Source organism: Budorcas taxicolor, chromosome 6 (genome assembly GCF_023091745.1).
Source record: "Budorcas taxicolor isolate Tak-1 chromosome 6, Takin1.1, whole genome shotgun sequence".
NCBI classification, from domain to species: domain Eukaryota; kingdom Metazoa; phylum Chordata; class Mammalia; order Artiodactyla; family Bovidae; genus Budorcas; species Budorcas taxicolor.
This window is the reverse complement of record NC_068915.1, coordinates 17882301-18026479: the sequence shown is the minus strand read 5'-3', so window position 1 is coordinate 18026479 and position 144179 is coordinate 17882301. Positions and strand designations below refer to the sequence as shown.

Here is a 144179-nt window from a genome sequence, read left to right as displayed (position 1 = left end):
TTATGAAAAATCCTATCTTCTATTATCTCTGTTCTTGGAGAGGAAAGATTACAGCTATTAGTCAAAGTTTGTAACAATGCAAAGTAAACCTCTACTTGTTCTATCAACACATTATTATGTAAATATAAAAACATTCACCACACTTTAAAAGGAGGCTGACAATTGAAACATATACATTACCATATATAAAATATATCACCAGAGAGAGTTTGCTGTATGAAGCAGGGAACCCAAAGCCAGCGCTCTGTGGCAACCTAGAGGGTGGTGGGAAGGAGGTTCCAGAGGCAGGGGACATATGTATACCTACGGCCGATTCATGTTGCTATATGGTAGAAACCATCACAATGTTGTAATTATCCTCTAATAAAAAATAAAAGTAAATATATATATATTAATTTTTTTAAAGAGAAAAGGGGGGAGCTAACAATCTATTCTCTGAGAGAAGTTTCTTTTTTTATCCATGGGAACAAAGAAGTTTTCATATGTAAGCAAACACGCACACACACTTGCATTTTCAAGCTAAGGAGCAATGATTTAGAACGCAAATAATCTTCCATATGTTATATATCAGTTATTTCTCTTATTGAACATTCCACATATAAATACTGAAACACACACAAACATGTTTGCTTTCTTCTTCCAAAAACATTCAGATTTGTGATGTCTAAACTAAGGTAGATGTTCCAATGTTTGTCTCTTTCCTTTCTTTATAAAGAAATATAAGAATATAAAATCCTTTCAGATGCTGTGATGTGATGAGGGCAGATCGCAGCTCATAATTATTACCATAATTGGGAGACATTGTGGCAAAGAAAATGAACAATTTATCAGTTGTTTGTAACAATAAGACTGACACTCACAAACATAAAACCAAACATTAAAATCCAGACAAAGAATGCAAACTGTATGACAGCATATATATCAAGTTTTAAAAGCAGGCAAAACCAAGCTTTGATATTTAGAGATGTATGCTTCAATGATAAAACTATAAATAAAAGCAAAGAAACAACTTCCCCAAAAGACTGTGTTTTCCTTGGTGGAGAAAGTAAGAAATAATGACTGAGAAGGGTGCAAAGGGTATTTCTGGACAACATAAGTAAACCAGTATTTGCTCTGCAATAGGTAGATGATAAATAAACTGTTTATGGAAATATGCACTTTTCCATAAATACATTTTATTGCATAACATAAAGTCAGAAAAATATGTAATTTGTGAGTCAATTATATTTCAAGAGCCTTTTAAGAAAAGACAAGTATTTTCTGGCCCTCAAATTCCACCTTTGGAAATCTACTTTATAGACCTAATGTCTTTGAAATGTCTTTTTCATGATATTAACTGAAAAAAAATTATTACTATTTTGGAAAGTAATATAACTTAAAATCCAACAAAAAGGAAAATGGCTTAAATTGTGTTTATAAATGTCTGATCTAATTATAAATGTAGTATACTATATTTTTTTAAGAAATTCTATCCATGGAAAAAGACTTGAAAGACATGGTGAAATGATAAAACCAAGTTTGAATAGTAGGTTATAGCTGATTTCTTCTTTGTGTTTGGAGAGACCTTTTACACAACCATGACTTAATAGGACATATTTATATTTAAATATGGATGTGAGAGTTGGACTGTGAAGAAAGCTGAGCGCCGAAGAATTGATGCTTTTGAAACGTGGTGTTGGAGAAGACTCTTGAGAGTCCCTTGGACTGTAAAGAGATCCAACCAGTCTATCCTAAAGGAGATCAGTCCTGGCTGTTCATTGGAAGGAATGATACTGAAGATGAAACTCCAATACTTTGGCCACCTCATGCGAAGAGTTGACTCATTGGAAAAGACCCTGATGCTGGGAGAGATTGGGGGCAGGAGGAGAAGGGGATGACAGAGGATGAAATGGCTGGATGGCATCACCGACTCGATGGACATGAGTTTGAGTGAACTCTAGGAGTTGGTGATGGACAGAGAAGCCTGGCGTGCTGCAGTTCATGGGGTTGCAAAGAGTCAGACACGACTAAGCGACTGAACTTAACTGAACTGATACAACATGTTGGAGGTTCAAATGTCATACTTCTTCAAAGCCTCTTAGGAATCTTCTAAAGAAGGATTAGCATTCATTGGTCAGCTAAAGAAATAGAGACACACAGAGCTTAATTTACTTGGCCTAAGTCACACAATCAGGAAGCAGGAATGCCAGAATTTGAACCCATTCTTCTTAATTCAAAATTCTGAAATTTATTAAATTATACTATACATATGTAGGGTTACACAAACATGATTAGTTACAAATAAGAATAACATCAACTTCTTCTCTAAAAAATACAGCATCAATGTCCAATAGTGAGATTCAGATTTACCAGGCAGATATTCTAACCAGTGATTCTCAGCATTTTGGGGGAAGATGTTAATGCCTTTGAGAATCTGCTGAAAGCCAGAAAAAAGCATATACACACATATGTGAGGGGTTTTTTTTTCTATTTAAATAATAAAATCCATGAAGTCTGTCTTTATAACCTTGGTTTTGTATTGCCTACATGAACTGCCTGCATGAACATGAACTCTAGAGAGCAGCAGGCTAGTATTATAAAGTATCTAAACAGCTGGAAAAGGGACATTCCTGGAAGCCCAGTATCTAAGATTCCATGCTCCCAATGCAGGGTCAGTCCCTGGAAACTAGATCCCATGTGCCACAACTAAGACCCAGCACATCCAAATAAATATATTTTTAAAAAATAAATGTAATAATTTTTCAGTGAATATTATTTGTAAAAATAAATAAATATATTTTAAGAATAAATAAATTTTTAAAAAATTATTTAAAAAATAAATAAACACAGCTTAACTATGCAGAAAGGAGTGTTTAGGACAAACATTTTTCTTCCTCAAGCATCACTAAAATCCCACAGCAAAGGACAACGACAGTAGAATCAGCACCAGTGGTTGTCCACTGTGAAGTTTTCAAAACAGATCTAATCCTTCCCTTCCCACACCCAGAAAGGTGAAATGATTGGCCAGTGATAAATCCCTACCACCCCTGTATGCTGCATACAAGAGAAACTGAAGGTTTTCTTTGCAGTTACTTCTTCCCAGTACGTAGTCCTGGACCCAGATGGATGAAAATGGAAACAGGGTAACACAAAGCTGATAAGACATCTCCAGGCTTGAGACCAAACTCTCTTGCTCAGATCTTCCCTGGCAAGTGGATCTGAGATACTTAGAGAACAAAAAAAGATCCTCAGGGCCCTGACATGCTTCATACCACACTTGCCAGGAAGCTCCCAGCACATCACACTGGGCCAGGTCATCATTCATTCATACGTGTTTGGCCATATTCTCTCATCCTACCTCCATATTGCCAAACATACTCACTAGATTATGACTATAAGTCTATTTATGTTGCCCCTCACACCATCATTCTTTCCTCTTTCAACTCCACAAGACTAAAAAACTGAATTCAAACTTGGTGATGTTTCAGGTTATAAATCTCACATGTTACTGAACAAGCTGATGACCATCTGCTACAGCACAGTCAGAGGGCCAAGTTGTAGCGCTTAACCTGATGTTTGTTCGTTCCCTCTGCACCATGGTCTATGTCCCTCTTGCCTACTCAAGTGCCACACCAGGTGGAGATGCAGCTCTGACTAAAAAACACAGGACAACGACAATAAAATTCAGAATGAAATTTATGAAACCCTTACTATGTGCCAGGAAATTTGAGTTAGTTGCTTTCAAATATTTTAACCTTGCTGCTGCTGCTGCTGCTGCTTCAGTCATGTCCGACTCTTCGTGACCCCATGGACTGCAGCCTACCAGGCTCCTCTGTCCATGGGATATTCCAGGCAAGAGTACTGGAGTGGAGTGCCATCGCCTTCTCCAATTTTAACCTTACCAAACCCCAAATCTCTGTGAGATCCTTGTTTTATAGGCAAGAAAACACTGAGAGTCAGAGACACAAAATAACTTTTCCCATATCACACTTGCCCTTGACCCTTAGAGAAATAGAACATTTGGCTCAGTGTGTGTTAGTCACTCAGTCGTGTCAGACTCTTTGTGACCCCACGGATTGTAGCCTGCCAGGCTCCTCTGTCCATGGAATTTTCCAGGCAAGAATACTGCCATCAGTTGTTATAGCCTCTTCCAGGGGATCTTCCCAACCCAGGGATTGAATGCAAGTCTCCTGCCTTACACGCAGATTCTTTACTATCTGAGCCACCAGGGAAGCCATGTCTCTTATAAAGTCATATTGCAATAGGGCTTCCCAAGTGGCTCAGGAGCTTCCCAGGTCCCATTAGAACCTGCCTGCCAATGCAGGAGATATAAGAGAGACTGGTTCGATCCCTGGGTTCGATCCCCTGGAGAAGGGCATAGCAACCCACACCAGTCTTCTTGCCTACAGAATCCACGAACAGAGGAGCCTGGCAGGCTATGGTCCATGGGGTCAAAAAGAGTCAGACATGACTGAAGCAACTTAGCGCACGCACACACACACAAACAGGTGGCTCAGTGGTGGCGAATCTGCCTGCCAAGCAGGAGATGCAGGTTTTATCCCTGCATCAGAAGATCACCCGGACAAGGAAATGGAAACCCACCTCAGTACTCTTGCCTGGAAAATCCCATGGACAGAGGAGCCTGGCGGGCAACAGTCCACAGGGTCACAAAAGAGTCGGACACGACTTAGCGACTAAATAACAACAACAATAATACCATATTGAAATAATATGCTTTCTAACCATAACCAAGCATGACACACAATCAAGGACATAGTTTATGAGCTCAAATTCAGGATCCATGAACACAGCTTTGCTAAGGGAGCCCTCCCAGACCCATTCTCCATCTGTCTTGGGAATGTAAGCATTATGACAATTGCTCGCATGACAATCTTAGCTAAGTTTTCTATGCTTCTGTTTCTTATATAGAGTGGGGAGGGTGATATCAGACTGTTTCCTACTTCTTATGCTTATATCAAGAGCAAAAATAAGTCATGTGGATGAGGCTAATTAAGCAAACAATTTCCATTTGGATTTCTTGCTTGACTCAGGCACAGCTGAAATTGTTTTAGTGTATGAATTCTGAGCTGTCACAATGAGGAAAGGAACAGCAATCTTGGTTGCATGATATGTAAGGAAAGGGTGTCGAGCTCATAAAACATAAATGCTTAATACAAAATATCTCACTTTCATTTTCTAATTGTACTCATTTAAGTGTTATATTATCATGTTTTCTCATCTGAATCCTCATGGTATAGCTCAAATCTTTCTGGGAAAAAAAATTCAAGAAAATATTTTAATTGTGACAAAGGCTAGCCAAATGCTATAATTCCTTTAATGCTTCCTGAGAACTCAGAACTCATTTCTCAGAGTTCCACAAAGTTGGTTTGCAGTCACATGACCAATCCTGATCAACAGAATCAAGAGAGCAGGAAATAAAGGCCACTTTCAAGGCTTGGTCCTAAAGCCCTTGCATGATGGTATCTGCTCTCTGTGTTCTTCCACAGTGATCAAGGAAGCCGTAGATTGAAAGTAACCATGTCAGAAAGTGGAATGATCTACATCTACCTGAAGACTGTTATAAGCACTAGAAAAAAAAAAAAAAAAACCAGTATTTGAATTATGCCATTGAGATCTAGATATTACTCTTATAGCAGTTAGCATTGCTTATCCTGATTATACACTAAGAAAATTTATATTATTCTATCTTTTAAGATTGGGAAACAAAAGTTTAAAAAAAATTTTGAAATCCTAGCAAAGTATACAAATTTATAAGTCATTAAGTCCAAGAGTATGTTTCCCTTTCTGAGCAGAATTCCCAACACTGGTGCCCATATATCTGAGTCTCTGTTTTTAATTCTTTTGGGTGTAAAAGCTGAGTGCTGGATCTTATGGCAGTATACATTTAACTTTTTTGAGAAACCAGCATACTACTTTTCATAGCTGTTGCACCACTTTGCACTCCCAAAAGCAGTGCACTAAGCTTGCGATTTTTCTGCATCTTCACCAACACTTACTATTTTTTATTTTTATAATAATACCCAATTTAATGTATGTGATTTTATTTTTATACACATGTCCACTGTAATTAGTCCTAGTTATGAAAGATAAAAACAGAAGATTAAAATAGAAAAGATAATATAATCTATATTTTTAAATAAATTTAAATTTTTATTAATGCTCCTTAGAACATAGTTTTAGTTGGGGCATACATAGACTTGGATTACCGTGATACTGAATGGTTTGCCTTGGAGACGAACAGAGATCATTCTGTTGTTTTTGAGATTGCATCCAAGTCCTGCATCTTGGACTCTTTTGTTGACCATGATGGCTACTCCATTTCTTCTGAGGGATTCCTGCCCACAGTAGTAGATATAATGGTCATCTGAGTTAAATTCACCCATTCCAGTCCATTTTAGTTCGCTGATTCCTAGAATGTTGACGTTCACTCTTGCCATCTCTTGTTTGACCACTTCCAATTTGCCTTGATTCATGGACCTAACATTCCAGGTTCCTATGCAATATCGCTCTTTATAGCATCGGACCTTGCTTCTATCACCAGTCACATCCACAGCTGGGTATTGTTTTTGCTTTGGCTCCATCCCTTCATTCTTTCTGGAGTTATTTCTCCACTGATCTCCAGTAGCTTATTGGGCACCTAATGACCTGGGGAGTTCCACTTTCAGTATCCTATCATTTTGCCTTTTCATGCTGTTCAGGGGGTTCTCAAGGCAAGAATACTGAAGTGGTTTGCCCCTTCTCCAAGGACCACATTCTGTCAGATATCTCCACCATGACCTGCCCGTCTTGGGTAACCCCACTGGCATGGCTTAGTTTCATTGAGTTAGACAAGGCTGTGGTCCTAGTGTGATTAGACTGACTAGTTTTCTGTGAGTATGGTTTCAGTGTGTCTGCCCTCTGATGCCGTCTTACAACACCTACCATCTTACTTGGGTTTCTCTTACTTTGGGCATCGGGTATCTCTTCACGGCTGCTCCAGCAAACCGCAGGTGCTGCTCCTTACCTTGGACGAGGGGTGTCTCCTCACCGCCGCCCTTCCTGACCTTCAACATGGGATGGCTCCTCTAGGCCCTCCTGCGCCCAGGCAGCCACTGCTCCTTGGACCTGGGGTTGATCCTCCCGGCCGCTGCCCCTGGCCTTGGACGCAGGGTAGCTCCTCTCGGCCGTTCCTGTGCCGTCGCAGCCTGGCACTCTCGGCTTCTGCCCCTGACCTCGGACATGGGGTAGCTCCTCTCAGCCACGCTTAGTGCACCCGCCAGTCGCAGCCGCCTGCGCTTAGTGTGCCGGCCGGTCGCAGCCACCTGCACTGAAGAAGCTGAAGTTGAACGGTTCTATGAAGACCTACAAGACCTTTTAGAACTAACACCCCAAAAAGATATCCTTTTTATAATAGGGGACTGGAATGCAAAAGTAGGAAGTCAAGAAACACCTGGAGTAACAGGCAAATTTGGCCTTGGAATGCAGAATGAAGCAGGGCAAAAACTAATAGAGTTTTGCCAAGAAAATGCACTGGTCATATCAAACACCCTCTTCCAACAACACAAGAGAAGACTCTACACATGGACATCACCAGATGGTCAACACCAAAATCAGATTGATTATATTCTTTGCAGCCAAAGATGGAGAAGCTCTATACAGTCAGCAAAAACAAGACCAGGAGCTGACTGTGGCTCAGATCATGAACTCCTTATTACCAAATTCAAACTCAAATTGAAGAAAGTAGGGAAAACCACTAGACCACTCAGGTATGACCTCAGTCAAATCCCTTATGATTATACAGAGGAAGTGAGAAATAGATTTAAGGGCCTAGATCTGATAGATAGAGTGCCTGATGAACTATGGAATGAGGTTCGTGACATTGTACAGGAGACAGGGATCAAGACCATCCCCATGGAAAAGAAATGCAAAAAAGCAAAATGGCTGTCTGGGGAGGACTTACAAATAAATGTGAAAAGAAGAGAAGTGAAAAGCAAAGGAGAAAAGGAAAGATATAAACATCTGAATGCAGAGTTCCAAAGAATAGCAAGAAGAGATAAGAAAGCCTTCTTCAGTGATCAGTGCAAAGAAATAGAGAAAAACAACAGAATGGGAAAGACTAGAGATCTCTTCAAGAAAGTTAGAGATACCAAGGGAACATTTCATGCAAAGATGGGCTCGATAAAGGACAGAAATGGTATGGACCTAACAGAAGCAGAAGATATTAAGAAGAGGTGGCAAGAATACATGGAAGAACTGTACAAAAAATATCTGCATGACCAGGATAATCATGATGGTGTGATCACTCATCTAGAGCCAGACATCCTGGAATGTGAAGTCAAGTGGGCCTTAAAAAGCATCGCTATGAACAAAGCTAGTGGAGGTGATGGAATTCCAGTTGAGCTGTTTCAAATCCTGAAAGATGATGCTGTGAAAGTGCTGCACTCAATATGCCAACAAATTTGGAAAACTCAGCAGTGGCCACAGGACTGGAAAAGGCCAGTTTTCATTCCAATCTCAAAGAAAGGCAATACCAAAGAATGCTCAAACTACCGCACAATTGCACTCATCTCACACGCTAGTAAAGTAATGTTCAAATTCTCCAAGCCAGGCTTCAGCAATACGTGAACCATGAACTTCCAGATGTTCAAGCTGGTTTCAGAAAAGGCAGAGGAACCAGAGATCAAATTGCCAACATTGGTTGGATCATGGAAAAAAGCAAGAGAGTTCCAGAAAAACATCTACTTCTGCTTTATTGACTATGCCAAAGCTTTTGACTGTATGGATCACAAGAAACTGTGGAAAATTCTGAAAGAGATGGGAATACCAGACTACCTGACCTGCCTCTTGAGTAATCATATGCAGGTCAGGAAGCAATGGTTAGAACTGGACATGGAACAACAGACTGGTTCCAAATAGGAAAAGGGGTGCGTCAAGGCTTTATATTGTCACCCTGCTTATTTAACTTCTATGCAGAGTACATCATGAGAAACGCTGGACTGGAAGAAACACAAGCTGGAATCAAGATTGCCGGGAGAAATATCAATAACCTCAGATATGCAGATGCCACCACCCTTATGGCAGAAAGTGAAGAGGAACTAAAGAGCCTCTTCATGAAAGTGAAAGAGGAGAGTGAAAAATTTGGCTTAAAGCTTAACATTCAGAAAACAAAGATCACGGCATCTGGTCCTATCACTTCATGGGAAATAGATGGGGAAACAGTGGAAACAGTGTCAGACTTTATTTTTGGGGGCTCCAAAATCACTGCAGACGGTGACTGCTGCCATGAAATTAAAAGACGCTTACTACTTGGAAAGAAAGTTATGACCAACCTTGATAGCATAGTCAAAAGCAGAGACATTACTTTGCCGACTAAGGTCCGTCTAGTCAAGGCTATGGTTTTTCCTGTGGTCATGTATGGATGTGAGAGTTGGACTGTGAAGAAGGCTGAGCGCCGAAGAATTGATGCCTTTGAACTGTGGTGTTGGAGAAGACTCTTGAGAGTCCCTTGGACTGCAAGGAGATCCAACCAGTCCATTGTGAAGAAGATCAGCCCTGGGTGTTCTTTGGAAGGAATGATGCTAAAGCTGAAATTCCAGTACTTTGGCCACCTCATGCAAAGAGTTGATTCACTGGAAAAGACTCTGATGCTGGGAGGGATTGGGGGCAGGGGGAGAAGGGGACGACCGAGGATGAGATGGCTGGATGGCATCACTGACTCGATGGACGTGAATCTGAGTGAACTCCAGGAGTTGGTGATGGACAGGGAGGCCTGGCGTGCTGCGATTCATGGGGTCGCAAAGAGTCGGACTCGACTGAGCGACTAAACTGAACTGAACTGAGAACATAGTTTTATATGAAAAATTTAACACCAGCTTTAATTATTTTCATGAACAGAAAGTGATTAAATATACCTGTCACAGGCAAAGCCCATTAACAACTCCCAGAAGGAAAAAAAAATTCTGGATAATAAAATAAAGTCTAAACCTTTTTTCTCCTTCGGCTTGGTCTAGTTTCACTTGCTCACGGAGTGCCGCTCTCTGGGAACTCCAGACCAGAGTCCCTCTGATAAACAGGGGAGCCCCACAGTTCAGCTCTGGGGTCGTCCTATAGAAATGCCACGATCCACACTGACTTAAGATGGCAGCACCAGGCGTGCGCAGAGCTGCTGCAGCTGGTAGTTAGGAGCCTGAGCACAGCCTGGTAAGCATGAACCTGCAGGAACTCGGCCCCTGCCCCTTGCCGAGATGCCTGTGAAGCAGCCCCTCCCATGGCCTGTAGAGTTGTGAAGATTAGAGGAGTTAATGTACGTAAAACCCTTCACCCAACGCCTAGCACATTGGAGCCCACAGTAAATCTTACCTATTAGCATTATTTCCTCAGGACTCTTTCTCCTACATCCTGAAATTCTTATTAGGAAAAGACATCTGCAGGTTTCCAAGAAACAATCTAGAAATTCAATGGTAAATTGGTATCATCACAGGTGTTCTTAGTATACAGAGGGCGTGTCCTGTAACTTACGGTACTGCTAGAGTGGTTAGAGAGAGGCCACCAGGGAAGAGGGAGAAGAAAGACCACCAGGAGCTTTCCTGAGACACAGACCCTAAAAGTAGACACATCTGGTATTTGGAGCTATCACAACAGAAATAAATTTGAACTCCTATCGTCACAAGCTCACCCACTAGTGAACCAACGACATTAAAGCCTATGTGGTCACCAGGGAACAGGTCAGACAGAGTTCTGAGCGCCAGGATTTATTTGGGAAGATGGCAAAGGTGCCCTCCCTTCCCCATCGCTTCTCTTAACACCTATGCTGGGCCCTTCTTCACCATCCTCGCTCAAAAAATATGACCTCTTTCAGTGAATCCTCTGTAGTTCCTCTCTCCACTCAGCACACCATGGCCAATTATTCACCTGAAACCCTGCTTGCTTCAAGTCACACTCCTGGCTGATCCTGCTGGGCCAGTGTAAATGCTTCATTCTTACTGCAGTCAACTTCACCCCTCCTCACGCATGAACTTCTCATTAGGAACATCAGTGGGCTTCCCTGGTGGTTCAGTGGTTAAAAAAAAAAATTCTGCCTGCCAGTGCAGGAGACACAGGTTCCATCCCCACTCTGGGAGGATCCTGCATGCTGCTCCCGTGGGCCATTACACCTGAGCCTCTGCGCTAGAGCCCAGGAGCCGCAACTACTGAAGCTCATGCCTTAGGGCCCGAGCTCCACAACAAGAGAAGCCCCTGCAATGAGAAGCCCGCTCACGCAGCTAGACAGCAGCCCCCACTTTCCGCAGCTAGAGGAAAGCCCACACAGCAACGAAGACCCGGCACAGACAAAATTAAATAAATAGAAGGATATCAGTAATCCTCTAACTGCTGGCGGTAGGGCAGAACAGTGCTCTCCTGAACACTCAAGGGCCCAGTTACAGGTCTTGGAGGCATCAAAACTCCCCCAGGCTCTTACGCCTCACAACTCAATTCAGTGCATCCTAGCCAGAATAAAACAAGACATTTTAATTTGCATTAATAAGAAATCTAATAATGGGTATGAAATGTACAGGGTGGAATATAGTCAGTAATTATCTTTGTATGGTGGCAGATGGAAACTAGAGTTGTGTTTATCATCTTGAAATGTATAGAAATATCAAATCACTATGTTGTGTAACAGAAACTAATACAGTGTTGTAGGGCATTTACACTTAAAACAAAAATTCATAGAAAAAGAGATTTGACTTGTGCTTACCAGAGGCAGGGAGTAGGGAAGAGTGGGAATGGATAAATGTGGTCAAAATGTGCAAACCTCCAGTTATAAAATAAGTACTAAGTATATAATGTACAACCTGATAAATATAATTAACACCACTGAAAGTTATAGATGAAAGCTGTTAAGAGTAAATTCTGAGTTCTCAGCACAAGACAAAACCACCTTTATCTACTTCTTTAATTTATATCTATATGAGATGATGCTGTTCACTAAACATAATATGGTAATCATTTCATGATGAAAGTCAAATCATTATGCTGTATCCCTTAAATTTATACAGTTCTGATTGCCAATTATATTTCAATAAAACTCAAAAGAAAAAAATTGTAAAGAAAAAGAGAATACCTAAACCCTTAGGAAGCAATTTTTTAAAAATCTAGTGTAGCTGGAAATTTTCCCATTTTTGTATTTTTCCACTGGCTATATTTTATTCTTATTTTTTTGTGAAGAAGATTTTCTCTAACACTTTTTTCAATTGATTTCATTTTTAAGTAAGTTCCAGGAACTGGACCCTGGTTATCATAAAAAGTCATTTGCTTGGACAGATTCTGAGACTCTCCTATAATCGCATCCCATAATCAAGTCCTTTCATAACCCTGCCCTATGGTGACCTCAGGACTGGAGGAGGATGGGAACCTTTCACAAGGGATTGTTGGCAGCCAAAGCAGCAGTGAGAGGTCTCTCAAGGGAAGGGGGTGCTCAGACCGTAGCAGGTGTGGGAGAACTGCCTTGTGTTCCTCAGAGCATTAAGAAAACTTAAAAGAAAAAATGTAAACGTTAAAGAGCTTGCCTAGAGGACTCTGATGCTAAGCATCTTTCTGAGACTGAAGTGTTCTTTTTGCTCATATTAAAAACCTCTCTAGTGTAGCAGGATTGCCATGAAGAAAGAAAGGTGGAAATACAGAGAGAATGTGAGAATGGCTTGACCCTAAACAGAAAAATGTCTGTATTGAGTTTTCAGAAGTGTTAGTCATTCAGTCATGTCTGACTCTCTGTGACTTCATGGACTATAGCCCACCAGGCTTCTCTGTCCATGGAATTTCCCAGGCAAGAATACTGGAGCGGGCTTTCTCTTCTCCAGGGGATCTTTCTGACCCAGGGATTGAACCCAGGTCTCCTGCATTGCAGGCAGATTCTTGAAAATATTTCTCAAAATGTTCAAAGGATCAGGGCTTTACTAAGTGGTTCTTGACAATAACTTCTTCATAAACCCCACTTTCCAGAGCTGATAAAGTCCAAAGCTTAACAAAGTCTTTAATTGGAATGCAGGTACAAATCAAAGCATAACTTTTAAACAAACATACAAACTTTGTTCAAATACAACAGAAATGGCTAAATATCTTGTTACAGAGCTTGCTGAGGAAGCATTCTGAGGTCTGCCTACCAGACAGAAAAAAAAGAAATAAATATCATGTGTGCCATCTCTTTTCTAAGAAAAGCAAAAGAAAGTGAAAGTCACTCAATCGTGTCTGACTCTTTGCGACCCCCATGGACTCTACAGTCCATGGAATTCTCCAGGCCAGAATACTGGAGTGGGTGGCCTTTCCCTTCTCTAGGGGCTCTTCCCAACCCAGGGATCAACCTGAACAAAACCCCTCTTATGTCTCCTTGGCCCAAATTGGTCCATGGCCAATGATTGCTACAAGAGAGTATGGGAAACACATAGTGTCTCCTTCGAAAGGGGAGGAAGCAAACATACATTTAGTACCTATTACATGGAAAGGTCTGGAACAAGTACTTTCATATTTTTAAAAATCTCACTTACCATAGTACCCCAAAGTCCCTTGCTTTTACCCTATCACCTGTGCTCTCTTTCGGAGTTATCATGGTAGACGATGTTATCACCCCAGTTCCTTTTCTAAAAAGATGACCTTTTAAATTCACATATTTTAATCACTTAAAACTGAGTTTCCAAGTTTGTCTCTAAGCTGTGTCATATTTTCATTTCTTGATTGAGATCCTATATTCTCTTTCATTTATTTCTGGCAGTAAAAGAAAAAATTTTATGCAAACTTTGAGCACAATACTTTTAATCCATTAGAGATATGAATAAAAGGAACCAAATACCTTCCCTATGTTCCAAAGATTATAAAAAACTTAAGTCCCTCAAAACAGCTATTATGTGGTATATGGTGACTGTCCTTAGGGATTGGGATATTAAATTTTTTCTTTTGTTCTCATTTTTTAAAAGGAAACGAAATGCAAAGAAAAGTGTTAACACGATGCACAGGATACAAGTTTAAACATGGAAGTCAGGAAATGCAGAGGTGAACGTTCTCAGAGGAATCTTAGCTTATTTGCCCTGAACACATACATGATGATCTGTCAGCATTACGTATCTGGTGTTTCTGCTGATAAACCTGATAGTCCTGTCACCAATCATTTTGAATCTGTAATTGCTTAGACAATCACTGAATGCATAAATGAGAAAGAACTACTATTGAAACCACTGCTTAATAAAATTCATATTTGTTTTTATTTTTTTCCCTTGTATCTACTTTTAAAACATAGTTATTTGATTCATACATTATTTTTTGTTTTTTTTTTTATTTAAATAGTGCTGATTTTTAAAAAATCTTTTTTATTTTATGTGTCATTGGTAAAGAGCCCACCTGTCAAAAATGCAAGAGACATAAGAGATGTGGGTTTGATCCCTGGGTTTGAAAGATCCCCTGGAGGAGGGCATGGCAACCCACTTCAGTCTTCTTGCCTGAAGAATCCCATGGACAGCGGAGCCTACAGTCCATAGGGTTGCAAAGAGTCAGACATGACAGGCGAATTAGCATGCACATAGCCAAGTAAAAATGTGACAGTTTCAGGTGGATAGCAAATGGACTCAGCCATACATACACATGTATCCATTCTCCCCAAAACTCCCCTCCCACCCAGACTGCCAGGTAACATTGAGCCGAGTTCCCTGTGCTATACAGCAGGACGCTGTTGGTTAAGGATTCACACATTTTTAGTTCCCATCTCTAGAAGAAATGCTGCTTCTGCATCAACATAATGCTAAAAACTGTCCTATTCAGTAAACAATTCAATCGCTATAGCTCCAAATCTAGTCAGACAGCATGCCTGACACTTAATCGAGTTATTTGGACATGTCACTGTCATTAAGCTTCCAATCTCACTTCCATGATAAGAGGCAATTGAGCATGTACCGCTCTGACCTCTCTGACTTGACAAGGTTAAATCTGCTGAGGGTCTGAGTCTCTTCCTCGTTGCCATCTCACTCCCATCCAACTTGAGGAGGGGAATAGAAGGGTGAGATACACAGACTAAATATCGAGTATATTGCCCCATTCCCTAAGTCTGTCCTCTCCTGTTAGTAGGAACTCTGCCATGGGAACGCCATGCTGTAGGAGTAATTATCAGCCAGGAGCAGGGGTTGGCAATTGCTTCCTGTAAAGGGCCAGATGATAAGCATTTTCAGCTTTTCAGATTGTAGGGTCTCTGTCTCAACTACACAGCTCTGCTACTAGAGCACAAAAGCAACCACAGAGAATACTTAAATGTGTGTAGCTATGCTCCAATATAACTTTATTTACACAAAAGGCAGCAAGCCAGATCATAGTTTGCCAACTCCTGCGCTTATCTATTTATTTTATCAAGGATATATTCTATTTTATAGCTCTGTAACTGAACAGTCTTTTTTATATATACATTGTTGTCTAATTCTGTTTTCTATCTTGTCACTGCTATTTTAATTGATTCTATCATTTACTCTTCTAATTATAAAGCTTCTAGGTTCTACTCCAGTTTGCTTTTTTTTTTTTTTTTTTTACCTTTACCATAACTCAAATTTCCCCAGTCCTGTCCTCAGGAGAGTAGAGCTGAGTTAGGATTCATGAGCTGTAAGGCCTGTCTTAAGCAGTTATTGTTGTCTAACAAAGCACCCCAAAACTCAGTGGCTTAAAACAACTCCTAATACTTTTTCTGAGTCTGAGTCAGTAGGTAAGTTGTCTCCTTTCACCTCTTACAATTTTCTTGCCTTTTTGGTATTTGTTAATTCCAAATGAACTGATAAAATTTTATCTAATTCCCCTCCCTAAAAAAATTCATTGAGGTTTTAATTGGCTTAAAATCATGAATTCTGGAAGACTGACATTTTAGTATTTTTTTCACCTGGGACCGTGGTAAACTGTTCCGCTTTTTTAGATCTTGCTTTTATGACTTTTCTTAAAATTACACAGTTTTACTGAAGTAGTCCCTGTTTCTTTTCTTCTTAATTTTGTTCCTAAGTATTTTACAAGTTATTTGACTGTCATTATTGGGACATCATCGGTTCACACTCCAGTGATCTTGCCTGGAGAATCCCCGGGACGGGGGAGCCTGGTGGGCAGCTGTCTATGGGGTCGCACAGAGTTGGACACGACTGAAGCGACTTAGCAGCAGCAGCAGCAGCAGCAGCAGCATTGGTTCACAAACTCAGGCATTTCCCAGGTGAAATCTGAAAACAGCTCCTGAACACAGAGGGTGGGGGAAGAGGAATGAGGCAGCCACTGCGATTACCAGGCACCAGTCCTGCCAAGCAACAGGACTTAACTGGGGAGGCTTGTCTCCAAAGGCTGTGCACTGAGTACAGCTCCACACCCACCCATCAGAATCTTTAGTTTGTCAGCATCCGTAACAGGGTTCAGTCCCGCATACTGTCCAGATGGTCGCAACAACACGTTCCCTCTCAAGGCTGCATCCTTGAAATGGCTCTGGCTGTGGGAATGGTGAGGAGAATGCACATTCCAAGGATGAACAGAGACAAGGCATCCCTGATTTTCCGCATCCAGCTCGCAGCTCACCTGGCAGTCACGTCCTCTTGATGACCTCTCCATCAGAAATTTTCATTTGTAGTCAATTATTGTTAATACAGAGATTTTTATTTTCGCACATTTATGTGGTTTTGGTTTTTGCACATCGTATACTCGACCTCTTTACCAAAGTTGACTTTTAATGTTAATTACTCTAATGAAACTTTACTAAATTGTTAATTTTTATTTTAATTCTTTGAAAAAAATTTTCTTCTCCTTTCTTAACATGTACTTAGCACAGTGTCTGGCAAATGAAAGAGTAAGCACTTAGCAAATGTTAGCGACTATTATGATTTTTATTGTTTACTCAGATATACTTAAATTTTATGCTATTCATTATTTATTCATCATCCTACTCTTAGCTATGAGATCTTTTGACTATACAAATAGAAAAAAAAATTCCTGGGAATTCCTCTGGGAAATGGTACACAATCTTGTACTTCATATTCCTAATACCTTTAATCCTGTTATATCTACAGATGATATAAAAAATTTTCTAGTACATGAAACACCACTTATAGTTCAATTCTAAAAGTTAAATATATTTAAGATTTTATGCTTTATAGACATATCAGTAAGCTGAACTTTTAAGTGAAAAGTGTTAACACTTGTAAAATGCAGCTTTAACATTAAGTAATGACCAAGTTTAGCAACCAGTTTTCCATAAAATAAGACCTACTAGAGAATATAAGGGGAGAAGGCAATGGCACCCCACTCCAGTACTCTTGCCTGGGAAATCCCATGGGTGGAGTAGCCTGGTAGGCTGCAGTCCATGGGGTTGCGAAGAGTCAGACGACTGAGCGACTTCCCCTTCTCTTTTCCCTTTCATGCACTGGAGAAGGCAATGGCAACCCACTCCAGTGTTCTTGCCTGGAGAATCCCAGGGACGGGGGAGCCTGGTGGGCTGCTGTCTATGGGGTCGCACGGAGTCGGGCACGACTGAAGTGACTTAGCAGCAATGACCAAGTAAATTATAGCCGATCTTCTTTATTAATGTTGAGAATAAACTGACCTTAATTAACTGACCTTTCTAATCTTGATCTTTCTCTCGATGATGCTTTTCCAAGGTACTATCAGTTTTTCATAGGATTGGTCTATGCTTATTTTAAGCAAATGTATGTATTTTTCTGATTTTTCTCTTTGCAAAAATGTACTTGTTTTCTCAATTTAGGAAACATAGGAGAAGCTGGACACAGGGGAAAAGTGAGGGGAAAGTGTGTCTAAAACAGGGATACTGTATTTTGACTGTCTTTAGATTTGTATCTAACAGTATATTTAGTCACTTTATTATGAAGCAAAGATTACAAGGTCTAGTGTCATAAATATTGGTATCACTGTGTTGCTTGGCCAACAAACTACATCTTTAAATAATAATAAACAGCAGTGCTTGTACAGTCTTTTTAAATATTTCCTCCCCACTTAGGTCACCACAGAGCACCCTGTGTGATACAGTAGGTTCTCATTTGCTATCCTTTTTATATATAGTAGCATATATATGTCAGCACCAGTCTCCTAATTCATCCCACCCTTCTCTACCCTCCTTGGTAACTGTTAAGTTTGTTCTCTACATCTGTGACTGCATTTCTGCTTTGAAAATAAGTTCACCTCTACCATTTTTCTGGATTTCACATATAAGCAGTGTTACATGATATTTTTCTCTGACTTACTTCACTCTGACATTCTCTATCCATCCACATCTCTGCAAATGTCACTATTTCACTCCTTATGGCTGAGCAATATTCCATTTTATATGTGTATCACATCTTCTTTATCCATTCCTCTATCAATGGACATTTAGGTGTCCTCCAAATCTTGGCTATTGTAAATTACTGCAGTGGATATCAGGGTGTTCTTTCAAATTATGGATTTTTCCAGATATATGCCCAGGAGTGGGATTGCTGGGTCATATGTCCTGTGTGCCTAGTCACTCAGTCGTGTCCAACTCTTTGTACCCCATGGACTGTAGCCTACCAGGCTCCTCTGTCCATGGGATTCTCCAGGCAAGAATACTGGAGTGGGTTGCCATGCCCTCCCCTCCAGGGAATCTTCCCAACCCAAGGATCAAACCCAGGTCTTCCACATTGCAGGGGGATTCTTTACCATCTGAGCTACCAGCCCACTGGCAGCTCTATTTTTAGCTTTTTTTAAGGAACTTCCCCACTGTTCTCCATAGAGCTTGAATTCTTAACCACAAAACTACACTTTTTTTTTTTTTTGCTATTTGTAAGACTTTTTTTAATTTAATTGGAGGCTAATTACTTTACAATATTGTATTGGTTTTGCCATACATCAACATGAATCCACCACGGGTGTACACATGTTCCCAATCCTGAACCCCACTCCCTCCTCCCTCCCCGTACCATCCCTCTGGGTCATCCCAGTGCACCAGCCCCAAGCATCCTGTATCCTGCATCAAACCTAGACTGGTGATTTGTTTCACATACATTATACATGTTTCAATGCCATTCTCCCAAATCATCCCACCCTCGCCCTCTCCCACAGAGTCCAAAAGACTGTTATATACATCTGTGTCTCTTTTGCTGTCTCACATACAGGGTTGTTACCATCTTTCTAAATTCCATATATATGCATTAGTATACTGTATTGGTGTTTTTCTTTCTGGCTTACTTCACTCTGTATAACTGGCTCCAGTTTCATCCACCTCATTAGAACTGATTCAAATGTATTCTTTTTAATGGCTGAGTAATACTCCATTGTGTATATGTACCACAGCTTTCTTATCCATTCACCTGCTGATGGACATCTAGGTTGTTTCCATGTCCTGGCTATTATAAACAGTGCTGCGATGAACATTGGGGTACACGTGTCTCTTTCAATTCTGGTTTTCTCAGTGTGTATGCTCAGCAGTGGGATTGCTGGGTCATAAGGCAGTTCTATTTCGTTTTTTAAGGAATCTCCACACTGTTCTCCATAGTGGCTGTACTAGTTTGCATTCCCACCAACGGTGTCAGAGGGTTCCCTTTTCTCCACACCCTCTCCAGCATTTATTGCTGGTAGACTTTTGGATCGCAGCCATTCTGACGGGCGTGAAATGGTACCTCATTGTGGTTTTGATTTGCACTTCTCTGATAATGAGTGATGTTGAGCATCTTTGCAGGTGTTTGTTAGCCATCTGTATGTTCTTTTAAACTTATGTCTCTGCTTAAGCCTACATATCTCCTAAACAACTTAACTTTTAACTTGCTTTTCACTGAAAACTCTCTTAATGGTTGCATAGCCCAAGTGCATAGCCCACTGGAATTGCCCACAACTTATCAAGTCAAATTTGCTATAACTGCAAACCTAAGTAGAATATACAGATGTGCCTCTACATCACACACAAGAGCACTAGCCATACACTGAGGTTCAAAGTCATTCGGGGCAGACTCTGGGCAGCCAAGCGGTGAACCAGTCACAGGTCAGACAGAACTGTCTCTCCTTCATTTGGCCTTTTTCTTGAGGATCCAACTGTGCAGCATGGCTCCAGTTTACTTTTTAACAGATACTTTCTCTTGGGCAATAGAAGTGGTTATACTCTCAGACAGAATACTTCTCAAAGAGGACAAGTTAGAGCTGTTAGAAACAAAGCAGAGAGCAAGTCGGTGTTCTGATTCATTTCAGTGGACATGTTCTCTTTTATAAATTGAAGTAGAGTAGATTTATAATGTTTCAGTTCAGTCACTCAGTCGTGTCCGACTCTTTGGGACCCCATGGACTGCAGTATGCCAGGCCTCCCTGTCCATCACCAACTTCCAGAATTGGCTCAAACTTATGTCCATTGAGTCGGTGATGCCATCCAACCATCCATCTCATCCTCTGTTGTCCCCTTCTCCTCCTGCCCCCAATCCCTCCCAGCATCAGGGTCTTTTCCAAGGAGTCAACTCTTCGCATGAGGTGGCCAAAGTATTGGAGTTTCAGCTTTAGCAGCAGTCCTTCCAATGAACACCCAGGACTGATCTCCTTTAGCATGGACTGGTTAGATCTCCTTGCAGTCCAAGGGACTCTAGAGTCTTCTCCAACACCACAGTTTAAAAGCATCAATTCTTTGCCACTCAGCTTTCTTTATAGTCCAACTCTCACAATGTTTCAGGTGTACAGCAAAGTGATTCAGTTATATAGACATGTATATGCATCTATGGGCTTTTTTCAGATTCTTATCTGTCATAGGTTATAAGACATTGAATACAGTTCCCTGTAGTAATTGTACCTGTTAATCCCCAGTTCCCAATTTATTCGCTCCCTGCCACCCCCCCACCACCACCACCTTTCTTTTTCTGGTAACCATAATTTTTTAACAAAGCTGGGTCATTATGGATGCTCAGTGCCGGTGTAGATCTGGGAGATAAAGATCCGTGATGAGATTTTCCGTTTCTAATTTCAGCTCCTTGAATCCAGGCCTTAAACTGATGCCATTTTTCCTATGAATCTGGTAAAATGGGAAATTAGGAAAAAAATGTTCCAGTCTCAACACACCCCTATTCAGTTATGGTCCTCAAGTACTTACCTTTAGGAAGCCCAGCTTTTACCTCAGTCCAGAAAGACTGACTGAGTTAGGTGGGCAGATTGTGTTTGGCACTACTTACATATAATTATATCCAGCACAAGACTGTGTGGAGGAGGAAATGGAATCCACAGAAATACAAAGAGGCTTACAGACCCTCTAAGTAATATACCCCACGTATAAAAGCCCAGTGGGCAAATACTTCCTTACTTCATGAGCCAACTCAGCCCTGGATACATATGTGCTAATAAAAATATACCATATGTGGGAAGCATGACTTCTGAATTTTTCCTGATAAAGTATTCAAATGCTAACTTCCAAGAGATGCACATAATTGTTTTCCTCTTGGATGGAAATGAAATGCAAATCCATGGTCTTGATTATCAGAGTGGAATAGAGAATTGACAGATTTAAAACATTATACTTCTGCCAAGATGACTGCACTTTCTTTTACTTCCTTCAAGAAAAAAAATTATTATTTTTCCATTCACTTTTCCAGCTGATGGATGGATAAAAATGGCATTGAGATTTCCAAGACCACTTGGCAGGAGAGGCTTGGGATAAGGGTTGAAGGTTTTAAAGATTGGTTTGGGCTCACTTTTATGAACTGGAAAGGAAAAAATAAAACTTCTACATATATCATAACTGTAGCTTAAAGACACACATACCAACCTGTGGACTTGTAGAAATCACTGGGTACTTTTATTTTCTTTTCCATCTTTCCAGAACACACAGGTGGCTGGCCAATTCCAAGAACACAGGGTCCTAGAATCACGTTTTCATCATGTGCCTCTCTGGTGGGATGAGGTCAAATACCACAATGGGACTAATTCAGGAACATCAATTATATGATAGAACACAACTCACTCAGGAACAACAATTATATGATAGAACACAAAGCTACTTTTTCAACCACATTTTACCTTAATGCCACTTTCTGTTCTTCATGTTCTCACCTTGATTGTATGTTTTTGTAATTTTTAAAGGGTACGTTTTCTGAATGCCAAGAACTAAAATTCTTTCCTCTATATTTATACGTTTAAAACATGTTAACAGTAGGGCTTCCCTGGCAGTCCAATGGTTAGGTATCCTCCTGCCAATGCAAGGGACAGGGGTTTGATCCCACATGCTGCAGAGCAACAAAGCCCAAGTGCCTAGAGAAGTGCGAGCCTCAACCACTGAGCCCACGCACCATAACTATTGAAGCTCATACACTCCAGAGCCCGTGCTCCACAAGAGGGGCCACCACAGTGAGAGGCTTGAGCACTGCAACTGAAAGGAGCCCCCGCTCACCGCAACTAGAGAAAGCTCATGCACAGCAATGAAGACCCAGCACAGTCAGAAGCAAAATAAAATAATAAACCTTTTTTTTAAAATGTAACAGTAAAAATCAACTTCAATTTAGCAGTATCAAGATTTTAATGTGAGATACACATTTTTTTTTTTTTCCACATGCCACCTGTTATGACCAGGGATCTTAGTAAACAGAAACTCCAGATAATTTAAGCAGCAAAGGAATATATAGGAAAACTGTTGGGTATCTTACAGAACCGATGGAAAAGGCAAGAGAATAAGGCTTAGAAAATGGTCAGGAACGAGAAGTTAGAGGCAGAGGACTCAGCCAAGGCCATTCCACTGGAATATTTGAGAGCTGAATACCATGAGTGCCATCACCACTGGATACTCACTGCCCCCATTGACTCCATCGCTGCCACCATAAAACCATGACTCAGTATTCAGGATATTCTACAAAAGCAAACTGGATATGTTGTCCCCCACTCCAGATGAACTGACTGGCAAACTCTAACATCTCTCCATCATGTCTCTACTACTAGGACCAGCATCTGAGGTATTTAAGAATATTAGAGAGATACTTGGGAAAAACAAGTTGAGGTTTTGGATGGATTGAGAATGCATCATTATTTTCCCACTTAAAAACTCACTATGAAACAGTACTTGGAACCAATTATTAGATGATTCCTTTCTCCATCAGAAACTTTTTCACATGAAGGATAAGTATGTGTAAACATAACAATATTTTTTAAAAATCACATAAATAAGAAGCCAAAAAGTTTAATTTTATTGAATCAAGAAAGTTCATTCAGAGTTTACATAGATATTAATATACTTTAGATTATAACAGTTAAGAGATCACTAGCTGAGGGGAAGGAAGAAAGCAGTTTATATTTTCACTGTAGGGAAAAAAAAACTCTAATTGCTACAGATGTCTTATAAAATTCCCAAAACAAGATCTAGCCAAGTTTATTGTTTAGTGAATCTTTTTTTCTTTTTTCAAGAGATGAAAAGTGAGATTCAATGTGTATACTATTGGTTACAACTGGTATAAGAGCTTGAAAAAATGATAAGACAGAAGCATAAATACAAAAAGACAAGGTTTTAAAACTGTACTGTAGGAATATAACTAGAATAAGTTGGAAAAGATACATTAAAACCAGGAGTGTGTTACACTAGTTCAGAACAGAACTCATAAGGCAGACCAAACTGATGCTGTTAATACTTAAGGAAAAGGGTCTGTTTTGGGGATGCATGTCTGGACAGATATCACCACAAAGAAATGCCAACAATAACTACGTGGTCCCCTCTTGTTACTCAGTATGGTGTCAAAGGTGTGGGTGAACGGCTTAAGCCTTCTCCAAGGATTTGTAGTACTCCATCAGCACATCCCAGGCCTTGGGAGCCATGAAACCTTCAGGAGGCTTCTGGCCTTCGCGGGCAAGTTTTCGCATTCGTGTTCCTGAAATAAATTCAAAGTCTTCATGGCTGAAAGGAAGAGAAAAAAGAAAATTATTTCACATTTTAAAAAACTTTGTAAATAGTGAAATTTTGAAAAAGTCTGTTCCTTCTGTTCATGGTAGAGAAGCTTAATGAAAAAGATCTAGATGAAACGTAATACTTATAAACATCAACCTGATTTCAGGTTTGTCACAGAACAAAAAACATCACAGTATCAAAAATCACAAAATAAAACGATGATCGCTTGGATTGCCCTTTTATTGTTGGTTTAGTCGCTAAGTCATGTCCGACGCTTGTGACCCCATAGACTGTACTCTGCCAGGTTCCACTGTCCATGGCATTTCCCAAGCAAGAATACTGGAGTGGCTTGCCATTTCCAGGAGATCTTCCCAACCCAGGAATTGAACCTGGTTTTCTTGCATTGCAGGCAGATTCTTTACCGACTAAGCTACAAAGGAAGCCCTTTTATAACATACATATTTCCTTCCCTCTCCCCCAATCCTTGGCAACTAAAAACTAAGAAATAGGATTTTTTTTTTTTTTAGAAAAACATCTAATTCTAGACAGTCTGAATCTGAAAGGCGAAATGCATTTTGGAACAGTAAGATAAAAATTGGAACTTGAAAAATAATAAACAAGTAAGTAGCAATGATTAATATTATTTCATTGATAAGGTATTACACAAAGGCAGTGTTAGCTCTTTTCACCTTCATACCTTCAAAACACACAACAGCCCTTAGACCATTAAGTACAGCGCACTATGGCTAAGACACACAGTGTCTACTGGTAATTTCAACCTTCTCCCTCAAACAAGGGACCGCCTAGGCAGCAGACAAGAAACCAGAGAGAGTTCTAGGTCATTCAACTCACCAGGTCACAAGCCCTGTTTACTCCTCATCAGTGTCTGTATGCTTCTTCCTTCCCCACTTTGCTATCTGTGGAGTTAACTTGGGAATCAAGTGAAATCATAAACTCCCAAGTGGTTCTTGCTTCTACAGGTATGCCAGGTATGTTTTAACTAATCATTCGGTTTCTAGGGATCTGTGTAAAGGAAATAACCGGAGAGGCCTGCAAACATTATGCATAAAGATAGTTATTTAAAGTTGTTTTAAACGTTGTAAATGATGACATCCATGGGATTCTCCAGGCAAGAATACTGGAGTGGGTTGCCATTTCCTTCTCCAGGAGATCGTCCCGACCCAGGGATTGAACCCAGGTCTCCCACATTGTAGGCAGACGCTTTACCGTCTGAGCCACCAGGGAAGTCCGTAAATGATGACAGTTGAAGGTTTAAGTACACTATGTACATCCCTGAGTACAGTTACACAGTCATTAGAGTATACTTAAGAACAGAAAAAAATGTAAGTGATGATTCATGAAAAAAGTAAAATTTTTGTTAAGGCCACAGAGGGGCTAAGGAAGATGACCACAACAGAGGTAAATCCATTGGATAAATAAATAAAATTTTAAATTGTCTTTAATCAATGGTTTCAGTGGCATCACCGACTCAATGGACATGAGTTTGAGCGAACTCCAGAAGATGGTGAAGGACAGGGAGCCTGGCGTGCTGCAACCCATGGGACCACAAACAGTCGGACACAACTAAGCAACTGAACAACAAAAGTGGATGAGGAGGAAAGAGATGAAGTGGTAAAGCGGCAGAGATACAGAGTGGAGAAAAGATTGTTCTTTTTTAAAGGAAAAGGGAGGTCTTACCATGTATATAGGCAGAAGAAAATAAGTGGCAAGAATGAGGAAAGGGAGGAGAATGAAAGCCAGGAGAGAGAAACAGCAAAGAAATGAAAGCTGGAGAAGAAAGTCTGGGATGAAGAACACAGAGAAAGAAGCTCTGACAAGGAGAGTGAAGAATGAAGAAAACAGTGATGATCTGTAGTTAGCAAGAGATGAGGTGGTTAATGCAAGATGGTCTCAACCTTCTCAATAAAGATGTACGGTCACCTCCTGAGAGGAACCCAGAACCTGTGTGGCAGGAACTGATAATAAGATCCATCAGTGCAGTTAAGTGACTTTATCTCCAAGCCAGAGAGGTTACCCCTCCAGGCAGAGCTTAGCAAAGCAGCACCTGGAGAGGAAGTCAAGGGCCGGCAGGGGTCCAACTGTGTCCAGAAACACTCATTCCAACCCAATGTACAACTGATTAGTTTGGCTCACAATCATTTGACAAAAGTTGCTTGAACGTTTCTGTTCCTTAGAAGGTTCACTTAACAATTCCTTCCATAAGCCTCATTAAGGAAAATTATGACTCTAGATCTTTCTGGCCATGTCAGTTTAAAATTTTGATTTCAAAAGAGGAAACCCCATGTCTGTGTAGAAAGTGCCTGTTCCTGATGGCAATGAGAAAGAAAATGAGGGAGCAGCTTGCAGAATAACTCTGTCCTGACTTTGTGATTAAAGGAAAAAAGCCAGACCAATTAAAGTCCTTTCTTTCCTCATAATGCCAAAGAGTGAAATGCAGAAGTCGGCTTGCATTCCTTCTGAAATTGCACTTTGAAACCACAGTCCCTGGGTACCTCTTTTCCGACCCTATTTCACACTCCATCTGCCCCGCATGCCACAAGCATTTCTTCATCACGTGAAATGGGAGTTTCTGCTTCCACAAGCTGATGGTTCCACTCCACCCTGGCTACGGAAAACACATTTATTTCCTTCTGCTTCATACTTGTACCAGAGAAGGCAACGGCAACCCACTCTAGTACTCTTGCCTGGAAAATCCCATGGACGGAGGAGCCTGGTGGGCTGCAGTCCATGGGGTCGCTAAGAGTCAGACACGACTGAGCGACTTCAGTTTCACTTTTCACTTTCATGCATTGGAGAAGGAAATGGCAACCCACTCCAGTGTTCTTGCCTGGAGAATCCCAGGGACGGGGGAGCCTGGTGGGCTGCCATCTGTGGGGTCGCACAGAGTTGGACACGACTGAAGCGACTTAGCGGCGGCAGCAGCATACTTGTACTTCGATCCATCACACGAGGATTTTATTTTTTTATCAGAAATCAGGTGCAAGGACTTGACACAAGAGTCACTATCTGTAATCTAATCCCAGTTTTCACAATCACAGCTTTGAATGGATAGCTTTCTACAGAAAAATATAAAGTAAAAACTGAGCTCTTCCAGGAATGACCTGAAAACTAGCTCTGAACCTTACCTGTGAGTAATCAGGAATCCGCCAGAAGCAGGTCAGGCTACTAAACAAAGGACCTAAGGCTTTCACTGGGCTCCCCTAATAGCTCAACTGGTAAAGAATCTGCCCACAATGCAGGAGGCCAGGGTTCGATCCCTGGGTTGGGAAGATCCCCTGGAGGAGGGCGAAGCAATCCACTCCAGTATTCCTATCTGAAGAATCCTCTATGGACAGAGGAGCCTGGCGGGCTGCAGTCCCTGGGGTAGCAAAGAGTCAGACACGACGGAGCAAGTAAGTACAGCACAGGCTTTCACTGCAAAGCAATCCCAGATGGCCCATCTGATGACACTCGGTAACGGATACCCGTGGCACCTGAGAAAGAGACGCAGGTCTGCTTTTTTTTTTTCCTTTTCAAAACCACTCGGTCACAGAGTCTTACGATCCACAGCTGACAGAACGCCTCCTCTAACACACACACACACACTCTCTCCACCCCCCCCCCCAAAACAATAAAACACAAAACAAAAAACAACCGAAGGGGCAGGGGTTTTAGGACTCAAGGATGGAAAAGGCACACCAGCCATCAGACTATGTGGGACCCTGGGGCGCAGCATCTTGTCCCATGTACGACACACTAACTACACATGGCCAGCATCTTGACCGACTCCAAAGTGCAACAACTCGTGGCCACGTGCTGAAGATTTTAAATCTTTACAACCATCTGCTGTCTCTCACACATGCGACCATCAGAGCCACCAGCACAAGTTGTTCAGATAGACAAGAAGCTGGGGTCAGAGGGGGGCCCTCTGCATTTATCTTTCAAAAGTTCATATTCAATTCAACTGGCTTTTTAAAAAAATGCTAATTAGATGATAAGCAATCAGGGATGCAAAGAGAAGCTTCTCTGACAGAATTGAAGATGATGGTAGTAACTTATAAGTGAATCTCGTTAACTATTTGGGGGTAATTACCTTTCATCTAACTTGAAAGAAACTCATATATAAACAGTGTACATCAAAATACTAAGAATTCTCTTCAAATACAAATCATTTATTCAAAACCAGATAATTAGCTGTTTATGGATTTCTTTCCAGGAACCAAAAAGCACTGACATCATCTGTGACAAATTTAATAATCTTTTATTTCCAAATCAAAGATCAACCGAAATACGTGAAAAATTTAATTATCTCAAACTAATTTACCCAAATCCTTAATTCATCATGTTTTCCTCACCTCAAAACTCTTTAAACAAAAGCTAGAGCACAACTCCTATCAGATATTCAGTCAAATAAGAAGTTTCCAGGGAATGCCTACTTGTCTTTCTTCCAGTCTCCATGTTGCAAGCTGCCTAAACCATCACCTCATCAACTGTTGCCTGCACCAGGGCACACCTCCACACTGACTTCCCTCCCACCGTTCTCTCTTCTATACTGCTAGGTCATTTCTATACTTTCAAGTGCCAAGGAGTAGTTTCAAACGTGTCTGTGGTTTAATAAACACTGCAAGTATAGTTACTCTGTAATCCACGTCTGATAATTCTGGTATGTGAAGTCTTTGAAAACCTACTTGTGCTGAAGGTACTTTCCTTTTTTTTTTTTCTCTTTTGTTGGCGCTGTTTCCTTGTGTATTTTATCAGTTTTTATTGAAACTGTCTATTAAGCCTGTATAATTATTTGTGGGAATAAGTGGAGGACAAGGCAGTAATAATCCAGTGAGAGTATATATTTGCTTCTGCTGAATGTTTAAGAGGCATGCCCAGTTAAGGACCACCAAAAACTGATTTCACAGCTGGAGGGTTTTTGGGTTGTTGATTTTTTCTGGTATAAGCCAAGTAATATGAGGGCTTCCCTGGAGGCTCAGTGGTAAAGAACCCACCTGCCAATGTAGGAGACAGGGCTTTGGTACCTGACCCCCTGGAGGAGGAAATGGCAACCCACTCCAGTATTCTTGCCTGGGAAATCCCAGGGACAGAGCAGCCTGGCGGGCCACAGTCCATGTTACAAGAGAGTCAGACATGACTTAGTGCCTAAACAATAGCAACAACAAGGTAATCTGCATTTGGCCCATGTGAGCAGGCCTGAGCTTTGAAGCCTAAAGCTCAGTGCTCTGCTCAGACTCTCAGGGTACAGGAATGGGTGGGCTTCACTTCACGTTCTCTCTAAACACCCAAGGTGGGAGGGAGCACCAGCCTAAAGGGAGTGCCTCCTGCTTGACTCCCCGCCCTGGTCAGGACCACGGAAATCAACACTAAAGTTCCCTAGGTTCACCAGGGCAAAAGCAACTTCAACACTCAAGTTAACAGAAGTCCTAAGTTTCACTTAATAGTTTACCCTTACAGTCCTTATCATCTTATCAGTGCCATAATACTTTTCTGAAAACATTTTCCTTTAACCAGAATTTTTAGTTAATTTCTTAGGAGAATCAGTCAGTATAATCCAATTTACCTAATTACCCAAAACTTGAACTTGCCAGTATCTAATGTTCACCCTAACAATACTATCTTTTAAAAATCTATTCCAGTTTGTACCTTTCAAAGAACTACTTTATCTTGTCCCTATCTCATCCTGCTCCATTCACTCCCTTTTCCTATCCACCCTGGACTTCTTCCCAAGCCCTCTGAGTCTTCTCACCCCAGCACCTTTCAAGTGCTTATCTCTTTGTCCAGAATGCTATTCAGTTCAGTTCAGTTCAGTCACTCAGTCCTGTCCAACTCTTTGCGACCCCATGGACTGCAGCATGCCAGGCCTCCCTGTCCATCACCAACTCCTGCAGTTTACCCAAACTCATGTCCACTGAATCTGTGATGCCATCCAACCATCTCATCCTCTGTTGTCCCCTTCTTCTCCTTCCCTCAATCTTTCCCAGGATCAGGGTATTTTCAAATGAGTCAGCTCTTTGCATCAGGTGGCCAAAGTATTGGAGTTTCAGTTTTAGCATCAGTCCTTCCAATGAACACCCAGGACTGGTCTCCTTTAGGATGGACTCGCTGGATCTCCTTGCAGTCCAAGGGACTCTCGAGAGTCTTCTCCAACACCACACTTCAAAAGCATCAATTCTTCGGCGCTCAGCTTTCTTCACAGTCCAACTCTCACATCCATACATGACCACTGGAAAAACCATAGCCTTGACTAGATGGACCTTTGTTGACAAAGTAATGTCTCTGCTTTTCAATATGCTGTCTAGGTTGGTTATAACTTTCCTTTCAAGGAGTAAGCATCTTTTAATTTCATGGCTGCAGTCACCATGCAGTGATTTTTGGACCCCCCAAAAATAAAGTCTGACACTGTTTCCACTGTTTCCCCATCTATTTCCCATGAAGTGATGGGACCAGATGCCATGATCTTAGTTTTCTGAATGTTGAGCTTTAAGCCAACTTTTTCACTATCCTCTTTCACTTTCATCAAGAGGCTCTTTAGTTCTTCTTCACTTTCTGCCATAAGGGTGGTGTCATCTGCATATCTGAGGTTATTGATATTTCTCCCGGCAATCTTGATTCCAGCTTGTGCTTCTTCCAACCCAGCATTTCTCATGATGTACCCTGCATATAAGTTAAACAAGCAGGGTGACAATATACAGCCTTGACGTACTCCTTTTCCTATTTGGAACCAGTCTGTTGTTCCATGTCCAGTTCTAACTGTTGCTTCCTGACCTGCATACAGGTTTCTCAAGAGGCAGGTCAGGTGCTCTGGTATTCCCATCTCTTTCAGAATTTTCCACAGTTTATTGTGATCCACACAGTCAAAGGCTTTGGCACAGTCTATTATGTCCTTCTTTATCAAGATGCCTATTCATCTTTTGGAACTCAGCCCATATGTCACCTACTCCAGGAACCCATCCTTGATAACCCAGACTTGGTCGGATAAGCGTTAGCTGAGCTTGCCACAAGTCTTCTGCAAAGCACATGGGACCCTTAGTTAACTGTGTTGTTAGTGGTTTATGGTCTGTCTTCTCCAGAATGTAAGTCCCTATATCTCTTAAGCCAACAAATCAAGCTTGTTTCCAACCACAGTGCTCACACTTAGCAAGGGCATGTATGCAGTAAAGATCAATATGTAGTTAATAAATGAATAAAAGAACAGCAAAGTTGTTAAGTTTTATCCTAATTTCAATGTAAATATTGACTTTAAAACAAGATACAGCATATATAAAATATACAATTTGACTTTCAAAAGTATACATAGTACTGTCATTAATTATAATTCAAAGGTATACTAAGATTTTAAATGAGACCTTAGTGTTTTTGCCTAGAGAATCCCAGGGACGGGGGAGCCTGGTGGACTGCCATCTATTGGGTCGCACAGAGTCGGACACGACTGAAGTGACTTAGCAGTAGCAGTATCTGTTAATGGTTATGCAATAACTCCCTATGCAATAAATATAATCTTTATTATTATTGTCTAATAATTATTATCTATGCAATAAAAAAATAAAACTTTTGCCATAAAGTATGTGAAAAATCTACAAGCACAGGACAAGACTCATTGGAAAATTCATGCAATTGCTATCAGACTTCCACAAGTTTTCAAAAGAAACATCAAAATCAGTAAAAACATTTTATGAAATAATGGCAGACAGTTCCCCAGTACTTTAACAGAAATATTTATGTGTGGCGAAGACTTCAGTTCAGTTCAGTCACTCAGTCGTGTCCGACTCTTTGCGACCCCATGAATCGCAACACGCCAGGCCTCCCTGTCCATCACCAACTCCCGCAGTTCACTCAAACTCACGTCCATCGAGTCGGTGATGCCATCCAACCATCTCATCCTCTGTCGTCCCCTTCTCCTCCTGCCCCCAATCCCTCCCAGCATCAGAGTCTTTTCCAATGAGTCAACTCTTCGCATGAGGTGGCCAAAGTACTGGAGTTTCAGCTTTAGCATCATTCCTTCCAAAGAATACCCAGGGGTGATCTCCTTTAGAATGGACTGATCTCCTTGCAGTCCAAGGGACTCTCAAGAGTCTTCTACAACACCACACAGCAAGAAAGAAAAAAGAATTCACACAAGAAATATTTCAGAGGTCAACATGACAGGACTTGGGTATAAAGAGTGAGGTGAAAGAATAAAGGACTCCAAACATTCTATATAAGAAGAAGAACAAGTAACTAAGGAAATTTAGGATTTAGAGATACATGAAGGGAAAGGTAAAGCTGCTTCCAGACATTTTAAATAATATCATGAAATCTAAGCAGAAACACCCATTAGTATGTAGACAGGATTCTAAGATGGCCTTTATGACCTTCACCCCATGAAGGTGTCACTAGCATGATATGTCCTTATATGGCAAAAGGAATTTTGCAGAAGCAATGAAAGTTACTAATCAATTGACCTAAAACAGTGAAATTATGTGAGTGGGCCTAACTAATGAATTAGAGGCCTAATCATTCAAGCCCTCTAAAAGCAAAGAATGTTCTCAGATGACAGCAGTAGTCAGAGATTCGAACCCTCAGGGATTTGACCTGAGGGAGGGTCTAACACGGAGATAAAGGGGCCCACAAGGAAAAACCACAATGTGGCTTTGAGCTGCAGAGAATGATCCCCCTATTACCCAGTAAGAAGATGGGGACCCTCAGTCCTATAACCATAAGGAACTGAATTTTTCCAACAAGGGCATCTGGCTTGTCTAAAGGACATCTAAGGTCTATTCCATCTCAAAATTCTAGGAAATATTTAATGTTTATTATTTTTCTTAAAGTCCTGTACTTTGCAATTGGTTCTTCCTTTCTGGATTACCTATTTCTTAAAATCGGAGAAGGAAATGGCAACCCACTCCAGTATTCTTGCCTGGAGAATCCCATGGACGTAGGAACTTGGGGGGCCACAGTCCATGGGGTAGCAAAGAGTCAGACACGACTGAGCGACTAACATGCACACATTTTCATTATTATTATATTTGGTGACCTGTGAGCTTTTACTACTGTAACTGTCACCCCAGGCTTCTGAGCTAAGGGACTGTGAGGTTATGAATGGGTAATGTTTTAAGCCACTAAATCTGTGTTAATTTGTTACAGAGCAATAGAAAGTTAACGTAATTAGCAACCTGGAAACACTGAGGAATAGCTTTAAGTGTCACCACACAGAAACCACTAGAGCAGGTCAGCTGTTCTGTGGAAAGTATATGAAAGAGTGAAGAAAGTATGAGAAAAGCATTGAAGGATGTCTATAAGTAGAGTGCTTTAGAAAAAGAAGACAGTAGTAGTAGTACATGATTTAAGGAATACTTCACAATTTAAAATATGAAGGAAATACTCTACTGATAACATGGAAATAACCAAAAGCAAACATTTGTGTCTACCTGTTCCCTCACTGACCCATTTCCACCAGGCACTCTGACTCACAGGCACTCTTTCTTTGGTGAGCTGCTATTTTAAAAATATGAACCAAAATTTTGCATTAACCGGGGCAGGAGGAGAAGGGGATGACAGAGGATGAGATGGCTGGATGGCATCAATGACTCAATGGACGTGAGTCTGAGTGAACTCCAGGAATTGGTGATGGACAGGGAGGCCTGGCGTGCTGCAATTCATGGGGTTGCAAAGAGCTGGACACAACTGAGCGACTGAACTGAACTGAACTGAACTGATCCAAATACAAAGAAGAATTATTGCTAAAGGAGAAAAAAATTACAAATAGCTGAATTATCTCTAAAAGTGTGTAATAGCTGAAAGAATGGGTTTTAATCTTGTAGTCCTAAAACTAAATTTCCTTGAGTCATTATTACAGCTAACATGAACCTACTTAACTTCCTAAGTATAAACAGATGATTTTTATCATAATTCTTATCAATAATATCTCGCCTGTAATCTTCATGAAGTTTGTTTTTTTTATCCCTAAGCCTTGTTTTACACTGGTATTTAGTCAAATCAAAGCTATAAAATCATTAATTACATAAAAGCTGGCATTGAATAACATCCATTAATCAAACATAAGACAACCTCATATGTGCATAATTAATAACTGTGTTTTCTCACTACATCAAAGACTATCGCCTTTCCACAAAATTTTAATCACTTTCCAACATATTCCCATCAACTTAATTACACTTGAACAGGAATATAAAAAATGAGAAAAGTAAGGCAGTTTTAAAGCTTCCCAAGTTACAATTTATTAGATTTAGTAACTCAAAAAAAATTCCAAGAAAATGAGCCAGTCATGCAACTAATATAGAATTCATCACTGGAAATTCTTATGAGAACTGATGTAATTACTTAGCTTTTGAATGATTAAAAGAGAGACTTAAAGCAATATTACACAGACTTCACAAAACATGAAAGTTATCAAGGGCTTCCCAGCACATCATTCAACTACATACAGATGGACTCTATGGTCCTGTGTGTGACTAAATCAACTGATCACGCAAGGAAACCACAGTAACAAAACACATCCGCACAAGAAGTGTAAAAGCCCTACTCTAGCTTTGCTTCCTTAACTCATCAAAAGGCAAACTCATCTAAGTTTTAAGTAGTCGGCCACCTGCAGAAGAATTCTACTTCTCACCTCTTACTCTGTGACTAATTGTTACTTTCAGAACGAGGTTTCACTCATAACATTTGTACATAAACCACACAAATAAATTGCATGCGGGGTGAGAAGTGAAGGGTTGCCCTGCCCAGCATTCCACCCCTGGCACTATCCATTCTATCGATTTGTAGGAAACCAAGCCTACCCTCAGTGGGGGTTCTCAACGGCAGGAGGAGCTTTCAAAAGAATTGCCAATAGGTAATCTTCTCCAGACTAAGAAAATTAAAATCTGATGGTGACCCTACATGTTTTGAACCACAAAAGAACATATTTGAAGCTTTTCGGTTTTTCTTAATATTTTATGTTTTCACTTCTATCACCTATTCAGCAACATAGTTCAAAGTTTACTCTAATTGCTTTTTTTTATTAGAAATAATTTTTTTTCTTTTTTTTAAATTTAAATTTATTTATTTTAATTGGAGGCTAATTACTTTACAATATTGTATTGGTTTTGCCGTACATCAACATCAATCTGCCATGGGTGTACACGTGTTCCCCATCCTGAACCCCACTCCCACCTCCCTCCCTGTACCATCCCTCTGGGTCATCCCAGTGCACCAGCCCCAAGCATCCTGTATCCTGCATCGAACCTGGACTGGCGATTTGTTCCTTATATGATATTATACATGATTCAACGCCATTCTCCCAAATCATCCCACCCTCTCTCTCTCCCCAAATTTTCTTTAACCTTCTAAAGCATCTCTTTGGTAGAAAAAGACCCTTTAAAACTCATCACATTGCTTTTCTAGCTGCACTTTTTTCCAGACAGTGAAACTATAGTATGTGTGTATGCATATGTATATAAGTATATATACATATGCATACATATACATATATAAATACACACAGAGACACATACATCTATTTCTAATATAAATTTATTTAATTGTGTTTAAGCCAAAAAAAAACATGCCATGATTTAGAATGATTTCCAGATATTGGCAAACCCTAATTTTGTACAAGGGTAAAAATGGTACATTTCTGGTTTATTGCAAATTCTTCTCATGGTGAGGTTCTGCAGTATACTATAACCTACAAAACAGGCCACATTAAATGAGGACACATGGTTAGGATCAGCATTATTCCTGAATGCAGAGTCAACTGTACAGTATCATGGAAAAAAGGATGAGTTCTCTCAGATGAGAAGTTATAAGACTTAAGTTTCAATCAGCACCCATTAGTAGAGATGAACTGAGAAAACAAAAATTTAAACAGAGAGCTGGCCCTCCAAATCCATGGTTTCTACATCCAAGGATTCAAACAGCCTCTGACTAAAAACATTCAAGGGGCAAGAAGAGAATTCTAGAAAGTCCCAAAATGTAAACCTGTAAAACCAAGAGTGGGTTTTCTGAAAGGGTAAACAAAATCAATAAACCTCTGGCCAAGCTCATCAAGAGGACAGGAGAAAGGATCCAAATAAACAAAATAAAAAATGAAAGAAGATGAATAACAACTGACACTGAAAATACACAAAAAGTCAAAATATAAAACTCGAATTTATCATGGGCAGGCAACAATATATATAATTTAAATAGCATTTATATTGTATTTACATAGCATTTATATTGTATTAGGTATTAAAAATACTCTGCTGCTAAGTCACTTCAGTCATGTCCGACTCTGTGTAACCCTATAGACAGCAGCCACCAGGCTCCCCCGTCTCTGGGATTCTCCAGGAAAGAACACTGGAGTGGGTTGCCATTTCCTTCTCCAATGCATGAAAGTGAAGAGTGAAAGTGAAGTCACTCAGTCACGTCCAACTCCTAGTGACCCAATGGACTGCAGCCTACCAGGCTCCTCCATCCATGGGATTTTCCAGGCAAGAGCACTGGAGTGGGGTGCCATCGCTCTAGAGGTAATTTAAAGTCCACAGGAGGATGTGCGTAAGCCATATACAAATACTACACCATTTTATATAAGAGACTCAAGGATCTGAAGGCTTTGCTATCTGTGCAAGGGTCCTGGAACCAATTCTCACAGAAACTAACAGGCAACTACTTGCTCAGCCTGAAGTGTAATTTATACTAAAAAAGCAAGAGTACTAAATAAACAGGTGCAATTTGCATTAAAAAAGTATTAATCAACAAAACATGAAGCTCCTACTAACGAAAAATAGCTAGGAGCTATAGATTCTGGAAAGAACTACGGATTTTGAGCTAGAAGGAAATCAGTTCATCCACTGCCACCCTTCTGGAGATAAAGAAACAAGGCCAGAGATGACACAGGAATCTCAAGTCCCTCGGCAAGCATGGGGCTAGCATGCGTAACTTCTGCTTCTAGAGCCTCACACGGCCACTCTAAACTCACAGGGTGTACCTACCTCCCTCATTTACTGCACTTGACTTTACTATATCTTTCACAAACTGAAGGTCTGTGGCAACCCTGCCTTGAGAAAGTCTATTGGCACCATTTTTCCAACAGTGTTTGCTCATTTCATGTCCGTGTGGCACATTTTGATAATCCTCACAACTGTTCATACTTCTGCATTATATATATTATATATATGGCAACAATAGGCACATTTCTAGTACTTACTAGGTTCCAGTTAACACTGTTTGCAAATGACATATATGAGCTGATCTGGTCCTCTACCACTCTATGAAGATACACACAGCATGATCACTACACCCCATTCTGAAGCTGAGGGAAGCAGGGCAGGAAGAGGACGGTGATCCACCCGTGGTCACACAGCTGCAGAGGTGGTGGGGCAAGAATGTGACTCCATCCCCTTGGGCTTCAAAGTCTGTGCTCTTGCTATTCTGACTCTAGCATAACAAAACAGAAACATTTCTAGGGGAAACTGTTCTAGATCTAATTCTGAACAGAAAGAAACTGGTCAGTAAAGTGAAAGTAGCAAAAATCTTGGAAGGAAAAAAACATCATTTTGGCAGAACCAAGAGAGGGAGGACAGAAAAAAGCCTTGATCTGCGTGTGTAGGATCCACATTAGGAAGAGAATTAAAATCAAGGAAGAGATCGTAAGAGACTAATCCCTAGACACGTTCAGCAATTTTGTTTTCCGAGCTTAAAGAATCCAATCCTACAATAACAATAATTAAAAAAATATTTAATCTATCACTGTTATCACTCCCCCAAATCACAGACTCAACCTAGCACACTACATCATCTTTGTAGACATGATAAAAATGGGAGCTGGAAACTAATATAATTTTGAGGATTTGTATTTAATTGAATAATACTATGTCTAACAGAAGCTGAATTGTACATCACAAGGTTTCTAGTGAGTTCTGTCCTCTACGAAGTCTAGTTTAATAATTCTATTATAATGACTTGAATAATGACCTTGAAAGTCATGTTATCTAAAAATTTAATTAGCATACAGCAAGGATAACAGAATCAGCCATTAAAAGACCTGAAAAGTTTTTACATCAAATTAAACAAGATGTTAAAATAAAAATAAATTTAAAATTTTCTAATTGGGATCCAAATGAAAAATAGAGGGCTAGAGAAACGGTGTTTAGTTGAGAAGAAGACTTAATTAATGCAATCTTTGCTAAAGTCATTCAGTTTATCTACTGATAAAACTAATGGCTTGTCTAAAGGATATCTGAGGTCTATTCCATCTCAAAATTCTAGGAAATATTTAATGTTTATTATTTTTCTTAAAGTCCTGTATTTTGCAACTGGTTCTTCCTTTTTGGATTACCTATTTCTTAAAATCAGAGAAGGAAATGGCAACCCACTCCAGTATTCTTGCCTGGAGAATCCCATGGACAGAGGAGCCTGGACAGCTACAGTCCATGGGGCTGCAAAGAGTTGGACACGACTTAGCGACTAACACACACACACTTTCATTATTATTATATCTGGTGACCTGTGATCTTGGAGGTTACTGTAATTGTTTTAGAGCCCCACGAACCATGCCCATATAATGACGGTGAACTTACTAAATGTATGTGTTCTGACTGCTCCACTAACTAGCAGCTCCCCCACCTCTCTCCCTCTCCTCAGGCCTCCCTATTCCCTGAGACACAACAATAATGAAACCAGGTCAATTAATCTACAATGGCCTCTAAGTTTTTGAGTCAAAAGTGCACATGTCTCACTTTAAATTAAAAGCTAGAAATTATTAAGCTTATTAGTGAGGAAGGCATGTTGAAAACTGAGATGGGCTAGGCCTCTCGTGCCAAGCAGCCAAGTTGTGAATGCAAAGAAAAAGTTATTGAAGTAAATTAAAAGTGTTACTCCATCAAACACATGAAGGACAAGCAAGCCAAACAAGCCTTATTGCTCATATGGAGAAACTATTAGTGGTCTGGATAGATGATCAAACCAGCTACAATAATCCTTTCAGCCAAAGCCTAATTCAGAGCAAGACCCCAACTCTCTTCAATTCTATGAAGACTAAGAGAGGTGAGGAAGTTTAAAAAGAAAAGCCTGAAGCCTACAGAGGTTGGTTCATAAGATTTAAGGAAAGAAGCCATCTCCATAACATAAAAGTACAAGGTGAAGCAGCAAGTGCTGATATAGAAGCTGCAGCAAGTTATCCAGAAGATCTAGCTAAGATCATTACTGAAGGTGGCTACACTAAACAATGGACTTCCCTGGTGGCTTAGATGGCAAAGAATCTGTCTGCAGTGCAGGAGACCTGGATTCAATCCCTGGAGAGCCCCTGAAGAAGGGAATGGCAAACACACTGCAGTATTCTTGCCTGTAGAATTCCACGGACAGAGGAGCCCAGTGTGCTACAGTCCACGGAGTCACAAAGAGTCAGATGCAACTGAGCAACTAACACTTTCACGCTAAAGAACAGAGTTTCCATGTAGATGAAATAGCCTTCTATTGGAAGAGGATGCCATCTAGATGATGTCATTCATAGCTGGAGAGGAGAAGTCAATGCCTAGCTTCAAAGCTTCAAAGGACAGGCTGACTCTTGATAGAGGTTACTGCAGCTGATGACTTTTAAGTTGAAGCCAATGTTCATTGACCATTCCAAAATTCCTAGGGTCTTTAAGAACAATGCTAAATCTACTCTGCCTCTGCTGTATAAATGGAACAACAAAGTCTGAACGACTGCACATCTGTTTACAACATGGTTTTACAGAGTATCTTAAGCCCAATGTTAAGAACTTCTGCTCAGAAAAAAAGATTCTTTTTAAAATACTGACACTGCTCATTGACAATGCACCTGGTCACCCAAGAGCTCTGATGGAGGTGTGCAACGAGATTAATGTTACTTTCACTCCTGCTAATGTTGTGGATAAAGGACTAATTTCCACCTTCAAGTCTTCTTATTTAAGAAATACATTTTATAAAGCTATAGTTGCCACAGATACTGATTCCTCTGATGGATCTGGGCAAAGTCAATTGAAAACCTTCTGAAAAAGGATTCACCATTCTAGATGCCGTTAAGAATATCTGGGATTCCTGGGGAGAGGTCAAAATACCAGCATTCACAGGAGTTTGGAAGAAGCTAATTCCAAACCTCATGGGTGACCTGAGGGGTTTGAAGCTTCAGTGGAGGAAAGAACTGCAGATGTGGTAGAAACAGCAAGAGAACGAGAATTAGAAGTGGAGTCTGAAGATGTGACTGAATTGCTGCAATCGCACAATAAAACTTAAATGGTTAATGACTTGCTTCTAATAAGCAAAGAAAGTGGTTACTTGAGATGGAATCCACTCCTGGTAAGATGCTATACAGATTTTTAAATGGCAACAAAGAATTTAGAATATTACATAAACTTTAGCTGATAAAACAGCAGCAGGGTTTGAGACTGAGTCCAATTTTGACAGAAGCTCTATTAAACAGCATTATGTGTTACAGACAGCTCATTAGTGAAAGAGTTGATGAATGTGGCAAACTTCACTGTTGTCTTAAAATATATACTTAGTATCTTAAAATATACTACTACAGCCCAACCTTCAGCAACCACCACCCTAATCGGTCAGCAGCCATCAACAGGTAGGCAAGACCCTCCACCAGCGAAAACATCACAACTCACTGAAGGCTCAGAAGATGGTTAACATTTTTAAGCAATAGTACTGTGTGCTTAATATACTATAGTATATGTAGACATAACTTTTACCTGTACTAGGAAACAAAAAAATTTTATGTGATTTGCTTTATTGGGATTACTCACTTTAATTTCAGTGGTTTGGAACTGAACCCACAATATCTCGAGGTATGTCTATATGGATATTATCTATAGATAGCAACTAATAAAATTTTGCCAGCCAAAAGAAGATAGATACATGCTCAATATTATCAATAATTTGCACGAAAAGGTTGTTCATTTTTTGCTCCTCCTAAGATCTTTGAAGAATGAAGTTGCACTCTTAGTGGTCAGCATACCCCATGAGCTGCTATTCACTGGATCTGTGACATTACAAGAGTATTTGAACTTTGTATGCCTCAGCTTACTACCAATCTACAAAATGGGGATAACTGCACCTATTTCACAGGATTCGTATAGGGCGTTAATTACAAGTATTAACTTAATACCTATAATGCAATTAGGAGAGTGCCTGTCACACAATGACTGCACAAATATTAGTCAAACTCTCTTATTACATAGATCCTTTGTGCTTACTGGCCAAATCATTGCTGAGTCCTTGGACTACTTCTATAAGGCAGACAGAAATGTCATCACTGCCTTAACACTTCCTAATAAAATTCCTAAGATCATGAACCATGAAACCAGATTCAATTTTTATTTCTACTTCTAACTTCTAAAGTATTGAGAAATTAGTTTCTTTGGTTTGCCCGTCTCTGAAATTGGTACAACAAAGCCTGCCATTGGTCAGCTGTTGTGAAGATGAGGCAATATATTAAAAGCCTAGGAGCAGCTTAGAACACAAGGCGTTTCACAGATTTATGCAGAGAATGTAACACTTACTGCTCAGAGTCATAGTAGTCCATTCGCTTCTTTTTCTTGTTATAAGCGGCAACTCGAAAGGGAACGATCTCCAAGGTGATCAGGCCCGGGGCCATGGTTAGCACTTTGGCGCCATGAGTCGGCTCATAAAGATCCTTCCCTGTTTCTGGATGGGGCATGCCAGCAGGGTCTCGTCCAACAATGTAGAAGTTGGCTCCCGCAACCATCCGTGCTCTGCAATGCCACTGGACCTAGAATAGAAATGGTCACATTAGATAACCACGATTTCATGACCAGCACTTAGAAGTAGGAAGTGGATAATAAATGTATATACTTCTTATATAATCAATATCTATCAGTAGGAAATCTCAAATTAAAATCATCATCTTGGGAAGCCAGAAAAAAAAAAAAAAAACCTGGCAACCCCTCCCCTTCCAAAAAAATCTACAAGTATATATGTATATGGATCTGGGAAGCATAAGACAAGGTGTAGGATGTGACTTAACAGCCAGAAGCTTTCAAACATAGCTTTGTAGCCTATACTGTCACACTGACTTACAGTTTAAAAACAAAAATTACTTGGTCTAACACCTAGAACTATAGGAATCTAGAAGTTAAAGTACCTAGAAGAGAGTATCATTCTCATTAAAACAAGAAGGAAGTGAATCCTCAAAGGTTAAGTGACTCGGCCAACAGAGTGTAGGACAAACCCAGGTCCACACACTTGGTCCTAGTTCCCTGTTAGTGTACGGCTCCATTATCTGGTGATTTACAAAACCATCTCAGTTCTGTGTGAACAGAGGTATAAATGATGGCCACTTCATATCATTTCATTTCGTCTCTCTCGATAGCATCTCTTCTAGCAAGTACTTTATTTTTATATCAACATAGTTCAGAAAGTCCAAGAGTATGAAGGCAACCCCATACCCTATATTTGAATAGGTCACCCTGAGGATTTTCAACTTTTCTAGTTGTTTCTACTGATATTTGCCTCTATATTTCTAAACAGTATGTGTATACAGTTGTAACTTGACTGTTAATTTTAGATGTTTTATACTGTCATCCCTCAGTATCTGGATGCTCAAGTCCCACAGTCAGCCCACTGTATTCAACGTTCTGCATCCATGCATTCAATCAAGCACAAATCATGTAGTACTGTACATATTTACTGGATAAAAACCTGCATGTAAGTGGACCTGCACAGTTCAAATTGGTCATGTTCAAAATTATAATATAGGCATAATTTCCACATTATTATTTCCTACATACAGTATTTGGCTCTCTTACTTCACTATCTTCATTCCCTATCCCATTTATTCAATAAACACTGTGGTCTCAATACTTTGGTGAAATAACCATGTATCTGTAAAATGGGAATTACAATCTTATTTACTGGATATAATTTTTAATAAAATTAACATACAAAAAAACTGAGGACTTAGAATAGTACCTGGCACAGAGTAAGTACACAATAAATGTTGGCTGTTATCATCTTTATTTTACTCCTCTCCTTGTACAACTGGTTTTCCTAGAGTTAATAACTGCCTTAATCTGTTTTCTGCTTGCTTAGTGTTCCATAGACCTGTGTTTCTATATTCCCTGTACCATCTTTCTTCCTAAACACACAGCTTAATACAGTTCTCAGTCTCCCTACAACCGAGTTCTGACCGAAGAAATGAAAGCCGAAGCGATCTGCACCACTTCCAGACGCAGATCGTTAAAAAGCCTCCTGAGCACTAGCCTAGTTTGCTTTCCTCAGGAGCCAGCTAAAGAGAAGGGACCCCAAGGCCTTGTAACCACCTCTTTTTCCACTACAGCATCACTTCTGCTTGCAGCGAGCTGCAGCAGTTCTGTATGCACCAGATGGCAAAGCATGACGCTAGACGACCTTTGTTCTCCACACAGACCACCTCTTCCCCCATCCACCCCAGATTCAGCTCTTCATGAAACAACTGCTCATTTCCCTCTGCCCCTTCGCAGCAGACACACAGAAGAATTCCACTTGTTCAGACTCAATTTATATCAAGGGGTCAGTCAGAATCAAATCATCAATTAAGTACTCTGAAACTCTACTTAAATGTACAATCTTTTCTGCCTCATGAAAAATAGCTACTGCTTACAGAGTTAAATTAAAAGGGCAGTCTAAGTTTTCTGAACTTAGGTGAACTTACTTTGCTCATTATATATTTATGTTTGGATGCTTAAATCATTCAAGTGCCAACTGGTCAATAAACCAGGAATATATTTCAAAAGCATTTTGGTGACATGGGCCAGTTATATAACTCTGCCTTGTAAAACTGTCAGAAAATTTAATTGCTTCTCTGACTTCTTTTAGAAGTTATATGAGTAAATTAAATGTAAACACAACAAACATGGAGGCAGCTTTCTCCCGCAGGTGACCTAAATGGTTTCAATGTATATTTTAATGAATGGTTCCCTTATGAGAAAACTTTATGATTTTTAACAGCCATGAGTAAGCAAATCAAATGTTATTCTTCCAAGAAAGCCTAGTGTGAGTCAACTTATAACCTACTGAACAGGTAATATGTTTTAATGAAGCGAGTGCAAGTCAGCCATGGACACTGGTATCTGTTTAAGAACACAGGCTTTCAAGTCAGGCTGTCCTAGATTTGACTCCTAGCTTTGCCCCTCACTGACAGAAGGATCTTAAGCAATTTCCTTATACAAGCCTGTTTCCTAATTTGCAAAAAGGAGAATGATAACACTTAATGCATAAGATTGTTGGAAGTTTTGAAAGTACTCAGGATACTACCTGGCCTTCAATAAAGGAAAGTTGTTATTACTGCCGCTATTACTATTGCTCTGTGAAGTATTTCCTGACCATCACAGTTGAATTAATTGCTTCCTGACCAGAATTTCTAAAGAAAACTCCTTTCTTCTCTGAAGAAGATGACACGCTGCCCAGAAGATGGTTGTTAAAACCCAGAAAGAACTGTCTGTCTATCCGGCAGACTGAGGTCAAGATGTACTCCTTATCTTTTTATGCCACTGGCTAGCATGATTATCAGGAAACTGAATGCATACTGAAGAAGGACTATAAGATGATGCCTAAAAGTTTTCTATGAACCCCTATAAGAATCTGTAAATGGCCAACCTAACAACAAATGACTTATTTTCTGCTTTACTCTCATCTGTGTAGCAAAGAACAAATAGCTTTGTCATTTTTTTCTGATTATAAGAGTAATTCAATTCACATGTGGCAAACACTGCTCCTTGCCTCCACAACAACTGATTTCTCTTTGCCCTGATCTCCCTATTCCTTGGTGATAGAAACCTCCCCCTAAGGGATGAAAATGCTACATCTTTGCTTTCTCAGCAATACAGCACGGCCGCCTGGGCAAATAACAATCTCTTGGGAAGTTGTCTAGAGGATTCCTGAAAAACTTTTCTTCCTCATTAATAAAACTCTCAACTTTCAGTTACCTGAAATGCCTTCACTTCACCTTTATGTTTGCTTGACTATAGAATTCTAGATTAATAGACATGTTTCTACTTTTTTTCTCTCTTGAAAATGCTATCCCATGGCTTCTAGCTCATAATGCCCTTGAGAAGCCAGCCATCCCTCCTATTACTCCCCTATTGTTCCCTCTTCCTCTCCCCATCTCTCTGCTTTTAAGGTTCCTCTCTATCATAAATTTTCAGCAGGTTGGCTACTATGTGCCTAACTGTGGTTTTCTTTGGGTTTATCCTTTCTTATATTTACTGGGCTTCTTGAATTTGTAGGCTGATGTTTTCTACCAATTGAAGAAAACGTGCAACCACTTTTTTTTTTCCAAAAAGTTTTTGTGCCACATTTTCTCTTTCTCTTTAAAAACTTCATTTATACATATGTTAGACGGCTTGAGATTGTCCACAAGTTACTGAGGCTCTGCTTGTTTTCTCCCACTTATTTTCCTTTTTCAAAAAATTCCTACTGAGTTTTAAAAAACTCACTGACCTTTTTCTTCTGCCAACTCCAGTCAGCTTTTAAGTTTATCCAATAAACATTTCTGTTTCAGATACTATACTTTTTTAGCCCTTGGTTTTCCACTTGATTTTTTTTCAGCTTTCACTTTTCTGAGACGCCCCATCCATAAGACAATATTTTTGTTTAAGAAGCTTCAATGTTCTTATTTGCTAATTCCAACATCAGCATCATCTAAAGGTATGCTTCTAGTGAAAGTTTTTATTCTGGACTATAAATCACAGTTCCTTGCTTATTTCCAATGATTTGTTGCTGTATGCTGGACTTGTGAATGATTTAAGGAGCCTGAATAATGCTGTTTTCCTTTAGAATGTTAAGAGCCTGATTCCAGCAGGCAGGTAATTTACTGGCACATCTTCTTATCTTTTTGAGGCTCAATTTTAAGCTCTACTGGGCAGGTTCAGTCCAGTTTTTTGGACCAATTACCAACCTACTGCCTTTCAACTCCAAATTCACCCTTAGTATTTGCTGAGAAAATGGATTGAAAACTAAGCACTTCTCCTTCACAGTGAGCACAATGCTAAAGCAGCAGAGGATTAGAGGACACTGCAGGAGGAAGGATGTGTAGTGGTACCTGAATATGGGGCTGTTTGGTGGCACAGGAGTCCAGCAGCAGACCCAAAGTGCACACTCCTTCAGCAACCTCAAAGCCCGAGCCTGAGTCCAGCGATCACCTCACTACAGTCCTCCTAATGCAAACACCAGTGCACTCCAAGCCTCCCACCAGCAGCTCCCTGACTCCCTCCGCTTACTCATGCATCCCGCCGTGCTCAACTGTGCCTCAGAGAGTTGCTTCCTGCATTCACTGCAACATGGGTATCTCACAGTGTGCACCAATCTGGCAGCAAGCCAGCTCCCAATGAATGCCCTGACCCCCACTGAGCTCGCCAGTCTTTAGCCTCAGCTAGCCTGTCAACCAGAAAGAGGGTTGTTTCCTGTTATCTGGCATCTGTGAACCAGTGTGGTCCAGAGAGTCCACTCAACTTCACCATCCAGTGGGAAGAAACCATACCTTCTCCAATGAGATCTGAAGCCCAGCCTTGGGGAGAGGATCCCTTTTCCAATTCTACCCTTCCTTTGGTAATCTCCCTCAGCCCTAGGGCACCCTTTAGAGTTCACTCTGCATTTTTTAGTTACTTCTCTATTAAAGTTCAGAGAAGGCAATGGCACCCCACTCCAGTGTTCTTGCCTGGAGAATCCCAGGGACAGCGGAACCTGGTGGGTTGCTGTCTATGGGGTCACACAGAGTCAGACACGACTGAAGTGACTTAGCAGCAGCAGCTATTAAAGTTTAACAATTCTTTCAACTTCCCCTGTCCAATTCTGTGTGATTTCCCACTTCCTGACTGTAAACAAATTGATAACACACTTTCTGTACAGTGTGCCCTATTTTCCAAAAGCATGTGTTTCTGGTGTCTTAGTTGCATACCTAAGATGTTAACAAGATTTCTCCACTTTAGCTAGGCTGCAATGTCATCTTTCAACAATGAATAACCTCTAGTACCTTCAATCCACTCTCAAACTTATTGTAGCTACCCTCTACCAGGCCTCAGAGTCTTGCCCTGCACAAATGCAGTCCGAAGAACCCTGGGGAACACGCTCACATCTTCTCTTGCCCTGAAAGTGAAAGCGTTAGTCACTCAGTTACGTCCGACCCTTTGTGACCCCATGGACTGTATGTAGCCCCCCAGGCTCTGTCCACGGAATTCTCCAGGCAAAAATACTGGAGGGGGTATCCATTTCCTTCCCCGGAGACCTTCCTGACCCAGAGACTGAGCCCAGGTCTCCAGCATGCAGGCAGATTCTTTGCTAACTGAGCCCCCAGGGGCTCACTTCTGTGCTGCAAGTCTCGTTGCTTCAGCGGCCCCGAAACCCAATCTCTGCCTTCTCAGCTCAACAGGGATATGCATGCCATGCACTACTACTCAGCCACAAGAAAGACTGAAACCCCGACGTTTACAACAACATGAATGTATCCAGAGATTATCATACTAACCGAAGTGAATCAGAGAAAGACATTTAAAAGATATCACTTATATGTGGAATCTCAAAATATTGGTACAAATGAACTCACTTACAGAACAGAAACAGACTCACAGATATAGAAAACAAAGTTATGGTTACCAAAGGGGAAAAAATTAGGACTATGGGATTGACAGACAGACATGACTATATATAAAATAAATAAGAATTTACCATATAGCAGTACAGTATATTCTGTATTGTTACTATATTCACTATCTGGTAATAAACCTATAATGGAAGAGAATCTGAAACTAACACAATATTGTAAATCAAATCAAATCAAAAGGATGGGAGAATAATGACTCACAATCAGCAACTGTCATTGAAAAAAATCGGTATTTGTTTCAGAATTTCCTCCCCAAGTACACTTTGCAGCTAATGTTTTTTTGACTCTATATAACTTATTTCAACAAAGTAAGCGATACAAGTAAGCATTAAGTTTTGCTACCCAACAGGGCTAAAAGGGGAGTATTCACAATTCAAATAATAATCAGTTTTCAAATAATATTGATCCATACAAATCCTGTTATGGTTCTCCCTGCCATCCATCACAGATTAAGATATTGTGCAACTACCAAATCAAAAATCAGTGACATATAGGAACCTAAATTACTTATCTCCATACACAGAATATTTACAGTGTAAACACTTTAGAATTAGAACAGTTCTTGCATCATCGCAATATGATGTTTAATCCATGCCCCGTTTTATAAACATAAAAGTCTCATTTGCTCCCTGACTCCATTAGAAAATAGTTATCTTATCATCCACCAAAATCAGATTGATTATATTCTTTGCAGCCAAAGATGGAGAAGCTCTACACAGTCAGCAAAAATAAGACTGGGACCTGACTGTGGCTCAGATCATGAACTCCTTAATGCCAAATTCAGACTGAAATTGAAGAAAGTAGGGAAAACCACTCGACCATTCAGGTATGACCTAAATCAAATCCTTTACAATTATACAGTGGAAGAGAGAAATAGATTCAAGGGATTAGATCTGATAGAGTGCCTGAAGAACTATGGACGGAGGTTCATGACACTGTACAGGAAACAGGGATCAAGACCATCCCCAAGAAAAAGAAATGCAAAAAAAGCAAAATGGCTGTCTGGGGAGGCCTTACAAATAGCTGTGAAAAGAGGAGAGGTGAAAAACAAAGGAGAAAAGGAAAGATATACTCATTTGAAAGCAGAGTTCCAAAGAATAACAAGGAGAGATAAGAAAGCCTTCCTCAGTGATCAGTGCAAAGAAATAGAGGAGAAAATAAAATGGGAAAGACTAGAGATCTCTTCAAAAAAAATCAGAGATACCAAGGGAACATTTCATGCAAAGATGGGCTCAATAAAGGACAGAAATGGTATGGACCTAACAGAAGCAGAAGATATTAAGAAGAGGTGGCACAAATACAAAGAAGAACTGTACAAAAAAGAGCTTCACAACCCAGATAATCATGATGATGTGATTACTCACCTAGAGCCAGACATCCTGGAATGTGAAGTCAAGTGGGCCTTAGGAAGCATCACTACAAATAGAGCTAGTGAAGGTGATGGAATTCCAATAGAGCTATTTCAAATCCTCAAAGATGACGCTGTGAAAGTGCTGTACTCAATATGCCAGCAAATTTGGAAAACTCAGCAGTGGCCACTGGACTGGAAAAGGTCAGTTTTCATTCCAGTCCCAAAGAAAGGCAATGCCAAAGAATGCTCAAACTACTATAAATGCACTCATCTCACACGCTAGTAAAGTAATGTTCAAATTCTCCAAGCCAGGCTTCAACAGTATGTGAACCATGAACCTCCAGATGTTCAAGCTGGTTTTAGAAAAGGCAGAGGAACCAGAAATCGAATTGCCAACATCCGTTGGATCACCATAAAAGCAAGAGAGTTCCAGAAAAACATCTATTTCTGCTTTATTGACTATGCCAAAGCCTTTGTGTGGATTACAACAACCCGTGGAAAATTCTTCAAGAGACAGGAATACCAGGCCACCTGACCTGTCTCTTGAGAAATCTGTAGGCAGGTCAGGAAGCAACAGTTAGAACTGGACATGGAACAACAGACTGGTCCCAAATAGTGAAACAAGTACGTCAAGGCTGTAACTTGTCACCCTACTTATTTAAGTTATATGCAGAATACATCATGAGAAACCCTGAGCTGGAAGAAGCAAAGCCAGAATCAAGATTGTCGGGGAAAATATCAATAACCTCAGATATGTAGGTGACACCACCCTTATGGCAGAAAACGAAGAAGAACTAAAGAGCCTCTTGATGAAAGTGAAAGAGGAGAGTGAAAAAGTTGACTTAAAGCTCATCATTCAGAAAACTAAGATCATGGCATCTGGTCCCATCACTTCATGGAAATTAGATGGGGAAACAGTGGAAACAGTGACAGACTTTATTTTAGGGGGCTTCAAAATCACTGCAGATGGTGACTGCAGCCATGAAATTAAAAGACACTTGCTCCTTGGAAGAAAAGTTATGACCAACCAAGTCAGCACATTAAAAAGCACAGACAGTACTTTGCCAACAAAGGTCTGTCTAGTCAAGGCTATGGTTCTTCCAGTGGTCATGTACGGATGTGAGAGTTGGAATATAAAGAAAGCTGAGAACTGAAGAATTGATGTTTTCAAACTGCGGTGTTGGAGAAGACTCTTGAGAGTCCTTTGGACTGCAAGGAGATCCAACCAGTTCATCCTAAAGGAGATCAACCCTGAATATTCACTGGAGGGACTGATGATGAAGCTGAAACTGCAATACTTTGGCCACCTGATGTGAAGAACCGACTCATTGGAAAGGACCCTGATGCTGGGAAAGATTGAAGGAGGGAGGAGAAGGGGACAACAGAGGATGAGATGGCTGGATGGCATCACCAACTCAATGGACATGAGTTTGAGTAAACTCTGGGAGTTGGTGATGGACAGGGAGCCCTGGCGTGCTGTGGTCCATGGGGCTGCAAAGAATTGGACCCGACCGAGTGACTGAACTGAACTATACTGTATCCTCTGCTCTTAAACTTACCAAAGATTTTGGTAAATTTAATTTTCAGTGGCTAATGAGAGAAAAAAAAAATTTATTTTTCAAATTTAAAATTACATTACATCATAAAATTATAAATCTGGACTATACCACATAACATATAACACCAGTAGTACTATACCATCTTCTTCCAACCCCACAGTGGAGAAATTCCACTGTCTTAGAAACCTGGCAGATTAAGCATACAATATTTTCAAGTTTGTTTAATTAAAAATACTGAAGATAACAAACACAACATTTATTTAAGTCCCTACCTAAATCACATATTTCTTTATACATTTCACATCAAGATTTTCTTTACCTGTGATGAAGTCTATTAAAATAACTACATCATAAAGCCAAATTCATATATTCAACTGGTTTGTGAAAGAACTTCAGACACAGAAGCTGTTATTGTAATGCAAATTTTCTTTTTCCAAATTGTCAAAAATGTACTCGTCTTAATGCTACAAAAATTCTTTAAAGTCAAACCAATTAACTATTTCTGTGGGGTAAAAACATCTGTATTTTCATTCATCTCTTGAATTTCATGTTCAAATACCTCCACATCTTGGTTATACAGTATCACAACACTTTAGTATTAACCTATTTTCTTGAAATTCCCAAATGTTAATGGTCTGCCTCTTGATCTCTCAATGGCAAGAATGATTTTAATCTCTTCAAGCTGACTGGGTAAATCTAGAGAGGGAAATGAAAGATAAGGTTTATCCTTGCCATCATGTAGATCCTAGGTACTTATCATTTCCAATCTCTGCACAACTAAGCATTCTAAGCACTTCTACCAATTCCCACAGCTCTGCACAGACATGGAACAACATTCAGTCATCATGAGAGTCGTATTTCTGATTTGCAAGGCGAAAATTATGAGATCTACTTACACATTTCATTTTCCAGCTTGTACAAGAGAATTAGACACACCTTATAATTACTCCCATGACACAATTTTAAGAGTTGAAAAGGAGTGTTTAGATTATGGAATCCAAACCCTTCATTCTGAACATCAAGAATCGAGGCCTGATACACAAAATACAGACTTTCCCAAAGATTTCCTTTATCTTCAAGGATAAACCTCAGCTGTCTCAGGGTTCAAAATAACATAACTCAAATGTAAGAGAAGGATTTGTTCAGAACCATCAGCAACCAAACTATTTTATTCTTGTAAATTACTTTGCCCTGGTTGAGCCCAGGCCACTGGCAGGTGTGAAGAGGGTCATGGGGGAGAGAGCAAATCCACAGTCCTCCTCCCTCTTCGGCCTCCCAAGCCGAGGGACCCCAAAATTTGTTCTTCGTAAATGCCAAAAGTCTTTGACTCTTTTCTGTTTCTCCACCCCCTCACTGATTATTATTTTAAGGAACCACAGGAAGGCAACCATGATGGTACGTCACTGGAAAACACTTCATGAGATCCTTCACAAGGGCGAGTGAAGAAAAAAACAGGCGCTAGTTATTAAGTTCTTCCTAACATGAAAACAAAGTGTTTTATGAATATTTCATTTAATGTTTAGAGTAAATCAATAAGATAGCCAATATTTCTGATTTACAAATAAGAACACTTTCAATAACACATTCAAAGTTGCAAAATGAATAACTAAGAGAAGGAGTATTTGAAATTGGGTCTCTCCAATGCCAAAGTCCGTGCATACCTATTCACATGGAGCTATTTAAACTGTGTCATGCCCTACAAGATAGGACCCAGAGCAGGAGAGAAAATACAAGCTACATTTAGGGAAGAAACAGCATAGATTACAACTGCAGGGAAAAGTGAAAGGCCAAACTAAAAGACAATATTTAATCTTGATGCTGCCTGAGTAAGAAACAGAAAAAAACAGATTCTGAGCTGGAAGTCTATGGAAAAGTCAGGAGGAAAACAGGGTATATTCTTCCTTCCCTGTGAAAAGCATCTGAAACACCTATAATATCTAATGTCTCTGAATTAAATGAGTGATTTCACTTTTCAAGATACATATAAGCTAGAAGTGTATAAAACAGACGATGCCGCTGCTCAGTCGCTCAGTTGTGCCTGACTCTTAGCCATCTCAGGGACTGTAGCCCGCCAGGCTGCCCTGTCCATGGGACTTCCCAGGCAATAATACTGGAGTGGGTTGCCATTTCCTTCTCCAGGGATGGAACCCATGACTCCTGTATAGACAGGTGGATTCTTTACCACTGTGCCACCAGGGAAGCCCAGTTATTTTTAAAATAAATTAGCAGACTCTACATGTTTGATACCAAGGGAACATTTCATGCAAAGATGGGCTCAATAAAGGTCAGAAATGGTGTGGACCTAACAGAAGCAGAAGATATTAAGAAGAGATGGCAAGAATACACAGAAGAAGTGTACAAAAAAGATCTTCACAACCCGGATAATCACAATGGTGTGATCACTCATCTAGAGCCAGACATCCTGGAATGTGAAGTCAAGTGGGCCTTAGAAAACATCACTATGAACAAAGCTAGTAGCGGTGATGGAATTCCAGTTGAGCTATTTCAAATCCTCAAAGATGATGCTGTGAAAGTGCTGCAGTCAATATGCCAGCAAATTTGGAAAACTCAGCAGTGGCCACAGGACTGGAAAAGGCCAATTTTCATTCCAATCCCAAAGAAGGGCAATGCCAAAGAATGCTCAAACTACCGCACAATTGCACTCATCTCACATGCTAGTAAAGTAATGCTCAAAATTCTCCAAGGCAGGCTTCAGCAATACGTGAACCGTGAATTTCCAGATGTTCAAGCTGGTTTCAGAAAAGGCAGAGGAACCAGAGATCAAATTGCCAACATCTACTGGATCATGGAAAAAGCAAGAGAGTTCCAGAAAAACATCTATTTCTGCTTTATTGACTATGCCAAAGCCTTTGACTGTGTGGATCACAATAAACTGTGGAAGATTCTGAGAGAGATGGGAATACCAGACCACCTGACCTGCCTCTTGAGAAATCTGTATGCAGGTCAGGAAGCAACAGTTAGAACTGGACATGGAACAACAGACTGGTTCCAAATAGGAAAAGGAGTACGTCAAGGCTGTATATTGTACCCTGCTTATTTAACTTCTATGCAGAGTACATCATGAGGAACGCTGGACTGGAAGAAACACAAGCTGGAATCAAGACTGCCGGGAGAAATATCAATAACCTCAGATATGCAGATGACACCACCCTTATGGCAGAAACTGAAGAGGAACTCAAAATCCTCTTGATGAAAGTAAAAGAAGAGAATGAAAAAGTTGGCTTAAAGCTCAACATTCAGAAAACTAAGATCATGGCATCCAGTCCCATCACTTAATGGGAAATAGATGGGGAAACAGTGGAAACAGTGTCAGACTTTATTTTGGGGGGCTCCAAAATCACTGCAGATGGTGATTGCAGCCATGAAATTAAAAGACGCTTACTCCTTGGAAGAAGAGTTATGAGCAACCTAGATAGCATATTCAAAAGCAGAGACGTTATTTTGCCAACTAAGGTCCGTCTAGTCAAGGCTATGGTTTTTCCAGTAGTCATGTATGGATGTGAAAGGTGGACTGTGAAGAAGGCTGAGCGCTGAAGAATTGATGCTTTTGAACTGTGGTGTTGGAGAAGACTCTTGAGAGTCCCTTGGACTGCAAGGAGATCCAACCAGTGCATTCTGAAGGAGATCAACCCTGGGATTTCTTTTGAAGGAATGATGCTAAAGCTGAAACTCCAGTACTTTGGCCACCTCATGCGAAGAGTTGACTCATTGGAAAAGACTCTGATGCTGGGAGGGATTGGGGGCAGAAGAAGGAGACGACCGAGGATGAGACGGCTGGATGGCATCACGGACTCGATGGACGTGAGTTTGAGTGAACTGCAGGAGTTGGTGATGGACAGTGAGGCCTGGCGTGCTGTGATTCATGGGGTCGCAAAGAGTTGGACACAACTGAGCGACTGAACTGAACTGAAATGTTCAAGATTCACAATTGTCTATCCAAAAATCTGAAGTTCATTTTTTCCCAGCTTTAACAAGATGTAACTGACATACAACATTATGTAAATTTAAAGTTTTCAACATGATGTGATATGCATACATACTACCAAATGGATGTGTTCAGTAATCTTATGGTAACCATCTGAAATCCAAAACCGATTTTAAAACTAACATTAGCAAAGCCTGATCAAAACTGACAAAGTTTATCTGTGGCCTTTGCTGATCCCAATTAATGTGAAAAAGCATTCACTTTGTTAAGAAATACTACTATGTTTTATGTCCCAGGCCCATAAGCAGGTTTAAGTAATACATGACCCCAAGTACTTCAGATAAGAGATTGTGAATTTGTGTTGCACAATTCCAGAAACATTAATAAAACAAATGACCAGAAGACAAAATGATCAAAGAGCTCAAAGAGAGTCAAAGGTTATAATTAAAACTTGGGGTTTATGGCTCCTACAATTAGGCTCAGATCCTAAGAGCTGTCCCTTTAGTTGTTAAAGGCTTGGAAGTGTTTACAGGGAGGAATAGGGTTTAAACCCTAATAGATATCCTATTTACTGCTCCAGACAGGGGTGTAAAGCATGGACTAATTAAACAAACATACTGCATCATGTGGCAGTATGTTCCTACTGTCCCTGATTAAGAGCATTTGCTCGATTAAATACAATCAGTCGCTACTAAGGAGTCATTTACTAACTGCACCGATAACTTTCATGGCAGCTTATGATACATTTTCTCCAGAATTCAACTGGTAATTTTCATTCAAATGCCTTAAAGACCAAGAGAAAACTTACTACACATATCTACATTCCAAGATATATCTTACTTTCAGCACATTCATGTAACACGTCTTAAAAAGCATTATTTGTCCTTTATATAAATGGATTACAGCATTTAGTGAGATGGGACAATTTTTTAACATTAGAGAAGTAGCTCTCCCACCACATGCTGCCCTGCCCCCACCTACCCAACTCCTAAAATGGAATTTAGGAATCAAGCCATCAAATCTTTTACAGACTGGAAAATCAGGGACACATCCTGTTGATAACCAAATAGGCTAACAGCTGCTCATCATTCTGAGAAGCATTTGTGCTGGAGAAACAAATCTGGTACCAATGCCTTCTAAATGACCTACAGAAAATGATTAAAGGAAGAGTCATTGTTTTTATTTTATTATTATTAGTTGGCAAATAAGCATTACTGGCAGACTTTGTCCTGATGTCACTGGAAAAGCTACAAAAATGAGTGCTGTGTGTGTTTTTAACTATAAAAAAATTCTTCATTTGAGGCTGTGAATAAGCCAAATAAGTCAAGCACACAAGTGAGGCACTTGAGAAAAAGAAATGGATAGTTTCCAAAAGCCACTCAATATAACAGTTTAAATCCTGCCAGGTCATAAACATTAAAATATTTAATAGTTTAAAATCTGAAGGTGTTTGTCAGAATTTCTTAAGTTTGTTCTGTAAAAGTTCAGAAGTTAAAAATTGCCTTTGCTTGGGTACCAGATGCGGTGCTTTCGGACAAGAGCCACAGCTCTTAGCATGTAACTGACACTCCAGAGATTTACAGGCAGAAACTGCTCTAATATGCCTTTATTCCCTTCTAGGAAACCTGGGAGCTCTGTGTAGGCACAGGGCATCTTTAACCTCTTTGCCCTCCTACCGACTGCTATGGCCCCCAACAGGCTTCCAGGCAGCAAGGAGACTGATGAAAAGAAGACACAAGCTTTGGAGTCAGGAAAGCTCGAGTTTCAGGTCCAGTTGTGCATCTTGCTCATTGTAAGATATGACCAAGATTCCCTCCTTGACCTAACTTTGATCAGGTTCCTCCAAGCTCTCTATGCCCCGACCTTCAGAATCCGCCCTGTAGGGCTTATATTACCAACTGTGGCAAACATCTTGCTAAGTCAGTCTACAGCCCCTCCATCCTCAATATATGATCAAATTCTTCATCCATACCACCTCAAGTGATATGTGAACAGGCTGTCCTGCCTTCAGCAAGGATCCTGCTAGGTCCATTTAACCAGAATCATCCCATGCCCGTTGTTTCTGATATTTCCTCCTAGTAATTTTCCAGCCGCTGACCACCATTCTGCTCCTTGGCTATAAATCCCCACTTGACCGTGACGTATTCAACTGAGCCCAGGCCTCCATTTAGGTCTCTTTTCTCCATGTTGCAACAGTTCCTGAATAAAAATCTGTTCTTTCTGCTTTAATTACTGTCCAGGTTCAGTTTTCCTGTACAGACCATAGTTACATTACTCCGTCTCTCTGAGCTTCAGTAACCTCAGCTATAAAATGGAAATAACAGCTCTCTCACTGAGCTGTTGTGGGGATGAGGTTATATAACATGCACAAAGAATCTGCTCAGTATATGATAGCCACATATACAGGCATTCAAGAAATGGTTATTTTCATTTGTCTTCATATTCTTTATTTGAGCTTTATATGATACTGTCAAACACCAAAGGATATTCCAAATCAGAGGATCTGTGCTCTGATGTGGAGTCTGTTAGGAAGCTGGTCATCCAGGCTCTCTGCCATAATTAAAACTCTACAACTTCACACAGATGGATGAGCAGCCTTGAGATGTACATAGCTCCCCTGAGACAGGGACAGAATCCCAGGGATGTTAAGAACTTGCAGCAACAGTTTGTTACTGTTTTTTAAGGCAGTTGATATTAATTACCATGTATTGTCACAAGCTAGGCAATGTGTTACTGATTTATATTTATTCCATTTACTTCTCACAACAACAGTTAAAAAAAATATGCAGATGTGACTACTACCATGAGGTGGGACGAGATGGTTGGATGGCATTACAGACTCAATGGACATGAGTTTGATCAAACTCCAGGAGATAGTGAAGGACAGGGAAGCCTGGACTGCTGCAATGCATGGAATTGCGAAGAGTTGGACATGACTTAGCAACTGAACAACAACGAGGCAGGTATCAGAAGAATACAGAGTAAGGGAATTTCTTGGCAGCCCAGTAGTTAGAAGGGACTCCACACTTCCAATGCAAGGGGCACAGGTTTGATCGCCGGTTGGGAACTAAGATCCAGCATGTTATGCAGTGTGTCCAAAAAAAAAAAAAAAGTTAAGAATACAGATTAAAGAAGGGCTTCGCAAGTAGCACTAGTGGTAAAGAGCCCATGTCAATGCAGGAGACGAGAGAGGTGGATTTGAGCCCTGAGTCAGGAAGATCCCCTGGAGGAGGGCATGGTAACCCACTCCAGTATTCGTGCCTGGAGAATCCCATGGACAGAGGAGCCGGGTAGGTTACAGTCCATGAGTCAAAGAGTCGGACACAAGTGAAGCGACTGAGCATACACGCACAGATTAAACAAAGATAATCACAACACACAACTCTGGTTTGTGACAAATGAAAAATAAGTTTGAAAGGCCCTGTACTAAAGAGTCTACCTCTAATAAATGTCAGCCAAGACCATCCTAATTCACTGTTTTCAAACTCCTACAGGATATTTTAAGAATTTATTTCCAGTCTGTTTTCCAAAAATCTGTGGCCACATATTTTAATTTTTTATGATAAGATAAGAGAAAAACATTCTGTGGCAGTTAGAGCCCATGGCGCTGGAACCAGACTATCTCGACACTACTGTGATCTTTAACAGGTATGTAACCCCTCTACTTCAGTTTCCTCATCTCTGAACTGAGAATAATCATCATCTACCTGCTCTCTCAGTGTCGTTCTAAGGATGAAGTTAGCTGATACACGTAAAGCACGTGCAACTTGTGTCTGCCGGAAGCACTCAATAAAAACAGGCTACTCATATTCTCAATCATGGTCTATACATACAACTCATTTACTTCTCCATTTCCTCTTCAGTGAAACTGGTTTGATGAAAACATTTTAGAGGTTGGTTAACACAGACTGATTCCAAATAGGAAAAGGAGTACGTCAAGGCTGTATATTGTCACCCTGCTTATTTAACTTATATGCAGAGTACATCATGAGAAATGCTGGGCTGGAAGAAGCACAAGTTGGAATCAAAAATGCCGGGAGAAAGATCAATAACCTCAGATATGCAGATGACACCACCCTTATGGCAGAAAGTGAAGAGGAACCAAAAAGCCTCTTGATGAAAGTGAAAGACAGTGAAAAAGTTGGCATAAAGCTCAACATTCAGAAAACTAAGATCATGGCATCTGGTCCCATCACTTCATGGGAAAAAGATAGGGAAACAGTGGAAACAGTGTCAGACTTTATTTTCTGGGCTCCAAAATCACTGCAGATGGTGACTGTAGCCATGAAATTAAAAGACGCTTACTCCTTGGAAGGAAAGTTATGAGCAACCTAGACAGCATATTGAAAAGCAGAGACATTACTTTGCCAACAAAGGTCTGTCTAGTCAAGGCTATGGTTTTTCCAGTGGTCATGTATGGATGTGAGAGTTGGACTGTGAAGGAAGCTGAGTGCCGAAGAATTGATGCTTTTGAACTGTGGTGTTGAAGACTCTTAAGAGTCCCTTGGACTGCAAGGAGATCCAACCAGTCCATCCTAAAGGAGATCAGCCCTGGGTGTTCATTGGAAGGACTGATGCTAAAGCTGAAACTCCAATACTTTGGCCACCTCATGCGAAGGCTTGACTCACTGGAGAAGACTATGATGCTAGGAGGGATTGGGGGCAGGAGGAAAAGGGGACGACAGAGGATGAGATGGCTGGATGGCATCACCAACTCGATGGACATGAGTTTGAGTGAACTCTGGGAGTTGGTGATGGACAGGGAGGCCTGGCATGCTGCAATTCATGGGGTCGCAAAGAGTCGTACACAACTGAGCAACTGAACGGAAGAAATAGAAAAGCATATACAGGACACTTGGTTACATCAAGCCAGAGGACCAAAATGGCTCAAATGAAAAAAGTAACCAAGTTTAGCTGAAGAAATACATTGCTGATGAGAATGTATCAGTAAAATGGTACAATCACATTAGAAAATTGGTTGGCAACATCTAGAAAAGCTGAACAAAGGCTCACCCCTAGAATATCTAGAATTCTAGGTATTAAACCAACAGAAATGCCCATGAAAAGTCATGCACTGAAATCTTCACGCCAATACTATTCTTAATAGCACACAACTGGAAACTGAGACGCCCATCCACAGTGCTGGGTGCAGTCACACTATAGGATACTCCACGGTACAGAGAGAGACCAACCACAACTAGCTACACAGAACAGTAAGGTGAGTCTCTCCAACATATGCAAAGGGAAAGAAGCCAAATGCCCGAGTATGCACGGTATGATTTCAGTTATAAAAGCATGAGGAAAGGCTGGACTAGGTGCCGTGATGCAATGCCCAGGTCCCCCAAGGGAAGAAGGATTGCTTCCCCACTTTGAGGAGGGCTGCCAGCACACACCCAGAAGGCTGTCAGCCCTCTTTAGAAATTGCCTCTGCAGAAAGAAGCAGCAGCAGTCAAAGGCAGGGGACCCCTCCCTGGACAGCCAACCACTGGTCAACACAGGTTTAAGTGACTACTTTTTTGTGCAACTGAAAGCATCTTTGAAGGGCCTTTCCAGAAGCCCACCCAGGATCAACTCAGGCTTCCACTAATACCAAACAGCAGCTCAGCTTCTCCTCTAGCCCAACTCTGCTCCCTGCCTTTCTCTTTCTTCTGTGCTGCTTCCAAGAGTGATCCTCCTGAAGGCTCATCTCTCTCTTAGAGTCTGCTTCCCAGAATTTCCAATGAGCTCATGGGATCTACGCTGTGAGAAGTGAGGACGGTGATGACTACTGTGGGGAGGATGGCGCGAGGGGTGTGGGGGGCCGAAGAGGAAAGGGCAGGATGCAGATCGTCAAGGGTGCTGGTAACAGTCTTTTCACCTGTTTGGGTGCTGGTCACACGACTGTTCAAACGGGAAAAATTCATTTAATTGTATACCTGGGAAATGTGCACTTTCTCCTAGGTATATTATAGTTCAATATGAAGTTAAAAGCAAATAAGACAAGTAAGAAGATAAGGAGAATGAGACAGAACCTTAAAGAATATTTAGTCCCACCTCCTTGTGCATGCCTTAAATTACCCTTTTCTGTGCACTTAAAACGTAGCTCAGAGAAGTCAAACCTAAGATTAGGTGGCAGATCAGGCCAAGAACGGTCCAAGAGCCTATGATGTTTTAACCAGGCCACGCTCTCGGGCGGAGCAACAGGAGTCCAATCTGAGGCTGTGGGAGGGCTTGCTGCAGCCAGCTCACCTCGTCAGCTTTGCCTTGCAAGAAGGAAGACTCTGAAGAAAGCCAAAATGCAGGCACCCCAAGGGTACCTTGATCTCTGAATTTTCCTCAAGAGACACACCTGGCTCTGAAATGACAGGACGTAAAAGCCTTTTGAATGCAGACAAACAGCATGTTTGACCCTGTGTGGTGCTCTCTCTTCTGTTTTGTTTTGTTTTTTTTTTCTCTTGACATTCTTAATGATTTTTATTTTTATTTTTTTTAATTTTAAAATCTTTCATTCCTACATGCGTTCCCAAACATCAACCCCCCTCCCACCTCCCTCCCCATAACATCTCTCTGGGTCATCCCCATGCACCAGCCCCAAGCATGCTATATCCTGCGTCAGACATAGACTGGCGATTCGATTCTTACATGATAGTATACATGTTACAATGCCATTCTCCCAAATCAGCCCACCCTCTCCCTCTCCCTCTGAGTCCAAAAGTCCGTTATACACAGCTGTGTCTTTTTTGCTGTCTTGCATACAGGGTCGTCATTGCCATCTTTCTAAATTCCATATATATGTGTTAGTATACTGTATTGGTGTTTTTCTTTCTGGCTTACTTCACTCTCTATAATCGGCTCCAGTTTCATCCATCTCATCAGAACTGATTCAAATGAATTCTTTTTAACGGCTGAGTAATACTCCATTGTGTATATGTACCACAGCTTTCTTATCCATTCATCTGCTGATGGACATCTAGGTTGTTTCCATGTCCTGGCTATTATAAACAGTGCTGCGATGAACACTGGGGTACATGTGTCTCTTTCAATTCTGGTTTCCTCGGTGTGTATGCCCAGCAGTGGGATTGCTGGGTCATAAGGCAGTTCTATTTGCAATTTTTTAAGGAATCTCCACACTGTTCTCCACAGTGGCTGTACTAGTTTGCATTCCCACCAACAGTGTAGGAGGGTTCCCTTTTCTCCACACCCTCTCCAGCATTTATTGCTTGCAGATTTTTGGATCGCAGCCATTCTGACTGGTGTGAAGTGGTACCTCATTGTGGTTTTGATTTGCATTTCTCTAATACTGAGTGATGTTGAGCATCTTTTCATGTGTTTGTTAGCCATCCGTATGTCTTCTTTGGAGAAATGTCTGTTTAGGCCTTTGGCCCATTTTTTGATTGGGTTGTTTATTTTTCTGGAATTGAGCTGCATAAGTTGCTTGTATATTTTTGAGATTAGTTGTTTGTCAGTTGCTTCATTTGCTATTATTTTCTCCCATTCAGAAGGCTGTCTTTTCACCTTGCTTATATTTTCCTTTGTTGTGCAGAAGCTTTTAATTTTAATTAGACTTCATTTGTTTATTTTTGCTTTTATTTCCAGTATTCTGGGAGGTGGATCATAGAGGATCCTGCTGTGATTTATGTCGGAGAGTGTTTTGCCTATGTTGTCCTCTAGGAGTTTTATAGCTTCTGGTCTTACATTTAGATCTTCAATCCATTTTGAGTTTATTTTTGTGTGCGGTGTTAGACAGTGATCTAATTTCATTCTTTTACAAGTGGTTAACCAGTTTTCCCAGCACCACTTGTTAAAGAGATTGTCTTTACTCCATTGTATATTCTTGCCTCCTTTGTCAAAGATAAGGTGTCCATAGGTGTGTGGATTTATCTCTGGGCTTTCTATTTTGTTCCATTGATCTATATGTCTGTCTTTGTGCCAGTACCATACTGTTTTGATGACTGTGGCTTTGTAGTAGAGCCTGAAGTCAGGCAAGTTGATTCCTCCAGTTCCATTCTTCTTTCTCAAGATTGCTTTGGCAATTCGAGGTTTTTTGTATTTCCATACAAATCTTGAAATTATTTGTTCTAGTTCTGTGAAAAATATGGCTGGTAGCTTGATAGGGATTGCATTGAATTTGTAAATTGCTTTGGGTAGTATACTCATTTTCACTATATTGATTCTTCCAATCCATGAACATGGTATATTTCTCCATCTATTAGTGTCCTCTTTGATTTCTTTCATCAGTGTTTTATAGTTTTCTATATATAGGTCTTTAGTTTCTTTAGGTAGATATATTCCTAAGTATTTTATTCTTTTCATTGCAATGGTGAATGAAATTGTTTCCTTAATTTCTTTTTCTACTTTCTCATTATTAGTGTATAGGAATGCAAGGGATTTCTGTGTGTTGATTTTACATCCTGCAACTTTACTATATTCACTGATTAGATCTAGTAATTTTCTGGTGGAGTCTTAAGGGTTTTCTATGTAGAGGATCATGTCATCTGCAAACAGTGAAAGTTTTACTTCTTCCTTTCCAATTTGGATTCCTTTTATTTCTTTTTCTGCTCTGATTGCTGTGGCCAAAACTTCCAGAATTATGTTGAATAGTAGCAGTGAAAGTGGGCACCCTTGTCTTGTTCCTGACTTTAGGGGAAATGCTTTCAATTTTTCACCATTGAGGATAATGTCTGCTGTGGGTTTGTCATATATAGCTTTTATTATGTTGAGGTATGTTCCTTCTATTCCTGCTTTCTGGAGAGTTTTTATTATAAATGGATGTTGAATTTTGTCAAAGGCCTTCTCTGCATCTATTGAGATAATCATATGGTTTTTATTTTTCAATTTGTTAATGTGGTGTACTACATTGATTGATTTGTGGATATTGAAGAAGTCTTGCATCCCTGGGATAAAGCCCACTTGGTCATGGTGTATGATCTCTTTAATGTGTTGTTGGATTCTGATTGCTAGAATTTTGTTGAGGATTTTTGCATCTATGTTCATCAGTGATATTGGCCTGTAGTTTTCTTTTCTTGTAGCATCTTTGTCAGGTTTTGGTATTAGGGTGATGGTGGCCTCATAGAATGAGTTTGGAAGTTTACCTTCCTCTGCAATTTTCTGGAAGAGTTTGAGGAGGATAGGTGTTAGCTCTTCTTGAAATTTTTGGTAGAATTCAGCTGTGAAGCCGTCTGGACCTGGGCTTTTGTTTGCTGGAAGATTTCTGATTACAGTTTCAATTTCCGTGCTTGTGATGGGTCTGTTAAGATTTTCTATTTCTTCCTGGTTCAGTTTTGGAAAATTGTACTTTTCTAAGAATTTGTCCATTTCTTCCACGCTGTCCATTTTATTGGCATACAACTGCTGATAGTAGTCTCTTATGATCCTTTGTATTTCTGTGTTGTCTGTTGTGATCTCTCCATTTTCATTTCTAATTTTATTGATTTGATTTTTCTCTCTTTGCTTCTTGATGAGTCTGGCTAATGGTTTGTCAATTTTATTTATCCTTTCAAAGAACCAGCTTTTGGCTTTGTTGATTTTTGCTATGGTCTCTTTTGTTTCTTTTGCATTTATTTCTGCCCTGATTTTTAAGATTTCTTTCCTTCTACTAACTCTGGGGTTCTCCAATTCTTCCTTTTCTAGTTGCTTTAGTTGTAGAGTTAGGATATTTATTTGACTTTTTTCTTGTTTCTTGAGGTATGCCTGTATTGCTATGAACTTTCCTCTTAGCACTGCTTTTATAGTGTCCCACAGGTTTTGGGTTGTTGTGTTTTCATTTTCACTAGTTTCTATGCATATTTTGATTTCTTTTTTGATTTCTTCTGTGATTTGTTGGTTATTCAGAAGTGTGTTGTTCAACCTCCATATGTTGGAATTTTTAATAGTTTTTCTCCTGTAATTGAGATCTAATAATGCATTATGGTCAGAAAAGATGCTTGGAATGATTTCGATTTTTTTGAATTTATCAAGTTTAGATTTATGGCCCAGGATGTGATCTATCCTGGAGAAGGTTCCATGAGCACTTGAAAAAAAGGTGAAATTCATTGTTTTGGGGTGAAATGTCCTATAGATATCAATTAGGTCTAACTGATCTAATGTATCATTTGAAGTTTGCATTTCTTTGTTAATTTTCTGTTTAGTTGATCTGTCCATAGGTGTGAGTGGGCTATTAAAGTCTCCCACTATTATTGTGTTATTGTTGATTTCCCCTTTCATACTTGTTAGCATTTGTCTTACATATTGCGGTGCTCCTATATTGGGTGCATATATATTTATAATTGTTATATCTTCTTCTTGCATTGATCCTTTGATCATTATGTAGTGGCCTTCTTTGTCTCTTTTCACAGCCTTTGTTTTAAAGTCTATTTTATCGGATATAAGTATTGCCACTCCTGCTTTCTTTTGGTCTCTATTTGCATGGTATATCTTTTTCCAGCCCTTCACTTTCAGTCTGTATGTGTCCCGTGTTTTGAGGTGGGTCTCTTGTAAGCAGATATAGAGGGGTCTTGTTTTTGTATCCATTCGGCCAGTCTTTGCCTTTTGGTTGGGGCGTTCAACCCATTGACGTTTAAGGTAATTATTGATAAGTATGATCCCATTACCATTTACTTTATTGTTTGGGGTTCGGGTTTATACACCCTTTTTGTGTTTCCTGTCTAGAGAATATCCTTTAGAATTTGTTGGAGAGCTGGTTTGGTGGTGCTGAATTCTCTCAGCTTTTGCTTGTCTGTAAAGCTTTTGATTTCTCCTTCGTATTTGAATGAGATCCTTGCTGGGTACAGTAATCTGGGCTGTAGGTTATTGTCTTTCATCACTTTAAGTATGTCTTGCCATTCCCTCCTGGCCTGAAGAGTTTCTATTGAAAGATCAGCTGTTATCCTTATGGGAATCCCCTTGTGTGTTATTTGTTGTTTTTCCCTTGCTGCTTTTAATATTTGTTCTTTGTGTTTCATCTTTGTTAATTTGATTAATATGTGTCTTGGGGTGTTTCGCCTTGGGTTTATCCTATTTGGAACTCTCTGTGTTTCTTGGACTTGGGTGATTATTTCCTTCCCCATTTTAGGGAAGTTTTCAACTATTATCTCCTCAAGGATTTTCTCATGGTCTTTCTTTCTGTCTTCTTCTTCTGGGACTCCTATAATTCGAATGTTGGAGCGTTTCATATTGTCCTGGAGGTCTCTGAGATTGTCCTCATTTCTTTTAATTCGTTTTTCTTGTTTCCTCTCTGATTCATTTATTTCTACCATTCTATCTTCTATTTCACTAATCCTATCTTCTGCCTCCATTATTCTACCATTTGTTGCCTCCAGAGTGTTTCTGATCTCATTTATTGCATTATTCATTATATTTTGACTCTTTTTTATTTCTTCTAGGTCCTTGTTAAACCTTTCTTGCATCTTCTCAATCCTTGTCTCTAGGCTATTTATCTGTGATTCCATTTTAATTTCAAGATTTTGGATGATTTTCACTATCAATATTTGGAATTCCTTCTCAGGTAGATTCCCTACTTCTTCCTCTTTTGTTTGGTTTGGTGGGCAACTCTCCTGTTCCTTTACCTGCTGAGTATTCCTCTGTCTCTTCATCTTGGTTATATTGCTGCGTTTGGGGTGGCCTTTTTATATTCTGGTAGTTTGTGGAGTTCTCTTTATTCTGGAGCTTCCTCACTGTGGGTGGGGTTGTATCAGTGGCTTGTCTCGGTTTCCTGGTTAGGGAGGCTTGTGTTGGAGTTCTGGTGGGTGGAGCTGGGTTTCTTCTCTCTGGAGTGCAGTGGAGTGACCAGTAATGGGTTATGAGACATCAAAGGTTTTGGAATAATTTTGAGCTGCCTGTATATTGAAGCTCAGGGGAGTGTTCCTGTGTTGCTGGAGAATTTGAGTGGTATGTCTTGTTTTGGAACTTGTTGGCCCTTGGGTGGAGCTTGGTTTCAGTGTAGGTATGAAGGCATTTGATGAGCTCCTATTGCTTAATGTTCCCTGAATTCAAGAGTTCTCTAATGTTTTCAGGCTTTGGATTTAAGCCTCCTGCTTCTGGTTTTCAGCTTTATTTTTACGGTAGCCTCTAGACTTCTCCATCTATACAGCAGTGATGATAAAACATCTAGGTTAAAGATGAAAAGTTTCTCCACATTGAGGGACACCCAGAGAGGTTCACTGAGTTACAAGGAGAAGAGAAGAGGGAGGGGGTAGTTAGAGGTGACTGGAATGAGATGTGGTGAGATCAAAAGAGGAGAGAGCAAGCTAGCCAGTAGTCACTTCCTTATGTGCGCTCTATAGTCTGGACCACTCAGAGGTATTTACGGAATTATACAGGGAAGAGGAGAGGGAGGAAGTAGACAGAGGTGGCCAGGAGGATAAGAGAGAGGAATGAGGAGAGAGACAAATCCTGCCAGTAACCAGTTCCTTCGGTGTTCTCCACCGTCTGGAACACACAGAGATTCACAGAGTTGGATAGAGAAGAGATGGGGGAGAAAAGAGACAGAGGCCACCTGGTGGAGAAAAAGGAGAGTCCAAAGGAGGAGAGAGTGGTCAAGCCAGTAATCTTGCTCTCAGGTAAACGTGGGTAGTGAAGTTTGGGTTTTTAAATGTACAAAATTGACAACAAAAACCAAAGAGCAAAGATTAAAAATCTAGAGTAGAGGTTGGATTTTCAAAAATACAATATTAAAGAAAAGAAGCAGAAGGAAAAAGGAAGAAAGAAAAAAAAAAAAAAAGAATTATTAAAAAAAAAAAAACCCACCAACAACCATCCAAAGACTATATATGGTGTTTGCATTAAAAAAAAAAAAGTCTTTTTTTTTTAAATAGTAATAGTAGGTTATAGAAATAAAAATTAGAGGAGAAATAGAAGACTTAACAATTTAAAAAAAAGGAATTATTTTAAAAATAGTAAAAATATATATGGCCCTTCTCTGATGTTGTGGGCCATGTGGGATCACTTCCAAGGTGGTTCCCTCTGTTTAACTTCTTCTGTTTGCTGGTTTTGTAGGCTCACTAGTTCAGTCGCGCTGTGGGGAGGGGGGATGCTGCAAACAAATAGCGCTGTCGTGTTCACACAGTGTCTCAGCCCCGCTGGACCTGTCCCTTCTCGCAGCGCACAAACCGCTCCGGCTCTACGATGCTCAGCCGGGAACCGTCTGGGGCCGGCCCTAGGCTGCGTGCACTTCCCCGGTGCAAGCCGCTCAGGTTCGGCGCTCAGGCAGCCCTCAGAGGCACAGATTCGGCTGGGACTGCGCTTTGTGCCCTTCCCAGGTCCGAGTAGCTCAGGAGTTTGGCGAGCGCGATCGCCGCGACTTGTCACCTTTCCTGCCGCTGCTGCTCAGCTTTCTGGGTGGACCGCTGGCGCCCCCCGTGAGGCAGATGGTGACTGTCCAGCACCCCCAGAAGTCTTAGCAAAGAGGCCTGCTTGCAGTTAGGTAAGTAAAGTCTCTCCGGGTCTGCAATTGCCCCTTTCCAGTCCTTACGGCTCTGGCTGCCTGTCCCCGGCGGGGGATGGTCTGCAGCCGGCTTATTCCGTTCCGTCCTTTGTTCTGTGCTCGGTCCTGGCGCTGTCTTATGTTCGAGCTTTTCACGTGGTAGCTATCCCACAGTCTGGTTTGCTAGCCCAAGTTTGATCATTCTGGTTGCGCGTGGGGCGTTCCTGCCCGATTCTTACAAAGCACTGCAGCCCGCGCCTCCCGCGCGTCCCTGCCCTGCCCCCACTTCCCAGTGGCGGATGCAGGCGTCTGTGCTGCTTTTCCGCTGGGGGAGTTACTGTTGGGCTTGTAATCTGTTGGTTTTAATTATTTATTTATTTTTCCCTTCCTGTTATGTTGCCCTCTGTGTTTCCAAGGCTCGCCACAGACTTGGCAGGGAGAGTGTTTCCTGGTGTTTGGAAACCTCTCCTCTTAAAATTCCCTTCCCGGGACGGGCTTCCCTTCCTGGGATGGAGCTCCCTCCCCACCTCCTTTGTCTCCTTTTTCGTCTATTATATTTTTTCCTACCTGTTTTTGAAGACAATGGTCTGCTTTTCTGGTTGCCTGATGTCCTCTGCCAGCCTACAGAAGTTGTTTTGTGGAGTTTGCTCAGCGTTGAAATGTTCTTTTGAGGAATTTGTGAGGGAGAAAGTGGTCTTCCCGTCCTATTCCTCCGCCATCTTTACAGTTCCCCTCTTCTGTTTTTATTATTTGTCTATCCCCTCGTTGCCACCTTCTCATAAGCAGTTTTTAGTTTATTTAGGTAATACAATGTCATACCTTCTCTTTTAGACAAGAATCAGAATCACAAATGGGACAAAATATGTCCTCAATAGGCCAAGATAAATTCTTTCATTTTCCTCACTGGCTCTTAATGAAGCTATTGATAAACTCAGCCCTGACCCCGAAATTCATCTGTATCAGTCGTACATTGAAAACCGCTCACCTGGTAATTCTGGAGAACTTCATTCCAAATGATTCCCTTAAAATGATGGTGATGAAGACAGCACCAAAAAAGAAGTGGAAACTACTGGAACAAAATTGTTACTTTATTTCCAAAGTAACTCAGGAGAGAGGGGAGGTACATGTACCTGTGACTGATACATGTTGATGGATGGCAGAAACCAACACAGTATTGTAAGGCAATTATCCTCCAATTAAAAATAAACTCTAAAAGTAAATAATATCTTAAAAAATACGGATGCAAAAATCATAAATAAAATATTAACAAATAGAGAAAAAAAAAGACGTAAGAACTAAAGACACGGTGATCTCTGGGAAACTAAAACGGCTTTCAGCACCCAATTCTTATGAATATTTTATACCAACAAAGAGGGAAGATTATGAGGAATTCTACCCCATGTCTTCTAATATATTATTCAGGCTGATCCAAGAGAAGAATTAAATACCCTGTAAACTTTTAGCTTGCTGTTACTGTAATTTTCTGTCAGTATTTCTTAGATCAAGAGCATACAACCCCATAACTGAGCTCCAATAAAAATTTTTAGGCTTGATCCCAAGGAACAGCCAAACATGTTATCACAGAGTATCTACAACTAAATTGTTTTTATCCTTCTAAAACGGTTTGCCTCCCAAATATATCTAATAAGTAAATTCATCTCCCTTCAAGGTGGGAATGAAAAAGAATGCAGTAATAATGTGCATTCCATTCTTTATCTTAAACTTTCAATAGGAAGCTGGCTAGGAATTTTTTACACACTGTTTTTCAGGACATTTCTTAATTTATCCATTTATTCAAACAAATATTTTTTGAAAGCCAACTCCACCTTGAAGCAAAAACCTAAGTCTTCTTCATTATATACGGTTATAAAAAGATCTCAAAACTTTTCTTTTGACTGCTAAGTAGAACTCTAGAACTTTACTCCACCCAAAATCAAGAAGCAATTTTATTTCCTGACTCTATTAGTCCTTCAACAGAGAACAGATGAAGAATGTTTTCTTTAAAGATACCATCCTTTTCTTCCCACTCAAATACCAGAAGCAAAAATCAGGCCGATTCTGTCCCCTGGGAAGAGTGACTTAGAACTTTGTTAAAGGGATAAGATGCATGCTGTCAGATCTGTGGAACAAGGGCCAGACAAGAGCCTGTGTCATACATGCTCAAGGTTGCCCAGCCCTGTGTCTGCAAGGAACTTTCCCTCCTTCACAGCTGGGACCACAAACCATAATAAGAGCAAGAGCACCCCTCCCTGCCTTCCCAAATCCTAACAAGACTGCCTCCTGAGGGCCACCTCTAGAGTGCATCCCCAACAGACCAGGTGAGTACTCCAGCCTCATGTTCAGAACAGATCTATGATCGGAGGAAGTATCCAAAGATAAGTTTGTTGTGGCTACCTGCTGTGTGAGTCACAGTGGTTTCAACACTGCTGCAGAGCAAATCTTAAAAGCCATCTACCTCAGTTGGTCCAGCATACATCATGGGAGACGGGAAGATGGCCACCACCGTGGTCTCAGGATTCAGGACTCCTTCCTCCAGCACTGCAGTGTGCTGTTTCATCCGCCACATCAGAGGGACGTCATCATCCTTTGTCCAGCCCCCAAGCGGGTGAAGGAGAAGGACAGGGCGCCGGTAGCCCCTCTCCAGAAGCTGCCTGTGGGTATCCTGCATTAACAGAGCGTGGCCATTGTGTACTGGGTTGCGCAGTTGAAAGGCAAAGACAGCATCTGAAAGAGAATTTCAGAGTTAAGAACAGCACATTTCTAATGCTACCTTCCAAAAGATAAGCAATTCTTCTTGAAGCTTGATGCTCAGGATTAAGCAAACGTATGCTCAGAATCAGAAATTGGGGGAAAAGCATGTACTGTGCTGACCACTTACTTTAAGGCAGCCTGATACAGTAACTATTACTTTACACATCTTACAAGCCTGAGGATGTGTCACATAATAGTAATGGACTTATAACAATTATTTTCTGCATTCATGGGCAACCTGAGGATGAAAATCAGACTGGCCCGAACACACCTCAGGTCAATGGCCTGCAAAGCATATAAATTCTCAGTCTATGCCTTAATAACCTATCAGGTCAACCTTGTCATCAGATCTAAGACAGTCCTTTATTAAAGAAAGACAGAGAAATGGAGGAGTTAGAAAATTTACTTACTATCTAAATAAGTTCATTTATACTGATTACTCTAATTGACTGCACTGCTATATCCAGTTGTTTTGTGATGACAGGTCTAGATTTTAGATTATAATTTGTGTGCTAAGTTGCTCAGTCATGTCTGACTCTTTGTGACCCTGTGAACTGTAGCCCGCCAGGCTCCTCTGTCCAGGATTCTCCAGGCCTGAATACTGGAGTGGGTTGCTATGCCCTCCTCCAGGGGAATCTTCCCAACCCAGGGGCCGAACCCAGGTCTCCCGCAATGCAGCTGGATTCTTTATCATCTGAGCCATGCAACAACAATATCCCTTACAAGGACCATTGCTATTACTCAAATGTTGAAAAGTGCTGAATAAATTAAAGTGGTTGACTATGTATCTTCTGCTTACAGCCCTGGCTTCACTCCTACATGGGGCTCTTGCTGTCGGGAGACCTTTCTCAGAAGGCATGGCTCTTTGGGGTCACAGAGTAATTTTACAGAACAGAGTAACAACCCAGTAAGAGGAGCTCTGTGTTTGGTGCCCTCATAATATCTGATAAGTCATCATGCAATGTCAATCTAACCTAGACTCAGAGAAGAACATCTTCCCCTTCCCTAATAATTTTAAGCTGAATTGTAATAATATCCCCAGTCTATTCTCAGTTCTAACCCTCTTCTATTACAGCAACAAAAAGCACAGAAAGAAAACTATGGCACCTACTTGACCAGGAGGTTTTTGGGGACACATCCTGTGACGTTCCAAGATTGAGAGCATCATCACTATGCTACGAAGTTCTCAAGTTACCTTTTATAAATGAACAAGGCTGGTTTACACCAAAGAATAGCTAGCAAGACATAAGGTACAAAAAAGAAATCTTGATACAAATACGTGAGTATCTAAAATTAATGGGCTTCCCTGATGGTTCAGATGGTAAAGCATCTGCCTGCAATGCTGGAGACCCGAGTTCAATCCCTGGGTCAGGAAGATCCCCTGGAGAAGGAAACGGCAACCCACTCTAGTACTCTTGCCTGGAGAATCCCATGGACAGAGGGGCCTGGTAGGCTACTGTCCATGGGATCGCAAAGAGTCGGACAAGACTGAAAGACTTTACTTACTTATCTAAAATTATCCTGCTTTAAGGAAACAGGAGGAGGGGTGATATCACAGTTTTTCTGTCCTTCTGAAAACACTTCAAATTATAGATATCAAAAGATTTCAAAACATCCCTTTTAGCCATTATATAGAACTCCCCTTGCCCAAGACCAAGAGTGAATCTTACTTCCTAATTATCATACTCCAGTCTTTCCAAAAAACAACAAAGAATGTCTCCTGAACACACGCACTACCACTGTTCCATTTAACCTGCATTCTGATTCTGGACTCGATATCAGTAAGTTTAGTTCTCTCCCCTCTCTTCCCTTCCCTTTACCCATTCTTTGTAAACAGCCTTGAAGAACAACAGAGACACTTACTAGCCATTAAGGAATCCTACTGATGTGTTACTGCACTGATGGGGAGGTTGGGGGCAAGTAGCTAAGGCTTGGACCACGGGGAGGAAAGAGACTAAGAGCACTCTGGGCCAGCACAAGCCTGCGGCACCTGGGCCAAGGAGATGCCTGCCTCAGTGGGGTCAGTGGGGCCAGGGCTGAGGAGACAGCTCGTCTGACTGGGAGACTGCACCAGACATGGAGGAACGGCAAGTAAGTAAATCCATGGAGGATGATGGGAGCCAGGATTCTGACTGTAGGAGAGAAAAGGCAAAAGAACCAAAAAGAAGAAAGGCTAGAAAAGACCACGTGGTACTGGATTAGGGTTGAAAATAACAGGATGACCGGCCTCATGGTTTTCAGCTGTATGGATAGATGTATTCAGGAATAGATATAAACTTCTGTGAGTATACATGCTTATTTTTTGGTTCTGTCCACTGAAAGGTCCTACAAGCAGTGACTACCCAGTGGCAAAGAGCAAAACTAAAGCCCAAATTTTGCAACCTAAATACTACCCTCTATTTCAATAAACCAGGGTTCGTTGGCAGAAATGGCCAATTCTGGGGCAGGCATGGATAGCACAACATGAAATGGAATGTCTTTTGTACCATAAAGAAAGGAAGTGCTCAGAGAAGGATGAAGACATGTCAAAGGATACAGCAACCAGGACATGTCAAGGGACACAGCCCCAGAAGCCAACCTAGGACAAGCTAAACATCAAAGTAAATAATAATTCATGGTTTCAAAACCACTGAGTAAAAGAGTCTATGAATCCAGAAAGAATAAAATAAATGAAAAAAAACAATGAAGAAGTGGAAACTCTAACTTACAGTATAGAAGGTCAACTAACAAATGTAACCAGAATGATAGAATTAGAAAAATCACTGTGTTTGCAGCGTGCTAAAAACTAACAGATAAAAATTTGATAACAACGGGATATTTATCGAGTCTCAAAATCTGCCCCCCAATATACTTGTTAGTATGTACAAAAGAACTTGTTAACTTTACAGCAGGAAAAACCTGGTAAACATGACCTTTAATGCTAAAAGTTAACTTTTAAAAAAGTTAAGCTCATCTGTAAGAGGACAAATCAAAATTGTGAGCCACAAAATATGATGTGCCAATGATTCAGCCTTGCGCCCTATGGGACTCCTGACAAAATGTGTAACTAGAACCTAATCATGAGGAAACAGCAGGTGAACCAAAACTGAGAGACAGTCAAAAAAGTAAATAACAGGTACTCTTCAGAAACGCCACGTCTGTGAAAGACACAGCAAAGACCAAGTGGCTGCTCTGATGAGGCAGACTAAAGGCTCAAGTGGCATCCGGAAGCACAGTGAAAGGTGGCAAAGAGAAGACTTCAGCTGTCATTGTTGGTTCTGTGATAAAGAACCAACTGGAACAATGGCGTGATGTGAGTGCAGGACCCAGGCTGGACTGTCTCATACCAGTGTATTTTTCTGTGTTTGATGTGCACACTGTATTTATTTTCAGTAAATACATGTGGAAATAACTAAGCAGCAATGAGACATTGTGTCTGCAACTTTCAAAGAAAGTGAGAATGAAAAGGCAAATAAACATAATGTCAATTATGGGATCTGGGTAAAATATATAGGAGCTCTTGGTACTATTATAATTTTTCTGTAGATTTTAAAAATTATTTCAAAACAAAACATTAAAAAACGAAGTAAAAAATTATGATGGGAAACATATGAACTGACTACAATGTGTGAATTTTACTTAGATCCTAATTCAAACTATAAAAACAAGAAATGTAACTACTATGAAATTATCAGAAATACAAACACTGACTAGATATTTGATAGTATTGTGTGTTCTCACTCAGTCATGTCCGACTCTGTGTGACCCCACAGGCTGTAGCCCACCCGGCTCCTCTGTCCATGGGATTTTCCAGGCAAGAATACTGGAGCGGGTTGCCATGCCCTCCTCCAGGGGATCTAACTGCCCCAGTGATTGAACCCGGGTCTCCTGCACCTCCTGCCTTGCAGGCAGATTCTTTACTGCTGAGCCATCGGGGAAGCCTATTTGATAGTATTAATAAACTATTATTATTTAGGTGCAACAGCGATATCATGGCTCTGTTTTTAAAGTCCTAACTTTTAAGAAATACTTTCTGAAATATTTAGACGGAAATGACTTGAGGGCTGAGATGTGCTTCAGAATAACATGCAGGAATGCAGTGGGGTAAGCAGCAGCATAAGTGAAACAAGATTAGTCAAGAGTTGGTACAACTGAATTTGGGTTGGAGGTATATGGGGCCTCCTTCATACTATTACAAAAGTAAAGAGTTACTTTAAAGTGTTACTTCAGATTCTTACCGTCTGAGCCACCAAGGAAGCCTAATACATCTACTCACAAATATAAGCAGCATATATTTGAAATTTTCTCTAAAAATTTTTAGAAGGGAAGATACACACGGAAGAAGCAGAGTTTTGGAACAGGACATTGACAGTTTCAAATCACAAGTCTACCAGTTTTTAAGCATAGACTGTGGTCTTTAAGGTCTTCATTTCACTTATGACATCTTCCTAGTGGGGTGATACTAAAGTTACTGTTATGAAGAGAATATAAAGTACCCAGCACGGTGAGATGCACACTGCAGTCACTTAATAAATCTAAGTTCCTTAAGACAATTCATTCTTAAAAAAAACAAAAACAAAAAACAGAAAAGCACCCTATCTAAAAGTTCCTGGCAGGGAAATTGAACCCACTGCTCTACTGGCAGCTCCAGGTCTATTCCAGACGAACACCCCAGTGAGTGTTTAAAGACGAGGGTGCGTTAGCTCTGCGCTGGGACATGCAGCCTGCGCTGTCCTTAATGAGGAACAGGTGCACAGGACCCCTGGGTAATACATCTCAGGTGTGTGATGACTACATTCCTAGACTTCAGTCAGGGCAAATCTCACTCTGTAAGATGGCCATTTTGCAAGATTATTTATATGACAGGATGTGCAAAAGGAAACATAAAAAATAAATTCTGTCTCAAATACACATATTTCACAGGTTCTAATAATTCACCTACCTAGGCTTCCTTTCCAAAAAGAATTAATCTAGCTCCACATGGACATTTAACAGATAAAGGTAAGATGAATGACTTCTTAAAAGTTTACATTAGCAGCGTATAAAGGATTTTACTGACAAAATTTCTTCCAGGTAGAATTATTTCCTTATTATCAGGTCCATTCAGAAATGCAGTAATCATTTGGTCTGCCCATTTTTTTCTCCCCAGTATTACCAGGCTTTTCCTAAACTTCCAGTCTTTTTAATCCCTTATAACTATTTATCAATGAATTACCCAAATGGTTTTAACTGTCTGTAGCTGCAGACTGCATTTTCATCCCTACCATCTGGTTTCTCCACTAGAGAACTTACATGGATGAACAATGTAACAGGAGTAACTGATCCATTGGAAGCTTACATTCCCAAGGTATTGTCCCAACTAACATAACCCAACATGCATCACTATTAAATTTTCCTCCGTCAATTTTCCATCAAGGATGGAAAAAGAATAATGGGCTACTATGGACCTTGGCCCACTGATACTTACAGCAACTCTCAATAATTTTTCACATTCTCATCCCCATTTCCTAGAGGACAGTGAATTCCCTGTTGTCACACCATAACTGGTATAAAATATTTACCTTTTCACTTATAATTCCTTATGGCTTAGTTTAAGACTGAATGCTTTACCAAAGATCAGAGTTTCAACTGTGTTTGAAAATGGGACATTACCTACAAAATGACTGAAGCTTAATATTAACATTTATGATTTCCATTTCTTTCTAGCCCTCTGTCCTCATTCCTAGGATGTGTGTGTGTGTGCATGTGTTAATTGCTGAGTCATGTCCAATTCTCTGGGACCACATGGACTGTAGCCTGCCAGGCTCTTCTGTTAGTGGTATTCTCTAGGCAAGAGTATTATGATTTCCATCTCTTTCTAAGCCTCTGCCTTCATTTCTGGGAAAGGACCAGGAATTCTATTATTTTGGCTTATAGAAAGTACACTGTGAAGTTGTTGATGATGTGCACAAAGCAAACTTTTTCCTTCAAGAGCTGGAGGGAATATTTTATGCTTTAAAGGCATGGGTTTCTGCTGCAACTACTCAACTCTGCACGAGTAGTGCAACAACAGTCACAGACAATGCATAAACGAGTGAGTGTGCATATTTCCCAATAAAACTTTATTTATAAGAACCAGCACTGGGCCAGATCTGGCCTGCAGGCTGTAATTTACTGACCTCTCAAAGACAAATGAAATTTGGGTGATGGAAGTGAAAACACTGCAGCCAAGCCACCTGGTGAGATCAAAAGTGTGGAAGCAGGAAGGCAGATGTGTCTGAGGACATAGAATTATCGATTTTGTCAAAGACGGATATGAAGCCTAGCACGTGGTATCATGTAGAATTGTGAAACACAGGTTAGGAAGGATACTGCATTCCAAACAGAGGTTGTGCATTTATCAGCCATATTCCAGAGAGAACTGGCCTAGTAGACTGCGCAGGGTTGATGTGGGTGAGAGTCGGGGGGTGGAGCGGAGAGACAGCAAAACCAGAAGTCTGCTGCAGAGAAACATGTGCCCCACATTTTCCATATAAAATAAACCATCCTCCAGGCTTCCATTGTCTCTGCTCACTCAATGTGTTCCTCCCCCAGAATACAGGCAGGCTCCTGTGACTGATCACAACCAACACCCGTACACTATAACCACGTGGCAACAGTGAAGACAGGTGCTACCCTCGCAACATGGGAGACCCAGGTTCAATCCCTGGGTCAGAAAGATCCCCTGGAAAAGGGAATGGGTAGCCACTCCAGTATTCTTGCCTGGAGAATTTCATGAACAGAGGAGCCTGGCAGGCTACAGTCCAAGGGGTCGCAGACAGTCAGACACAAATGACTAACACATACATACAAATGAAATACTGAAGAAAATTTGGAGAGAAAAAACCAACCCAAATGCATTCTCTTAATATAATTGGTTTTGGTTTTTTGCAGAGTCTCCTAGTTTTTCTCCTTATGCATACATTTTTACACAGATGTGATCAAATGTGTATGACATTTTATACTCTGCTTGGCCCATTTTAGTCTAATCACCTGTTTCTGACATCTTGTAGTCCTCTCAGAACCATAAGGTTCACTGCTGGGTCCTATGACATTCTTTCTTTACAGACTCATTCAGGAAACTTACCCCTCTGCCTGGATTCAATTACCATGTGCATACAGATGGCTTCTGTTAGCTGCATCTCTAAGTCCTGACCTTCCAACTCATCAGTTACAGAGACTTATTACTAAAAACATTTCAATAGATATTGCTCATTACCGCTCCCACCCCCTCAGTTTCTCCACCTTCACTGTTACCCGCATATCTCAAGCCAAAAGCAGGCCCAGCTCCCTAGACATCTGTATTTCATGCCTAAGTAAGGAAGAGCCCCACAGTACAGCTTCTCTCCTTCTCCTCTGCATTCAATACCATCCAGGAGCCAACATATCATGTAAAATACAGTCTGATCCCTTCCCTGCAGCAGGTGGAAGGGGAAGAAGACAGTAGGGAAGCTTCTTCTGAGGATGCACTGACATGTGATGAGGAAGGAATGGCACCAGGAGTGTTTCCTGGTGGTGGAAGGAGGGTGGACCCCGACCCCCTGGATACAGGCAGGACACAGGCTGCCTGACCGAGCATCACAGCCCTGGAACACAATGCGACATACTGAAAACTGGGCCGGGCCCCTGCGCTGCAGTTACTCAGCAAAGGGCCCAGGGACGGCAGCAGGTTCCCAGGAGGGCTGCTGTGAGCCACTAATGGACTGGTCAGCAGGGGAGTGCTCCAAACTCTTTCCCCCACATTTCTCAGAACTGCGCTTCGCTGCCCAGCCCACAGGCAGAGCCCTGGACTGCATCCCAACCACTAAACCCAGAATTACAACATCTTCCTGCTTGCTTCCTTTCAACTTCTCTGAAAACTGTCCTACATACAGCACTAATTAATAAGTCTTCTCTTCCAGTCCTAGGGAAGCTCTATCATCTGCCATTTTACCCCCAAACTGTAAGTACAGGCATTTCTGATTTCCCTCAGATCAATGCAGTAGCTGAACAACAGTCCTGAGAACAGTGCCACGGCTGGCGGGGCAGAGGGGAAAGGTAAGGGCGCTCTATGTTTACTTCTGTGGGGGATTTTTTAAGAGAGTTGGAAACAAACAAACAAAAAACGAGTTTGATGCCCCTCCTCCCTCAGGCCTGTCATAAATCACCAGTCTTTCTTTTACTTGAACTGCTCATGAGAGAATAAAAAAAAAAAAAATCCACAAGACAGAGATAGGCCACTTGAGTAAATATGAATAGACTAGAATTTTTCACAAACAGGGACTCTCATACCCAAAACATGGCAGCAAGTTTTCTTTCTTAAAAGTGCTTTCAAATTAACGTGAAACATAATGTTGAATATAAAGCTTTTTGCCAAATAGACCCTGTACTGTCTGCTCTGCGTTCACCTTCCCCTCTAGTCCCTGTCTCCTCCTGTGCGTGTGTGTGTGCGTGTACATGTGTGTGTGCACATGTGTGTCCAGGGGCAAGGGGAGGGCTGCACTCCTACCTCCCCAAGGCAGACCCCAACAGTCAAGCAGAGGATGGAGGAGAAAACATCTGCCCCCAGCATGGTGACCGCAGCCGTGCCCACACCCCGACAACTATCTCCTGCCCGCTGCCCCTCCCCACAGCGCCAGCCTTCTCTTATCCCACTTAAGAAACAATGTCAGGAATGGTAATACTACCCCCAAATTGCTAGTCCCCAGATGCCTCATCATTCCTTGGCAGCTCCCTTAATGTTGACCACCCGTCTTTAAATACTCACTTTGTCAGATAACGCTCACAGCCTCATCTGAGTGTGCCCTGACCCAGCTGATAGAGGCTCCGTCACCCAACCTCAGATCGTAGCATCTCCTGCTCACTGCCTTGTGGCAGTGCCTTCAGAGGCAGGCAATCTGCTTGCGCCTCAGCTTCCTCATGTATCTATCATTCCCAACTTTGCCTAAGATATCTACCTACTGTTTCTACCAATTCATTTAAAATACGGTCTGGTTCAATACAAGGCTTTTACAGATTTATTAAGCACTGTGCTAGCACACACTAGCTTAAAAGGAATTATGTCAATGTTTCCCTTCGTAACCCAGCAGGACTCCACTGTGTATAATAAACATTAACTTGGCTCTTAATAGGCTTAAGTGAAATTTATTCTTTCCAAGATAGTGGTCAATCATCAATGGTTCAAAGAACCTGCCACCTGGAACCATGATACCTTGCAATCGCATGGGTATTGGTGATTTTCCAATCCTTCCAGCTACAGAATGGGTTAGAAACACCAAAACTGATCATATCAATGTGCGCAGGACAGCCCACACAGGGTGATCAGAGTTCTTCTACTATGATGAGGGAAGGAGGAGGAAGAGGTTAAAAAGGAATCCCAAGTAAAAGGAAAAAAAGAATTTCCTCTTTTCTCTCCCTTGAATTATGATTTGTACACACAAGTAGATGACTGGCTTCCGGAAAAGAGTGAGTAAGAACTATAAAGGAAGGTCCTCAATCTGTTGTTTATTTGCTTTAGTCTAAAATGGAAAAATAAACAAAATAACACCCCACCATCTTTTTTGCTTGATTTAAGGCAAATAACTGGCTCCCAGCTACTTTAAACAAAAGTTGCAATCACTCATTATGCAACAAATTCTCTAAATGATTTAAAATGTTTGGCCCCACAAGGAAGAATGCAAAACAGATGTAACATAAAGTCTCTGATTATGAATGATAATTTCATGATAAGACCCTTCAACAGTGCCAAAAAATTATTTATTAACATGAGCTCCTGATATAAATTATTTTGGAAAAAAAATAAATGAGCAGGTCTCAGCAAGTCCTCAGTTAAACATGTTCCTGCTTACCAGAAAAAGAGGTCTATACATGTTTAATTATCAGATGCTTCTGGCCACACACAAGATAAGACTCAACTAGAAGCATCTTCTATAACTCAAACATGCATTAAGTCTTTGAGTAAGAAATGTGGATACAGAGGACTCGAGGGTTGATCAGAAACTCAAACAGTATAAGATTCTCATGGATTCGCATGGATTCTCATGGTTACAAAATGGCTACCAGAGCTCCAAACACTGAACCTGTACATGATCACATCCAAAGCAAGAGGAAAAGGCAGGATGGAAAAAGATAACTTTTTGTCCTAAGCCTGATTCTCTTTAGAAAGGAAAACCTCTCCCAGAAGCCCATCTTCCTTACACTTCTAAAGCCAAACCAGACTTACACATGGACCTTTAAGTCACGTACTGACAAAAGAGAATGAGGCACCATCCTGACTTAAAGTAGGCATGATACAGTCCCCTACGACTGTGCCCAAAACATGTTAGCAAAATGGAAGAAAACAAGCTGCTGTATCAGCAAGCAGCGAGTGTCATAGAGAAATTCCTGCACAAGTGGCTTAGGCCAAATATGTGCTTCAAATTCAGAGGTGAGGAATAAAATTCAGAAGCAGAAATGTAGTCCTACACTATCAAATACCCTGAGGTATCTAAGCAGGAAATGTGAATGAATGAGGCAGGCTGCTGAGGCCTGTGGAGCTCTGAAGGGGTGTACCCAGATCACATCTCCAGCTCCTGATCCATTTCACATCATATCGAATATCAGCAAACTACAATAGAGCTATCTCCTCGATTTCTACACAGAAATTATTTGAAAAAGCAGCATCCATGTTTAGGGTTTAACCATTTCTGGAGTGAGAATTCGTAAGCAGTATGATTGTAAGAGGCTCGAAATTCTTCAGACGTTAAAAAAAGCCTCCAAAGATCTATAGCAAACGCTGTGGCATCTGCGGATGTACCAGTATAAACACACTATTTACCTACCTTTGTGTAAAAGACCTGCTAATCACAGATGTCTAATATAAAAATCCCTGTCCTGGGATACTTTCTAAGGCAATATTATAAAGAAGAGTTTCTACAGACTCTCCAATTCCACTGCTCCACGTCATCCTAATTCAGAAATCTGAAATCATTACTAACCTACTCTTCAATAACTTTTTCTGTTATTTTTTGACTGTCTCTCTCTAATACACCATAAGCTCCTGTTTACTTATGAATACTCAGCACTCGGCACTCCGGCACACACAACAGATGAACAACGAACACTTGGTGAATGAACAGTGAACGTGTTATTGCTGTTCTATTGTTTTACGCAGAATGTCATTATTTCTATTGTTTTACGCAGAATGGGAGCGAACTACACAGGTGGATTCAGACTGATTATAATAGCTTTCCTTACATATTCCATTGCTAACTCCACTTATCTTTACTCCTCAATCTGTCTTACTTTTTAGTAAGTATTGGAAAAAATCCTTAAGAACTTCCCCATCAAGCAGAGACTCCAAGCAGTCCCATGTGAGATAATCAGATCCATGTCTCACCTGCATTCATATCTTTAAACTTCTGCTTTAGCTCAGTAGGAGTAAAACGATACTGATCAAGACCATCATTCCAATAAATTCGGTCCAAGACTTGAAGATCTCCTCCAATCAGCCAATCTCCTTGTTCCATAACCATCTAACGGCAAGAGAAAGAAAATAATTTTTTTTAAACAGGAATCAAGATCGAAATAAGTAAGAACACTTCTCTCACACAAGTTATATATACCTATAAATTATGCTCATCTTAAGGTTAATGGTAAATCTGTTTGGCTTATCAACTGAACTGGGAATGAGAAATGCTGTAGAATTAGAATACATTTTATAATTTCACAAAGGATTTGTGATACAGCTATCATATTTGCATATGAAATGCAAACAAAATTGAATGAATAATTATAACTTTTTAAGTAACAAAAACATTCTTTTAATTGTTGCTGCATGTTGATTAACAAAAAAATGGGTCACTCTGCCCTCTGTTTTCCAATCCTAGACTTTTGAGCAATTAAAGTAATGATGATGAGAAAAGACAGGAGAAACCAGAGGAATACCAGCTAGTGATAAACGTTACAGAGAAAACAAATAGGGCACTGGGGCACAGCGTCCAGGGAGTAGAGTGAATGGCCTTTAAGGACAGAGGAGTCAGTATATCTCAGCTCCCCTACCGACGATCAGATGGAACCTGAGCCCCCTGGAGTGCAACTGTGGCATCTTAGACGCTGGACTGCCAGCAAAGTCCCATATCTGCCTATTTTTAAAATTTAATTGCTCTTTTCTGTCCTATAGAAGATAATGAAATAAAATCTAGCACACTTCCATGATTTAAACAGACACTATATACATTTTCTAGATATTCAGAGCTACTAGAATTTCACTTAGGGCTTTTATTTTCTGCTGCACCATAAAGCTTGTAGGATCTCTGTTCCCTATCAGGGATGGAACCTGGCCCCAGCAGTGAAAGCAGCCGAGTCCAAACCACGGACTGCCGGGGAACTCCCTCAGTTTCTTTTACAGTTCAAAGTCTACTTTAAAACAAAGGACAGAAATGTGACTTCAGTGATAATATTTCACATACAATACATAAAATAACATGAGGCCCTTCGCGGAGACTAAAACTGCACTGTTTGCATACCAGAAACACAATGTTCAATTCTAAGTCCAGCTTAGATAAAATCACCCTGCTGTGGGCTCCCGCAGCATTCTGCCCTCACATCCTACCTCTAAATGCAAGATCAGTATCTACTCCACCACCAGACAGCATACACCAAGCGCAAAAGGACTGTGCCTGCTGTGCACACCACCCAATGTTCCCAGCACTGGCACCTAGCTCACAGCCTGGTGTACAGGAGGTGTTTAAACAATATTTGCTGAACATCTGTCTGCACCAAAATGACAAGCCTGTATGCTCATCACACAAATGTAAGTTCCAGACTTGATTCTGCAAAATATTCATGGTTCTAATGGCAGAGTTGATATACAGGTAATGCCTCACAGTTCAGCACAAGCATTATTGGCAAATCAAGACAAAACGCAGCAAAGTTTACTCAGGACCTTGATATAGGGGTGATTCTTGCATGTTGTTCCCCACTGCCTGGCACAGCGCTCCTCCTTCCTGTGCTCAAAAAACTCTGGATTGCGAAGAATAGCCACCCGGCGGCCCTCATACATCAGCGCAAATGCCGTGCAGCCGTCCAGCCTCTCTTTGTCTTCCTGAGTAGCCGTCAGGACTATAGGTACTGACAGGTTAATGACACCCCCTGCAGGGCACAAAAGAAGGTAAAGCACACAGCTTATGTTACTCAACAGGTCTCATATCCACCTTTCACACTTCAGCGGACACTCTTCAAACAATAAAAGATTTACTACTCCAGTGATATGTGTCACTGGCCCCTGGCACAGAAAATCAGGGAGAGAACAAGCAACAAATTCAGAGTTTAAAAAAAAAAACAGCAAAAATTAAGAACAGCAATTGTAGCAATACTCTTCACAACCACTCATGAAACTGTCTTTAGGGGGAAGAATCACAGATATAACAAGGAAGAGCAGCTGGTTAAACCTAACATCACCAAAAATGTGCGAGTAAGACTAGGAATTGTGCTTCAGGGCCCTTTCAGGACAAAGGTGAACCCTTGCTGATAAGTACATTTTGAGTGGTAAGTTACTTGAAGATGCTTGCTAGACCTGGGTCTAGATCCTTGAGAAAGGAAGACAAAAACACTCAAAACGTTTTTATTGGCTTTTGATCAGAATGGAACTAATGTCAGCTATCATGGGTGATGAAACAAGTAAATAATCAGTGTCTCCATCTACGCCAAAATATGCTGCTGGTGAGACTGAAGGCACATTCTCGGTTCCCAACCTTTCAAGAGCTAAAAGTGTTTTCTTCTTTTCCCACTCATCATGTACAGGTTAGGAATATAAAATGCATTCTCAAATTCATATGTGGATAATATTTACATATCAAAGAGAAAACATATTTTTTTGGAAATCATGGCATCCCTTCTTGGGGCAAAAGATGTCAACAAAATCAGTGATAACTGCTTGACTATTTTAAAATTACCACCACAAGGTAGAGTTCAAAATGGAAAATTAATAGACAGATTTGTACCACATCCAAGACTGAATCATTACTAAGGAGGCAGTCCACAGTAACTTTCACCATTATTTCCAAGAAGAAAATCAAAAAGTAAAATTCAATCCTTATGTTCTTGTGATAAAGTTTCTTGAGAACAAGGATTAGGAATTACATTTTCCAGTATCTATTTACTCCCCTGGTCAAAAAAAGTTCTTCATAACACAGAAGAACATGGTTGCAATTTTGTCGGGGTCTATGACTTCTTTTTAAATGGAAGTATTGTAGCTGACGTACAATATTATGTTAGCTTCAGATGTACAACACTGTGATTCAACATTTAAATATAATATTTAAATTCAATATTTAAATCATTATGAAATGATCACCATAAGTCCAGTAATCATTTGTCACCATACAAAATTATTATAGTATTATATTTATGCTAATAAGCATATGTCTGTGACTTATTTATTTTATAGCTGGAAGTTTACACCTCTTAATCCCCTTCACCTTAGCCTATTCCCACCCCTCCCCTTCTAGCAACCACGAGTTTGTTCTCTGTATCTACGAGTCTATTTCTGTTTTGTTTGTTCTTTTGTATTTTAAATTCCACATATGAGTGAATTGACTTATTTCACTTAACAAATGGCAACCCACTCCAGTACTCTTGCCTGGAAAATCCCATGGGCAGACGAGCCTGGTAGGCTGCAGTCCACGGGGTCGCTAAGAGTCAGACATGACTGAGTGACTTCACTTTCACTTTTTCACTTTCATGCATTGGAGAAAGAAATGGCAACCCACTCCAGTGTTCTTGCTTGGAGAATCCCAGGGACAGGGGAGCCTGGTGGGTTGCCACCTCTGGGGTCGCACAGAGTCGGACACGACTGAAGCAACTTAGCAGCAGCAGCAGCAATAACCTCCAGGTCCATCCATGTTGCAACAAATGGCAAAAGTTCTTTCTTTTTTACAGCTGAGTAATATTCCTCTGTGTGTGTGTGTGTGTGTGTGTGTGTGTGTGTGTGTATCTTCTTTATCGTGTGTGTGTGTGTGTGTGTGTATCTTCTTTATCCATTCACCAACTGACAGGTACTTAGGTTGATTCCACGTCTTAGTGATCATAAATAACGCTGCAATGAACATAAGGGTGCATATATCTTTTGTAGTTAGTGTTTTTGTTTTCTTCAGATAAATACCCAGAAATGGAACTGCCAGGTCATATGGCACTAGAGTTCTTTACAATTTAGTAACATCTCCTTTACTGTAGTAAATTACTGTTACCAACAGTATACAAAGTTTAAGGTAGCTAGAATGTAATGGCAATATCCTACATATAGATTTCCTTGGCAATTGCTTCAGTGTTTTAAAATAAGAAGAACCAACCTTTCAGCCACCTATTTCAGGATTCCTAAACTTGAACTCCCTGATTCCTTGTCAGAACACCTGGCTTAATAAGCAAGCATGGGCCTCAGTACAGCACAAGTGAGTGACTATGTACACTTTCGGAAGAGGCTTTCTACCATGATCAGGTAGATACGGAATAGGGAAACTGCGTTCGTTTTTTAAATTCATTTTCAGCCCTAATCCCCAGATTGTCCTTCTCCCCCACAATAAATCACAATCAGGAAAACTAAAACTGGAAAGATGATCTCAGGATATACGTAAAATATTCCGTACTGATACAATTTAAAGTGCTATCTCCAATTAAGATGTTACCAGTACTCTCTCTAAACAGTGACCAATCCCTGCAAATATGTGCCTTCTTTTCCACACTCAATGCATCTGAATGTCCAAAGTCTTACCATCCAGAAGACAATCGAAATGAAGACACTGCAAGTACTCCCTCTCTCTCATAAAGCCATTCAGCGGGGTTGCCCAGCCTTCTGCCAAAACCTGCACCCACTGCATATCCACCTAGTAAATGAGACAGTAAAGAACAATGCTCTATTTCGTGTACTCATGAACAAAAGCAGTAACGGTTTTCTGGAGTTTCATTTTGAAAGTAATGGTAACAAACTTCTCAAGAATGATTACAGGTTATACAAATCTAATAAACAACAAGGGCACTAAGAAAATATGTGTTTTTCTTAATAAATTTAAATAACATTTCTAATAAGAATAGCATCTCCTAAACCAGCATTCCTCAAACTTCAATATGTATAAGAAACCTCTGGAAGACTTGTTAAATGAAGACTGCTCCACACCAGTTTCTGATTTAGCTGGTTTGCTATGGGGGACAAAGATTTGTATTTTTAACAGGTACCCAGAAAATGTTAACAATAATGTTCTAGAAACTACTCTCTGACAACCACTGTTCTAAACTAAAACAAACTTTAGATAAAAATACTTACCCAAAGTGTCCCTCACCAATGACATTCATTTTACAAACACTGTATTATTTCTTGAACTTTAAGATTTCTAGTGTATCTGATCAGAATATTAAAGAATTGACAAATTAATGATGAATTAATGTAAACTAGGCGGGGGCTTCCCTAGTGGCTCAGTGGTAAAGAATCCACCTGCATTTCAGGAGATGCTAGCTCGATCTTGGGTTAGGAAGATTCCCCTGGAGAAAGAAATGGCAACTCACTCCAGTATTCTTGCCTGGGAAATCCCATGGACAGAGGAGATTGGAGGGCTACAGTCTATGGGGTTGCAAAACAGTTAGACACAACTTAGCAACAAAACAAGAACAATGTAAGCTGGATATGCTCGTTTTTAACTTGGTATATATATGTATATATATAGCCATGATTCTCAAAAGAGAAAAGATAAAGCGCCTGGCCAAGAGGTGTGCAGTGAGATGTGGCTTACCATGTATTCCCAAAGTATGCTGGCCAGCATGTTCCACTGAAAAATCAAATAATGGCAAAGTACACCCCTCCTTCAATCACAGGAAAAAATTACATTCATGCACCAAATTGTTTCATTTTCAAGTTCTCCTCTTATTAATTTTTCCTAAACCTCTGACACGGCCCCTGTTTGTCTCTACTGGAATCTAATTGTAGATGGTATCTACTATAAACTGAATGTTTATGTCCCCCCCAAATATGTTGAAGCCCCCAACGTGAACTGGAGATAGGGCCCTAAGGAGGTGATGGAGCTTAAATGAGGTCATAAGGCTGGGTCCTCATCCAATAGTCTGGTGCTTGCATAAGAGAAGGAAGAGACACCAGAGCTCGACTCTCACCCTGAGCATATGGTGAGAAGGTATCTGACAGCCGGAGAGGAAGGGAGCCTTGTCAGGGACCAAGTTAGTCAGCACCTAGGTCTTGGACTTCTTTCTTACAGAACTGTGAGAAAAGAAATGTCTGTTGTTTATGCCATCCAGCCTACGGTTTTTGTTGTGGCAGCCCGAGCTAAAACATTACATGATGTAGCCCACGTTTCTTTAATTAATTATTTTTCATACTGCTAAGCAAAGAACAAACCACTGTTTCGAAAAAAGGTCCACATCTGAAAAAGCTACTATCTTTTTGGGTTACAGAGTCTGACTGACCTGGATTCGGATCCATTCATTCTCAGTTTCTTTCCTCTCTCTCTCCCCCTACCCCAATGTGTGTGTGTGTTTATTCAACTGACACAAAGTCTGTTAGTGACAAAATCTGTTGTTCCTTAGTAAAGTCAGCTTTGAGTGACTCTGCTCCCCAGCTCCCCCTTCTCCTTGCTCCCTGCAACATGTCTTAGCTTCTGGTTAGAAACCCAATCACACAAACCACCTAGACAATGTACTCCTATCAGGAATTTGAGTAAGTCTTTGAAGAGTCTTTCTCCAGCCTCAGAAGGTTTGGGGGTTTTATTTTTCTCTTTCTCCTTACTTTCAGGTTTGGCACCTCCCTGGGTGTCTGGGATTTTTACTACACTAGAAAAAAGCTGGGAAATTCTATTCCTAGTGTAAGTTCTTATTTCTAAACCTATTTTTAAAGTATATCTGAGTGATACAATTTAAAATTCTCTAAGATTTGAAAGTGATAAATGATAGTCTCCATTGTCACCATATTTAGTTTAAGCAGTTTCTTATTGGGAAAAACACCTAATGATATTATTAGAGCTACAATACACAACAGAATTATTCTTCACAATATAAGAAAGGGAAAATCAGGGTCTTGGCAAGGGATTAGGAAACATGTTTAAGGGAAAAAAAAATGTTCATTTTAATTATTAAATTATTAAAGGCTTTTTACTTTTTAGAATCCATTCCTTCTGATAGACCTAAAATCTTATATAACCTCTATTCTTTGGTATTTCAAAATAAATATTATGAGTAAAATAAAATCAAAGCCATGGTAATTTGGGAATATGGTTTTATAAATTACACATATTTCGCACCCCGGAAATGGTGATATATACAACTGTGACCACGGCCACTCATGCCCTCAAACACATCAATAAAATCACAAATTCTACAGACCAACATCTATCTATAGGATTAAAGCACTTGATACGAAAAAAGGACAAAGCACTTACTTTATTAATTTTCAATGCTGGTAGTGTTTCTGCATCTGTTTTTGCCAAATGAAGTTTATTTTCTGGCACGTACAGTTCTTTCACTTCATAAGAGGCATCCACAGGTACAATATCCTATACATTAACAAAAGCAAAATTAAATGTTTGATTCAACAATTTAGAGTTCTCCAAAGGGTATGTTAATGAAGGAAGTTAATGTTTCAAAAGGAGACTTTAAAAAAAGTATGAGAGGAATTTAATCAATTTTCCTAATGACGGTTGGTCTACTCCCAAGCAGATAACATCCCATACACAAGAAATCATCACATGTAACCTCCCACTATTGAGTATGAAACAAATTCCCACAGTGTACCATGTATGTCAAAATCAGGCAACCACAAAGAGGTGACCTCAAGTAAGGAATAATGATTAAAAGGACTTAGAAACAAATAAACAAAAAAGGCACTCTAAACATAATCACTATTATCTGCAACATATTATGGAACCATTATATTCCAGCTTCCGTACACATGTTTATCACCAGCGTCACTAACCCCACCTGATTAGTCACGTAATACATTACTCCAGAGCACGTCAGCTCTATTCCCGCCACCGCAGTTTGAAAAAGAGCACTCTCTGACCTCCTATGAAGAGCGTTCTGGAAATTTTATCCCAACTCCAAGTACTCATTCATATCACACTGGGACAAAGCCTTTTCTCATTTATCCCACCAGTATCTATTTGTGATGACCACAAACTTACACACTGCTCTCAGATACTGCTCATCAAGTGACCTTCACAAGGCTTGTTCACATCTGTCATTCTCCTAGGAATAATTATCAAATGTGTTTAATTACTCTAAATTTTTAAAGTCAAACCAAGTAATCTCCATAAGCATATAAAACTGGCACTGATAAGTTTTTCATAAATGTCTAAGCAATGTCTCATTTAAAAATACATTAATTCTCAAGAGAATGATAAGACAAGCCACAGACTGAGAAAAAAATACCTGCAAAAGGCGTATCTGAAAAAGGACTATTATCCAAAACATAGAAAGAACTCTTAAAACTCAACAGGAAGAAAAGAACCCTATTAGGAAATGGGTCAGAGACCTGAACAGACACCTCCCCAAAGAAGCTATACAGATGACAAATAAGTATATGAAACAATACTCTACATCACGTATCATCAGAAAAAATGCAATTCAAAACCACAGTGAGATAACCCTGCTAGAATATACTTATTAGAATGGTCAAAATCCAAGACACTGAGCGCATGCTGACAAGGACGCAGAGCAACAGGAACTCTCACTCACTGCTGGTGGGAATGCAAAATGGTATAGCTGCTTCAGAAGACAATCTGTTTTGAGCAAGCTTGGAGAGCTGGTGATGGACAAGGAAGCCTGGAGTGCTGCAGTCCATGGGGTCACAAAGAGTCAGGCACGACTGAACAACTGAACTGAACTGAACCATACTCTCGCCATGCAACCTAGTCGTCATGCTCCTTGGTATTTACCCAGATGAGCTGAAAACTTATGTCCACACAAAAATCTGCACACAGATGTTTACAGCAGCCTTGCTCATGACTGCCCAAACTTGAAAACAAGCAAGAAGTCCTTCAGTAGATGAATGAATAAACGGCAGTATATCCAGACAATGGAATATTAGTCATTCAGCCCTAAGAAGAAATGCGCTATCAAACCATGAAGAGACATGAAGGAAACTTAAAGGCAGATTATTAAATCAAAGAAACCCACTGGAGAAGGTTACATACTGTACGGTTCCAACTATAGGACGTTCTGAAAAGGCAAAACTATGGGCACAGTAAAAACAGCGGTTGCCCAAAGTTACAGGGGAAGGAGAAGGGAAGAATAGGAAGAACACGGGATTTTCTAGGACAGTAAAGCTATTCTGTAGAATACTACAATGGTGTGTAAATGTCATTACACAGTTGTTACAACCCACAGAATGTTCAACCCTAAAGTAAACTATGAACTGTGGATGCTAACAAAGTATCGATGTTGTTCAGTAGCTCAGTCACGTCCCACTCCTTGTGATCCCATGGACTGCAGCACACCAGGCTTCGCTCTCCTTCACCATCTCCCAGAGCTTGCTCAAACTCATGTCTACTGAGTCAGTGATCCCATCCAACCATTTCTCATCCCCTGTCATCCCCTTCTCCTCTTGCCTTCAATCCTTCCCAGGATCGGGATCTTCTCTAATGAGTCCAATGAACCTACATATTAATGTAGGTCACCAATTATAACAAAGGTACCACTCTGGTGAGGGATGCTGACAGCCGGATAACCCATGTGTGGCAGGGAGGGGAGTTCCTAGGAATTCATTCTCTATACTTCCCACTGAAGTTTTGCTGTCAACTTGAAACTTCTCTAAAAAGTAAAGACTATTTTTAAAAATGCATAACAAAAAAAAAGGTAGTTTGAAACAAATATTAATGGAAAAACCAAGTGTTTAAAGACACTACCTACTATTTTTCCTGAGGAAAAAGTTTGGGAAGAAATTTCAACTAATATTCGGACTTGTATTAATACCTTCAGCAGACGGAAAAAGCAGAGTCAGACATGTGTCTCAAAACTAGATGACCTCATGAAAGCCTGAATGCTACCACTCAAGCAGCCCTTATGGGCCCTGTGAATCTAGAAAGAATTATTCTCCTACATTTCTGTGATATTCTGTTCCTTCAAAGATAGAACATGTGTGCTAAGTTACTTCAGTAGTGTCCGACTCTTTGTGACTCTGTGGACTGCAGCCCACCAGGCTCCTCTATCCCGGGGATTCTCTGGGCAAGAATACTGGAGTGGGTTGCCGTGCCCTCCTCCAGGGGATCTTCCCGACCCAGGGATCATACCCACGTCTCCTGCGTTGCAGGCAGATTGTTTACCACTAGTGCCACCTCGGAAGCTCATAAAGACGGAGCAGCACTGGCTAAGTCATGTACCAAAACCAAGTTCCTCCCGCCAGTAAATTCAAGGCCTCCAATCTTTCTCAGGAGGAACTCAAGAATGAATGAGAAGAGTAAATATGAAGAAAGGAAAAACAAGAAATAATGAAATTAAAAGACATAAATAAAGGAGCACTGCTTGCTACCATACCATGTTCAGCCAGCTCTCTGGGGGCCCTCTGTCCTTCGAGAATCCCACTGCTCAGGGGAAAGCAGAAAGTGTGTGTTAAACACAAACTGTGCACAGCACAGAGAGCTTCATAAACCTTCCACACCTCCTTTTGCAATTAAGCCTGCAGCAGGTACCCACAGCTGAAGACTACTTATTGTGTTTACTAACAGTAAACACTACATGAGGGCCTCAAAGAATAATGGTGAAGAAAGAGAGAGCTTCTATTACTGCTTCCATTTTCTCTTTATAGATATTAATACAATACAACAAGGTAAAGTCTCTTTTTAAAATCTAGCAAGAGAAACAGCTTAAGGTAGTCCATTCTATACTTCTAACTCAAGGAATTATTTTTAATACATTTGTTTGAAATAATAAATTAATTATTTTATAAAGAATAATTTATAATAAATTTATAAATAGTTAAATTCAATAAATAGTAGTAAAGAAAATGTGGAAATGAGAAAAACCCATCACTCTTATATATGGTTATCAACATCATTTTTGTGTATTTCCCTCCAAGTGTTCTTCACCCACAGGTGTTTCATAGAGCAACTGGTAGTTTGAGTAGTTTGTACAAAGTCTATTACTCCATCAACCAGAAAATAAAAATTCAGAATCCATGTTTCCCAGAACAATATAACGTGCATTAAGTGAACTGCACATGCACCCTATATGTTCAATTAGCTTCTTGGGTAAGTGTAAAGCTCTCAAAGGTGCCTTGAGAAACATGCATTTTTGCAAAATAAAGAATTCAAGTCTTCCACAACAAATGCTAAAATTAAAAGTTACACAGTCAGACATTCACTAAGGCTTTTGAGAGAAACAGTATGATAAAATTTCACAAAACACGCTTGAAATTAAATATTTACATGAATCACAAAAACATCAGAGGAACATCATCTTCAAAACCAAAAAGATACAATAAAGCAACAGAGGTCTATAGGTCACTTATTTCTGATTTGGCTTCTTAAGGCCAGAGATCAAATTCTAACTGTGCAACCTTGAACGGGTTATCTACATTTCTCAACTTGTTTCTTTCTCAGCTGTTTAACAACAACAAGGGTATGAGTGTGTGTATGTATATATGTGTGTGTGAGTATATGCATATACGTATATATAGTCACATGGCTGTGTGAAAAATGACTTAAAGTATGTAATCTGTGGGGGCTCACATTTACTGGATGTTAACAACAAAACCAGCAATGCCTTAAGGGTGTCACATGAATTAATTCATTTAATTTTCATGCAATCTTACCTATGAAAGTAAAAGAAACTATTGCTATTCTTCTTTTACAAATGAGGAAATTGAGGCTCAGAAGAGGTTAATAACTTACCCCAAATCCCTGCTACACTGTCTTCCAATGTGCTTAACACACGATAAATACTCAATAAATAATAATTACAGTGTGCTTGCTACATGCCAGGAACTGTTCTAAGCATGCTACATTTATTAATAGAATTCTCAGAACAATTTTGAGATAGGTACTATTTTTATTGCCCATTTTACAGATGAGAGGCTCGAAGCCAAAGAAATTAGGTTATTTTTTCCAAGGTCATATAGTTAATTGATAAGTGCTAGAGCTGGGATTCCAACTCAGGTCCCAATATTATTTTCTTTCAAATAAAAAACTAACAAAAATTTTTAATTAAAATAAAACCTTTACTGTTTCTCCCATAAAACTAAGTTATGAAACATTTTGTCACACAAAGTGCTCTTAGTTTATTTTCATGATTTTATTAAACATTTACAATTCCCAGGGTTTCGGCATGTGATCTTTCTGTGTTAATGAAGATCTAGACAAAAAATAAAGATATTCAACATTTCAGTTACACCTAAACATTTTTATTAATAACAAGTGAATGATTTTCAACAAACTTTCTCAAGCCCCATCACTGCAAATAAATCAAACACCTCCATTCTCACCACTTTGGATCCCTTAAAACTTTAAAAAACAGAATCCACAGTCTGGGAACAAGTGACACAGCAACTCCAGGGAAGAGAAGGATTTCACTGATACAAACAACTCTACCTAAAGCTTTCTTTGGCATCTATGAAGCCCATACTACTTTGTAAGGATGGGATGCCTCTTTCATGATGGGTATTGATGACTCTCCTCCACCCTCACCCCTGCTTTACCACTAACAGTTGTCAGCCATCCTGGAGGGTCAGAGGAGCGCACCCAACAAACTAAATCTTTTGATCTCTGTTGGATACAACAGGGCATTTTTAACCGGATTTCCTAAGCCAGCATCACTAGCATCAGCCCACACATACTAATGAGGAGCAGCAGCTGCCCACTTGGACGCTCCCAGCACAAGGCAGGCTCTGTCCTCGCCTCGCCTCGGATGTGGAATCCCCCTTCTGTATCACATACCACAGTGGAGTATGCACTCCAGTATGTGAATCTGCCTCCTCCAAAAAGAGTTTGTTCAAAATAAGAGCCGAGAATCAACAAATGTTTCTATATATCATGTCCATTTCCTGGCAACCACACCCTAAGTGAAAAACCAAAAGGTACAAACAGTTGGTGAGCAAATCCAAGAAAACTTCTTTGAACATGAAAGAGCAGTATCTCTTTCATAAACCTGGCCAAATTATTTTTTTAATGTTTTGTATACTAATAATGCCATAGCTTTAGGATGAACGCATTTTTACTAACAAGCCATTTTGTCTGCATGAACATAGAGGCTATGATCTTTTTTTTTTTTTAATCAGCCATGCCACATGGCTTACAGGATCTTAGTTCCCCAACCAGGGATGGAACCTGGGACCCTGCAATGGAAGCTCTGAGTCCTAACCGCTGGATCACCAGGGAATTCCCCTATAATCACTTTCTTTTCAAGAAAGAGGGAATTTAGAACTTCTCTGGCAGTCCATGGTTAAGACGCCAAGAAAGAAGGCATTTTTTTTCTTTTATCAAGAAAATAATTTTAAATTATATAAAATGTTAATATTTATTTATCATTAAAACTTTAAAATTTAAGGATTAATTTTTTTCATTACATGGCATATCACAAAATTCTTTCCTTTTCAAAATTCACACTTGGCAATCATTTTAAGATGAATTTAGCCTCATAACTTAAAGATAAAATTCTTCTGATGCCTAACCAATGGCAAAATAAAGGTTTGAGAAGTTGCCACTGTTTTTCTCTTCAAAAAGATACATAAAGCAAGTATTTTTGTAATTAACACACACAGCAGGAATCAACAGGAGCATGGAACACATGTTTGGAGGAAGCAAGTTCTCTGTAGACTGAACATGTAGAGAGGAGAGAACTATCAGGAAGAAAAACTGTTTTCAAAACGTGGACACAGCCAGTTTCTATCACCTGCTACTGAAATATTTTTAGTTTCCAAAACCATGATTAAACATCAAAAAAGATCAAAACCACCTCAAAGTGAGACAAGATATCTGGATAACAGAACATGAAGTCTCTGCCACATGAGCTATCCATTTTATTTGGGATTCATTAGGATTCCCAGAAATACAGCTATCAGAAAATAATGTGTTCTTCTGCAACCTGTACATATAAAACCCTTTACATCAGGAAGCTTCCTTTAAAACAAAAATAGATCACAAGCCAGGTCAGGAACAGGTGTTTATGCACCTAAACCCTTCAGTTCAGTTCAGTTCAGTAGCTCAGTCGTGTCCGACTCTTTGCGACCCCATGAATGGCAGCACGTCAGGCCTCCCTGTCTATCACCAACTCTCAGAGCTCACTCAGACTCATGTCCATCGAGTCAGTGATGCCATCCAGCCATCTCATCCTCTGTCGTCCCCTTCTCCTCCTGCCCCCCAATCCCTCCCAGCATCAGAGTCTTTTCCAATGAGTCAACTCTTCGCATGAGGTGGCCAAAGTATTGGAGTTTCAGCTTTAGCATCAGTCCTTCCAATGAACACCTAGGACTGATTTCCTTTAGAATGGACTGGTTGGATCTCCTTGCAATCCAAGTTACCTCTGATGTTAACAGCTCCACAGTCACCATTTAAGGCTAAAGAGGAAACAGGGGTATACTCCTAGGAGTTCTCATGAATAGGAGGTTAATTAACAATTTACTAGGGGCCTCTCTAGTGGCTCAGATGGTAAATAACCTGCCTGCAACACAGGAGACCTGGGTTCGATCCCTGGGTGGGGAAGATCCCCTGGAGAAGCAAATGGCAATCCACTCCAGTATTCTTGCCTGGAAAATTCCACGGACAGAGGAACCTGGCAGGTTACAGTCCACGGGGTCGCAAACAGTCAGACACAACTGACAGACTACTTGGCTGACTAACGATTTACATGCTACCATTAATAAGGTAGGTCTAGAAATATTCAAATATTAATTTAAATTTAATATGTAACATAGATACACAAAACTTTTTTATTTGATTGACTAAACACAATCTAAGACCTAACGTGTTGTATTCATATCTTTGCTCAGAAACAATTGCTCATTTTTTTCCTGGAAACTGGCTGGTAGAACATCCACTACCTGAAAATAGTAGTCCCTCCCTTCTCATTTTAATGTTCCTAACTGTGAACACATTAATAAACAGAATGACTTCACATTTTAAATTTTTCCTTTAAGTATATTCTGAACTTTTTCTTAAGCCAAATCTGCTCAACAGATTTGAACACTAGAGCGCAATCATTTTTTTATATAACTATTAAATTTCTATTATCTAAACTACATGCATCCCAAGCATGAACACCAAATGACATTCTGGCATCACTTGAAAATGGAGCTGCAAAGTCTGGTTTTATGTACAGTATAAAATCCATTTAGAGCACTAAACCACCATTTCATAAAAAGACAAACCTTTAAATAATTTATAGCACTACTAAATCTAGAGTTCCTAGTAGATTTAAAAACAGTATTTAAAATATCACATTAGATTAAAACCATCAGCAAGAAGCCTACTTCCTTATGTCATAACCCGCCAAGTGAAAATGCAATACCAGCAGGCCATCTAGTGACCATTCAAGGGTTAGGAAAAAACTTCAATGAATTTAAAAACCTTCAATATTTTCCAGTGTCTTCTATCTTCTTAAATAAAAATGTGCGAACCAAAGCACATTGAGAAAATAAAGATGCTCCGACAAAATACTGAAAAATTAAATATACAAATGACTCCACTGTCTATTCCAATTTTACTACTAAGCCATATCAAAAGAGAAATAAGACAATCCAGATGCCAGAACCAAAATACTCTTCATCCTAAACTACCCATTGTAGAGCACCCTAAAAATATTTTTTCTCAGACAGTCAAAATCTGTTCTATATATTAGCAATGATAAAATAAAAATTTATATTATAAAGCATCCACCTGCAACACAGGAGACCTGGGTTTGATCCCTGGGTTGGGAAGATCCTCTGGAGAAGGGCATGGCAACTCACTCCAGTATCCCTGCCTGGAAAATCCCATGGACAGAAAAGCCTGTCAGGCTATGGTCCATGAGGTCACAAAAAACTGACACAACTGAAGTGACTTAGCACATCTGACTCCAATAAACATTTTCCATTTCTTTCTTAGATGGACTGATTACTTTTTTGTTGGTAGTAGAGAATGCTAAAGAAACAATACCTGGTAGAATTCATTCGTTAAGTCTCTCTAAGACTAAGCAACAGATAGAAAAAATTCCACCCATCACCAGGGGAGGCAGCACTTCTCAATCTTGGGACAAATAACTTCACCCTCCTGAATTTGTTTTCTCATCAGTAAAACGAGGAAAATTACAACTACTTCTGAGAGTCTTACAAATTCAATGCAATAATGTTGCTGAAGCGACTACCAAAGGCTTTTGCATATGGTAAGAGTTCAGCTCTCAGGAGTTCTTGTTGCAGGTTTCCACCTCTGTCCATGCCATCCCCTTCCACTCACAATTACATTCTTACACGTAACGCTGGTCAATACAGACCCACTAATAAATCTTCACATCCCCACTCACACACACTATAAACCTATGGAGATTTGGTTACTATTCTCTGCTGTAAAATACCACTGTATTCAACATATTCATTCTTTCCACTCCCAGTCTATATTTGTGACATTTGGCCACCTGATGCAGAGAGTTAATTCATTGGAAAAGGCCCTGATGCTGAGAAAGATTGAGGGCAAGAGGAGAAGGGGATGACGGAGGATGAGATGGTTGGATGGCATCACAGACTCAATGAATATGAGTTTGAGCAAACTCCAGGAGATAGTGAAGGGACAGGGAAGCCTGGAGTACCACAGTTCATGGGGTCACAAAGAGTCAAACACAACTGAGCGACTGAACAACAACCCACCTTTGGAAACCCTAACAAATGTCTTTGTGATGACAGTGAAGTTCAACTGCATTGGCCACTCCTGGATCACCATGTAGACAGTTTGCTATAAAAAGTGCACACTATAGTAAGTCACCTTGTGATCAGGGTGCTGCAGGCAAGCAAACTCCTTGTATCACCATAAACTTTGAGCTGAATGTCAGGTATTCACTGGTTTCCCCATGTGCCCTAATGCTCATTTGAGATTCAACTTTGTGGGAAAGTCAATCAAACGAAAACAAACATCAGAAGAGAAGTAGTTATGTATGTGTGTGAATTTCTTTCTTGAATTTTTTAAAAATTCTATCTCATGTTATAAAAGAATTTATACAGTCATTCTAACTTACAATTATAAATAACGGTTGTGAGAACCAAATATCCAAAATCAAAGGTTGTAAGGAACAAAGCTAGTGGAGGTGATGGAATTCTAGAGAGCTACCTCAAATCCTATAAGATGATGCTGTTAAAGTGCTATACTCTATATGCCAGCAAATATGGAAAACTCAGCGGCGGCCACAAGACTGGAAAAGGTCAGTTTTCATTCCAATCCCAAAGAAGGGCAATGCCAAAGAATGTTCAAACTACCATACAACTGCACTCATTTCACATACTAGCAAGGTAATGCTCAAAATTCTCCAAGTTAGGCTTCAATAGTACCTAAACTGAGAAATTCTAGATGTTCAAGCTGGATTTAGAAAAGGCAGAGAAACCAGAGATCAAATCGCCAACATCCCTTGGATCATAGAAAAAGCTAAAGAATTTCAGAAATACATCTACTTCTGCTTCACTGACTCTGCTAAAGCCTTTGACTTCGTGGTGGTGGTTTAGAAGCTAAGTCATGTACAATGCTTGCGACCCCAGAGACTGTAGCCTGCCAGGTTCCTCTGTCCTGGATTCTCTAGGCAAGAATACTAGAGGGGGTTGCCATTTCCTTGCACTGTGTGGATCACAACAAACTGTGGAAAATTCTTCAAGAGATGGGAATACCAGACCACCTTACCTGCCTCCTGAGAAACTTGTATGCAGTTCAAGAAGCAACAGGTAGAACTGGACATGAAACAATGGACTGGTTCCAAATCAGGAAAGGAGTACGTTAAGGCTCTATATTGTCACCCTGCTTATTTAACTTATATGCAGAGTACATCATGTGAAATGCCAGGCTGGATGAAGCACAAGCTGGAATCAAGATTGCAGGAAGAAATATCAATAACCTCAGATACGCAGATGACACCACACATATGGCAGAAAGTGAAGAGGAATTAAAGAGCCTGTAGATGAAAGTGAAAGAGGAGAGTGAAAAAGCTGGCTTAAAACTCAACATTCAAAAAATGAAGATCATGGCATTCTGTCCCATCACTTCATGGCAAATAGATGGGGGAAAAAATGGAAACAGTGACAGACTTTATTTTCTTGGGCTCCAAAATCACTACAGACAGTGATTGCAGTCATGAAATTAAAAGACACTTGCTCCCTGGAAGAAAGGACAAACCTAGATTGTGTATTAAAAACCAGAGACATTACTTTGCCAATAACAGTCAAAGCTATGGTTTTGCCAGTAGTTGGATGCAAGACTTGGACCATAAAAAAGGCTGAACATCAAAGAATTGGTGCTTTTGAGCTGTGGTGTCAAAGAAGACTCTTGAGAGTCCCTTAGAGTGCAAGGAGATCAAACCAGTCAATCCTAAAGGAAATCAGTCTTGAATACTGGAAGAACTGATGCTGAAGCTGAAGCTCCAATACTTTGGCCACCTGATGTGAAGAGCCAACTAACTAGAAACGACCTTGATGATGGGAAAGATTGAAGGCAGGAGGAGAAGAAGACAGAGGATGAGATGGTTGGATGGCATCACCGACTCAATGGACATGAGTTTGAGCAAGCTCCAGGAGACGGTAAAGGACAGGGGAGCCTGGCGTGCTGCAGTCCATGTGGGTCTCAAAGAGGAGGACACAACGGAGCAACTGAACAACAAAGGACCAAAAATTAATGTTCATGAGGCAGGAATCTGTACTGTTTAATTCACTGCCACATCCACAGTGGTTTGCAACAGTGCCTAGTATGTATGGCACAAAGTATTTGCTAAATTAATTTACAGACTCAATCAGTACAAGCAGAAATACATACTTTCAATGTGAAGTGAAATAATTTCCTTAGGAAAGCACATAATTGAAATCTTTCCCCAAAAGAGGGTGGTACGTGAAAAAGCAACTGCATTAAGGAAGCGTTCACATTTCTTTTGTCACCACCCAAATGAATAATTTTTCAAAAGAAAATTTCTATCTTAAACTAGAATATCGCCAGAATATCCTTCCACTGTAAAATTATTTATATCCTACTTGAGGTGTAATGAGGACACTTGAAAGTAAAAGCCAGAGGCATGTGAAAATGAGTTCTAGGAATTCATGCACCTGGAGTCCTAGACACAGAATCCAATATGTTCATGAGCCGGTTAGCACAGATCTCCGAAATACTCATAGGTTAACTGTGTGAATACAATTAGACGACATATACGCTCAGTGCAAAGACCAAGTGGGAAACCACCATAGTAATTCAAGGGAGAAATGGTTAGAAGCTAAAGTAGAAGAAAGACCACTTTCCCCCAGTTTTAACCATCAAAGCAAATATTTTAAAAAACAAAGCCCCACATACGTGTCCTTTACAACAAGCATTTATTAGACGTTAGTTCCTTATCTATTCCTTTTTCAAAACCTTGAATAAAACTGTCCAATTATGAGACTGTCTAGCAAGCATAATATAGATTAATAAAAGGAAGAACAGACCATAACACAGACCATATAAAAGGAAGAATAATAGGTACAATCATTAATTAAGAACAAACAAATTAGGAGCAAGGCAATAATTAAGGCCACAGAGACTAAGGCAAGCAACAGCATCGAAAAAAGGAAAGAAAAAAAAAAACAGGTAAACACTGTAGTGAAACACATAAAAAATCCAGCTTCAAACCAAACTATGGAGAACCTCGAACACAAGTCACCTTAATCCTATAAACACTGGGAAAAATCAATACATATTTTAGAGTAAATGACAGAAAGGATTAGACTACATTTTAGAAAGATGATTCTGCCAACAACCTAAAATGGAATAAAAAGCATACAGAACTGGAGGTGGGGTGGCCACTTGAGGGAATATCGAGTAGAGCGAGCCTAAAATTACAATGACTGTCAATCCTGCATTTTTTACCACTGGGTTAGGGGGGAAGCAAAATCCTGTGCATAACAGACATCATGTGAGCCTGTAGTTTCACTTTACAGAATCATGGTTAAAAATAAGTCCATACAGTGAAGACTCTTGGATTGAATCAGAGAACTGGAAAGGACATTAGTGGGGAAACTGGTGAAATCCAAATAAGCTTATGCTTTAGTACCAAGGTTAATTTCTCAGTTCTGAGAAACGATCTATGATTGTGCAAGTTATTAACCTACGAGGAAGCTAATGAAGGATATATAAGAACTCTGTCCTATTTTACACTCACAGAAGAGTCACAAAATGTTCTCAAGATAAATTTTAAAAAAATCATTTGACCACTACTACCAAAAAAATTAGCCTCTATGTACAAAAGGGTCAAATTCAAATGATATTATTCTAAGCAGGGCCCCAAAGAAGTGTTTAGGAATTGAAGGGAAGGAAGGAAGGAGGATGGCCATCACCTATTAAGTAACGAATCCCTTTCAAGTGTCTGAACTATCTGCAATTATCTAAAGCCCATGAAATGGATTCAGAGATTCATGAACCAAAATTTTACAATATCTATGTGCATTTTCCTGAAGTTTCATAAAACACACAGAATCACTAGTTAGATGTAAAAAATAGATAGTTCAAACTAACAGAAAATAGAACTATGTCTATCTATCCAACATTGATATGACAAATCTTAAGTTGAAAATACGGACGGGTTCAATACACAAAACATACGAACAAAATTATATCAAAATATAAAGGAAGGAACTTCCCTGGTGGTCCAGTGGTTAACAGTCCACCTGTCAATGCAGGAGACATGGGTTCGATCCCTGGTTCAGGAAGATCCCACACGCCACGGAGCAACTAAGGCCCTGTGCCACAACTACTCAGCCCACGCACCTTGCCTACTGAGCTCATGACCCGAACTCCTGAAGCCTGCACACCGGCCCGAGAGAAGTCAAGGCAATGAGAAGACCGTGCACTGAGATGAAGACTAGCCCTGGCTTGCTGCAACTAGAGAGAGCCTGCATGCAGCAATAAAGACACAGCAGAGCCAAAAATAAATTTAAAAAGAAAGAAAGAAAAAATATTGAAAACACAGCTCAGTGAAAATGACAGAGGATACTCACTGTGCGTGCGTGCTAAGTTGCTTCAGTCATGTCCGACCCTTTGCGACCCCACGGTCTGTAGCCCTCTAGGTTCCTCTGTCCATGGGATCCTCCAGTCAAGGATACTGGAGTGGGTTGCCATTTCCATCTCCAGGGGATCTTCCCCAACCCAGGGACTGAACCTGCGTCTCTCACACGTCCTGCATTGGCAGGCAAGTTTTTACCACTAGTTTCACCTCACTAATTTCATACAAATTTAGAAGAAAACTATAAACAACCCCACAAAGTAGAGTAAGGATAGACAGTCACTGAAAATGAAACAGATCTCACAACTGACCACCACCTAAGAAAGACCAGCTAATCTATAAAATCAAACTTTCCTGAGCCCATCACAGAGCTGAGGTCCTAACGCAGTAACGTGAACTGCTTCCGAAGAGTGACAAGTCCCACCAAACAAAGTCAAGACACACGAATTATCTCCCTATAGTAGAGACTGGGAAGAAGAGATGGCTACAGTAAAGACAGAAAGAAGAAAACAGCTTTAAAGATTTTAAAGCTCGAATGGCTGAGTATGGACTTTTGTGGCGGGTTGTTATCACTGGGAACCCAGACACTAGGAGTTCTGCACTCACCCTAAGTGGGCCTATAACAGGTTTGCAGAAGGAAGATGAGGAGCAGGTCTGGAGACTGGAGAGTGAGCTCCCTCAGTGGTGTAAGCACATGGCTCTGCCTGCCCCCTGCAACACTGTCTCATCCAACACAAAAGCCTTAAGCTGATGGGGGACGGCAAGGACCCCTCACTCTGCCCAGGGTCCACTGTTTTGGGGGAGGTCTGCAGAAGCAAGTAGTCATGTACAGATGTGAGAGCTGGATCATAAAGAAAGCTGAGCACTGAAGAATTAATGCTTTTGAATTGTGGTGCTGGAGAAGACTCGAGAGTCCCCTGGACTGCGAGGAGATCAAACCAGTCAATCCTGAAGGAAATCAACCCTGAATATTCACTGGAAGGACTAAAGCTGAATGAAGCTGAAGCTCCAATACTTAGCAGAGTCAACTCACTTGAAAAGACCCTTATGCTGGGAAAAAAATAAAGGCAAAAGGAGAAGGGACCAGAAGAGGATGAGATGGTTAGATAGCATCACTGATTCAATGGACATGAATTTGAGCAGCCTTTGGGAGACAGCGCAGGACAGAGGAGCCTGGCATGCTTTAGTCCATGGGGTCACAAAGATTTGAACACAACTTAGCAACTGAACAACAGCAACAACAGAACCAAGTATGGTCCACCGAAAGGAGGTAGAAGAAACTGTCTTGGCCCAAGACCCTGAACCGATACAAGCCAGGGATCTACACATGAGGGGCATGAGACTCATCCTCCAAGACCTCCCAGATTCAAGGAAAGGCTAGCTACCATGCAGGGAAGGGAAGAGACATTAAGAAAGAACCCCCTCAAGCCCTGGGGACATATGTCCTGCTTAAGACTGAAGCTGGGACTTCCCTGGTGGGACAGTGGATAAGAATCTGCCTGCCAAGGCAGCGGATACGTGTTTCATCCCTGCTCTAGGAAGATCCCACGTGCCACAGAGCAACTAAGCCTGTCCACCACGACTACCTAGCCCATATGCCTAGAGCCTGTTCAGTTCAGTTCAGTTCAGTTCAGTCGCTCAGTCGTGTCCGACTCTTTGTGACCCCATGAATCACAGCACGCCAGGCCTCCCTGTCCATCACCAACTCCCGCAGTTCACTCAGACTCAGGTCCATCGAGTCAGTGATGCCATCCAGCCATCTCATCCTCGGTCGTCCCCTTCTCCTCCTGCCCACAATCCCTCCCAGCATCAGAGTCTTTTCCAATGAGTCAACTCTTCGCATGAGGTGGCCAAAGTACTGGAGTTTCAGCTTTAGCATCATTCTTTCCAAAGAAATCCCAGGGTTGATCTCCTTCAGAATGGACTGGTTGGATCTCCTTGCAGTCCAAGGGACTCTCAAGAGTCTTTCCCAACACCGCAGTCCAAAAGCATCAATTCTTCGGCACTCAGCTTTCTTCACAGTCCAACTCTCACATCCATATATGACCACTGGAAAAACTATACCCTTGACTAGCCGGACCTTTGTTGGCAAAGTAATGTCTCTGCTTTTGCCTGTGCTCCGCAGCAAAAGAAGCAGCCGCAGTGAGAAGCCCGTGCACCAGAATGAAAAGTAGCCCCTGCTCGTCACAACTAGAGAAAGCCCATGCAAAGCAATGAAGACCAGTGCAGTCAAAAAAATAAAAAGAAAGAATTAATTTTAAAAATATCGCCCCTCCTTTATTAAAAAAGAAAAAAGACTGAAGCTGGAACTTCAGTATAACTGGGAACCACCATCACTTCCCCATCATGAGCCCAGCTAGCACGAGGTAATAAGTGGTAATAAGTGTGGTAATAAGCCACAGTAGTTAACTGCTGAGAGAGGAGCAAGAACACTAGTACAGGCATCGAGTGAATGCTAAAAGCTGCAGGTAAAGTAGAAACACTGGGGAAAGTTCTCTGCAGGCCAGATCCCACACTAAGGACGAGGTGGAACAGCTCACCACCGGAGAAATCTGGTAGTACATTAAGAGTAACCAAAGAATAAGGAAACTCAACACAGAAAATCATAGAATATCTGCAAGAGACTATCAAAAACTACTAGAGTTAATCAATGAATTCGGTAAAGTTGCAGGTTACAAAATTAATGTACAGAAATCTATTGCATTTCTATACACTAACAATGAGCTATCAGAAAGAGATCTTAAGAAGACAATTCCATTTACAATCACATCAAAAAGAATAAAACAGGAATAAATCTACTTAAGCACGTAAAAGACTTGTTACCAGAAAACTATAAGACACTAATGAAAGAAACTGAAGATGACAGGTGGAAAGATATACCTTGGCCATGGATTGGAAGAATTAATTCAGTTAAAATGAGCACACTACTCAAGGCAATCTACAAATTCAATACAATCCCTAACAAACTACTAATGGCATTTTTTACAGTAGTGGAATAAATAATCTTAAATTCTGTACAGAAACACAAAAGACTCCAAACAGCTAAAACAATCTTGAGAAAGAAGAACAAAGCTGGAGGTATCATGCTCCCCTAAAAATTTCAAACTACACTATAAAGCTACAGTCATCAAAACATTATGGTACAAAAACAGACACATAGATCAAACAAACAGAATAGAGAGCCTAGAAATGAACCCACACTTATATGGGCAATAATCTACAACAAGGGGGCCAAGAATATACAATAGGAAAAAGACAGCCTCTTCAATAAACAATTTTAGGAAAACTGGAGAGCTACATGCAAAAGAATCAAACTGACCAACTTTCTCATACCATATAAAAAAATAAATTAAAAATGGATTAAAGTCTTATTAAATGTAAGACCTGAAACCATAAAACTTCTACAAGAAAACACAGTATACTCTCTGGCCTTAATAACATTTTTTTTTTTTTGGCTATGTCTCTTCAGCAATGGAAACACCATCAAAAATAAACATATGGGACTACATCAAACTGAAAGAATTTGCACAGCAAAGGAAATTAACAACAAAACAAAAAGGTCTCCTACTGAATGGCAGAAGATATTTTTCAAATGATACATCTGATAAGGTTAATATCCAAAATATACAAAGAACTCATACAACTAACCTTAAAAAAAAAAGATTAAAAAATGGGCAGAGGTTCTTAGGAGCTGAACAGACATTTTCACAAAGATATGCAACTGATAAACAGGTACATGAAAAGATGTTCAACATCACTGATCATTAGGGAAATACAAATCAAAACCATAGTGAGATATTACCTCACACCTGTCAGAATGGCTATTATCAAAATCACAACAAGTTATAACAAGTATTGTCAAGAATGTGTAGAAAAGGGAATCCTCATACTCTATTGGCGGAATACGTATTAGTGTAGCCACTATGGAAAACAGTACAGATAGTCCTCAAAAAATTAAAAATAGAACTATCATATGGTCTAGCAATAACTCTTCTAGGTATCTGTCCAAAGAAAATAAAAACACTAATGAGAAAAAATATACACACCCCTATGTTGCATTATTTACACATCCAAGATATGGATACAACCCAAGTACCCATCAGCAGATGAATGGATAAAGTTGTGGTAGATGTATACAAGGAAATATTAGCCACAAAAGAGAATGGAATCTTGCCACTTATGACAATATGGACGATATGAGGATATGATTAAGGAGGATATGATTAAGTCAGACAGAGAAAAATAAACAGTTTGATTTCACTTATATATGGAATCTAAAAAAAGAAATGAACAAGCTTAACAAAACAGAAACAGAGTTACTGACACAGAGAACAAATAGGTGTTAACCAGAAGAGAGGGCACTGGGGAGAAGGAAAGAAATAGGTGAGGCTGATTCAGAGGGACAAACTTACAGCTCCAAGAGAAATATACAATGTGGGGAATATAGTTAATAACTAAGAAATATTTTTGTGGTGACATGTAATAACTAGATTTATTGGGGTGATCATTTTGAAATGTATAAAAACACCATTCTGTTATGTGACAGAAACTAACCCAGGGTTCTAGGTCAATTATGCTTTAAAAACACACAAACATACAAACAAACTCACACAAAAAAAAGAGATCAGATTTGTAGTTACCAGAGGAAGGGGTGGGGAAGAGAGGGAACTGGAAGAAAGTAGTCAAGAAGCACAATCTCCAGTGATAAGGTGAGTACTGGGGATGAGATGGCTGGATGGCATGACCGACTCGATGGACATGAGTCTGAGTGAACTCCGGGAGTTGGTGATGGACAGGGAGGCCTGGCGTGCTGCGATTCATGGGGTCTCAAAGAGTCGGCCGTGACTGAACTGAACTGAACTGAACTGGGGATGTCATGTACAACATTACAAGTGCCACTAACCCTGCTGAATGTTATATACTAAAGTTCCTGAGAGAGGAAACCCTAAGTCATTAGCCCTACTGTATGCTATATACTAAAGTTCCTGAGAGCAAATCCTAAGTCATTAGCCCTGCTGTATGCTGTATACTAAAGTTCCTGAGAGCAAATCCTAAGAGTTATCACACACACACACACACACAAATATTTCTATTTCTTTAATTTTCTGTCTATATGAGATGATGGATGTTCACTAAACTTACTATGATAGTCACTTCAAGATGTAAGTCAAATCATTATACTGTACACTATAAACTAACAATGCTGTATGTCAATTATGTCTCAATAAAATTGGAAGAAAAAAAAGAACTTAAAATATACATGTTACTCCATATTACCACCATCCTTTATTTGGAGAGGGAATGTTATAAAACGGACATAATCATCCTCTGGGAATTCGCTCTTTTGACATTCTCTTACCCGTTCCTGTAGAAGCTCCACCACCTGCTGGACACAGTCATTTACATCACAGGAGTCTGTTTTCAGCACTAATTCAGGGGCCTCTGGCTTTTCATATTCAGAATCAATCCCAGTGAAACCTATAAAAGGTAACAGATGATAGAGAGGGTGGAAATTAAAATAAGTCTGTTTCTTCAGCGCAAGTCTCTGCTATGCTGAAGTTCATTTTTACACTCCCCCTTTTAGGTTACAGGGTTATAGTATTGAAAGTTCTTTCTGGGGAGAAGATTTCTAATTAAACTTTTGTTCCTTCTCTGAACATAAACAGTCGATCCTCCTTATTTGCAGCAATCATGTTCAATAAAATTGCCACAAACACAGAAGTAGTGAACACTAAACCTCAGCTCCAAGGAGAAGCATGGAGGTGGGTTCCTGTGAGCCTCTGGTCACCAAATTTTTATCAACCAATTAATATACAACTTTTTATGAGTATTTCTTTATATATATATATATATAGTTGATTCGTTAACACCAAAATAATGGCTACAAGCACCAGAATTCACATCTGAACAAAGCTTATCTAACACGTGTATTTTCTCCCCAAGGCAGGTCAGTCTTCCTGCAGTTCAAACAACTAGACAACACTTCAGCACTATGCCAAGGTAGAGGAGTGCATTTTTAAAAAGCAAAATCACCAACAAAAAGCCAAAAAGTGAAAGACATGGCACTAAATAGGCTGTGTAAAGGACACTCCTTTACAGCATGGGAGCTGAAACACAAAGGCGTTGTTCATACTTGAGCTGGGAGCATGTACTCTGGGTGACTAAAATGTTGCTGCTCTGTGTGTGTTTACAAGCCAAAGCACTGTGGCTACACTGATGTGGGGGTTACAAATAAACCTGACTGAGTAGGCACATGTGCAGATCTGGAATCTTTAAATAATGAGGATAGACAATACTTCTATCACCTTTCCTCTTCTCTGTTAAGTAAGTGCCTTGTATGAAGAAACAGGAATGAATACCAAGTGACCCAGAGCATCCAATTTCTCCACAGGGATACAGGATATAGTCCCTAAGCTCTGGGCATACAACCAACCTCATCAAGGTTTTTTTCCCTCTCAGTGCAAAAACTGATGCCAAGTCAATCTGTCTATTATATTCACCAGGATTATCTGCAGCCAAATTAAAGCTCTGCAGGCTTCTTTTGCCATCACAGTAAGTGTTCAAGATCACATTAAGTTAATCAAGATCGATTAACTACTATCAGCTCAAGCAAAATGTAGGTGAGGAATCCTGTTATATCATCAAATACATTCCACAATCAAATGCAATCAATTTAGGTATTAACCACTATTTAGATTTTCCCTATCACATATGTGCTACTGTGTAGCTGCTAGAAGAGAAAGAATACATCTTGCTACCACAGAATGGGCTGGCTGAGCTAAAATTACGCTATTCCTGTCTTTCACATTACTCCATACCTAAGTCATTCAGGGCCTGTTTGCCTTAGAACACCAATTCCTGGGTTAGAATGGTAAATGTGAATTTAAAATTATTACTATTAAGAGGCATAGGCATCAAATGAACCGACTTAGAGAACAAGCTTAACGACTACAGAAGGATAAGGGGAAGGGACAGTTAGGGACTTTGGGATGGACATGTACACTCCGTTATATTTAAAATGGAAAACCAAAAGGACCTGCTGTATAGCACAGGGAACTCTGCTCAAAGTTATGTGGCAGCCTCGATGGGAGGGGAGTTTGGGGGAAAATGGATACATGTATTATGTAAGGCTGAGTCCCTTTGCTATTCACCTGAAACTATCACAACATTGTTCACTGACTATATTCCAATATAAAATTCAAAGTTTTTTCTTTCTTAAAAAGAAGCATAGGTATTAAAGAAGCTTTAAGATGAACACTGTAAGTCTACAACCTACGTACTTCATTCTTTTTCTATCTCACATTCCTAAGTATCACATGAAGTCCTAAGCCCAAGAAGAAATTTTTGCGTTACTGATACTTCCAACAGTATTACTGGTGAGTCATAGTAACATAGGTAGGGAACAAACAAATCTGGTTGTTTAAAACTGTAGTTCATAAGTTCTAATTCTCAAATGTAGCTACAACTTGGAATCACCAGGTCCAACCCTCAAGAGATTCTGATTTCATTGGTCTGGGATTCAGCCTTGGCACTCGATTTTTTAAGTTCTCCTAGGTGATCCTTGTGTGCAGCAAAGCTTGAAGATCACTGTGTTAGGAGGTTTGGTTTAACATTTTAAAAGTCCAGGAAGTTTCTTCCTAAATAATTTATCCCATAAGTGATTATTCTAAACGTACATTGTGAGGAAAACATTTATATAAGTAGATTATAACTACTTCAGCATTAATCACGAAAATAATCTAGGTATTAAGGTATCTGACATAGGCCTACACTTATAGTTTAGTACTGCCATATAAAAGCCTGAGGTCTGCTGAATGGACGTCATACCACCTGTCCTTGAATTTTTACCATCAAGGGTCATAGCTAGGAAACTCTCTAAGCACCATTCTAACAACAAGTAAATGATTTCTAAAAACTACCCAGTCAGGAACTCTAGTATCATGGCTAACCTAAAATAAATAAATGTGGGTACACTTATGCACATAGGTATATATTAACGTAAGGAACGTTTAATCAATGCCTAATCAGAGGAATTAAGAAATACTTGGCAAACAAGCAACATGGAGAAAACTGAACTAATACAAATATACTCCCAGATACAGAATGTAAACTGCAAGTGACTTTAGGTATTTTGGCTTTGGTCTTCTTATTCAACTTTACATCCCTAGCGCCAAATACAAACTTTGCAGATAGCGGAGATCAACGTGCTGAACACGTGACTTCTACTCCACCTTCCATACCACCCCACAAGCATTTACTGAGTATGCACTAAGTATTACGCTTTGGGCCATTTGTTGTTGTTCAGTCGCTCAGTCGTGTCCGACTTTTTGCGACCCCGTGGACTACAGCACATCAGGCTTCCCTATCATTCACCATCTCCTAGTATTTGCTCAAACTCATGTCCATTGAGTTGGTGATGCCATCAAACCATCTCATCCTCTGTTGTCCCCTTCTCCTGCCTTCTATCTTTCCCAGCAGCAGGACCTTTTCCAATCAGTAGGCTTTTCATATTAGGCGGCCAAAGGATTGGAGCTTCAGCATCAGTCCTTCCAATGTATAGTCAGGGTTGACTTCCTTTAGGATTGACTGGTTTGATCTTCTTGCTGTCCAAGAGACTCTCAAGAGTATTCTCCAGCCCCACGGTTCAAAGGAATCAATTCTTCGGCACTCAGCCTCTTTTACTGTCCAGCTCTCACATCCATACATGACTAGTAGAAAAACCATAGCTTTGACTATACAGACTTTTGATGGTAAAGTAACATCTCTGCTTTTTAATATGCTGTCTAGGTTTGTCATTGCTTTTCTTCCAACAAGCAAGTGTTTTAATTTCATGGCTGCAGTCACTGTCTACAGTGATTCTGGAGCCCAAGAAAATTAAGTCTGTCACTGTTTCCCCATCTATTTGCCATGAAGTAATGGGACCAGATGCTATATCTTTGTTTTCTGAATGTTGAATTTTAAGCCAGCTTTTTCACTCTCCTCTTCCACCTTCATCAAGAGGCTCTTTAATTCCTCTTGCCTTCTTCCATAAGAATGGTGTCATCTGCATATCTGAGATTATTTATATTTCTCCCTGCAATCTTAATTCCAGCTTGTGCTTCATCCAGCCCAGCATTTTGCATGATGTACTCTGTATATAAATTAAATAAGCAGGGTGACAATATACCATCTGACATACTCCTTTCCCAATTTGCAACCAGTCCATTGTTTCATGTCCAGTTCTACCTGTTGTTTCTTGACCTGAATAGAGATTTCTCAGGAGGCAGGTAAGGTGGTCTGGTATTCCCATCTCTTTAAGAATTTTCCACAGGCTGTTGTGATCCACACAATCAAAAGCTTTAGCATAGTCAATGAAGCAGATTTTTTTCTGGAATTCTCTAGCTTTTTCTATGATCCAACGGATGTTGGCAATTTGATCTTTGGTTCCTCTGCCTTTTCTAAATCCAGTTTGTACATCTGGAAGTTCCCGGTTCACATACTATTGAAGCCACGCTGGAGGATTTTTTTTTTTTTAATTAATTACTTTATTTTAATTGGAGGCTAATTACATTACAATATTATAGTAGTTTTTGCCATACATTGACATGAATTAGCCAGGGGTGTACATGTGTTCCCCATCCTGAACTCCCTCCCACCTTCGCTTGGAGGATTTTGAGCATTACTTTGCCAGCACATGAAATGAGGACAATTGTGTGGTAGTTTTGAGCTTTCTTTGGCATCGCCTTTCTTTGGGATTAGAATGAAAACTGCGTTTTCCAAATTTGCTGGCATATTGAGTGCAGCACTTTCACAGCATCATCTTTCAGGATTTGAAATAGCTCGACTGGAATTTCTTCACCTCCACTAGCTTTGTTCATAGTGATGCTTCCTAAGGCCCACTTGACTACACACACCAGGATGTCTGGCTCTAAGTGAGTGATCACACCATTGTGGTTATCCAGATCATTATCATCTTTTTTGTATAGTTCTTCTGTGTATTCTTGCCATCTCTTCTTAATATCTTCTGTTTCTGTTAAGTCCCTACCATTTCTGTACTTTATTGAATCCACCTTTCCATGAAATGTTCCCTTGGTATCTCTGATTTTCTTGAAGAGATCTCTAGTCTTTCCCATTTTATTGCTTTCCTCTGTTTCTTTGCATTGATCACTTATAAAGGCTTTCTTATCTCTCCTTGCTATTCTCTGAACTTTACATTCAGATGGGTATATCTTTCCTTTCCTCCTCTGCCTTTCATTTCCTTTCTTTTCTCAGCTATTTGTAAGGCCTCCTCAGACAACCATTTTGCCTTTCTGCATTTCTTTTTCTTCAGGATGGTTTTGATCACCATCTCTTCTATAATGTCATGAACCTCCGTCCATAGTTCTTCAGGAACTCTATTGGATCTAATCCCTTGAATCTATTTGTCACTTTCACTGAATGGTCCAGTGGCTTTCCCTATTTTCTTCAATTTAAGTCTGAATTTTGCAGTAAGACGTTCATGATCTGAGATACAGTCTTCTTTTTACTGTCTGTATAGAGCTTTTCCATCTTCAGCTACAAAGATTATAATCAATATAATCAATCTGATTTTCATATTGACCATCTGGTGTATTAATGTGTACAGTCATCTCTTGTGTTGCTGGAAGAGGGTGTTTGCTATGACTAGTGCATTCTCTTAGCAAAACCCTGTTAGCCTTTGCCCTGCTTCATTTTGTACTCCAAACCCAAGCCTGCTGTTACTCCAGGTATCTCTTGACTTCCTACTTTTAGGCCATGCTTTGTGCTAAATTCTAATAACACAAAAAATGGTAAAGAGGGTGCTTACTCCAGGTGGGCAGACAAATCTACCTCCCTCACCAATCCATCCTTACAAAAACAACAAAAACAACTACAGTTAAAATAAGTAAAAGATTCAGACATCGGGATCCTGGACACATCCTTCAGCTTCTCTTTGCAAGTCTCTATGAAGAACAAACAGAAGTGAACGCTGATCGTCAACAGAGAGAGCTGTGTGCTAAGTCACTCAGTCGTGTCCAACTCTTTGCAACCCCATGGGCTGTAGTCCACCAGGCTCCTCTGTCAATGGAATTCTCCAAGGGAAGAATACTGGAGTGGGTTGCCATGCCCTCCTCCAGGGATCTCCCAACCCAGGGATCAAACCCAGGTCTCCCGCATTGCAGGCAGATTCTTTACTGTCTGAGCCACCTGGGAAGCCCATGAATATTGGAGTGGGTAGCCTATCCCTTCTCCAAGGGATCTTCCCGACCCAGGAATTGAATCAGGGTCTCCTGCATTGTAGACAGATTCTTTACCAGCTGAGCTACCAGGTAAGCCAGAGGGTGACCTAGAAATTAAATGGATAAACTGGTTCCCTTCCTGTTGTCATCATATTCAGCATTATTCTCCCTGAGTCGAGAAAGTACAGGCTTCATGGGTGAAACTGAACTTCCAAGGTGGCAAAACTGGACACAAGCCTGCCCAGGGAACCAAATTCACCACCAGATTCAGTGGAACTTGCCCCAACTGCTAATGCGCTCCTAGGCCCAGACAAAAGAGCCCAGCATAACATGCATTTTCCTTCCTGTTCCACCTTTTCCTTTTCAGGGTCAGAAGCTGGTGCCAAAATCTATACTTCATAGAACTCCTGGGAGCTTCTCATAGTCTCAGGCTATCATATTCCCTGCTGGGAAGGCAAATAAAAGTTACCAGCATGAATTGATCCCAAACAATGTAAACTAAATATCTATCTTTGATGCTTTTTTCCTGTTGGCCTGCTCTCTCTTACTGTTAATAATAATAACAGACCAGGACTAATGTCAAAGGATGTCTAAAAGATAAATAGAATGATTGGTATCAAAGGCCACAGAGGAACAAGTTCTAAATGTCACTATGCCAAATATTCATCAGAGTTGAAACTCTGGGAACAGACTATAAAACTGAAAATACAAGCTGCATGTACTTTGAAATGTTAATTCAATCTAATGCAACAATCATACATAGAATGAATTTCAGATCATTCCAAGCAACATGTTATACATAAGAATGAGACATTTTCCTTGCTCTCAAGATGCTTATAATTTCGGCATTTTCCGCATTCACTATGGAATTTCTTACATTTTCACTAGAACAAAGACCACAGAAGTGCTAGGCACCAAATTACACCAATAGGTTTCCACCAGCCCCTAAAGTCCAAGTCCTCTAAAACTTGTCTTATGAGTAGGATTTTAACCTGATGGATGATACTGAGTGTACATGGTACCACTACTGGTTAGGCCTGAGAGATACACCTGTGTAGTAAGACCCACTTACTCTTCTCAAGGAGCTTCAAGTTGTTTGAATACTTTCATCTCTTAGAAAAGATTATCAGTCTCAGATATGGTAAGATGAAATACTTAAGGGAAGACAAACTGGGGAAAAAACATATTACTTACCTTTAATTTCTCCAGCCCGTGCTTTTTTGTAGAGTCCCTTAACATCCCTCTGTTCACAAACATGCAGGGGAGCATCGACAAACACTTCAAAGAAAGGCAAACTTGCACCCTCATGAATCCGCCTTGCATTGTTGCGATCCTTAGAAAAAAGACATGCGCAGAAACTTAACAAAGAATGCTCATAGGAACCAAGGGTACTATATAAATAACAAGGACAAGTCAAAGAGCTTTTTGGTTGAGTTAGTGCAACATGTATTAGTCAGAGTTTAATTTATATTTTAAAAATATAAACTGAAAATAAAAACCCAAGAAATTAGGTTAACAAGCCCATTCTGCATTAAGAATTTTAAAAGCATTGCTATTCTGAAAATCAGATATACTGGGAAGTTCCAGGAGGGAGAACAATAAATGCCCCACAAAAATGTTCACAGAAAGTGAAGAGGAGCTAAAAAGCCTCTTGATGAAAGTGAAAGAAGACAGTGAAAAAGTTGGCTTAAAGCTCAACATTCAGAAAACGAAGATCATGGCATCTGGTCCCATCACTTCATGGGAAATAGATGGGGAAACAGTGGAAACAGTGTCAGACTTTATTTCTGGGGGCTCCAAAATCACTGCAGATGGTGACTGCAGCCATGAAATTAAAAGACGCTTACTCCTTGGAAGAAAAGTTTTGACCAACCTAGACAGTATATTCAAAAGCAAAGACATCACTTTGCCGACTAAGGTCCGGCTAGTCAAGGCTATGGTTTTTCCAGTGGTCATGTATGGATGTGAGAGTTGGACTGTGAAGAAGGCTGAGTGCCGAAGAATTGATGCTTTTGAACTGTGGTGTTGGAGAAGACTCTTGAGAGTCCCTTGGACTGCAAGGAGATCCAACCAGTCCATTCTGAAGGAGATCAACCCTGGGATTTCTTTGGAAGGAATGATGCTAAAGCTGAAACTCCAGTACTTTGGCCACCTTATGCGAAGAGTTGACTCATTGGAAAAGACTCTGATGCTGGGAGGGATTTTGGGCAGGAGAAGGGGACGACAGAGGATGAGATGGCTGGATGGCATCACGGACTCAATGGACGTGAGTCTGAGTGAACTCCAGGAGATGGTGATGAACAGGGAGGCCTGGCGTCCTGCGATTCATGGGGTTGCAAAGAGTCAGACACGACTGAGCAACTGAACTGAACTGAACTGAAACTTTATGAGGAACGTGAGCCAAAGCTCAGCTTGAATGCAAATACCATCAGGCCGCTTTTTTAACAACACACTCAACCTCAGCCTGTGCTGGCCTGAAAGTAACTTCACCAGAAACCCATTCAGAACCCTGAGGGCTAGTTTATTGTCTTGCCAAATACAAACCCCTGCAGCCACTGCACATCTCTAACATGCCCCAAACTTTATTTTTCTGCCTGGCTCCGAACCCCCAACTCCAGTAATTACTTCATTGCCCAGTCTAAAATCTCTCCACCCTGGTCTTCTGGAATACTCCGCCCTTTTAAGTGAACTACTTCTTCTTTCTGATCTTAACTAAAACCGAGTTCTCCCTTCAGGCTTCACTCCCCTGCCTGTTCTCAAAGTCGGGCTCCACATTCACCCAATCCATCCAAGGCAGTGCCACCATTTTTGCTGTCATTTACCATCATTCTTACGGTCCCTCCACTCAACCTGCTTCCACTGCTACCAATGGCCACCCCCGTAACTTTAAAAAGAAAATCCCCAGACACAAACGCTCTCCGTCTCCCCTCTGCCGTATAAATATACCTACAATCCCTCCTGCACTCCTGCCGTCACAGACTGAAAATGCCCTATCCCACAATGGACTACTACTCAGCCATAGAGAAGAAGGAGATTTTGCCATCTGTTGCAACATGGATGGGCCTGGAGGGCATTATGCTGACGAAACAAGTTTCACAGAGAAAGACTAATACTGTATGGTATCACTTACATGTGGAATCTTAAAAAAATACAACAAGCTAGTGAATATAACAAAGAAGAAGCAAACTCACAGAGAGAAAAAAATCAGTGATTACCAATGAGGAGAGGAGGGAAGGGGCAACACAGGGGTGGGGGAGTGAGAGATACAAAATACTCAGTACAAGACAGGTTCAAGGATGTATTGTACGACACAGGGGATGGAGCCAATGTTTTGTAGTAACTGTAAATGGAAAGTAACTTTTAAAATCATACGTTTAAAAAAATCTCCTTCTGAATAGTTGGGGGTTGGGGATGGACATGTACACACTGCTATGATTAAAACGGATAGCAGACAAGGATCTGCTGTATAGCACGCAGAATTCTGCTCAATGTTGTGTGGTGGCCTGGATGGGAGGGGAGTTGGGGGGAGAATGGATACATGTGTATGCATGGCTGAGTCCCTTTGCTGTTCACCTGAAACTGTCACAACATTGTTAATTGGCTATATCCCAATACAAAATAACAAGTTAAAAAATAAAAAATAAAAATCCCTTCCCTCTAACGAAATTTGCTCAGTCCACGATTCCTGCTTCATCTGCAATCTTCAACCTTCTCTTCCTTCACTGGCAACAAACAAGTAAAAGTCACTGTTTTCCCTTAAAAACAGGTGAACAAACAAATGATACAAAAATCCCCATCATCATGGGCACTTGCCAGGCCATCCTGCCCACATTTCACACTACTAACCGTCCATACCCCAACAAGGCTACTCCCTGGTGGGTCCCACGCAGGCTGCCCAGGGCTCCTTCCACTTCACCCCTTGCTGCAGTGCTGGCGTTGCCCACCGCTGATCAGGAGCCCACTGCTCACCCCACACAGTCCCGGAGCACTCTTCTCAACTGCTTTCACAGTGGAAACTACAACATACACACCAGCTCTCCAGCCTGAACTCAGTCCATTTCTGAAATTAAACACCCTTTTGAAACTTCCTCCTACATACACCCTCCTGGACATCCCCCATGTACCTTGAACATGTCCAAAAACTGAACGCATTCTCTTTTCTCCCAGGCTGTCCTTCCCACCCATACTGCCCAAATCAAGGGATAAGAACACTATTCACCTGGAATCCTCAGCGTTTTCCTGGTTCCTTCCCTTTGCCGTCCCATCTTACACATTTTGCCACAAAGTCCTTCAGATTTTATCTCCAGACATTACACTAATCCACTCCTTGCCTAACTTCTGGTTCCACCTTATTTCTCTTGCCTGGACAAGTGTGACACTTCCAGCTTTGATCTTCTCAAAGGCACACTCTACACTGTACCCAGGATGACAAGATGATGCAAATTCAACCACGTCACTAAACTCTTCAGAGACCCCCCCATCGCCATCAGGGTAAAACCCAAGCTTCTCAGAGTGACAGGACAGGCCCCCTTCACCTGGACCAACATTCTCAAGTCTTGTACTCGACGTTCTATTGATAATTAATGCCAATCTTTCTACCAGCTTGCTTGGATCTGATGCCTTTGCCATACCCCCTGCAAACACGCTCACCCCTCTCCTGTGGCTACAGCAGTGTGCTCCCTCAGAGTAAGCTCCATGCTAAGTCCTCAGGAACCCTGCCCCACGCGTCCAAGCTGGCTGAGGGCCTTGCTTCCTCTGAGTTCTCAGTGCTCACTCAGTCCTGTCTGACTCTTTGTGACCCCATGGACTGCAGCCCACCAGGCTCCTCTGTCCATGGGATCTTCCGGGCAAGAAAACTGGAGCAGGTTGCCATTTCCAACTCCAGGGGATCTTCCGGACCCAGGGATCAAACCCGCGTCTCTTGCATCTCCTGTACTGGCAGGTCGATTCTTTGCCACTGTGCCGTCTGGGAAAGTACCCACCGTGTACCTCTGTCACAGATCCTAATGTACTGAAATAATTTCACGAGCTTTATGACGTTCGTTTCCGGCACAGCAGTTCAGTGGTGATCCTACTATTCCAACTGTCCTTCCAAATGAAGGTGTTCCCAAGTTTCCATCTGTCACTCTCTTCCCATTCTCTATACGCTTTTGTTTTTCAGCTTCATCAAGGCTTCAACTAATTGAGTTAATGACTTCCAAAACTGTATCTCAATTCTATACAACGTTCCTGAGCTCCAGAACACATTTCCAAACAACCCAGTGGTCATCTTCACCTAGGTACGCCACCGACACTTCAAATCTAACCCACCTAAAATGACACAGTTTTCTCCTCCCTTCCTACTCTATCTTCTAACTCAATCAGACCATCTTCTCTTCAGAAAGCACCCTCCTTCATGTTCACCCCCAATTCTGCAATCAATCCAGGCATGACATCCCACTGATGCGACCATGCTCAAGAGCTCTCAAATACGCCCCATCTTTTCTATTCCCATGGTCGGTGCCTGAATTCACCCCAAAAGCCTCCTAACTATTCTCCTACCTCTAGACCATTCTCATTCCAGGCTTTACGGTGACCTCACGAAAATATACACCCTGAGACACCATTCCCCAGCACAATCTCAGCTCTCCACCACCCCGGGGCAAAGTCCTGAGCAGTCTGCAGTTTGCCGTGAGATTGCTGCAAGTGGCTCGAGCTGCATCTTTCCTCATGTTTATCCTGCAGAGCAGCCAAAACAAACCACCTACAGTCCCCCAGGTGCAATTCCCTCACGTGTCCGTGCTTTTGTAACTACTGCAGGGTCTCCTCGGTCTGAAATAGCCTTCTCCCTCCGGTCTAACTGGTACACTGAGTCACCCTTCGTGACTCACCTCAAGCAGCACCACCTCTTTGGATCTTTCACAGCAGTTTTCATACACGTACCCAATTGCTTGCCTTAAGATCACATCTCTATGCTCCCACCAGATCACTTACCAGCTCCTTAAGGATAAGAATTATCAAGTTTATTTTTACAACCAAAACGCCCAAGTTCAGGGGTGACATAGAAGAATACACAGATCCTATATAATATGACTTGGTACAAATATTATCGTGGATTTTTGACGTGCTATAAGCATAATCTAAACCTCATTTCCATTCTCAGTGCTTTTAGGCATGAAATCAACAGAAGTTTTGTTCCATGCTATGGAAACAACAGAGCCAAAAAAAGCATATTAGCATATACTTTTAGATACCCAGGTCTCAGTTGCTAGCTCTCCAAAGGTATTACGGACTTTTTCTTTTTCCAAGAACTGCAAAGATTCCCAGAAGGTGCAAGAATATCACCATTATTATATATCACTGTGAAAACTGTTTCTATCCAAGGATTAAGGAACTCTAACAACTCTCATTCTCTTACACATTTCATTAGCAAGGATACTTTTAGCTGATGTATTGACACTGATCCCAATGCTTCAGGAAAATGAAAAGCAGCTAGTCCTGAAAGGGAAAAGGCAATGGCACCCCACTCCAGTACTCTTGCCTGGAAAATCCCACGGACGGACAAGCCTGGTAGGCTGTAGTCCATGGGGTCACTAAGAGTTGGACACGACTAAGCAACTTCACTTTCACTTTTCCCTTTCATGCATTGGAGAAGGAAATGGCAACCCACTCCAGTGTTTTTGCCTGGAGAATCCCAGGGACAGGGGAGCCTGGTGGGCTGCCGTCTATGGGGTCGCACAGAGTCGGACGTGACTGAAGCGACTTATTAGCAGCAGCTACAGTCCTCAAAGAACCTTTTACGACTCCTGCCACACTTCAATTAAGTGAATCTCTGTGATTAACACTCAATCTCACACTTAATCTATAATCTTTACAGCTCAAATTTTTTTTTAAAGTCTAAGTAACCCGTCCAGATTTATGTTACAATAATAGAATTGTGCTATTACTTATTACACTTACTGAATACTTACTACACATCATCCCTGTGCTGAGAGCAGTGAATGCATGATTCACCTAATCCTCAGAGCAACCTCTAGCCTGGAAAATTCCGTGGGCAGAGGAACCTGGTGGGGTCACAAAGAGACACAACTGAGCGACTGAGCACACACACGCACACACACATGCACATGCGTACACACACACACACACACACACACACACAGAAATCCAACAAGGTAGGCATTACCTGAGCTTGGAAGGTTAAGTAAATTGGCCAAGGTCCTAACAGTAACTGGGAGAGCTGAGATTTCAGTCTCTTGTTTCTGGCTTCTAAGCTGCTATCTTTAACCACTAAGCTATCTCATCTGTTTTTACATATCTGGGCTCCCTAAGAGGCTATGCTATCATTTAACAAATATCTACTGTGTTCTAAATATCTACTGTGTTCCCGGATCTGGGCTTAGCGTCAAGATTATAAAGACCAATCAGACGGAACCCCAGCATCAAGAAGCCAGTGGGGTTTAGAGGCAGCAAAGCACAGTGGGCAAGAACATGGATCCCAGTGACGCTGTCTGGGAGCAAATCCTTGCTTCTCCATGCAGTGTGTGAGCCTGGGTGATTCACATCTCTGTTTCCTCACCTCCACCCTCCTTACTGAGTGATGAGAGCTAAGGGAGCTAGTTCACATGAAAGCACTTTAAAACTGTTATCAGTACACAGTAAGTGTCCAGTAAATGCTGGCTGCTACTATTATCATCATCCCTGTTATCATTACTGCTGCCACTGCTAGTAACATTATCAACCAAAAAACTGGCATTTATAATAAAACAATGTGACCTCCCTGGTGGTACAGTGGATAAGAATCCATCCGCCAGTGTAGGAGACATAGGTTTGATTCCTGGTCCGCAAAGAATCCACATGGCATGAGGCAACTAAGCCTGTACGCCGCAACTACTAAGACCACGCTCCAGGGCCCACAAGCCAACAAGTGAAACCCATGTACCCTCAAACCCATACGCCACCACTACTGAGCCCATGTGGTGCAGCTACTGAAGGCCATCATCCACCTAGAGCCTGTGCTCCAAAACAGAAGCCACCACAATGAGAAACCTGCAATGAAGAGGACTCCACGATGGACCTGTGGTATCCCCAAGAGGACACCACAATGAAGAGGACTTCACAATGGACTTGTGATATCCACAAGAGGATACCACAATGAAGAGGAGTCCCCACTCACCCCAACTAGAGAAAGCCCACACAAAGCAACAAAGAGACAGCACAGCCAAAAATCAATTAATTTTTTTTTTAATGTGTTAGGTACAATACCAAGGGCAACCAAGACAGATACCCAGAAAAGTCTGAGAGGAGAAGATACCCAACCTGAGACTCAGCATGAACAGGGGTCAACTGATGCTGAGGTGAGGCTAGGAGGAAGGCGATGAATGCCTTCTAGGCAGAGGGAAATGAAATTCTCATGAAGAAAAACAACATAATTTTTCTCAAAGAAATACAAAGAAGTGAATTAGTGCTGCTATGGTCTCTATGAAAAAATGTAATGAAAGATGAGCCTCAGGAATTGTGAGCAAAAAAAGTCCCAACAGGACACATGTCAAGAAATCTAACATTTTCCCTGGTGTTTAATGCATATTGAGCCTTTATTATAGGTTTTATGAACTGAAAAGTCAAACTTGAAATAATCTGGCCATTGGCTTGGTCAACAACTTTGGTTATACTTAGTCAGCAACTTTGGTTATACTTGGTAGGGGCCAGGGGATGAGTGGGTCACAGCAAGCTTTTCAAAAATGAATTTACTTAGAAAGTTGCAGCACAGAAATGCTGTAGGTTAATTGTTTTAATTTGGATTTAGCCTCAGAGTACATGTCAATGTTTACATTACTTGCTTTTTCTGACACCATATTCTCAATATATTTAATTAGAACCACAATGGTGCAAAAGCCACATACCTGAGTATAAGGTGATATAAAACTTGTGATGCATACTAAGCCAGCATCTGCAAACAGCTTAGCTACTTCCGCGATGCGTCGAACGTTCTCTTCCCTGTCTTCAGGACTAAAGCCAAGATTTTTATTGAGACCTTGACGAATGTTGTCACCATCCAAAGTGTAGCATGGAATACCATGGCAAACCAAGTATTCCTCCAAAGCCATGCTTACTGTGGTCTTTCCTGCTCCAGATAAGCCTAAAAGTGAACAGTCCACATATTTCAGATAGAAAATTGAGGATAATTACTTAGTAATAAAGAATTTAAATCACAGGCTTAATTATATTCATTATTCAAAGCAATCTCCTAGTAACATTCTTATCCAATATTTCTCTGTAAGATTATACTATGTCTTAGCTAGAAAAACATCTATAATTTAAATATAATAAGCATTTATGTTTTAGTAATTCCTATCTAAATCCAAAGGTATCCCAGAAATCACTGAGCTACAAAGGCTTAACCAATCTGAATATTATATTTGGTTGAGTACAGATATTCACCAAGTCCTCTCGTTACCACTATTCTAAAGCTGCATGCCAATTCTAAAACAAAGTTATATGCCCAAGTTATTTCTGGTGAGGGTAGAAAAAGAAAAGACCAAAGTCAGTGAAATAAATATTAGAAAGTGACCTCTAGATCCCAGGATCAACACTTCCCAAAGACTATCATGATAAAAGTAACTGAGAATCTAATTTATAACGTAATTAATCTAGAAAGAAAAGAATATTCTCATTTCACCTTCCTCTACTAATGATGTTTAGTCACTAAATGATGAGAAGTGAGGGAAAAGAAAGAGTGTATTTATGCACTAAGATGTGCCATCTTAGGGAGTATGTTATTACAGAATTCACAACTTAGACAGTTAGGAGACAAGAGAGGAAACACTGAACCTCAGGTACTGAAACTCTTGACGTTTCAGTATAGAAGGCAAACTTAAAAATAAATTTTAAAAAGGATGATATGTTAACAGGATCAATATAGCATTAGATGCTTTCTACATTAAAAATGTATATTAACAGGCATAGCAGGCAGTCTATTTTCCAACACTGGCCTAAAAGCTTTTTACAACAGGACATTGCCACTGTCCCATTCGCAGGCAGAGTCTATTGTATCTCCCAGCCCTTGAATCTGGGCTGGGCTTAGGACTCACCTATAACCAAAAGAATGCAGTGAAAACGATGACGCGTGACTTCCAAGACTGGGTCAGAAAAAGCTATTCAGCTTCTCCTTGGATATTTAATTTGAGAGAACCCAGCTGTTAAACAGAGCTTCCCTGGTGGCTCAGCTATAAAGAATCCACCTGCCAATGCAGGAGGCTCCAGTTTGACCCCTCAGTCAAGAAGATCCCCTGGAGAAAGAAATGGCAACCCCCTCCAGTATTCGTGCCGGGAGAATCCCCTGGACAGAGGAGCCTGGCAGGCTACAGTCCACAGGGTCAGAAAGAGTCAGACTTGACTTAGCAACTACACAACAGCTGTTAAATACTCTGAGACCACACGCTGGAGAAATGAGAAGTAGGTGTTTTAGCTGATAATCCCAGGCAGCTAAGATCCTGGCTGACAAGCAGCACCTACTGTGAAGCTCCTGCAGACACCCGACCAGCTATGGCTTTACCTGACTGGAGCCCAAGCCAGCATGACTGCAAGCATGCAAGACCCAGAGGGAACCTGCCCAGCAGAGCCCTCCTGACCTCCTTACCCACAAAACGGTGAGCAAATTAAAATGGCTGTTCCGCACCACTAGGTTTTGGGTAACTTGTTACGTATCAAGAATGAGTGAACACAGAGGCTGAGGACACTGGGTTTTTCTATCCTTTGCTTATTGTTGTTTTAAACAGGGTCTCTGTGCATGCAATTACTTAAACTAAAATGAGGTCACACAGGACTAGGATGGGCACTAAATCCAGGGACTGGTGTTTTTATAACAAGGCCATGGGAAGGCAAAAGCAGACGCTGGAGTGGTGTGCTGCAAGCCAGGGAACGCTAAGGACTGCCAGAAGCATCGGGCGCCAGGAGAGGGGCGCGGAACAGCCTGTCCCTCAGAGCCCACAGGAGGAGGCCACCCTGATTTCAGGCCTCCAGCCGCCTCCTAAACTGTGAGGGAATAAACTGTTGCTGTCTGAAGCCACTCAGTTTGCAGCAGTTTGTTACAGGGGCCCTGGTGAAATAATACACAAATCAACATAAAAATACAAAGAAAGCTGATATGAAACAAAATCTGAGAAAAGGCAGTGTTTCAAGAAAATGGCGTACAAACCTGGACAGATCTGGTTAAGCTACTGAATTGAAAGAAAAAGAAAGAAGTCATGAATTCTGTATCCAACAATATTGTCAAAAAAAAAAAAAAACCCACACAATTAACAAGCCTGGTCTGGTGAATGTATATAGAATACTGCCCACATCAGGGGAATACATTTTCTTTTCAAGTAGAAAATTATGAAATTGATTACATCCTAGACCTGAAGGTAAGTACCAAAACAAAAAAAAAAAAATCTGATAAACAGCATTTATAAACATCATTAGTGGTAAAAGAAAGGGAATATACTAGGTTGAAGAAAAGGAGTACTCAATTTTTTAAAGATCAATCCACCCCAAGTTGATCTTTAGATACAACGTAACCCCAAACCAAATCCCAACAAGATTTTGGGAGAATTGGTCAAACAGATTACAAAATTCATACAATACAAAGAGCCAAAAAAAAAAAGTCAAGATATTTCCAATGAAGAAGGTAAGAAGACTTACTCCACTGAATTTCAGGACTTTACAAACATACAGTAATTAAAACAGTGTGGGAATAGGAGAGGAATACACAAGTAAAGTATACCAGTGGAATCGATGAGAGTTCCCAGAAACAAACCCACACGTAAGTGGAAACCAAATCTATGATAGCTGGCACAGCAGATCAGAGAGAAAAAGGATACCCTCATCTGTATATTTTCTTGGGACAACTGATTATCTACATGGGCAAAAAAGAAAATGGATCCCTCCCTCACACTACATACAAAAACCAACTGCAGAAAGATAAAGAGCCTAAAAAAAGCAGATACATGAATTTGCTGGCAAAGGTCTTCTAGTCAAAGTTATGGTTTTTCCAGTAGTCATGTAGGGATGTGAGAGTTGGACCATAAAGAAGGCTGAGCCCCAAAGAACTGATGCTTTCGAGCTGTGGTGCTGGAGAAGACACTTCAGGTCCATTGAAGTGCAAGGAGATCCAACCAATCCATCTTAAAGGAAACCAGTACTGAATATTCGTTGGAAGGCCTGATGCTGAAGCTGAAGCTCCAATACTTTGGCCACCTGATGCGAAGAGCTGACTCATTGGAAAAGACCCCGATGCTGAGAAAGATTGAGGGCAGAAGGAGAAGGGGACGACAGAGGATGAGACGGTTGGATGGCATCACCGACTCAATGGAGATGAGTTTGAGCAAACTCCAGGAGATAGTGAAGGACAGGGAAGCCTGGTGTGTTGCAGTCCATGGGGTCGCAGTCAGACATGACCGAAAGACTGAACAACAAAGAGCCTAAATGAGAAAAGCAAAACTTCTGAAAGAGTATAGGAAAAGTAATAATTCTTCACAAATGCAGGTTAAAAAAAAAAACTCGTAAAGAGCAGAAAAAAGTCAGATTTGTCACAACATTTAATAGAAGAAAATGGAGTAATGTTTTAAGAATTCTAAGACAAAGAAAGTAGGACCCAAATACATATTTTACCCAAACAAGCTGCCATAAAAGATGGGTAAGACATTCTCAAACATAAAAATTCAGGACATTTAGAATCTAGCAGAAAGCCAGCTTACAAAAACCACTTCAACAACACAGACCACAGAAACGTGACTCAAAGAAAGAGCTCATGAGCAGACATGCCGTGATACAAGAACTGACGATTAGGTGGTAAGGGTGACCCAATTTACTCACAGAACTCAAATACAAACAATTATGTATATTTAAGATTCGGAACAGAATATGTTACAAGCATGCTCTGGCGAGTCTGACTCTTTGAGACCCCATGGACTGTAGCCCTCCAGGAGCCTCTGTCCATGGGATTCTCCAGACAAGAATACTGCAGTGGGTAGCCATTTCCTTCTCCAAGCGATCTTCCCAACCCAGGGTCAAACCCACATCTCTTTAATCTCCTGCACTGACAGCCAGATTCTTTACCACTGCACCACCTAGAAAGCCCGTTACAAGTCTAGACAATGTAAACATAACAATTTACCATCAATCTCAACTTAGGAATGAGCAGATGGGAAGAATGCAAAAGTGCCACATACAGAAACATATCACCTATCTAACAACTGAAACTTTTAATTTATAAAAACAAAAAATGGGAATGCTGCTTTTTGGCAATCAGCAAAAATTTTAAGGATGAGTAATATCCAGGTTGACAAGATACTGGAAAATGGACCCTTGTCTACATTAGGAAAATAAGTAAGTCTAAATTTTAGTGGGTTGTGTGGCTGTTAGCATAAGTGATGCCATCTTAGGCCAGTACAGTTCCTCCTGTCCTTCCACTGACCCTACTTAGGACTATATTTCACTTCTCTGTCATCAAGAATTTGCAGTTAATAGATACTATTTGAAGATCATTAGGTCCAGGATGCCTCTATGCTCTGTTAATCCCGTGTTAAGGTCTTCAATGATGAAAGACCTTAGCTAACGTACTCCTGGTACCCAGAAGACTAGTTATCCATTCATAAATATTGACTTAAGAATAAACTTCCTATGTCCAAGCACGTACTCCCATGCCCTAAGTTAACTATCAAATTGTCCCAGGAGGTCCCTCGGCAGTGCAGAGTGCAGCTGAGAATGCTTCCAGATCACTGTCAGATCCCACCCAGTAAGTAGGTTACCCTATAATAAACTGATCCATTGATTATATGGAACTGCCTGCCTTGTTATTCAGTCTCAAGATACCTTCTCAATTCAGTAAGCACTCTTCATTCCCTCTGTCCTCCAACATGGGTAAACTGGCAAGATGCAGCAAAATTTTAAATCAAACTCCTAGAAGTGAAAAGATCCATCATTTTTAAAACTACCTCCAAAACCTGGATCAATTTACCCTCTCCAAGACAGACTCTGGAAAAATCAACACAAGAAATCAGAGGCCAAAGCAAAAGAAGAATGACAGAAAATGTGAAATTCTTCACCGCTCATTCTTTCTCCTCATATGGTCTACATTAGTAACATCTTGAAGGCAGAATCCAGTTCTTATTTGCATGCAGAAGTTAACAGAATGTAAAGCAATTTTAAGATGCATTCTGATTTTCCCCATTTAACAGCAATTTTATAAAGAACAAGAGGAATTACCAAAAGAAAATTATGTTATTGCTGAGTACCTCTATTATGATGCTCCAGATACAACAGAACTCAAAACTGAAATATGCTTATTCCCAGGTCAAGGCTGTCTATAATAAGCACTGCTTTTGAAAACCTGGTTTAACTCTCTGGACCGTACCTGTCAGCCAGACTGTACAACCACGAAAGCCGCCTCTGGTCCCCACCACTTGTCCTCTCTTGTTCCTGCTGACATGGTGGGCTTGATAGGTGACATTCGTTGCTCTCTGCATCCCCTGGAAAAAAAGGGGGAAAAAAAGAAAGAATTTTGGTCTGCTTGAGTCCCTTAAAAGGTAAACATATATTCCTTGCAAACATACAGTAACTGCTCTATGTAACATGACAAAAGCAAGGGAAAAAGATGAATACTAACAGCTTTTCCTTTCTTTAGAGTACCTGGCACGGTGTCCAGTCCTTCACATACACCAATTGATTCAGTCTGCTGCTGCTACTAAGTCGCTTCAGTCGTGTCCCACTCTGTGCGACCCCACAGACGGCAACCCACCAGGCTCCCCCGTCCCTGGGATTCTCCAGGCAAGAACACTGGAGTGGGTTGCCATTTCCTTCTCCAATGCATGAAAGTGAAAAGTGAAAGTGAAGTCGCTCAGTCGTGTCCGACTCTTGACGACCCCATGGACTGCAGCCTATCAGGCTCCTCCATCCATGGGATTTTCCAGGCAAGAGTACTGGAGTGGGGTGACATTGCCTTCTCCAATGTAGTCTGCACAGCTCCCCAAAGATGCAGAAAGTCCTACTACTATGGTTTTCCAGATTAAGGTGTTAAACTTGAGAAAAGTTAAATAACCTGCCCCAGTTCCCATAAATTGTGAATGGTGGACTCCAGAGCCCTGTCTTCTCACTCATTCATTCATTTATTCATCCATTCAACCAGTGATTCCTGAGGCCATACTTGTACACCAAGTGAACAAAACAGGTTCCCTACCCTCATTGAGCTAACAGTCCACTGGGAGACAGACCAATAAAACTTAATTATTAAATCAGAAAGTGACAAGTGCTCTCTGAAAATAAAACAGGATAAAACTGGAAAGAGAGATAGGGGGTGACTGCTTCTTTAAACAGGATGATCAAGAAAAGCCTCTTGAGTAGTGGCATCTGAGCAGCAGATTTCTGAATGAGGTGTGGACGGGATGTCTGCAGGTATCACGAAATGGGTAATGGAAAAAAAAAATGGAATGCAACTGTTGTTCTCCCAAATTTTTTTCTTCTTAAACAAAAAGGGTATAAAATTACATAGGCTTCAAAGGATCTTTATAGACATTTCTCCAAAGAACAAACACAAATGGCAAATAAGCATGTTAAAAGATACTCAACCACATTAGCCATCCAAGAAGTAAAAATCAAAACCACAATGAGATACCACTGCACACCCACTAGGACGGCTATCATCAAAAAGACAGGCAAGGGGGCTTCCCTGGTGGCTCAGTGGTAAAGAATCCACCTGTCAATGCAGGAGTCACAGGTTCGATCCCTGGTCCAGGAAGATCCCACGTGCTGCAGAGCAACTAAGCCCGTGCGCCACAAATACTGAAGCCTGTGTGCCTTAGAGCCTGTGCTCGGCAACAAGAGAAGTCACTGCAACAAGAAGCCCGTGCACTGCAATGAAGAACAGCCCCAGTTCACCACAACTAGAATAAAGCCCGAACAGCAACAAAGATGTAGCACAGTCAAAAACAAATACGTAAAATAAAATTATTTTTTAAAAGACAGGCAATAACAAGTGCTAGTGAAGATACGGGGAAACCAGAATCCACATGCATTCGCTGATGGAAACGTACAGCCACTTTGGAAAAGAGCAGTTCTACAAAATATTGCATATAATCACCAAATGATTCCCACTCCCAGATTTATACTCACGAGACATGAACACACGTCCACATGAAACTTGCACACATATGCTCTAACAGCATGATTCACAAAAGCCAATGGTCAAACAACCCAACTGTGCATCACAGTAATTAAACAAAATGCTTTTTTTATTGTATGGTATATCCACATAAGGAAATATTATTTGCTAATAAAAAGGAATGAAGTACCAATACCTCCTACAATATGGACAAACCTCAAAAACATTACACCAAGTGAAAGATGCTGGTAACAAAAGCCACATATTGCATAATTCCATTTGTTAATATGTGAACCATCCAGAACAGGAAAATTTAGAGAGATAGAAAGTAGATTAGTGACAGCCTCAGACTAGGATGTTAAGTGCCTTCTAATGAGAACGGGGTTCTTTTCTAGGGTGATTAAAATGCTCTAAAATTGACTGTGCCAATGGTTGCACAACTCTGTAAATACACTAAACAATGTGTATTTACAAATCGTACATTTTGAGTGGGTAAACTATGGTAGGCAAATTTATCTCAATAAAGTTGTTTTCTAAAATTGAAAAAAATGAATCGTATAGGTTCTATTTTGCCCTCCCATGGAGCAAAAACATAATCATAGGGTCTTTTCAACAAGTTATGCCTTCGTAAAATAAGTGTCAGCATTCTTTTAATTGGGTGTTTGTATCTGATACTTCGTGTAGCTCTTCTTTTTCAACACAGTTTTATTCATCATTCATTCAAAGATATTTACTGAATGCACACTACATGCCTGATATTCTTCTAGGGTCTGATGAAAATACCTATAAAATCACTGTCCTCCTGAGACCTTTCTAATCCTCCCTGCCAAGGGAGGAGTTCTCAAAGCCTGGTCCTTAGCCAGCAGCTTTGGCATCTCCTGGAATATGCTGGTAAAGAATCCACCTGCCAGTGCAAGAGACATAGGTTCGATCTCTAGGTCTGGACTATCCCCTAGAGGAGGAAACGGCAACTCACTCCAGAATTTTTGCCTGGAAAATTCCATGAACAGCGGAGTCTGACAGGCTACAGTCCATGGGATAGCAGAGTCGGACCCCACTGAGTGACTGAGCAAGCACGCATGGGAAGTGCCAGAAATGCAAATTATCAGAACCGATCCCAGGCAAACTAAGTCGGAAACTTTGGGATGAAGCCCAGCGATCTGCGTTCTAAAGCCTTCAAGGGACTCCAATGCCAATTCAAGTTTGAGAACCCACCGGAAAAACAGAGGAGGGAAAATACACCAACATAAATATGGAAATCATGTAAATCAGAAATAGCATCAAACAGGAGGGGAACATAAATAAAGCCAAAAATGAGAAGAAGTATCAGAGGAAGGGTGACGTGTAGACATGGTGGCCAGGGAAGGCTTCAGCCAGAATAAAGCACTGAAGGTCTCTGAGGACCTCTGAAGGAAGCCCCTTCCAGACAGGGAACAGCAAGCACAGAGAAAAGCGGGAAGCAACGGGGAGCTCCAGAATGACTGCTGGGCAGCCGGAACAAGGCATCTACAGGCAGCAGTCATTCATTTAAAGCCAGAGCAGTGGCCATAACTCTGCTTCCACAGCCACACGAGTGGCTCAGGTTGATGCATGAAACAGTCAGAGATGGATTCAACCTTGACCCAGAGGTCACCAAAACAGGGAACAAACACCCTCCCAGGTATACACACATGGACTTTGAAAAGGGACTATTTTTCCATCGAGATCTTCAACTTCCAGATGTATTCTTATCTAAAACTGGCTAGCCTAAAGAAGTGCCGGAGGTTCGGAATCTTTCATCTCCCTGCGCAATTGCCGGGGCCTGCAGGAGAGAGCATCTCTGTCCATCTGCCTCTTACTATCACCCATTGCCCTTGGGAGTGGGCAAAAGGACCTCAGGAGCCAAAAGGACCCCTCCCCCAGTAACCATATCATTAACAGATGTACTTCCAATAATCCGGAAGAATGCTAATAGGAGGTCTCCCATTTCATTTCCATTAAACTGAGGAGGCAGGCCTAACTTTCCGGCTCTGCATTTCCAGGATTTTAAAGAAAACACGGGGTATCAGACACAGACATCTGCATCTCTTGGCAAGCAATGGCACCTCTTTGCTGAAGTGTCCAGTTTCAGCTCCCAGCCAGGCAGCCTGGGAGGAGACAGAAGCTGAGTCTGCTGAAAGGGGACACGACAGGAATGGGGGGCACCAGGAGGGTGCTACACACGTTAGCTGTCTACACTTGCAGAACCTGTTCCACTTGGTCATTTGGTGTGGGGATGTTTTTCCAAGTTACTTTGCTTTAGGGCAAGAAGAAACATGTATTTAATGAATTTTAATTCATTTTGGCACCATAAAATACCTTCTGCTTTTCTTTTTAAACTGAGTAGAATGTAAAAAAAACTGAGAAGCTATAAACTGCAGAGGATATGGTTGACAGAAGATATAGGATAAAAGATTGTTTTAATCACTAGGAAAGTATGCTCCCTCCAGGCCTCTCGCCTCCTACGTTTCAAAAAATTCTGGCAGCCAATATGGCAGTCTGGGTACAAGGAGGCTTACTGTTTATGGACGTTGGATATTTTTCATATTAAAAAACAAAACTTTCAAAAAGATTTGCCATCATCTTCTAATTCCCAGTTTTTCGGAATAAACCAAAGAACATTTTTAAAATCTACTCGAATTGCAAGATGGTAGGTATATGCCTGAATTTTACTAAAAATCTAAAGGCCACTTCTGTATGTAATCTAGGGCCTCTTTTTTTCCTTTTCCATTCCACTCTAGTCAAATCCTTCCTGTAATTCTGCTGGGGAAACTTGACATTAGTGACTAAGGGCCAGGAGTGACTTATTTCCTTCCAACTCTCCACTTCTGTTCTCAGATCTTCAACGGCCTAGTTTCTAACCACAGAACAGCAAAGTCAGGCTTATTCTTGCCTAACAGTCTGGGTGGTTTGAAGTAATATTTGGCTTGGTGCACATACAGCCAGGCAGTCACTATAACATTTACGGCCCATAGGATTCATTTGTTGTTTTATACTTTTAGGGGTCTCTTTGCATATAGTTTTTACTTTCTCGAGAGAGTTGGTTGGTCAAGCAGTATGAGTTACAGATTCTTTGTGTTTTTCACAACCCCCAACCTCTTTTCTTGAGCCTAGTCTGCACTCAGTAAAAGTCAGATATAAGGCATTTAAAGTGTGATTTGTGTTCTCTGTATAACTTGCAAATGAACTGATAACTGACATTCACAAGTTTTAAGAACAGCAGGACTGGGACAATTCATTTCAAGAGAATTCCTTCTCTTTCTTTGACTGGGACTAAACGACTCGATTGGGACTAAATGACTACCAGTCTTATTAACAGGCTAATGTCAGGTGGCCTCTCATATTTGTGGCGTACATCTTCTACACCTTCTGCTGCTGTCCTCAACAGCCACACAACTGACCCTGTGCCCCTTTTTCGACCCACCTTAATTTGCCATGAACAGAGGAGCCTGGCAGAGCTACAGTCCATGAAACAGGAGAAGAATTTTACCAACTAAAACAACAACAAAGCAACAACTTCCACGTGGGATGTTTTGTTATTCTATCCACCTCCCTAAGGAACAAACTAACTTCTCCTGTGATGATATTTAGAGAATTTCAAGGTTTGTGAGTTTATTCTGATTTTATGAGGATCTCTGCATTTTTAAGTCGCATTTGCAAAGGCACAAAGCATATACCAAATAACAGGAGTTAATTCTAGACTTCAAAAATCTATCACACATCCCACCATCCATCTTAAACTGACTGCCAAACTGTGTATTCCTCAAAAGGGAATACCTGAAATGGCCCCAGGCACATTTACATCCCAATTTACAGTGAATAAACTGGAGAGATGGTAGAGTACCATGTAGACAAACTGATGAGTACAATGAGGAAAAAGCTTTAGTTCAGAGAGTTACTGATGACTGAAACTAATCTTTTGAACATTAACAAGCCAAACACTAACAGCAAAAGCTCATACGTTTCTGGAGGTTAAGAAAACAACTTGTAAAGGCTACACTTAAAACCTTGCTGCCTCAAAGCATGGTGCACCGCAAAACTGGCAGAGAGCTGGCTGCTCAACAGAAAGTGAATCTCTGGCCATATCCCGGATCTCCTGAATCAGAGCTAAGAAACTGGCATGTTTATCTGATCACTGATTGTCACGCATGCACTCTGCATGTACATTATGGCTTGCCAACTATTCTGTTTTACAGATTAAAGAACATTTAAATATTGACTTAATGGATATTTTTTAATGGAATGGTGCTTGCTAAGGCCGCTGCTGCTAAGTTGCTTCAGTCGTGTCCAACTCTGTGTGACCCCATAGACGGCAGCCCACCAGGCTCCTCTGTCCCTGGGATTCTCCAAGCAAGAACACTGGAATGGGTTGCCATTTCCTTCTCTAATGCACGAAAGTGAAAAGTGAAAGTGAAGTCACTCAGCCGTGTCCAACTCTTAGCAACCCCATGGACTGCAGCCTACCAGGCTCCTCCGTCCATGGGATTTTCCAAACAAGAGTACTGGCATGGGGTGCCATTGCCTTCTCCGGGAATGGCCCTTGGGTGACCTCTAATTGGGAAGCCCAGGCATAAAAGATTCCTGAAAAACAGAAATTACCTATCTGAGATTACCTATCTGTTCATTTATTCATTATTTGTTGATTGATCCCTCCTAGACATGGGAGAAAAATGATCAAGAACATTTCAGGGAAGGAGACAAACAATAAATAGATAAAGAAACCTTTATACTGTGACAGGCCCCTGCCTCCCATCACAGTGACAGCGGGGCATTCCCTACATACACGAAGAGGATTTAGAGGCTGGGCAGCCAAAAATATACTAATGTCTACCTCAAACCAGCTAACAGAAAAATCTGTGCATGACTGACTGTTCACAGGAGCATTATTCATACCAACTAGAGTAGAAGAAACTCAAATGTTCATCTGCTAATGAAGGGTTAAGCAAAATGTGATACATCTGTAAAACATACCACTATATAATCACATAAAGAAACAAAGTATCCACACAGGCTACACTAGATGAACCTTGAAAACCTTATTCTAAGTTAAACAGAAGGCAATGACAACCCACTCCAGTACTCTTGCCTGGAAAACCCCATGGACAGAGGAGCCTGGTGAGCTGCAGTCCATGGGGTCACGAAGAGTCAGACACGACTGAAGCGACTTAGCAGCAGTAGCAGCAGCAAGTTAAAGAAGTCAGACACTAAAGGCGATATATTGTTATGATTTCATTCAGAGAAAAGTCTAGAACAGGGAAATCCAGGGACAGAAAAGTAGATTATTGGTTGTCAGGGGATAGAGAGGGGGAAAGGAAAAAGGAGGATGAGTGCTAACGGCTACAGGGTTTCCTGCGGGGGTGATGAAAATATTCTAAAACTAGATATTGGTTAGTGACGGCTGTAAAACTGTGAATATACTACAAAGCAATGAGCTGAACTCTTAAAACACATGAGAGAGAAAGAGAGGGCAAGGATGCAAACATCAAAGAAACTAGAGAGAAGAAGAATAATGGCTGCAGTCATCTCACTGTATTTCTATATAGTATCCGATCTTTCCACTATTTTTATCCAGTTAAAACATACTTAGTAGAGAACTGTGTCCTTGGGAAAGGAAATTTCATAGAGAAAATGACCACTTAGGCGAATGCCAAAAACAGAAACAAACAAAAGATACAGCCTCTTCATGTGAACTAATTATTTAGTAATACGTTTCAAAACAATTCACTGGTGGATTGTACGGTTTTGCTGTCAGTGTGCTACAGGTAATTGACTCATCTCAGAGCAAAAGACAGGAACATCCAGGCAGGTGGATGAAAAAATGCTAGTATGAACTGGACTTTGCTTTAAATGACTAGTTTTGCATTTCGGAGTTACATAATTTACTTCCCCTTTTTCTTACTCAAAGCATAGAAAAGGGTTTCTCAACTTCAGCATTAATGACTTTTGGACCCTGGCACTGGTGATAATTCTTTGTTGAGGGGGCTGTTCTGTGCACTGTAGAATTTTTTTAGCAGTATCTCTGGCCTCTGCCCAACACATGTCAGAAGCAACCCTGCCCACATAGACACATAAATGCAACAATAAAATGTCTCCAGATACTACCAAACACCCCCTAGCAGGTGGTGAATCTTTACCTGGTTGAGAATCACTGAAGAAGAAAACTACTTCTTAAAGGTCAATATAACAGAACCAAGCTGGGGAAGCTTATTTCACATCCCAACTTTAGAGAAGTCACTGTGTTAAGGGGAGGCTAACTGACAGCTGGGTACCCTGCGAGAGCCAGAACAGCAGAACTGCCCAAAACCATGATTCCAAAGTTGCCACCATCTCTCGAAATTTCCTTCTCCAAGGAAGAAAGAAACAACAAATACACAAATAAGTAGGGAAAAAATGTCAGTAGCCATCCCAGAGTTATTATCTAGACCTGCCCTAACCATAGAACTTTCTGAGATGCTAAAAATGTTCTATACTGCATGGTCCAAAACAGTGGCCACGAGCTTCCTATGAAAATGTAGTGCTTGAAACACAGAATTTTTTCATTTTAACTAAATTTAAGTTGCCACAGGTGACTAGTGGCTACCATGCTGGACACTGCAGATCCAGATCCTGCCATTCTTCCTGTTCTTGTGGTCAGTCAACAATGGGGCACACTCTTGGCAGAAGTCCAGCTTTCTTTCTCCTTTAGGCAAACTTTCCAGCAGCGGCTCCCTAACTTCCGGCTCAATACCCGCCCCTGCCTTCAGCCAGGTCCATGCTCTGAAGGAGGAATATATGGCTTTTCAGATGTCAGACTGTTCCACTTTTCTATCACCTCAGTCTTCCTTCAAATCCAGAATGAGCTGTTGGCCTTCTACGAAAGGCTTTGAACAGTATGAGGGACATACTGTTTGTTCAGAGAAGGAGAACTGATAAAAGGGAAAAGTATCTCATTCACTTATTTGCTTTTTTATTATTAACTCTCTCCCAGGTAGAATGCAATATCCATGCGAGCCGGGCCCTGTCTGTCTTTTTATGACTGCATCTCCAGCACCTAGGACAAAGGCATACACCAACCAGGTGTTAAATATTTAATGACTTAATAAATAAAAACACCCTGAATTTAATGCCTTAAATAAATAAGAATGCCCATTTAAAGCACCAGCTATAGAGCTTCAAATATATTAACTGATTTAAACCTTGCTATAACCCTACGAGATATGCACTGTTAGCTCCATTACAAGGTATGTTTTATTATCCACACTGTTACATTTGAAGACATTGAGACACACAGGAGTTAGGTAACATGCCCAAGATTACATAGGTAGTAAGTGACAAAACTGTAATTTTAATCCTACCCTATATGGAGCTTACTCTCTTATTCAAGCTGTACTAGGTTACTAGTAAATTATCTAAGCCTGAAGTACCCTAGCTAACTCTGTACCCTAACCTTTATCCCCATCTTGTTATATCAGCAGAAGCTCAGTGTACACACGAAACCTCTATAACGAAATATGATTACATGGTAACAGCAGAGTGCAACGTAATAGGGAGGTGCAGAAACAATTCATCCTACACACTAGAGTGTGTGGGCACAGGAGGGCCACACTGTTTTGGTAAAGGCGTCTGAGGCTCTGAAGATTTCCACAGATGATAAAGGTCAACAGGCATCTGGGCAGAAGGAAAAGCTTGTGTAAAACCCTGAGAACGTAAGGTATAGAAAGAAAACTGACACTGGACATATGGAGTTATAGGACTCTGGGGAGAGGAGGAGAGAGGGGACTGGAACGGCAAACCAGAATGAGACTGCATGTGCTTCCAGTGTGCTAAATGGATCTCACACTCATCTGCGGGTAGCAAGGGTCCAACTCCACCATAAAGCAGGTTCAGACAAAGGATCTGGGCCAACGTGAGTCTACAAAATGGGTGAGTGACACCTGGGTCTCAACCGAGGGCCAACAAACACACACTTTGAAGTGTTTTCCAAAGGCAGATGAAAACCAGTCCCAACGGAGAAAGGTTAAGGCAGATGGAGAATGATATCCATTACATCTGATGTTTTGTCAGACTGAGGTAAGAGGAGGCTAACAGGGCTCTCTGTATTTTTTATTTTCTTTACTATTTTTGTAGGTACATGAAGATACCGCCCTTCTCTCGAAATTCTCTAACTCAAATTTAAACAGCAAATCTTTATTTCCAACCTTCACCTAACTCGATTCCTACTGGCTATCTACATGTTCCTATGGAGGTTTTAAAATGTGGTTAGTCTAAACTGAGATGTGTGCTAAGTGTAAAAAATACACTTATGCATATTTCTTAATAATTTTGTATTGATTATGACAGTACTGAACTCATTTTTATACTGAGATGACAGTACTTTAGCTATGGGGTTCCCTGATGGCTCAGTGGTAAAGAACCTGTCTGCCAATGAAGGAGAAGCACGTTCAATCCCTGGGTCAGGAAGATTCCCTGGAGAAAGAAATGTCAACCCACTCCAGTATTCTTGCCAGGAAAATCCCATGGACAAAGGAACCTGGCAGGTTACAGTCCATGGAGTTGCAAAGAATTGGACAAAATGGAGCAACCGAGCACACACATAGCCTTGTTCTACAGACTATCTCTACTAAGAATGCCTGTCCCTTACAGAAAGTGAAGTTGCTCAGTCATGTCCAACTCTTAGCGACCCCATGGACTGCAGCCCACCAGGCTCCTCCGTCTATGGCATTTTCCAGGCAAGAGTACTGGAGTGGCTTGCCATTTCCTTCTCCAGGGGATCTTCCTGATCCAGGGATCGAACCCAGGTCTCCCACATTGTAGGCAGACGGTTTACGTCTGAGCCACCAGGGAAGACCTGCAGCATGCTTAATACTGGTTCCACCTCTTACAACCTCTATGATATCTGTGCCTCAGCCTCTTCATCAATAAAATGGAGACACTAACTGGTATTTTCTGGGGCTCCAAAATCACTGCAGATGGTGACTGCAGCCATGAAATTAAAAGACACCTGCTTCTTGGAAGAAAAGCTGTGACAAAGCTTTCTCTGCATATTAAAAAAGCAGAGATAAGAGTTTGCCAACAAAGGTCCATATAGTCAAAGCTATGGTTTTTCCAGAAGAAAATATGAGAGTTGGACCATAAAGAAGGCTGAACACTGAAGAATTGATGCTTTGGAACTGTGATGTTGGAGAAGACTCTTGAGAGTCCCTTGGACAGCGAGGAGATCAAACCAGTCAATCCTAAAGGAAATCAACCCTGAATATACACTGGAAGGACTGATGCTGAAGCTCTAATACTTTGGCCACCTGATGCGAAGAGCCTACTCATTGGAAAAGACCCTGATGCTGGGGAAGACTGAAGGCAGAAGGAGAAGGTGGTGGCAGAGGATGAGACGGTTGAATAGCATCACTGATTCAATAGACATCAATGAGTTTGAGCAAACTCTGGGAGATGGTGAAGGATAGGGAAGCTTGGAGTGCTGCAGTTCATGGAGTCACAAAGAGTCAGACACGACTGAGTGACTGAACAATTGGAATAAAGAGGATAACTGCAACAATAAGAGCTAACACACGTAACACTAAGGCAGTAAGGGCTACCAGACACATAATGCTATATGCCAGACATTGTCCTAAGCATTTTTCACACATTAACTCCTTTAATTTTCACAATATCCCTGTGAGACTATCACTCCCACTTTATAGAGGAGCAAAGTAGAGGCACAGAAATTAAGTGACTAGCCACAGGTTACACAATGAGTAAACCGTGAAACCCAGGATCAAATCCAGGCAGTCAGTTCCAGGATCCTTGCTTTAAACCACTGTCTCTCATGATACTCACCTCAAAAATGTTACAAAAAATCAGTAAGTTAATTTACCAAATAATGTGAAACTGTCTCCAGCAAACAGTAAAATTTCCTCAGTGTTTATCATCACCATCACTCCAGCCCTGAATCTATTTCCGAAATCCCCTGCATGCCACATCTATTCTCCCCAGCTCCCAGGGCTAAATCATCTTTCAACACCTCCCCGTCTTTCATCCCCTAACTCTGGGCAGTCCCTCATAACTCTTCCTAGAATGCTGTTAAGGCAGCTATTCTGTTAGCTACCACCGTGTTAGCCCAGCTCCAGCTGCACCCCCTCACAACTGGATGAGTTAACAGCAATAACAAGAAAAACACATGAACCAATGCACAGGCATGCTTCAAACCTATTAATTCATTTAAACCTCACTATAACCCTGTTTCGGAGAAGGCAATGGCACCCCACTCCAGTACTCTTGCCTGGAAAATCCCATGGACGGAGGAGCCTGGTAGGCTGCTGTCCATGAGGTCGCTAAGAGTCGGACACGCCCGGGCGACCTCACTTTCACGCATCGCAGAAGGAAATGGCAACCCACTCCAGTGTTCTTGCCTGGAGAATCCCAGGGACGGGGGAGCCTGGTGGGCTGCCGTCTAAGGGATCGCACAGAGTCGGACACGACTGAAGCGACTCAGCAGCAGCAGCAGCAGCATAACCCTGTCTGTTCGCCAGGACTTCTACATGTGGGCTCTAACAGCATCTAATTTCTTCAGCAGACCAGTCCCTCTGTAATACCAATTTCATCATGTGTTGGGAACTTGAAAGATATGTGCATTCTCTACACACGAGGCCATCAGTTGATGTATATGAGAGGGAAAGATGATGGGTGTTCCCTATTGGGGCAAAGAAAGATTTACAAGGCCCTGAAAATAAAAAATTCTAGCTTCATCAAAAATCTCTCACAGAATCCAGTCTCAACTCAGCAGCCAAACATTAACAACTATATAGCCTAGCCCCAGACTGCTTATTCAATCTTCTCTGCACAGGTCTCTTCATTGTTCCTGGAGTAAATAACAAGTATTATTATTATTTATAGTAATTATAATCATATTACAATAAACAATATAAATTATTTTTGTTCCCAGACCTTATTCATACAGCTTCCCTCTACCTCAAAAACCTAAGCACACTTCTCCACCAAAGTTAAAGTTGCTCAGTTCTGTCCAACTCTTTGCAACCCCATGGACTGTCTGCCAGGCTCCTGTATCCATGAAATGGGTGTGTAGTCATTCCCTTCTCCGGGGGATCTTCCCAACCCAGGTCTCCATCACTGCAGGGGCATTACCGTCTGAGCCACCAGGGAAGGCCTCTCTTCCATAAATCCTCTCCAAAACATCCAGACTAAACTAATCTCTCCTCTAAATTGTGATAAAATAACTGGGCCTGTAATGATATATTCATCACCCAGCAAATGCCAATTACAACCCCAACCAGGCCATGACCAGCTAGAAGGCAAGCTGCGAATCCCTCATTTCTCATCTTCTCTGAGGGCTTCTACAAAGTACATGCACTTTCTGGCAAGTGGAACAGTAAATGAGTTACAGACGGTGTAGCTGAAATGACCTGTGAATACTCTAATTTAACCAACCCTTTCTCCCTAACCAGGAAATACCTCAGAGTAACAGGAGCAATATCAATAATTGCATAGCAGTGGTATCACTGACCTTTCCAAATCATTACCTTCTTTACTCCTCAAAACTGTCTAGAGAAGTACAGGTTATTATATCTTTAAGTCAGCTGAGGTTTAAAGAAGTCGAGTGTTTTCACTCAGGATCAAACAACTACTAAATGGCAAAGTTGGAACCAGAGACCAGACTGGTAGTCAGCGCTCCTTCTCAATGTTCTAATTCACCTTTTATCTCCTCTCCCTCCTTATCACCTAAAGGAAGAGTGAAGTAACTTAAAAGGAGAAATGAATCGGGTGAGAATCCTTGGTAACCTCAGAAATGGTAAATTAATGACTTGAAATGAACACTTGTCTGAAATGGCTTTTTTTCCCTTCGATTCACCAAGGGTAATGATGACTTACAAGACTGCATTTAAATCTCATGATCTTGCTGTACTGTGGAAAAAAATTTCCATCCAGACTCAAAACCAAGGCCTTTCCGGCCTCCAGAGTAGGACACCACCTCCCCCACCCTACTCCCACCTCACTTAAAAAAGCTTAGCTAAAGGCAGTTTCTTAGCAAGAATAATTAAGGAAGGAAGCAATCTTCTGAGGACACAACACTTCCCCATCAAAGCCAACTCGCAGTCCTTGCTAAACGTTATAAACCATTAGTTTCCCCCTACATTTTAGTTTCCACGTTATTTGTTAAATATTCCAGTTTAACACCGAGTCACAAAGAACCTCAGTTCAGGGCAGTCTCAACTCATGAATGGCCACATTGTTGGGTACTCTCCCTTCATGTTGTAAGTCAGAAATGGAAAGACATGGAGATGGACCCAAACCTGGGCTAACTGCACTGGCAGAGCCAAGAAAAATCAGGAATGCACCAAAGGCGCCGGCCTCCGCTTCCTCTGCAGACCTTCAGGCCACTGGAAGGGATGCGGGCAGCATCCCCCCGCCGGAGGTTTCAGCAGCCGCCAGCTCACTCCCGAAAGATAGTCCTCGAGGTCTCATCCGAGCCGTGGAGCTGAAGAAGCGGGCGTTCTTCCCACGGGCCGTGGTTCCGACTGCCTGCAGAGCCCAGCCCGAGACCCCCGCCCCAGCCACGCCACGCCACGCCACCGGGCACCACCCCACCGCCCCTGCTGGAAGGCGCCGCGGCCTCGGGTACCCTCCCGGCTTCTCCAAGCAGGATGCAGGAGCGGACAGTGGCTCCAAATGGATCTGCAGCTGGAGCCTCTCAGAGCCTCCTCCGCACATCTGCTTCGACTCACCCAGTTCTGCGCGTTATTGCTCAATTTGACTTTCTTGCACAGGCTACCGGGGACCTCCATGGCTACACAGCGCGCGCGGGTGCCGGGATTCTCAGCGCCGGGATTCTCAGCGCCGGGAGCGAAGCCACAGGACCTGAGGCCGGCGGGGGCGGGGCGGGAAGGCGGGGCCTCCTCGCGACGAGGCTGGCGCGCGCTGTCGTACGCACGCGCTCGTGCTCGTGGCTCTGACTGCGCGCCGCGTCGGCCGCGCCTCTGAAATGGGTCCGGGGCAGAGGTGTGTGGGGTGGAGCGACCAGAGGCAGGAGTTGGGGGCGGGCTTCAGGGCGCGCACCGACGCGAGCGCGCACGACGCTCCTCCCCTTCTGAGAAGGGGCGGAGCCTGAGAAGGTAGTCGTGGAACTTCCCCGGTCCTTCCTCAGCTCGCACCTTGCGCTGCGCATGCGTGGAGGCTGCACCGCCCCCGGAGACAAGATACCAGCCTCCCTGCTCTTGGTGGGTGTGACTCCCTGCTGCTGTTTACCAGAAAGAAGACGTTGACGTGATCTCCCGCTCCTGTCTTGTCCTCCACAAGCCCGGTCACCAGTTTCCTGTCTTCCAAATCTGTGCTCATCTCGGCTTGGGCACATATAAAAAGGAATTTTCCAGCATCTCAAAGAGAAGATTGAACAGCTTATTGTCCACACATTCCGCTTCGTTTTGAAATTCTGCCCAACAATTTTAAAAAAAGTCAATACACCATCAGTAGTTAACATCTCTTCTGGTTTTAGCGGTTATCTGCCAGGTGCCTCCGTCCCCACTAGAAGACATCTCTTGAGGAGATTTCTGTCAGGTACTTCTCACCGGCTAAGTCAAAAAGGGGCATGTATTTTAATTAGCGTCTCATGAAATCCTTAGAAGAATGAAATCCAGGCTGAGGGAGAGCCCTTGGTTACCGCTGAGTAGAATGCCCATCTGTAGAGGACATTTTCAAACTCACCTGAGAATTCAGTGCCTACTTCACCTGAGGATGGGCTGGGGATGGAGGGAGCTTCCTCTGGGAGTTATCTTCCTTTCCACGTCCGAGGACAGAGGAGCCTGGCGGGCTACAGTCCCTGGGGTCGCAAGAGTTGAACTCGACTTAACGACTAAACCACCACTCTCAGAGCATTTCCTTAGCTGTTTGCAGCGCTTCCCGATAACCCAGTGCCTTCCCCTACACGCGCATACCAATCACTAAGACGTTACTCCCTCTTTGTTGGAGGACAAAAGGAAATGAAAAATGCCCACCAAACTGAGAAGGTATCTTGCAACTGAAAAAAATGAGACAGGCAGCTCCATGTAGTCAGTGAAAGTGAAAGTCGCTCAGTCCTGTCCGACTGTTTGCAACCCCATGAACTGTAGCCCACCAGGCTCTTCTATCCATGGAATTATCCAGGCCAAGAATACTGGAGTGGGTTGCCATTCCCTTCTCCAGGGGATCTTCCTGACCCAGGGATGGAACTCGGGTTTCGAGCTCTGCAGGCAGATTCTTTCCAGTCTGAGTCGCCAGGGAAGTTCATGTAATCAACGGATTTGTTTATTATTCAGTAACTTACAGGATGGGATCAGAAGGACTATGATCC

The 144179-nt window shown here is 41.0% G+C and overlaps 1 protein-coding gene across 2 annotated transcripts; it reads right to left on the bottom strand.

Annotated features, from left to right (window-relative positions):
• Positions 1–23248: 23248 nt before the first annotated feature.
• Positions 23249–142716, bottom strand: PAPSS1 (3'-phosphoadenosine 5'-phosphosulfate synthase 1). Of its 2 annotated transcripts, none has more exons than XM_052641967.1 (12): positions 142579–142716; positions 128105–128219; positions 122613–122848; positions 114925–115063; positions 107874–107992; positions 88780–88893; positions 86115–86226; positions 83292–83497; positions 81744–81879; positions 70095–70363; positions 41311–41540; positions 23249–23824 (listed from the first exon to the last, which is right to left on the bottom strand). In XM_052641967.1, the coding sequence occupies exons 1-12, from the start codon at positions 142636–142638 to the stop codon at positions 23686–23688; spliced, it is 1875 nt and encodes a 624-aa protein (XP_052497927.1). In that variant the 5' UTR covers positions 142639–142716; the 3' UTR covers positions 23249–23685. The 2 variants fall into 2 exon arrangements, with proteins under 2 accessions (XP_052497927.1, XP_052497928.1); XM_052641968.1 differs by lacking the exon at positions 142579–142716 and adding an exon at positions 127564–127650 and having other exon boundaries at positions 128105–128150.
• Between the last annotated feature and the right edge of the window lie 1463 nt (positions 142717–144179).

Excerpts from the sequence above, each read along its gene's own strand:
- PAPSS1 (XM_052641967.1), bottom strand. The coding sequence starts at position 142,638 with ATGGAGGTCCCCGGTAGCCTGTGCAAGAAAGTCAAATTGAGCAATAAC. Across the intron at positions 83,498-86,114 it reads TTTCGATTGTCTTCTGGATG|GGGGTGTCATTAACCTGTCA; the intron begins GTAAGACTTTGG and ends TGTGCCCTGCAG. Across the intron at positions 70,364-81,743 it reads GTTTAAAGATATGAATGCAG|ATGCTGTCTTTGCCTTTCAA; the intron begins GTGAGACATGGA and ends ATTCTCTTTCAG.